This window comes from Engystomops pustulosus, chromosome 9, assembly GCF_040894005.1.
Source record: "Engystomops pustulosus chromosome 9, aEngPut4.maternal, whole genome shotgun sequence".
NCBI lineage: Eukaryota > Metazoa > Chordata > Amphibia > Anura > Leptodactylidae > Engystomops > Engystomops pustulosus.
In genome coordinates this window covers 9,312,943-9,453,777 of record NC_092419.1, presented here as the reverse complement: position 1 = coordinate 9,453,777, position 140,835 = coordinate 9,312,943, and the positions used below count along the sequence as shown (strand labels likewise).

Below are 140,835 nucleotides of genomic sequence, written 5' to 3'. Positions count from 1 at the left end.
TTTCCTATGTCAACAAAAGGTTGAGGGTATATTTAGTCGATAACACAGCATGGTGGCGACATAGTGACCAAGTTCCATAATGTATCTGGTGAAACACCCGAAAAATGAGCCTGACACAGCTCTTTTGATAAGGGGACGACATGTGGAGGCAGCCATGGAGACGACTTCCATGATTAAGAGTGACTACTGGGGCATCCATATTGCTTCTATGATTGAAACTTCAGATCTCCAGCATGGCGGCGACAGATGGGCCGAGTTCCATTATGTATCTGGTGAAACACCTGAAAATTCTGCCTGACACAGCTCGTTTGATAAGGGGATGATGTGCTGTATATCCTCTCGTGCTCCAGCATCTGGGGTATAGAGAGTTGAAAGTTGCGCATGGAGACATTGGTGGCTCCTCCCCACCCAAAATGGGCCTGGGGACCAGAAGCGTTTACTTTGAAAAAATTATAATTTTCAAAGCAGGCGGGGTCTTTTGAATATTTCACCTAGGAATAATGGAATACCATAGCGGTTCTATTTTTAATTGTTCTTTCGGAAATGGTTCCATGATTAAGGGCGACAGTATGGGGCATCCATATTGCGCTGCTATGATTGCAACTTCAGGCCTCCAGCATGGCGGCGACAGATGGGCCGAGTTCCATTATGTATCTAGTGAAACACCTGAAAATTCTGCCTGACACAGCTCGTTTGATAAGGAAACGATGTATGGAGGCAATGAACTAGTAGTAAATTAAAGTTGCTGCAGTTAAAACTATGTTAGTTGGATCTTGGGATGGAGCTGGCGGTCCACTGCCAGGCGAGCTTTCGCCTCTCCAAGCCCCTGTCTCTCGGCTACTCCCCAAACAGCACTTCTAAGAACCTTTTGTATAAGATCAAGTGTAGTAGTGTTCTTATAAGTTTGGGTTATGGCAGGTGCGGGGAATGTAAACAGATGCGCAAGAAGCACTGAAATAATATCGGTGAATGATAAAAGTTTGCCAGTATATTTTGTGGATAACACAGCAGGGTGGCGACAAAGTTAACAAGTTTGATGTGGAAGCCATGAAAACAACCAAAAATTCTGCCTGACACAGCTCGTTTGATAAAGGGGACGATGTATGGAGACAGCTATATGGACGACTTTTGGAGGCAGCTATGGAGATGACTTGTGGAGGTAGCAATGGAGACAACGTGTGGAGGCAGCTAAAAAGACGACGTGTGGAGGCTGCTATGGAGACAATTTAATTTGGATAGTGCCTGTATGTGGCAGTCCAAAAAAGTTTTCAAACCAGAGGAGCAGGTAGGTGGTCCTCCAGAAAAATTAGATAGATTGAGTGCCTAAATGTGGCAGTCCAAAAAAGTTTTCAAACCAGAGGAGCAGGTAGGTGGCCCTCCAGAAAAATTAAATAGATTGAGTGCCTGTATGTGGCACTCCCAAAAATTGTTTAAAACAGAGGACCGGGTAGGTGGCCCTCCAGAAAAATTAAATACATAGAGTACTATAGCTAGAGCCAGTAGGCCTTGGCAAAAAATAGCTTCCTCTGCTTTAGTGTACAAAGAGGAGGAGAAGGAGGAAAATGAGGAGGAGGAGTGCATACATTATTCAGATTGAGCTTCCTTCACCTGGTGGAGAATGGAAATCCTGAGAAATCCAGGCTTTATTCATCTTGATAAGCGTCAGCCTGTCAGCGCTGTCAGCGCTGTCAGTCGACAGGCGTGTACGCTTATCGGTGATGATGCCACCAGCTGCACTGAAAACCCGCTCGGACAACACGCTAGCGGCAGGGCAGGCAAGAACTTACAAGGTGTACAGTGCCAGTTCGTGCCACATGTCCAGCTTTGAAATCCAGTAGTTGTAGGGAGCTTTGTGATCTTTTAGGACGATGGAATGGTCAGCTACGTACTCCCTCACCATCTTTCTGTAAAGATCAGCCCTCCTCTGCCGAAACTGGGGACAGGTGACAGTGTCTTGCTGGGGTGACATAAAACTGGCAAATGCCTTGTAAAGCGTACCCCTGCCAGTGCTGGACAAGCTGCCTGCTCGCCTACTCTCCCTCGCTACTTGTCCCGCAGAAGTATGCCCTCTGCCGCTAGCGCTGTCAGAAGGGAAATACTGTTTCAGCTTGTGCACCAGGGCCTGCTGGTATTCATGCATTCTCACACTCCTTTCCTCTCCAGGGATGAAAGTGGAAAGATTTTGCTTGTACCTTGGGTCCAGGAGAGTGATTACCTAGTAATCGATGCTGGAATAAATTCTTTGAACGCGAAGGTGGCGGCTGGGGACCGAATACCGAGGGGCGGCGGCCGCCATGAGGTTGCGAAAGGCCTTGGTCTCTACCAGCCTATAGGGCAGCATCTCCAGGCTAAGTAATCTGGAGATGTGGACGTTGAGGGCTTGGGCGTGTGGGTGGGTTGCACTATACTTCCTCTTGCGCTCCAGCGCCTGGGGTATTGAGAGCTGAACGCTGCGCATGGAGACATTGGTGGATGCTGTGGAGGATCGTGGAGGCAAAGATGTGGGTTTTGCACGGGAGGTGTTTGGGCAGGGGTCCTGGGCAGGGGGCTGACTAGCAGAGGCAGCAGATGACAAGAGGTGAACGGGCTTGGTGCCATTGAATGGGGTGTTTAGCATTCATATGCCTGCGAATACTGGTGGTAGTTAAGCTAGTAGTGGTGGAACCCCTGATGATCTTGGTGTGGCACAGGTTGCACCCCGCAGTCCGTCAGTCATCCAGTGTTTCTTGAAAGAACCTCCAGACTTCCGAAAATCTAGCCCTCGACATGGGAGCTTGACTACGTGAAACATTTGGCGCTGATGCACCAGCTCTGGCCCTGCCTCTCCGTCTGGCCCCACCACTGCCTCTTCCAATCGTTCTCGTCGAGAACTCGGCTCCGTCTCAGAAGCACTGTGTTCACCCGGCCTATCAACCCAGCTTGGGTCCGTCACCTCATCATCCTCCGATCCCTCAGTCTGCTCCCCCCTCGGACTTCCTGCCCTGACAACAACTTCACCACTGTCTGACAACCGTGTCTCCTCATCGTCCGACACCTCTTTACACACTTCTTCTACTACGTTAACAATGTCATCATCACCCACAGACTGCGACCGGTGGAAAACCTGGGTATCGGAAAAGAGCTCAGGAGCAACCGGACAAGTGGTTTGTGACTCTGGGAAGGGTCCAGAAAACAGTTCCTCAGAGTATGCCGGTTCAAATGCCAAATTTTCCTGGGAGGGGGCAGACTGGGGGGAAGGAGGCTGAGGTGGAGGAGCTGGAGGAGTGCTGATTTCGGTGACATGGGTGGACTGCGTGGAAGACTGACTGGTTGACAAATGGCTAGAAGCATTGTCCGCAATGCACGACATCACCTGTTCGCACTGTTCTGGCCTCAACAGTACCACGAGTCCCAGTAACTTGAGACATGAACCTAGGGAGTGTAGCTCTGTGGCGTTCCCCTGCTCCCTCATCAGCAGGTGGTGTCTCACCCTGCCCAGGACCACAGCCTCTGACCCCTGCAGTAGTTGGACGCCCACTCCAACGCCCTCGTCCTCTACCCATAGCCCTCGGGTTCAACATTTTCAAAATTTAGGTGTAAATTGTAAATTTTTTTTTTATTTCTTTGTTTTTTTTTTTGCTTTATTTGTGTTTTTTTGTGTTTTTTTTTTTTACAAAATGATGCTATCCTATTGCTATGGCTAGTTTCTAACCTACACTGACAGCACACAACTGGATTTTGTGCTATGCCTGATAACTTTGAGTTATAAAAAAAAATAAAAGTAAAAAAATAAAAATCAGCAGACTGTGCCTAATTCAATCAAACCCCTAATAAATTGTCCAACTTCGGTGTTTGAGGTGGATATGTGTGTCACTAAGAGCTAAATATAACGTTCCCAAGTCTCTCTGCAAATTCCTCACAATATGGTACTAGCTGCACTGCTAGTGCCAGCAAGCCCAGCCACAAGCAAACAAAAAAAAAAAAATATAACGCTATTGTAGCCCTAACAAGGGCTTTTGGGTTCTTGTAGAATCACTCCTGCCTAACAATAAGCTAATATAACACCCTAACGCTATCCCTGACCAGCAGCAGCTCTCTCCCTAGCTGCATCCAGACAGAGAATGATCCGAGCAGCGCGGGCAGGGGCTAGTCTATTCCAGGGTCACCTGATCAGGCCAGCCAACCACTGCTATCGACGTGTAAGGGTACCACGTCATGCTGGGTGGAGTGCAGAGTCTCCTGGCTTGTGATTGGCTCTGTTTCTGGCCGCCAAAAATCAAAACGGCGGGAGATGCCATTTTCTCGAGCGGGCGAAGTATTCGTCCGAGCAACGAGCAGTTACGAGTACGCTAATGCTCGAACGGGCATCAAGCTCGAACGAGTGTGTTCGCTCATCTCTAGTAATGGAGAATTTAGAAGAAGTTAAAGGAAACCTACCACCACGGGTCTACCTAGTAAGGTAGATCCAGTGGTAGGTTCTTCTAATCTATAGCATTTTAATCTAATCTATAGTATAATACTGGTAGGTGATTAGATTGTGAGCCCCATTGGGGACAGGACTGATTTGGCAATCTCTGTGTAGGGCTGTGTCAATAAAGGAATAATTATTATTATAGTAGGATAAGCCCTTTTTAGTGCTAACCCTTTAGTCCACCCCTGAGAGAGATTACTGTTTTATTTTGCAACAGACAACAGGTAACACAGCTGAACGAGGTTTAGGTTGCTGGATGGATAGTTCGGCAAAGAAGGTTGACAGCCTGGGATAGGTAGCTTCAGGCTGGAGGCAATGGAAAATTTTTGAGCCCCAAGGGTTTTAGAAACTCCCCTTGTGAGTTGGAAAGCTCTGCATCCAACCAACAGCCTCGTCACAGAGGTATAATAACAATGCATCTTATTGGACACATCACTCCTATTGTTCCATATTACTGTTTGTACTCTGTAATGTAATATTATATTTGCAGACACCTATGGTTTGTAAAGCCCTGAGGAGTTTGATGGCGCTATATACATATAGATTATTATTATTAATACATAAACATTTTCCTTCCCAGGCAGATACATTGGCAGTAGATGACAACATTGCTAAGGGATAAACATGTCATATTAAGGCAAAGGTCTTCTTCTTAACGTTAGCTTTAGATAAGGGCAATTCGGTTCTAACTAATCGGAAATTCATTTAGAATTTCAGGGAAAACTTCGGTTCTGCACGAATTTGAACTTTACATTGATTCGTGGGAAAAAATGTTTTTTTCACCTTTATTAGCAAAATGGCCGCAAGCACAACGTGTTACATGGGGCAGAGAACTCTGGGAAGAAGAAAGGAACACCCTCGATCACATATGCAGACCTGTAAGCCAATCAGCAACCGGCAGGCTTATGTGATGTCACAGCTCTTTAAAAACAGATGGCCATTTGCAATCCTGTCACACTGCATTTCACTCTGTAATTGTGTCACTCTGTAGTTTACCATGTTTCTGCCACCTCCAGAATTTATCATTGTGCCACTCTGTGGCCTGCCATGTTCTTGCCACCTGCCCACTCTGTTATTGTGCCACTCTGTGGCCTAGCATGTTGCTGCCACCTCACACTCTGTCATTTTGCCACTCTGTGGCCTACCATGTTGCTGCCACCTCTACACTCTTATCATTGTGCCACTTTGTGGCCTACCATGTTTCCGCACCCCCATCCATTTTTTGTCATTGTCATTGTGCCACTCTGCAGCCTACTCATGCTGCTGCCATCTGACCGCTGTCTCCCTGGAACAGCCTATGATTTCCATAATGCTGTTTTCACCCTCCATCACTCTATGACGTTGCCACTATGTTTGGTTTTCCCCTTAATTTCATCTGTCAGAAGGAATGAAAAGCCTCAGGATTGGTAGCCAAAAGCAGGAGTGGATACAGAACACAGAGGACATGCAAGTATCCCATTTACTGGTCATCTCTGTTTTCGATCAACTCCTGTTTGTTTTTGGCATTAGCAATACTGATGGATTCTTGACTGTTTGAAAGCGGGTAAAGACGGATGAAAAGAAGGGCAAAATGATCAGTGACGTCAATGCAAAATTACTGCCCATACCCTCTCCACTCTTTTGGGGGGTTTCTACATGTATCCGCATTTAACACAACAGGTTCTGTCGTAATCTATGGAATCATCTGATGTCAGTGTAAGAAGAGTGCACTCTGTGATGTTATAGTGGGATCTTGGCCCTCAGCTCAGTCCTTTCGAGCTGGCACAGACATTACCTTGTCAGGCTGCATTCCTGCTTCGCTTATTTGGGGAAGTTGACCTATGTAAGTGCACATGGAAGTGATGAGTGAAGCGCTTCTAAGAGCGGCGGCTGTCATGTGTGTGTCATACTAAAACACAGCATTGTTTGAAGACCAAACCACGCTCCCTATGCATATTTAAGCATGACACAACATTCTACAACGCCCTACAGGCTCTCTGCAGCCAGGAAATACCCTTTTTTTAAGGTTATTTGACATGATTCGATTCAGGTGGAATCAAATTTTTTACAAAAATTCAGCGAACCTGTTCGAATCGAATTTTGACAAATTTGCACATCTCTACTGAAAAGCTTATATTTTTATAAGTGGATTGTACCTCCACGTACATGAAAGTGTTAACCTTAATAAGCCTCTGCTTGTAGCCTTAGAGAATCTACGTTTCAGAAGGGAATTATCTTACCAGTTTCTTATAGCATATTTAGTGGTTGCATGTTCTGTGTGAATTACCAGCGTGAGTTGAATGTGTGGGTGGGTTGCCTACTCCTTCTTAATTTGTTTAATCTATGGGTGGTGGCAGTGAGTTTGGGTCAGTCTGGGTGCTGGGACCACTTTGGAGTAGATTTAGCTTAAAGACGGCATCCGGCATGTGGGTGGGGCTTTATGGTGTATATTTCAGGACTCTCTAGTGTAACGTTGCCCTTGATTGAACTCATCACAACCCCCTCCAAAACCCCTCTACCAAAAATACTATCTTTCACTCTTAATTTACTTGAGTCTGGAGACTGTGAAGGGAAAAATCCCAAGGTTATGCTTAGTAGGTTACTTGTGTGCACAAAATACATTTATTAATCTTTCATCATGTAAAATCACTACTGTAAAATTACTCTGCTCAGGTGGGGTCTGAGATTGTACCCAAAGATGGCATCTGAACACTATCACGGGTGCTCCTGCGACCCAGGTCTCGGGTTGCGGGCTCACCCATGCCTCTCTCCATTCTCCAGTGCTCCCACAGCTTCACTTACCTGTCTCTGTTCCCGCTCCGGCGGTTGTGCGAGCACCTCACCATCTCCTAGGGCACGCACGCATCTGCTCCCAATGATTTAAAGGGCTAGCACACCATTGATTGGTGCTGGACATTCCCAGAAAACTTTATATCCCGGCCTCTCCCTGCACACCCTGCCGGATGTTATAGCCATTGAGAAAGCTTGTTCCTGATGCCCTGTGTTTTCCCGTTGTAACCCAGTTCTGCTATTGACTCCGATCCTGTGCTGCCTGTCCTGACCTACCGCTACATTCCTGACTCTGATCCTGTGCTGCCTGTCTTGACCTCCTGCCTGTCTCCGACCACCGTTTTGCCTTACGGCTCCGTACGTTGTCAAAGTCATGCCTGTGGAGTGACCTGGTGAAAATCAGGTTCTACTAAGACTCTGCTCTCAGGTGTCGGCTTATGTCATCGTCCGAAGTGGTTCAGTGGGTCCACTATCACTGGTGCCTGACAAAGACTACTGCCAAAGATTGAGTCTGTGTCTGAAGACTACTCCCAAAGATGGCGTCTATGTCTGAGACTTCTCCCAAAGATGGTGTCTATGTCTGAAACTTCTCCCAAAGATGGTGTCTATGTCGGAGGCTACTTCCAAAGATGGCGTCTGTGTTTGAGACTGCATCCAAAGATGATGTTGGCATCTGAGATAAGACTGGGATATGACCACCCTGAAACCTTGGTCATTTCGGATCTTCCTATGAAGGAGCGACACAGAACAAAGCTGACGACACCTACTCTTGTTTCCATATAAGTTTGTGTACTTCTTTGTATGAAGCTGAATTGCCTTTGCCACTGACCAAGAGGGAATTATACCGGAATACTTTTTTCTGTCTGGTGTAATCCTTATTCATGTACTTGGTATATTCTCACAAAAGCTTTCCCCCAAATACAGAAATTTAATCATTTGTATACGAGGTACATTCACTTCTTGGAATCTTCTTCTCAGTGATCCTGGAGGGTCTCAATGCACAAACAATTCCTGTTTACACACATCGCTGCCAAACAGTTGATGTGTGTGATCCCTTGCCTGTGGGGCAGCCACCTCATCAAACAGCTGATGACTGAAGAAGTTATCTATCACTCCAGGCTTATACATTTGTACCAATACTTACCTAAAGCTTATAGTAGCTCCTATAGGTGACCTACCAAATCGAATCTATAATTTATAGCATAACATGCTGTCATTCAGGATGACCCTGTATCCTCTTGTATATTCATATATGTCTTACTGAAACATAATGGGGCAGATTTACTTACCCGGTCCATTCGCGATCCAGTGGCGCATTCTCTGCGGTGGATTCGGGTCTTCCGGCAATTCACTAAGGCAGTTCCTCCGACATCCACAAGGTGTCGCTGCTGCGCTGAATGCACTGGAGTTCACCAAGCCGGGGAGAGTGAAGGTAAGCGCGTGTCAAGCGACACTTTTTTTTTTAATGCAGTGTTTTTTCCGAATCTGTCGGGTTTTCGTTCGGCCACGCCCCCGATTTCCGTCGCGTGCATGCTGCCGCCGATGCACCACAATCCGATCGCGTGCGCCAAAATCCCAGGGCAATTCAGGAAAAATCGGCGCAAATCGGAAAAATATTGGGGTAACACTTCGGGAAAACGCAAATCGGGCCCTTAGTAAATGACCCCCATTCTCTCCCATGACTCATGTATGGACTTGCTGCGGCGTGGTACCACCAGGTCATTCCACAGGTATTACTTTGTCCGCGGTGGTGGCCAAGGCGAAGTGCAGAATCGTGAGGCAGAGATGGAGTCGTGGACAGGCAGGAGGTCAGGACAGGCAGCGCGGGATCAAAGTCAGGGACGTAGCAGAGGGTCAGAACAGGCCGCAAATTTAACTGGGAAGGTGGTCGGGCAACATCAATCATTGGTGCGCTGGCTCTTTAAATCTTAGGTGGCCGGTGCGTATGTGCTCTAGGAGGCGTGGACGAGGAGATCGTCGCTGGAGCAAGGTAAGTGAAGCTGGCTCGTTCGCAATTGACACATTACTAATGTGTACCAAGACTGTGAATACAAATGTCTCCTGCACAAAATAGTGAGGTACAATATCTCCCCTGTTCCCTATAAGTCCCTCCTTCCTAGTCTGTGTTTCTACAGAACTTTCTCTGCCTCTCTCTACACCTCATGCTACTCCCCTCCCCCACCTTGTCATTGACAGTTCATTGCATATATGCTATTTACCCTTAGTGCTCACACAGTACAGTTATATACTTCATGTTACTGGTTTACTTATGATTTGTTCCACTTAGTGCATGTTCCCTGCTCCTCCATGTGATGGAAGCTGCCAGGCTGTCACCATATACATCCTGTATGTGCTCTGTACATGTCCCCTGCTCCTCCATGTGATGGAAGCTGCCAGGCTGTCACCATATACATCTTGTATATGCACTGTGCAGTGTTCAGTGGATTTATTTGTGGGAAACGAAATGGATTTAATGCTAAATTACTTTGCGAGAGAACACAAGGCATCATGGGATCTGTGAACAAGCTAACTTGCCTCAGCTTGAGGGCATAAACTGACAGACATTAGTCTCCGCCCATTTCACCTCTAGGGAGAAAGATTTGTGTCAAACACTTTCAGAACAGAAAATGCCATAACTTTGGAAAGTAAAGGACGAGCAGCACAGAGTAGACATCGTTCTGTTTGTTTTTAAAGGGGGAATCACATATGATAATTTGTCAAAATTATTATGAATTTACAGTTACGCTTTAAGAGATCAGGTCACATGTTACCTGCAGCATTTTACTGCTCTGGGTATGTGATGCTGTCTTTTTTACAGTCACAACATAAAGGCATCAAGAGGTAAGAAATCAATGAACTTCATGGGTGACACCTTTAGCATAGGATATCTTGTCTTCCATTCAAGGCTTTAATGTTTGGCCAATCACATCTCCACTTAGACCTTGTCTGAGGACAAATGAAAGGGTATTGCTACAGTGATCTGGTTCCATCAGTGAGTGAGAACAATATACAGGCAGTCCTAGGGTTACGTACAAGATAGGGTCCGGAGGTTTGTTCTTAAGTTGAATTTGTATGTAAGTCGAAACTGTATATTTCATAATTGTAGATCCAGACAAAAAAAAAATTTGGGCCCCAGTGACAATTGGAGTTTAAACATTTTTTGCTATAATGGGACCAATGATTATCCATAAAGCTGCATTACAGACACCTTACAGCTGATTATTGCAATCTGAGACTATAGTAAAGCATTCAGAAAGCTTCACCAGGGGTCAGTGGGATCTGTCTGTAACTATGGGTTGTCTGTAAGTCGGACCGCCTTTATATTGTGTAGGAGTTGCCCACAGCTGTCAGGTTTTTTTGTACTAGAGACTGATCTCAGGAGTAGGGTTATTGGCCTGAAATGGGTTTATATTATACAGGTGTATATTTTGGGTTTATCCTCTATTATCAGACCCAACCTCCCGCACTGAAAGCTTTTCATTTTCTTTCAGGATGAGCATACATAGCTTAGATGACTTTACGCAGCGTCTTTCTGATCTATTGCAGAGGCAGAACAGGAGATACTGGAGATGGATTAGAGAAGTTGTTGAAGGCCTGGATGAAAGAATTCATGAACCAGTTTAAAATGGAGCCCGGCCCCTCCTGATAACAGAAACGAACACAGCTGAGACCTAAAAACAACAGAAGATAATGCAGTAACGCCAATAACAAAAAGACAATTATAAAATAATCAAGCCACATAGGACAGTGGTAGAGAAGCGACCAGAAAGGCCAAAAGATGCTGGTTCAAATCCTGACTGATAAGCACTTCTATTATCTACTTAGTATTGCTCTCTTATCACTATGTTCAGCTTTCATTGGTGTGCACTATTCACTATGATGAGCACTTCTATGATCCACATATTAATGCATGCTAATCACTATGATGAGCACGTCTATGATCCACATATTAATGGCAGGGGGAGAAAAAGAACCAGTATTGACATGATGGGCTACTCAGTTCTCAAATGTTTTTATTGTTGGAAAAGGACAGTATGTTTCGGGGGCAAACAGCTCCCTTCTTCAAATTTCCAAAATTCAAACAGTACACAGGCTCCTGTCGGCTGTAGAGATCAAAGATGTATGTTGCTGTCGATATTTATAGTGCTATCTCAGGACTGTCCTGCCCCAGATGGTGCTTTTATCTCAGCGATCCTGCCACACTCTGAAACATCTGATTATTTACAGCAACTGTGCTGACTGGACCAGTACCTGCCATAGAAGATAACAGCATCATCTGGAACAGGGTAGTCCTGAGACATAATGGGGCAGATTTACTTACCCGATCCCGCGCGATCCCCACTGTGCGCTGTCTAACGAGAATGAACTTTGCCGCGATTCACAAAGATTGTGCGCCCGATATTCTGCATATGTCGCTTCCCTGCTCAGGTCCGCAGGAGTTCACCATCTTCTTCCCGATGTATCGGTGCATTGGTTGCGACTAGAGATGAGCGAACATGCTCGTCCGAGCTTGATGCTCGGTCGAGCATTAGGGTACTCGAAACTGCTCGTTGCTCGGACGAATACTTCGCCCGCTCGAGAAAATGGCAGCTCCCGCCGTTTTGCTTTTTGGCGGCCAGAAACAGAGCCAATCACAAGCCAGGAGACTCTGCACTCCACCCAGCATGACGTGGTACCCTTACACGTCGATAGCAGTGGTTGGCTGGCCAGATCAGGTGACCCTGGGATAGACTAGCCGCTGCCCGCACTGCTCGGATGATTCTGTGTCTGGATGCCGCTAGGGAGAGAGCTGCTGCTGGTCAGGGAAAGCGTTAGGGTGTTCTATTAGCTTACTGTTAGGCAGGAGTGATTCTCAAAGAACCCAACAGCCCTTCTTAGGGCTACAATAACGTTCTACTTTTTTTATTTTAATTTGCATCTAGTACCATTTTGTGAGGAATTAGCAGGGGGACTTGCTACCGTTGTGTTTAGCTCTTAGTGGCACACATATCCATAGCAAAGACCGAAGTGGGAAAATTTAGTAGGGGTTGGATTTCAATTAGGCACTAACTCAGTGTCATCTCATCTGGCATAGTAGTGTGCTTTGATACTTGGCTAGAAAATAGCCATAGGAGAATACAAAGAGCTTACTTACGCATACAGTAGCGTTCTATATATTTGATTTCTGGTTGATCTGCTGGTGGCTGTACTTTCTGCAGTGCATGTACTAGCCAATTCTGAGCAATTTGTAGTGAGACTTGCGACCGCTGTGTTCTGCGCTTAGTGACGCACATATCCATAGCAAAGACCGAAGTGGGAAAATTTAGTAGGGGTTGGATTTCAATTAGGCACTAACTCAGTGTCATCTCATCTGGCATAGTAGTGTGCTTTGATACTTGGCTAGAAAATAGCCATAGGAGAATACAAAGAGCTTACTTACGCCTACAGTAGCGTTCTATATATTTGATTTCTGGTTGATCTGCTGGTGGCTGTACTTTCTGCAGTGCATGTACTAGCCAATTCTGAGCAATTTGTAGTGAGACTTGCGACCGCTGTGTTCTGCGCTTAGTGACGCACATATCCATAGCAAAGACCGAAGTGGGAAAATTTAGTAGGGGTTGGATTTCAATTAGGCACTAACTCAGTGTCATCTCATCTGGCATAGTAGTGTGCTTTGATACTTGGCTAGAAAATAGCCATAGCAATAGGATAGCATTGTTTGGTTTTAAAAACTCAAAAAAAAACAAAAAACACAAAAAAAAACAAAAAAAAGTTAAAAAAAAAATAAAGTTATAACTCTCATTTTAAAAATGTTTAACCCGAGGGCTAGGGGTAGAGGACGAGGGCGGGGACGTGGGCGTCCAACTACTGCAGGGGTCAGAGGCCGTGGTCCTGGGCGGGGTGAGACACCACCTGCTGATGAGGGAGCAGGGGAACGCCGCAGAGCTACACTCCCTAGGTTCATGTCTGAAGTTACTGGGACTCGTGGTAGAGCACTGTTGAGGCCAGAACAGTGCGAACAGGTGATGTCGTGGATTGCTGACAATGCTTCGAGCAATTTGTCCACCACCAGTCAGTCTTCCACGCAGTCCACCCATGTCACCGAAATCGCCACTCCTCCAGCTCCTGCACCTCAGCCTCCTCCCCCCCAGTCTGCCCCCTCCCAGGAAAATTTGGCATTTGAACCGGCATACTCTGAGGAACTGTTTTCTGGACCCTTCCCACAGTCACAAACCACTTGTCCGGTTGCTGCTGAGCAATTTTCCGATGCCCAGGTTTTCCACCAGTCACAGTCTGTGGGTGATGATGACCTTCTTGACGTAGTGGAAGTGTGTAAAGAGGTGTCCGACGATGAGGAGACACGGTTGTCAGACAGTGGGGAAGTTGTTGTCAGGGCAGGAAGTCCGAGGGGGGAGCAGACTGAGGGATCGGAGGATGATGAGGTGACAGACCCAAGCTGGGTTGAGAAGCCGGGTGAACACAGTGCTTCTGAGACGGAGGAGAGTCCTCGACCAGAACAGGTTGGAAGAGGCAGTGGTGGGGCCAGACGGAGAGGCAGGGCCAGAGCTGGTGCATCAGCGCCAAATGTGTCAACTAGTGAAGCTCCCGTGGCGAGGGCTCTTGCGGCGAGGGCTAGATCTTCAGAAGTCTGGAGGTTCTTTAAGGAAACACCGGATGACCGACGGACTGTGGTGTGCAACATTTGCCAAACCAGGCTCAGCAGGGGTTCCACCACTACTAGCTTAACTACCACCAGTATGCGCAGGCATATGAATGCTAAACACCCCACTCAGTGGCAACAAGCCCGTTCACCTCCGGCCGTGCACACCACTGCTCCTTCCCCTGTGTCAGCTGCTAGTCAGCCCCCTGCCCAGGACCCTGCCACAAAAACCCCATCGTCGCCTCCACGATCCTCCACAGCATCCACCAGCGTTCAGCTCTCCATACCCCAGACGCTGGAGCGGAAACGCAAATATAGTGCAACCCACCCGCACGCCCAAGCCCTTAATGTGCACATCTCCAGATTGCTTAGCCTGGAGATGCTGCCCTATAGGCTAGTAGAGACCGAGGCCTTTCGCAACCTCATGGCGGCGGCCGCCCCTCGGTATTCGGTCCCCAGCCGCCACTACTTTTCCCGATGTGCCGTCCCAGCCCTGCACCAGCACGTGTCAGACAACATCATCCGTGCCCTGACCAACGCCGTTTCTGACAAGGTCCACCTGACCACGGACACGTGGACGAGTGCTGCCGGGCAGGGCCACTATATATCGCTGACGGCACATTGGGTTAACTTGGTGGAGGCTGGGACCGAATCTGACCCTGGGGCTGCTCATATACTGCCGACGCCGAGGATTGCGGGGCCTACCTCGGTCCAGGTGTTTCAGGCCTACTATGCCTCCTCCTCCTCCCACCCCTCCTCCACCTCCTCCTCCGAACTACCATCCGTGGGCACGGCGCCATCAGTCGGTAGCTCTAGGCACAGCAGCAGTGCCGTTGCTAAGCGACAGCAGGCGGTGCTCAAACTGCTGAGCCTAGGCGATAAAAGGCACACCGCCCAAGAGCTATTACAGGGCATCACGGCGCAGACTGATCTGTGGCTGGCACCGCTGAACCTGAAGCCAGGCATGGTTGTGTGTGACAACGGCCGTAACCTGGTGGCGGCTCTGCAACTCGGCAGACTGACACATGTGCCATGCCTGGCCCATGTGTTAAATCTGATAGTTCAGCGTTTCCTCAAGACATACCCCAATCTGTCAGATTTGCTCACGAAGGTGCGCCGCATCTGTGCGCATTTCAGGAAGTCCAGCACAGATGCTGCCACTCTCAGGGCAGCGCAGCCCCGCCTCCAACTGCCCGCTCACCGACTGTTGTGCGACGTGCCCACGAGGTGGAATTCAACACTGACCATGTTATCCAGAGTTTACCAGCAGCGCCGAGCCATTGTAGACTGCCAGATGTCAACTTCCACCAGAACTGGTAGTCAGGTCAGTCAGCATCCTCAAGTCTACAATGAGGAGTGGACGTGGATGTCTGATATCTGTCAGGTGCTGAGTAACTTTGAGGAGTCAACACAGATGGTCAGTGGCGATGCCGCCATCATCAGCCTCACCATCCCGCTGCTTGGCCTGTTGAAAAACTCTCTGATCAGCATGAAGTCGGAAGCTTTGCGCTCGTCACAAGAGACGGGGGAAGAAGATTCCCTTGTTGATAGCCAAAGCACCCTTAGGTCTGTTTCTCAGCGCATATCGGAGGAGGTGGAGGTGGAGGAGGATGAGGAGGAAGAGGAGGAGAATGTTGGCGAGACACAAGAGGGGACCATTGTTGAGTCCTTTACTGTTCAGCGTGTATGGGCAGAAGAAGAGGAGTTGGAGGAGTTGGAGGAGGAGGAAATGGACAGTCAGGCCAGTGAGGGGAGTGAATTCTTACGCGTTGGTACTCTGGCGCATATGGCAGATTTCATGCTAGGCTGCCTATCCCGTGACCCTCGCGTTCAAAGAATTTATTCCAGCACCGATTACTGGGTGTTCACTCTCCTGGACCCACGGTACAAGCAAAATCTTTCCACTCTCATCCCTGCAGAGGAAAGGAGTGTGAGAATGCATGAATACCAGCAGGCCCTGGTGCACAAGCTGAAACAGTATTTCCCTTCTGACAGCGCTAGCGGCAGAGTGCGTAGTTCTGCGGGACAAGTAGCGAGGGAGAGTAGGCGAGCAGGCAGCTTGTCCAGCACTGGCAAGGGTACGCTTTACAAGGCTTTTGCCAGCTTTATGTCACCCCAGCAAGACACTGTCACCTGTCCCCAGTCTCGGCAGAGTAGGGCTGATCTTTACAGAAAGATGGTGAGGGAGTACGTAGCTGACCATACCATCGTCCTAAATGATCACACAGCTCCCTACAACTACTGGGTTTCAAAGCTGGACATGTGGCACGAACTGGCGCTGTACGCCTTGGAGGTTCTTGCCTGCCCTGCCGCTAGCGTCTTGTCCGAGCGGGTTTTCAGTGCAGCTGGTGGCATCATCACCGATAAGCGTACACGCCTGTCGACTGACAGCGCTGACAGGCTGGCGCTTATTAAGATGAATAAAGCCTGGATTTCTCATAATTTCCAATCTCCACCAGGTGAAGGAAGCTCAACCTGAATAATTGATCCACTCCTCCTTCTCCTCATTTTCCTCCTTCTCCTCCTCTTTGTACAGTAAAGCAGAGGAAACTGGCTATTTTTTGACAGGGCCCACTGGCTCTTGCTATAGTACTTTATGCATTATTTTTTCTGGAGGGCCACCGACTTGGTTCTCTGTTTTAAACAATTTTTGGGAGTGCCACATACAGGCACTCAATCTATTCAATTTTTCTGGAGGGCCACCGACCCGTTCCTCTGTTTTAAACAATTTTTGGGAGTGCCACATACAGGCACTCAATCTATTCTATTTTTCTGGAGGGCCACCTACCTGCTCCTCTGGTTTGAAAACTTTTTGGGACTGCCACATACAGGCACTCAATCGATTCCATTTTTCTGGAGGGCCACCTACCTGCTCCTCTGGTTTGAAAACTTTTTGGGACTGCCACATACAGGCACTTAATCTATTCTATTTTTCTTGAGGGCCACCTACCTGCTCCTCTGGTTTGAAAACTTTTTGGGACTGCCACATACAGGCACTCAATCTATTCAATTTTTCTGGAGGGCCACCTACCTGCTCCTCTGGTTTGAAAACTTTTTGGGACTGCCACATACAGGCACTCAATCTATTCAATTTTTCTGGAGGGCCACCTACCTGCTCCTCTGGTTTGAAAACTTTTTGGGACTGCCACATACAGGCATTCAATCTATTCAATTTTTCTGGAGGGCCACCTACCTGCTCCTCTGGTTTGAAAACTTTTTGGGACTGCCACATACAGGCACTCAATCTATTCTATTTTTCTGGAGGGCCACCTACCTGCTCCTCTTGTTTGAAAAATTTTTGGGACTGCCACATACAGGCACTATCCAAATTAAATTGTCTCCATAGCAGCCTCCACACGTTGTCTCCATTTCTACCTCCAAAAGTCGTCCATATAGCTGCCTCCATACATCGTCCCTTTATCAAACGAGCTGTGTCAGGCAGAAATTTGGGTTGTTTTCATGGATTCCACATCAAAGTTGTTAACTTTGTCGCCACCCAGCTGTGTTATCCACAAAATATACTAATAAACTTTTATCATTTACCAATATTATTTCAGCGCTTCTTGCGCATCTGTTTACATTCCCCTCACCCGCCATATCCTAAACTTATAAGAACGCTACTACACTTGATCTTATACAAAAGGTTCTTAGAAGTGCTGTTTGGGGAGTAGCCTAGAGACAGGGGCTTGGATTGGCGAAAGCTCGCCTGGCAGCGGAGCGCCAGCTCCATGCCAAGATCCAACTAACATAGTTTTAACTGCAGAACCTTTAATCTACTACTAGTTCACTGCCTCCATACATGGTCCCCTTATCAAACGAGCTGTGTCAGGCAGAATTTTGGGTTGTTTTCATGGCTTCCATGTTAACTTTGTCGCCACCCTGCTGTGTAATCCACAAAATATACTGGCAAACTTTTATCATGTACCGATATTATTTGAGCGCTTCTTGCTCACCTCCTTTGGTTCCTCTCTGCCACCCATTGGTTTGAAGCCTGAGTCCATTTAGGGTATGTCGCCATGCCACTCTCTAGCCTGCTGCCGCTGCCTCTGCATGCCGTCCCCTATAGTGTCAGGGTCAATTATTGCATGTTTTAGATGCTATCTAGCTTCATTCTGTCACTCTGTCATGGCCATGCTGTTGCCCATAATTTTGGCATAATGGTACGATTAAGCAGCCTCAGAGGCATCCATGCATGCTGCCCCTGCTGTTTCCTGTCCATTTCCGTGGTGTTTCCATCCTTTTCTGAGGTTCCCAGGTGTTTGGCCAAGCTTCCCTGTGCAGAGCCTTGGTCCCCTTGAAAAATGCTCGAGTCTCCCATTGACTTCAATGGGGCTCGTTATTCGAGACGAGCACTCGAGCATCGGGAAAAGTTCGTCTCGAATAACGAGTACCCGAGCATTTTAGTGCTCGCTCATCTCTAATAACAATGCATCTTATTGGACACCTCACTTGTTATATATGTTATATTTGCATACGCCTATAATTTGTAAAGTGCTGAGGAGTTTGATGGCGCTATATACATATAGATTATTATTATTAATACATAAACATTTTCCTTCCCAGGCAGATACATTGGCAGTAGATGACAACATTGCTAAGGGATAAACGTGTCATATTAAGTCAAAGGTCTTCTTCTTAAAGTTTGCTTCCTATTGCACCTTATCAAGTATAGGATTAGTTGGCCAGACATCTCCTACATCTCCAGGACAATGGAAGCGGTAAGATTTCATAACAAAATCTAACGCTAAATGGACACTTTTGAGACCCAGTACGTTTTTCATTCACTACGCCAATGCGTTACAACGTTACATTGACCATATTCATTATTTTGCATATTTGGGGGCTTATTGGTTACCCTACTTCAATTCTACAGCATTAACATTTCCATTCCATATTTTCAGAGTTGCAATTTACATTACAGTACAGTGTAGACCACATTCTATTTTTGGACATAGGAGGCGTAACAAAATACATTTCCCAGAAGGACACCACCTTAAGTCATAGCCAGCCATAAACTGACCCTTTTGTACTGTAAATATTAATATCCCCTTAGGGCAAAGACAGGATCTGACAGAAAGTACTGCTTTGCTTGGTATCTGACAACCTGATTATTAAAGGTTGTGGGGAAATCTGTTCGGGAGAGTGAGTATTGACACCTCTTCCAGGCACACCTGATCAAGGGGACCTAAAGAAAAAAAATCTTTTGTGCTTGCATTGTCTTTGCTTTGATCCTGTGCTGCCTTTCTCGACCTCCTGCATGTCCCTGACCACAATCTTGCCTTATGACTCTGTACTACACCTTGGCCAACACCACGGACAAAGTCGTGCCTGTGGAGTGACCTGGTGGTACAATGCCGCAGCAAGTTATGTAGCACACTATTACAGATGCAAAAATATGCAATATATATATATATATATATATATATATATGTATATTTTTGCAACTGTAATAGTGTGCTCCATAACTGGTGCTTGGGATACTTGATTGCTTTTTGTCCTTTATGTTGTCGATACCCCAGCTGCCCATGAGCACATTTTTTGGATCCCCACGGGTGGGTGGTGTATCCATTGAGTAGCCCCATTCTCCTTATTGTGTCTGAGACTACTCCCAAGATGGCCTCTATGTTGGAGGCTACCTCCAAAGATGGCGTCTGTGTCTGAGACGGCACTCAAGGATGGCATTGGCCCTGAGATAAGACTGGAATATGCCCACCCAGAAACCTTGGTCATATCGGATCTTCCTATCAAGAAGTGACACAGAAAAAAGCTGACGACACCTACTCTTGTTCCTATATGAGTTTGTGTATTTCCCTGTATAAAGCAGAATTGCCTTTGCCGCTGACCAAGAGGGAATTATACCGGAATACTTTTCTGTCTGGTGTAATCCTTATGCATTTGCACTTAAAATATAAATCAATCTGGACAGAAGGAACAACTTATATAAAAGGGGGTCTCCTCAGGAGAAGATCATCCACCTTAACATAAGAATAATACAAACATGTAGAATCCAAGAATTGGGGGGCAGATTCTGTTTATGAGGGTAGCACGAGGGGGTCATGCAGAAGAATTTAGGTAAAATAATCAGCCACAATATATAAACCAGATGCCAAGTGTCTATACACTCCACCCAACAGCCAACAAGGTCCTGAACATACTAAGAGGTCAATGGTGAATTCTCACGAAAGCTTTCCCCCAAATACAGAAATTCAATCAATTGTATAGCAGATACATTCATTGCTTACAGTCTTCTCAGTGATCCTGGAGGGTCTCAAAGCACAGACACAAACAATTCCTGTTTACACACATCGCAGCCAAACATTTGATGTGTGTGATCCCTTGCCTGTGGGGAAGCCTCCTCATCATACAGCTGATGAACGCGCTCAGCCATGTGACATAAGAAGTTATCTATCACTCCAGGCTTATACATTTTTAACAATACTTACCTAAGGCTCATAGTAGCTCCTATAGGTGACCTACCTAATCTAATCTATAATTTATAGCATAACATGCTGTCAGTCAGGATGACCGTGTATCCTCTTGTATATCCATATATATCTTACTGAAACATAATCTCTCCCATGACACATGTATATCACTAAGCGGGTTGGACTTGCTGCGGCATGGTACCACCAGAGTCACTCCACAGGCACGGCTTTGTCCGGGGTGGTGGCCAAGGTGAAGTGCAGAATGGTGAGGCAGAGTCAGAGTCGTGGACAGGAAGGAGGTCAGGACAGGGAGCACGGGATCAGAGTCGGGGACGTAGCAGAAGGTCAGGACAAACAGCACGGGAGCAAAGTCAGGAACAGACTCAAGGTCACAACAGGAATTCACCAAATAATCACAGGGAACATGGAACAAGCGTTTCACCAAGGCACAAGACACAAAGATCCGGCAGGGGACACAGAAAGGGACCGGGAATTTAAATTTAAATCTTATACGGACTGCAAGCATGTGCTCTTGGAGGTGGTGATGAGGAGACCGTCTCTGGAGGGTGCCGTGGTAAGTGAAGCTGCCGAGCTTCGGGGGCACAGGGAGGCACATGGGAGCACCTGGGAACCGGAACATAGGTTGCAGGGGCATCAATGACAATATTCTCTGGTATTTAAAAAAAAAAGGATTTTAAAATTATGCCAAGGAGTCTTAGGGGCTCAAGGTTCCATAGGTTATAATAGAGCCTAGATTCTCTTAGGCTCATTTTATTCTTAAAGGGGTTGTCCGAGATTTCCGAAAAAAAACTATAGGTGGCCGGGAGCGGGCTGCTTAAAACAATAAAGATGTATTTACCTTCCGGCGCCCTCTGGTATCCAGCGCTGCTGTCGCTCCGGGCGCCATGTAAACAAACATAGCCGCCGGAGCAGGGCTGAATTCAGCTTCCGGCAGGCCGTGGCCGGGTACGCCTATCCGTCCCTATTCACAGCATTGTGAATGCGGGCCGGAAGGTTGTCGGGTCCGGCCGGAAGCTGAATTCAGCTTCAGTTTGGATACCGGAGGGCACCGGAAGGTAAGTACATCTTTATTGTTTTAAGCAGCCCGCTCCCGGCCACCTATAGTTTTTTTTCAAAACTCGGACAACCCCTTTAAACCATGGGCATAAGAAGCTAAAAGAAAAGTGGATCCTGTGAGAGGGGGCACATACCTGCATGTCAGTGTGCTTGGTTTACAATACATGATCCTGGTGGTAGATGTCCTTTAAGGGCTCGGACCATTTAACTTTATTTTCCTTCCTCATCCAGCCTAATTTTGAAATAAATAACAACTAATGATGAGCGGACCTGACATTAAATTTCGGCTTTGGCCGCCTGACCTGGACATATTTTCGGATTGGCAGCCAGTAACAGCTATTGATGATGTCCCATTGTTTCTACCATTTAAACCCATCAGGATTTTTGTTATCAAACACGGTGACTGGTCAGATATCTACAAAAACCAGCTTAGGTTAGATTTAGGGGAAAATAAGCATTGACATTGAGGGCAAGTTAGAGGCTGTAAAATAACTTTGCTATTATCTTTGTTACCTAAATTCAGTGTCACAATGGCTGTCTCCTGCCCCTGTGCTGACAAGCCCTGGAGTCAGTAGTATAAACTAATCTACTAATTCTATGGTCTCCTGGGAGGGGACGAGCTACTGCTCCCTGCTCACAGGGGAGGAGGTCAGGTGACAAAGCTCTCTCTCTGTATGCAGCAGAGCTAGATGAGTTCTAGTGATGGCAATTACCTCTCTTCTTAGTGAGCTGGCTCATTAGGCTCCGCTCACTAAGAAGAGACAGCTTTTCTGAACGGCTCCTTATTACATATATAATAGAGAGCCGCAGGCCAGTCAATCACCCTACGCCACTCCATTTTTAACCCAATTAAAAAATGAGCCATTAGGGGCAGTGAAATATCTTAGATTTAGAAGAAATGTAGAAAATTCTTATCTTAAAAATATGTAAATTACTGGTAGGGGCTACTAGTGGCTTGGAGTAGCCGCATGGTGGAGCTAAAGACGAATGACTTGGCTAAAATATCCAACCAAATATACAAAATATCCAACCAAACATCACTAAATATATAAAGCAGAACAATTTCCCAGTGACACAGACCTGAATCTCCATGTAATAACCAACCACAAGATCAGATGATATGCACAGGTATAGTGTATACATTGACACTAATAGAACAACTCGTAAGGAGACAACGTAATATATATCACATTACAGGTGGAACAAATAACACATTGGGGCACATTTACTAAGGTCCTTGAGCCAGTTTTCTTTTGGACTCTGCACATTCTTTTTAGTGCAAGATGTTTGCACAGGTATTTAAGGGGTGACTGCGCCACATTTGTGTAGAGGCTGCACTAATCTTCATGCGAAATGTGCCGCACACTCCACTTTATATGTGCACCAAATAAAAGTGATGCACTCTGGCGGGGCAGTGCAGGGGGCGCCATATTCATGAAAGACGTGTGCCAGAAATCTTGAATCAGGCGCCCCCTGCACTATACACAGCCAAACTACAACTAGGCTTAAAGGGGTATTCTCATCTGGGCATTTACATTTAATTTAATTAATTTGCCATATGTAAACATTTCTTCAATTGGATGTTAATAAAAAAAATGTTCCTGTGTGAAGATAATTTCTTATAAATGTAGTCATGTTGTCCCTTAGAAACGAGATAGCTTCCTCGGATACGACCACGTCACACTCTGGCATCAGTGGCCAGACATGCGATATAGAGTCCTGCCGGACCACCAGGATTCAGCGATCATTACCACAGGACGGCTGTTCGACATGTAGTAACTCCAGGACATTTCATATACAAAAACTTTTTGTTTCTTTGTGCAATCCCTCCAGCAGAGGTGGTCGTATCCGAGGAAGCTATCTCGTTTCTAAGGGACAACATGACTACATTTATGAGAAATTATCTTCACACAGGAACATTTTTTTTAATAACATCCAATTGAAGGAATGTTTATATATGGCAGATTAATGAAACTGAATGTGAGTGCCGGGACGAGAATACCCCTTTAAGTAATAACCTTAATTTTACCTCCTTCATTCAACGCTTTAATTGAAAATTGATTTAAAAATGACAAATGTTTACAACAACAAAAAAATATTTTATTTTAACGATAACAGAAGTTTTGGAAAATATCTATTTGCACTTAATAAATAAAATGGTTTTTCATTTCTGGATGATAACTAAAAATACATAAAATTCTATTAACACATTTTACACTTTTTTCATTAACAAAAACCAAAAAAATAAAATGTAATAATAATTTAAAATGCTATAATAGTATAACATGCTAAGCAATATAATATGGTACAAATGTATAAAATAGGAAATTTGGGCAACTGGAGGAATAGCAGTATTTCCTTTGTCTTGGCTATAAGACAATAAATTCTAAATATATTATAGACATTTTAAATTTTATGAAATATATTAATATTACTAAAACTCAAAATTCAATATCTCAATGTTAATGACTGTAAACCTTGGGCTTCTCTTTTATGTCTATCTTTAATGGTGGAAAAAATATTCCTACTGGGCATGGAAAACATAAACCTACTATAATATGTATATTCTTACAATAAATATAATATTATACAAGTTGTTATCCTATGGAAAGTGGTGGTTGCAGTGCGGACATTTCTCGGTGGGTCATCACAAAAAAACAAATGTTAGAAACGGGGAACTGCAGACATCTTGTAATAACGGGGCAGGTGGCCGGCGCTGCTAAACTCAGGGCGAAGGTCTAACTCTGCTGGAGACACCTCTGTGGTCAGGGTAAACTTCTGGAGGAGAGTGGTCAGGAATAGGAAAAGTTCCATACGAGCTAAACCTTCTCCTGGACACATCCGTCTTCCTGGGAAAGAAAAGAGTATTTTTGAGCTTTTATTTAAAAATTAAGATTAAATCTCAATTCTAAATTAATCTTAATAGTAGAAATATACTTGAAAAGGGAAGTCCATTTACACCCCAAAATAATTTTGCTAAAGAATTTGACCTTCCAAGTAAATGTGAAGTTCACCACAACACATGACAGATGACAAGTTACCTGCGGAGAATGGCATAAAGGCTGGATGTTTCTTTAGTGCCCCCTTATCATCCAGGAACCGATCCGGGGAGAAGACCTCTGGCCTTGGGAACTGCTCAGGATCCTTCAGTACGGTGGTCAATAATGGGAACACATCTGTGCCCTAAAGGGGGGAGATTAGATTAATTTTGAATGGTTTAAACCAATTCTAATTAGTTGGAACAATTAGTGTTGATGCTACAAATTACAATTGGCTAAACCCAGATTGTTTACCTTGGGGATGGTATAACCCCGAATCGAGACATCCTCTGTTGTAGAGTGAGGAACCCCAGTGGGAACAATATCACTGAACCTCTGGATCTCATAGATAACAGCTTCAGTGTAAGGCATCTTGGATCGATCCTCTACTGATGGGGGACGGTCCCCTATCACACAATCAATTTCATCCTGGATTTTCGCTAAACAGGAAATAAGATTTTGAGTTTATTGGTCTGGATAATCACAAGAGAAAATTATTGGTCAACGGGATACAAGTATGTAACAGAAGACTGTTCAACCATGAGGACATTATGGGTAATAATTTATACTTTATTATCATTATAAATAAATTACCTTGAATTTCTGGATATTTTAGGAGAATCAGGAAGCCATATCGTAGGGTGGTGCTGGTGGTCTCAGTTCCCGCAAAGAACAAGTTTGTGGAAGATGCTACCAGATTCTCATGATGAAATTCTGTATCCGGATTTTGATGCTCCTGCGCAATGACAAATAAGACATTTGTATAACATTTAGAGATGGAGATCATCTTTTGTAAAGATCAAGACTACTAAGCGAAGTAAGTGCCAGGTTTGTATATGTTGAACATTGGTGGCATCCACGAGGTCACCAGTTAAGAGTATTGATCACACGCAGTCTTGTACATAGTATATATCACTAAAAGCATTGATACTTTTCATCAACTATTGATAAAAGATCTTGAAATAAAATTCATAAAAAGTTTGAGGTTATCATCTCTTACCTGTTGCATCTTAACCAGGAAACAATCTATAAAGTGTCTCGTAGAGTCCGGGTCAAATGTTCTCATACTTTCATCCACCTTCTCTTGAACAAATGCTTTGAGGTTGGTTAGATGCTGAAGACCTTTCTGGTGGGGACCAGGAATACGGGCCATGATCCCTTGGAGGTAATAGAAAGCCTACAATATACAAATAGGTAAAATATGCAAATGAGCTTTAGTAAAGGGTATTAAGTTGGCAAAAAGTTATGTTGAAAGGAAGGTTACAGAATTAGAATAAAGTATATGTTACTACTTACCAACCCCCATCCAGAACTCATAAATTGAAGAGCTCCACTGATATTTTTTAGAAGTTTCAGAAAATGTTCATTTTTGTAATCAAACCTCTTCCCAAATACAATAGAGCAGATGATGTTGGATACGGCACAACCGAGGAGAAACGTGGGGTCAAACAATTTCCCTATAGAGTGAGAAATAAAATATCTACATTAATACCTATAAAGAAGGATATTTCACTAGTTAGGCTACACACTTACATTAAACAACTATTCATACTCATGTGTGACCCATTTATAGTATTATGAAGTATGAAATATAGTATAGCATTTGTATAAGGTAACTGGAAGTCCAGTTGTATGTGACGGACATATTAAAGAGGTTTACCCAGACTTTTTGACATATTCATGTAATAGTTTGGAGAATGTCGGAATATTTAACAATTTTGAGTTATTGGAACGTGAAACCAAAGCTTATATAAGTAATGGAGTATGTAAAGGGGATAATACATATAAATAAACAATAAAACCACTTAAATCTGACGATATTATGATTCTGCAGACTTTTTTACCAACAGAAAACATTGGGGGAAGGAAGCATCGGCCTATCCCTTTCATCTCCCGTTAAGTTCTCACATAAGTCGTCAACATAGTGTTATGGTGCTATGTGCAGCCATTTTGGTTATGATGCTTCCAATGACATCATACATGTTATCTCCAGCACGCCAGCATTGCATAGATAGCTTTACCGGCATGGAGTATAGCCAATCCTATAGCAATCCTATAGAACGGCTTTCAGTAAACCATGAAAGCAGTGAGACCAGGAAGCGTATCAGTGTATATTGAGGCTAATTTTGCTTATTGATGTCTTAGGTGGTTATACTGAAGCCATTTGCTAGGAGAAAGATAAAAATCTGAATTTGAAGGTATCAATTGTGCTACCAACAATGTCTAACTGCGCGAATACAAGAGATAAGTAAAGCTCATAATGGGTTTTCATTACCTTCAGTTTTGCCAAATTCCTCAACAAGAAATTGCGCCTCCTCCTGGATTCTCTCTTCTATACTCCTCTTACCCATCCCAAAGTTCCTTAGGGTGGTAAGTGCAAAGCGTCTCATCTGTCTCCAGCGCTCGCCATTGCTGACTATGATTCCTGGAAGAGAAGATACTTATTGGCTTCTGAAATATGATACGTGTTCACAAGAAAATTCTAAATTCTGATACGACATCTTACCATATCCCTTCAGAATATATTCATGTACCGGCATCCTCCCTCTTCCACTGAAGGCATCCTTGTTGTCTACCAAGGCTTCCTTTACAGCATCGTATCCACATAGCAAGACCGTTGGCTTAGATCCAAAGTATACGGTGAATATTGGGCCATACTTATCCTGGAACTGTAGAAGTAACCAATAGTGAGGTCAAATTTCACAAATTTGTGATGTACCTAGGACAATAAGTGTTTCATTATCTTCTGAAGATAAAACACGACATTGTCATAGATGTTTAGGTTCTATGTTCAGCCGAATATTGGGTCATTGAAAGCTAGAGAGTTATTTTCTGGGTATCTCATTCATACAAATACTACTTGGCAGATAATAGCCATAAGGAGACACCCCTCGAATAACTTTAGAAGTGGAGGAGCTTCATACCTCCTGGTCAAGACTTGAGGCCATCAATGACCACTGTGAAGATTGCAATGATGTGTCCTGCAAACTTAACTCAAAAGAGCTTACATGTTTTGCATGTCACATCGAGTGAATGATTGACATGAGTCAATAACGCACCATTTTGGCAATGCTCCCAGCATCGGCCTGAACCTGATTAATCATTCCAGAGGAAAACTTAACCCATTATGGACATGGACTGGAATAAGGTTTAAAGGGAACGTGTCAAGTTTTCTAGGAATGCCGAAAGCCCACCATAATGATGACCACAGCATTAGGAAGGACCTTAATGACCCCCATTGTTAAGCCTAACAGTTGCCATGGAAACCCTTTAAAAGGCCGAAATAAGCAAAAATATTCTATCTTTTTGTCTTTTATCGAAGTTCTGGTATTCATCTGGTATTGAAGTTCATTTCTGTCCCTTTGAGTGGCGCTGAAATGCAATAATAGGAATAGTCCATGCAGCTTTTAGAAGAAGCTGTTTACATATCCTTGCATTTCAGGAAGTAACAACTTTTTAAAAATGTATAACGTTTTTGGATAAAACTAGATTACTTTTGTTACCCCCCATTATTTACCTTCTTGAAAGAGAGAAGCAGCTCTCGAGGATTTACTTGGAGAATGTTACCGATCCCTGGTAGTGGTGGAGGACCTGGGGGAAGATGTGGTTGTCCCTTAGGTTTCCCTTTCCACCATATTGTCCAGACCAGACATAGTACGACAAGAAGGAGAAGAGCTGTAGCTAGAAGCATGTTCTCTTGTGGTCTCTCTTGGAGAGTTGTAATGCTGCTCATCTCAGGACCTCTCTTTTATACAACCTCCTAGTTAGAGGCTTGGGTGATCCCGACTCTTGTCCTTCTGGTCATGTAAACAAGATCAATTTCCACTTAGGAATTTCGGTAATATATTACATAATGAGGAAATGGACTGATCATGGGCTTCCTGTGTTACCTCATTTCTGTAGTGTGGACATTCATAAGAGCTTAAAATACTTTGACCTGTATCCGGTCACCCAGCAGGGTCACAGCTATAGAGTCATATGGACAAATGATACAATACAATGTGCTGTAGGAATGTGCATGGTTATTTCTATATCATTTTACTGAAACATACAGCTCCAATAAAAAATTATGTGAAATTATATGGTTTTCCTTGTTTTTTTGGCATAAAAACATAGTTATCTAAGTCACAATTATAGTCTATGTCAATCTAAGTAACATGTGCAATATAAACATTATGTACAATATACAAAAACACATGTATAATATAAACAAAATGTAACAATATAATCTTTTTTGCTCCCATTTTTCCTGAATGGAACTCAAAGATTCAAGACTTTTTATGTCCCAAAGAGGTCATTTACTCTCAAATATTGTTCATTAATGTGCCTAGGGCAACCTGTATACAGAAGTGCGCTATTCTCGTGCTGCAAACATCTGTGGTCTGTGTATCGTCAATGTGCATCAAATTTTCCAAATCCTATGTGTACATAAATGGTCCATGTGTTACCCCTAAGTCATCTGTTTTTTCTGCTCCACAAATATGCAGAGGCCTGAGAAATGATGTCAGTAGCTGGTAGGGTTTTTTTTTTTTGCTGGTCTCCACCTGCTTCACAGACTACACCTATCAATAGAACCTATATCTACATTTTTATATGGGACTCTTTCAGACAGATATTTTAAACCTGAATTGATAATATCAATTGACTACGAGGAGTGAATTTTGATTGTGGGGGCATGGATACTATATGAGCCGCTGGAGCCAGAAGGCGTTTCGGCCACCGCATTTATGGCTCATTTACACATTTTTAGAAAGTTAATTTCTCTGCAACGCGAAGATTCATAATGAAAAGAGGTGCCAAGACACCCCTAAGGTAATGAGCATGTCACTTAGGAGAGTCTACCATCCATATATCTCATGGTAGATGTCCTTTAAAATACTATTATGTGGCCAGACCTCGATATATGAGCAACCCTACTATCGACAATGGGTGGAGATTGTCAACCGACCCTGATTGAGTAGCTATTGTGGCTGTTGATTATTTTCTGGAATCCTATTTTCTCCAAGGATGCGGATCACGGAAGGCAATTAAAGTCTGTGGGTCCACAAAACTTCACTGATGAGACTAAAAAATAGGTGTGATGTTTTCACAGCAACAATAAGCCTTCAGTTTTTTTTACAAACACAGAGACATAACTAATGCATCACAGAGAAAAATTTGGAGAAAAATAGAGACACAGCCGAGACAAAACTCAACGGATGCACAACTGGAGCTAAGCACATCCCTGATTCATTTTGCATCCAATTACGTCATTTTGTCTGTGTTGAGTCTTTACAATTGGCTCCTGTTTTTGTTATGTTTTTTCACCATTATGCATTCCATTGTTATAGAAGCTGATAAAAGAGAGTTGAAAACAAATCTGATTCGCTAAATATTCAGCAAGTTTTTCATAGGATTCGATTCAGGTCCAATTCAGGATTCAATGTTGCTTCAGTTGTTTGGGAATTTAGCATATCAAGAGCTTTAGTCATCGTGAACACTTTTTAATAAAAACATATTTTGTACATTTTCAGCTAATTTTTTTACAAGGGTTAAGGTCACAATTAGGGTTAGAGTTAACAACAATAATACTAACCCTAACACTAACATCATTTGGAGAGAGAAAGATCTGGGCCGCACATCCACACGTTATACATTGATCTATTGCCTTGAAGTCACTAACCACTTCACGGTGACCTTGTGCTATTGGGTGCGGCATCATTTGGTGTTCACCGTTGCCGCCACATTACCAGCACGGATCTAAACCGACACAAAATGCTAACCTTAATGATAGAGGTCCTTTTTATTTTTTGAAAAAAAAATTTCGAGGATGAGAGGTAATTATAAACCAATTTCTAGGACCATTGGAGTAACCTGAGTTTGTCCAAACCAAATTGTAAAATAAATTTTGAAACCAAATCTATAAATAAAAATTGAAGATTTGTAAAGATTCACTTATCTCTTTTTTAAGTGCTAAAGATGTGATCAAAGAAAATATGAGAAGAACAAAATATTTAAATATTGGAAGCACTTGGGGAATAAAGTAACCCATTTTGTTATTCATACTGGTGCTGACATTTTTTTCGCATTTGTAAATTGAGGATTCAACCAAGTCAATAGGGTGTGGGCCCAACTCTCTCTGGCGCAGCTGAATAGTTCTTGATATATACATAGTATATTCAGATGTATAAAATATAAGTCATTGTCTCCCATCACAGATATTCATAAAATCCACAGATCTGAACATTTTTAAAAAGTGTATAAAAGTTATGCAACCCTTAATTACAAAATATCTTTTGAACACCCTTGAACAACCATGACAATGGCAAATCAATCTTCAAGGAACAAGGAGTCCAAAGTTAAAATAGTCAAACAGAGGTCTTATTATGTAGGCTGTGTGTGTAGGCCACAGGCCTGCTGTTCTGCGTATGTGCAGACGGCAGGTCTCTTGGACAAGTGCGCACAGCTACAAGGAGCTGCACGTATAAGATTTCTGGCAGGAGGGTCAAAGAGGCTACTGGGACGTGGAGTAGACGCACCATGTAGCCTCAGCTCCGGCTACTCCCCGCCCCAGTAGCCTCTTTACAAAATTTACATATTAGGGAATTAAAAGTTAGTAAAATATCACAGGGGTGTGAGGATTGGCCCTTAAAAGGTCTATCCTCACGTCCTATAGATGCACCTACCAACCGATCTACCTTTATATGTAGATCCGTTGTGGTAGGTTCCCTTTAAAGCTGAGATCTGATTGGTTTCCATGGGCAACTAGAACAGTTTTACCTCAGACACTTCTGATAAATCTCCCCCAATAAGTCATATAGAGAACCACCTTCATGCAACTTTGCATTAAATGCTAAAGGTTAAAGTTTGGGTAAAATTTCATATACATTCGGTATACAGCACATTTCTATGCATGAGGGTGCATGTTTCTTCTGATATACTCCACCAGCTGCACGTGAGTCCACCAGTCGTAGCAGTGATTTCAGGTAACACTAAGGATTGGAGGGCTATTGTTCTGCCATACATCCCCGAGCAGGTCACTATTTTCTTCATCAAAAACTTTCTCCTGGTTTTTTATTCCATGTTTATAATTTTAATTAAAGAAAACTTTGGAACTACATAGATGTCACAATTCCTTCCTGTGACCTGCGGACAGGACATAACCCAAACCTCAGGAATGCTAATTTGGGCAATCTGCTGACTTTATGTGTCCATGAGTTGACCTGTGCTCTGACCACTAGTGAGTATTCCTGTCTGGATGGTCAGGTATGTCTGTCATTGTGTGTCTTCACATAGTGTAGAGCAGGTAGGTTTGAGGTTATTGACTTCTCACCCACCTACAGTACACAGTCATGTACTGTAGAGGGAGCTTGACGTATGGGACAATGTAGTAACACTCTGACCACTCTAACTAACACAGGAGTCACAGGACAGATGACGAGAGAGTTGATATCAGATCAGAGTTTCTAGGAACTAATTTCACGGAAACCAACAAAATGGAATAATGATACAGAAGATATTTAAAGGTCTCGTGAAGACAACTCCTGCTCAGATGACCTTTAAAGATATGTAGGCATCATCTAAGAGGAAGCTGTATATGTATTGGGGTATAAAAAAACTAACAAATCCTAAATGTCCTTCCCCATCCAAAAACCATCCCGTTGTCTACTTAGCCACCTACTGGTAGCGGCCAGGTCTGTTATTCCCAGACTTTGGAAGAGCACCAGAAAGCCTTCTGTCTCCGACTGGTTTGAAGAAGTTGCCCATATTCAGCGGATGGAGGAGTTAACTGCCGACATCCATAATACAGTATCCCAATATTACGACTGCCGATCCCGGTGGTTGGACTTCCGTGCGTCTCCTAACTACAACTCCTTCCACTAAAACATAGCTGGACTCCGAAATCTCCCCTCCCTCATGACTCCCGTCTGACTCTTTCTGCATCTTTTCCCTGTACTCTTCTTCTCTCCATCTTCATCTCTCTTTTTTCTTTCTACCTCCTTTGAGGTGTAAGTCTCTCATCGAGAGGTGATCTTATGGGCGTTTCCCTCCTTTCATTAGAACTTTACAGACCGAATGCTTTAATTAATATCTAGTTGATAATTCATGTACTGTAGAGGGAGCTTGACGTATGGGACAATGTAGTAACACTCTGACCCCTCTAACTAACACAGGAGTCACAGGACAGATGACGAGAGAGTTGATATCAGATCACAGTTTCCAGGAACTAATTTCACGGAAACCAACAAAATGGAATAATGATACAGAAGATATTTAAAGGTCTCGTGAAGACAACTCCTGCTCAGATGACCTTTAAAGATATGTAGGCATCATCTAAGAGGAAGCTGTATATGTATTGGGGTATAAAAAAACTAACAAATCCTAAATGTCCTTCCCCATCCAAAAACCATCCTGTTGTCTACTTAGCCACCTACTGGTAGCGGCCAGGTCTGTTATTCCCAGACTTTGGAAGAGCACCAGAAAGCCTTCTGTCTCCGACTGGTTTGAAGAAGTTGCCCATATTCAGCGGATGGAGGAGTTAACTGCCGACATCCATAATACATTATCCCAATATTACGACTGCCGGTCCCGGTGGTTGGACTTCCGTGCGTCTCCTAACTACAACTCCTTCCACTAAAACATAGCTGGACTCCGAAATCTCCCCTCCCTCATGACTCCCGTCTGACTCTTTCTGCATCTTTTCCCTGTACTCTTCTTCTCTCCATCTTCATCTCTCTTTTTTCTTTCTACCTCCTTTGAGGTGTAAGTCTCTCATCGAGAGGTGATCTTATGGGCGTTTCCCTCCTTTCATTAGAACTTTACAGACCGAATGCTTTAATTAATATCTAGTTGATAATTCATGTACTGTAGAGGGAGCTTGACGTATGGGACAATGTAGTAACACTCTGACCCCTCTAACTAACACAGGAGTCACAGGACAGATGACGAGAGAGTTGATATCAGATCACAGTTTCTAGGAACTAATTTCACGGAAACCAACAAAATGGAATAATGATACAGAAGATATTTAAAGGTCTTGTGAAGACAACTCCTGGTCAGATGACCTTTAAAGATATGTAGGCATCATCTAAGAGGAAGCTGTATATGTATTGGGGTATAAAAAAACTAACAAATCCTAAATGTCCTTCCCCATCCAAAAACCATCCCGTTGTCTACTTAGCCACCTACTGGTAGCGGCCAGGTCTGTTATTCCCAGACTTTGGAAGAGCACCAGAAAGCCTTCTGTCTCCGACTGGTTTGAAGAAGTTGCCCATATTCAGCGGATGGAGGAGTTAACTGCCGACATCCATAATACAGTATCCCAATATTACGACTGCCGGTCCCGGTGGTTGGACTTCCGTGCGTCTCCTAACTACAACTCCTTCCACTTAAACATAGCTGGACTCCGAAATCTCCCCTCCCTCATGACTCCCGTCTGACTCTTTCTGCATCTTTTCCCTGTACTCTTCTTCTCTCCATCTTCATTTCTCTTTTTTCTTTCTACCTCCTTTGAGGTGTAAGTCTCTCATCGAGAGGTGATCTTATGGGCGTTTCCCTCCTTTCATTAGAACTTTACAGACCAAATGCTTTAATTAATATCTAGTTGATAATTCATTGCATTTCTTGGAAGCGGATACTCAGTAATATTCAAGTGAGCAGTGTGAGCTACTGTCACATGTCTTTTCCGAAATGTCCATTGATGTATATATACAGTTATATACTTGATCAGTATTATTGCCTTGTATGACATGTATCCCACTTCTGCTACAATAAAAGTTCTTGGGTGTTAAAAATAATAATGAAGTCCAGTTCCTTACAAAGAACCAGCATCGACCATGATAGCTCAGAAATCTCAAATTAGTAGCTTACTATAGATTTAGGGGAAAATAAGCAGTGTAATAGAGGACAAGTGTAACCTCCGTGCCAGTATCTTCCTCTGACTACAGTCTGCGGCTTTATTTCTCTCTGTGCTTTTGCTTTACTTTTCATAGTGTGAACTGTGGCTTATGTTGCTGCATTGAGAATAATTGCACCGCACCCAGTTCCTTTCTCTAGCTGTGCTCTGGTCCAGCAATAGTCAACCTGCTGTGACGTCAGGGGGGCTGTGTGTGTGTGTGTGGGGTGGGGGGGGGGGCGCTGTAGGGCATTTCATTAGGGGTTTGCAGGGCATTTCATTATTTGGGAGACTGCAGAGCATCTCGTTAATTGGAAGGCTAGAAGGTTTGCAGGGCATTTCATTATTTTGGGGGTCTGCAGGGAATTTCATTATTTTTGGGGCTGCAGGGCATTTCATTAAAAGAGAGGGCTGCAGGGCACTTCTTCTTTGGATGGCTGCAGTGCTTTTCATTATTTTGGGGCTGAAGTGCATATCATTATTGGGGCTGCAGGGCATTTCATTATTTTAGGGAGTGCAAGATATTTCATTATTTGGGCGGTTGCAGCAGGTATTTCATTTCCGGGTGGCTGCTGCATGGTATTTCATTATTAGGGGGGCTGCTATAGGGCATTTAATTACTGTGGGAGGCTCCTGTGCATTGCTGAGGAGGCTGCTGGGCATTAAATTACTGAGTGAGGCTGTATGGGGCATGAAATTACTGGGGGAGGCCTGCTGGGCATTACATAACTGAGAAGGCTGCATGGGGCATGACATAACTGGGGAAGGTTGCTGGGCACTTAATCACTGAGGAGGCTGCACGGGGCATGACATTACTGGGAGAGGCTGCTGAGCATTATATTACTGGGGAGGCTGCTGAGCATTATATTACTGGGGGAGGCTGCTGGGCATTTCATTACTGAGGAGGCTGCATGGGAGATTGAAATCAGGCAGATTCCATTGGTCTATTTGGCTACAGGGCAGATGCAGGAGAATCCTCTAGTGAGCTTACACTTTCACACATAAATGGCTGTGGTAGATAACATGCGAGCATTTACATGCTGAGTAGATCCACTTTGGGGTTGTTCACGATCTTTTGCTGTTTGGCTGAGAATGCGTTTAACTCCTTAGTGCTTTTCAGTCTACAGTCTAAAATGTGCTCTACTGCTGGACAGCTGAAAAGCTGCAACCTTGCCACTGCAATTAGCCCCACAGCTACTGGAACTACAGCTCATACCGGAATGTCAAGCTAAATTTCTGTCGGACTCTGCATAATAAATGTGGCGCACTGTCTGACCGAGCACCGGAACTCCCCTTTTAGTGCAGAAATTTGGGCACGGACACTTAAATAAATGTTCAAGCAGTTTGTACATAAAAGAATTTGCAAAGTCCGACAGAAAACTGGCGCAGGGGCTTTAGCAAATGTGACCCAGTGCTTGTTCCCGGGACATGAGGTCTACTTGGGACAAGCAGTCGCTCTACTGAGTTGTCGCTGGATCACCTGTGTTTACTGAGTTTACAAATTTTGTTTGTCTTTTGTCTCATGTCTGCGGATAGAGCAGACATAACATAGTCACATGATTATGTGAAAAGCTTCTCTGTGATGAAAAGTAATTACTCGTATAAATGTGCAATAAAATACAGAATATATAAAGCAACAACCGTAACCAAACCGCGGACAGTTTCTTGGTAATGCATGAGCTCCGTACAACAGGCCAGAACTACATTGTATCCATGAGACATACAGGTTACATGTGCAAAAATTGTGCATAGAATTAAGAATAGATTATCCAATCACAAAGTAACACAACGCACCATTAACCCCTTAACGACCTGGCCCTTTTTTTTGCTTTTTCATTTCCATTTTTCACTCCCCGCCTTCAAAAATCTATAACTTTTTTGATTTTTACACATAAAGAGCTGAGTGGCGGCTCGTTTTCTGCATAACAAATTGTACTTCATAACGAGGGTGTTTAATATCCCATGCCGCGTACGGGGAAGCGGGAAAAAACAATTCCAAAAGCAGTGAAATTGATGAAAAAAACGCATTTGCGCCGTTTTCTTGTGAGCTTTGATTTTACGGATTTCACTATGTGCCCTAAATGACATGTTTTCTTTATTCTTTGGGTCGGTACGATTAGAGGGATAACAAATTTGTAAAGGTTTTAGAATGTTTTCATGCATTTACAAAAATGAATACAAAATTTATTTTTTTATTTCGCCATCTTCTGGCGCAAATAACTTCTTCATACTTCGGTATACGGAGCAGCGGGTGGTGTCATTTTTTACGAATTTCGATGACATTTTCAATGCTACCATTTTTAGGGCTGTATGATCTTTTTTGATCACTTTTTATTAATTTTTAAATATTTTTTTGTAAAATGGCAAAAAAGGGCTATTTTGGATTGGGCACCATTTTCCATTACGGGATTAAACGCGGTTACGGGGATAACAGTGAAAAGCTGTTATTATATTTTGATAGATCCGGCATTTTCAGACTCGTCGATACCTAATGGGGCAGATTTACTTACCCGGTCCATTCGCGATCCAGCGGCGCGTTCTCTGCGGTGGATTCGGGTCCGGCCGAGATTCACTAAGGTAGTTCCTCCGAAGTCCACCAGGTGGTGCTGCTGCGCTGAAGTCCGCTGAAATGCACTCAAGTACACCGGCCTATTCCTGATGAAGGTAAGTGCAAGCTCCGCGACACTTTTATTGTTTTAAATGCAGCGGTTTTTCCGAATCCGTCGAGTTTTCATTCGGCCACGCCCCCGATTTCCGTCGCGTGCATGCCAGCGCCGATGCGCCACAATCCAATCCCATGCGCCAAAATCCCGGGCAATACGGGGAAAATCGTCGCAAATCGGAAATATTCGGGTAACACGTCGGGAAAACGTGAATCGGGCCCTTAGTAAATGACCCCCAATGTGTTTATGATTTTTACTGTTAATTTATATTTATATGACTTCTAAAGAAAGGGGGTGATTTGAATTTTTATTTTTTTTTATTATACCTTTGGAAGACCCAAGGCTGTCATGGCGAATGATCCCCGCTCCCCTATGATGTCACGGGGAGCGACGATCTTCACCAAGATGGCCACGCCCATGCTTTGCCGGCTAGCACCGATCGCGGGTGTTACCGGTAAGTCTTTGCTGCACAATGCAGGAAAGACTTACGGGCTATGGAGAGGGCTCAGTCCGTGAGCCCTCTCCATGCACCCGACCCCGAACGTGCGCCATACTATTATGGCGCGCATCAGTAAGGGGCTAAAGCATAAGTGTCCAATCATGATTGTGGGGGTGGATTAGGGACAAGGGTGAAAGTGAAGTACGTAACTAACAACCTTAGCAGATGTGTAGGTGCCAGGAAGTCCTGCCAATTTGTATGAAAATTCAACAGAAACTGGGTATTTTCGGGACATGGTCAGTTACTTTGACCCTAATAGCAGGAGTAAATAATGAGTAGAGCTATGCAAACATAGATATGGTAATCTTATTTTTAACAAATTCAGCAAAACTAAAAGTTATGAGAAATAAGATGCTTCCTGGGACCTCACACTGGTAGGAAGCAAAAATACTTACAAGTTTTTTAAGCAATTATAACAAGATTATGCTAATTAAATACATAGAATTATTCCATAACAGGAAGGATTTTGGCAATGGTATAACTTGTTAGGACGGCACGGTGGCTCAGTGGTTAGCACTACAGCCTTGCAGTGCTGGGGTCCTGGGTTCAAGTCCCACCAGGTCAACATTTGCTAAGTGTTTGTATGTTATCTTTGTGTTTGGGTGGGTTTCCTCCCACACTTCAAAACATACTGGTAGGTGGATTAGATTGTGAGCCCCATGGAGACAGGGACCAATTTAGCAAAGCACTGTGTCTCTGCAGCATCTGTAGGCGGTATATAAATTAAGAATTATTATTAGGAAACGTAGAGCATGAAGATCCAGGGGTTCCATGGTTGCTATGAGCATCAATTTATTGGAATGGCACAAAACAGCCAATATGTATGAGTCGCACTACTGAACCCAAATGGAAATGATGGGTCAACTCAACTCTAGTCTCCATTCCTCAAATGCCAATTTGATGGCAGAAACTTCTTTGTTGCTCAAATTACAGTCATGGCCATAAGTTTTGAGAATGACACAAATCTTCTATTGTCACATGATGTGTTGCCCTCTGGTTTGTCAGATGTTTATCACATACAGAAATACAAGTGCAATCATATTATGGGGAACAGAAGCTTTTATTGTCAGTGAGAAGGAGTTACTGCAGCGAGTCAGTATCTGCAGTGTTCCCCTTCTTCTTCTTCAGGACCTCTGCAATTCTCCATGGCAGCTCTCAATCACCTCCTGCACCAAATCCTGACTGATCGCCGTCCATTCCTGCACAATCACTGCTGCATTGTGTCACAATTTGTTGGTTTTGTTTGTCCCCCCTGTCTCTTGATGATTGACCACAAGTTCTCAATGGGATAAGATTAGAGATGAGCGAGCACTAAAATGCTCGGGTGCTCGTTATTCGAGACGAACTTTTCCCGTTGCTCGAGTGCTCGTCTTGAATAACGAGCCCCATTGAAGTCAATGGGAGACTCGAGCATTTTTCAAGGGGACCAAGGCTCTGCACAGGGAAGCTTGGCAAAACACCTGGGAACCTCAAAAGAGGATGGAAACACCACGGAAATGGACAGGAAACAGCAGGGGCAGCATGCATGGATGCCTCTGAGGCTGCTTAATCGTACCATTATGCCAAAATTATGGGCAACAGCATGGCCATGACAGAGCGACCGAATGAGGCTAGATAGCATCTAAAACATGCAATAATTGACCCTGACACTATAGGGGACGGCATGCAGAGGCAGCAGCGGCAAGCTAGAGAGTGTCATGGCGACATACCCTAAATGGACTCAGGCTTCAAACCAATGGGCGGCAGAGAGGAACCAAAGGAGGTGAGCAAGAAGCGCTGAAAAGATTTCCTCTGTGAACAAAAGGTTGACGGTATATTTAGTCGATAACACAGCATGGTGGCGACATAGTGACCAAGTTCCATAACGTATCTGGTGAAACACCCGAAAAATGCACCTGACACAGCTCTTTTGATAAGGGGACGACATGTGGAGGCAGCCATGGAGACGACTTCCATGATTAAGAGTGACTACTGGGGCATCCATATTGCTTCTATGATTGAAACTTCAGATCTCCAGCATGGTGACAGATGGGCCGAGGCAGTTGAAAGTTGCGCATGGAGACATTGGTGGACGCTGTGGAGGATCGTGGAGGCAAAATGGACAGGAAACAGCAGGGGCAGCATGCATGGATGCCTCTGAGGCTGCCTAATCTTGGGATGGAGCTGGCGGTCCGCTGCAAGGCGAGCTTTCGCCTGTCCAAGCCCCTGTCTCTCGGCTCCTCCCCACCCAAAATGGGCCTGGGGGCCAGAAGCGTTTACTTTGAAAAAATTATAATTTTCAAAGCAGGCCGGGTCATTCGAATATTTCACCTAGGAATAATGGAATAGCATAGTGGTTCTAATTTTAATTGTTTTTTTCGGAAATGGTTCCATGATTAAGAGCGACAGTATAGGGTATCCATATTGCGCTGCTATGATTGCAACTTCAGTTCACCAGCATGGCGGCGACAGATGGGCCGAGTTCCACTATGTATCTGGTGAAACACCTGAAAATTCTGCCTGACACAGCTCGTTTGATAAGGGGACCATGTATGGAGGCAGTGAACTAGTAGTAGATTAAAGGTGCTGCAGTTAAAACTATGTTAGTTGGATCTTGGAATGGAGCTGGCGCTCCGCTGCCAGGCGAGCTTTCGCCAATCCAAGCCCCTGTCTCTAGGCTACTACCCAAACAGCACTTCTAAGAACCTTTTGTATAAGATCAAGTGTAGTAGCGTTCTTATAAGTTTGGGTTATGGCGGGTGAGGGGAATGTAAACAGATGCGCAAGAAGCGCTGAAATAATATCGGTAAATGATAAAAGTTTGCCAGTATATTTTGTGGATTACATAGCAGGGTGGCGACAAAGTTAACGAGTTTGATGTGGAAGCCATGAAAACAACCCAAAATTCTGCCTGACACAGCTCGTTTGATAAGGGGACCATGTATGGAGGCAGTGAACTAGTAGTAGATTAAAGGTGCTGCAGTTAAAAGTATGTTAGTTGGATCTTGGGATGGAGCTGGCGCTCCGCTGCCACGCGAGCTTTCGCCAATCCAAGCCCCTGTCTCTAGGCTACTCCCCAAACAGCATTTCTAAGAACCTTTTGTATAAGATCAAGTGTAGTAGTATTCTTATAAGTTTGGGTTATGGCGGGTTAGGGGTATGTAAACAGATGCGCAAGAAGCGCTGAAATAATATCGGTAAATGATAAAAGTTTGCCAGTATATTTTGTGGATTACACAGCAGGGTGCGACAAAGTTAACAAGTTTGATGTGGAAGCCATGAAAACAACCCAAAATTCCTCCTGACACAGCTCGTTTGATAAGGGGACCATGTATGGAGGCAGCTATATGGGCGACTTTTGGAGGCAGCTATGGCGATGACGTGTTGAGGCAGCTAAAAAGACGACGTGTGGAGGCTGCTATGGAGACAATTTAATTTGGATAGTGCCTGTATGTGGCAGTCCAAAAAAGTTTTCAAACCAGAGGAGCAGGTAGGTGGTCCTCCAGAAAAATTAAATAGATTGAGTGCCTGTATGTGGCAGTCCAAAAAAGTTTTCAAACAAGAGGAGCAGGTAGGTGGTCCTCCAGAAAAATTACATAGATTGAGTGCCTGTATGTGGCACTCCCAAAAATTGTTTAAAACAGAGGACCGGGTAGGTGGCCCTCCAGAAAAATGAAATACATAGAGTACTATAGCTAGAGCGAGTTGGCCCTGGAAAAAAATAGCCAGTTTCCTCTGCTTTAGTGTACAAAGAGGAGGAGAAGGAGGACAATGTGGAGGAAGAGTGCATACATTATTCAGGTTGAGCTTCTTTCACCTGGTGGAGAATGGAAATCCGGAGAAATCCAGGCTTTATTCATCTTGATAAGCGTCAGCCTGTCAGCGCTGTCAGTCGACAGGCGTGTACGCTTATCGGTGATGATGCCACCAGCTGCACTGAAAACCCGCTCGGACAACACGCTAGCGGCAGGGCAGGCAAGAACCTCCAAGGCGTACAGCGCCAGTTCGTGCCACATGTCCAGCTTTGAAACCCAGTAGTTGTAGGGAGCTGTGTGATCATTTAGGACGATGGTAGGGTCAGCTACGTACTCCCTCACCATCTTTCTGTAAAGATCAGCCCTACTCTGCCGAGACTGGGAACAGGTGACAGTGTCTTGCTGGGGTGACATAAAACTGGCAAAGGCCTTGTAAAGCATACCCCTGCCAGTGCTGGACAAGCTGCCTGCTCGTCTACTCTCCCTCGCTACTTGTCCCGCAGAAGTACGCCCTCTGCCGTTAGCGCTGTCAGAAGGGAAATAGTGTTTCAGCTTGTGCACCAGGGCCTGCTGGTATTCATGCATTCTCACACTCCTTTCCTCTCCAGGGATGAGAGTGGAAAGATTTTGCTTGTACCGTGGGTCCAGGAGAGTGAATACCCAGTAATCGGTGCTGGAATAAATTCTTTAAACGTGAGGGTCACGGGATAGGCAGCCTAGCATGAAATCTGCCATATGCGCCAGAGTACCAACGCGCAAGAATTCACTCCCCTCACTGGCCTGACTGTCCATTTCCTCCTCCTCCAACTCCTCCAACTCCTCTTCTTCTGCCCATAGACGCTGAACAGTGAAGGACAGAAAATGGTCCCCTCTTCTGTCTCGCCAACATTCTCCTCCTCTTCCTCCTCATCCTCCTCCACCTCATGCGATATGCGCTGAGAAACAGACCTGAGGGTGCTTTGGCTATCAACAAGGGAATCTTCTTCCCCCGTCTCTTGTGACGAGCACAAAGCTTCCGACTTCATGCTGACCAGAGAGTTTTTCAACAGACCAAGCAGCGGGATGGTGAGGCTGATGATGGCGGCATTGCCACTGACCATCTGTGTTGACTCCTCAAAGTTACTCAGCACCTGACAGATATTAGACATCCACGTCCACTCCTCATTGTAGACTTGAGGAAGCTGACTGACCTGACAACCAGTTCTGGTGGAAGTTGACATCTGGCAGTCTACAATCGCTCGGCGCTGCTGGTAAACTCTGGATAACATGGTTAATGTTGAATTCCACCTCGTCAGTGAGCGGGCAGTTGGAGGCGGTGCTGCGCTGCCCTGAGAGTGGCAGCATCTGTGCTGGACTTCCTGAAATGCGCAAAGATGCGGCGCACCTTCGTGAGCAAATCAGACAGATTAGGGTATGTCTTGAGGAAACGTTGAACTATGAAATTTAACACATGGGCCATGCATGGCACATGTGTCAGTCTGCCAAGTTGCAGAGCCGCCACCAGTGGCCCTGCCCGGCAGCACTCGTCCACGTGTCCGTGGTCAGGTGGACCTTGTCAGAAACGGCGTTGGTCAGGGCACGGATGATGTTGTCTGACACGTGCTTGTGCAGGGCTGGGACGGCACATCGGGAAAAGTAGTGGCGGCTGGAGACCGAATACCGAGGGGCGGCCGCCGCCATGAGGTTTCGAAAGGCCTCGGTCTCTACCAGCCTATAGTGCAGCATCTCCAGGCTAAGCAGTTTGGAGATGTGGACGTTGAGGGCTTGGGCATGTGGGTGGGTTGCACTATACTTCCTTTTGCGCTCCAGCGTCTGGGGTATGGAGAGCTGAACGCTGGTGGATGCTGTGGAGGATCGTGGAGGCGAAGATGGGGTTTTCGAACGGGAGGTGTTTGGGCTGGGGTCCTGGGCAGGGGCCTGACTAGCAGATGACACAGGGGAAGGAGCAGTGGTGTGCCCGGCCGGAGGTGAACGGACTTGGTGCCATTGAGTGGGGTGTTTAACATTCATATGCCTGCGCATACTGCGCACCACTGCCTCTTCCAACCTGTTCTGCTATAGGACTCGCCTCCGTCTCAGAAGCACTGTGCTCACCCCAGCTTGGGTCTGTCACCTCATCATCCTCCGATCCCTCAGTCTGCTCCCCCCTCGGACTTCCTGCCCTGACAACAACTTCACCACTGTCTGACAACCGTGTCTCCTCATCGTCCGACACCTCTTTACACACTTCTTCCACTACGTCAATAATGTCATCATCACCCACAGACTGCGACCAGTGGAAAACCTGGACATCGGAAAATAGCTCAGCAGCAACCGGACAAGTGGTTTGTGACTGTGGGAAGGGTCCAGAAAACAGTTCCTCAGAGTATGCCGGTTCAAATGCCAAATTTTGCTGGGAGGGGGCAGACTGGGGGTAAGGAGGCTGAGGTGTAGGAGCTGGAGGAGTGCTGATTTCGGTGACATGGGTGGACTGCGTGGAAGACTGACTGGTGGACAAATGGCTAGAATTATTGTCCGCAATCCACGACATCACCTCTTCACACTGTTCTGGCCTCAACAGTGCTCTACCACGAGTCCCAGTAACTTGAGACATGATGAACCTAGGAAGTGTAGCTCTGCGGCGTTCCCCTGCTCCCTCATCAGCAGGTGGTGTCTCACCCCGCCCAGGACCACGGCCTCTGACCCCTGCAGTAGTTGGACGCCCACGTCCACGCCCTCATCCTCTACCCCTAGCCCTCGGGTTAAACATTTTCAAAATTAAAGTGTAAACTATGGCTAGTTTCTAACCTACACTGACAGCACACAACTGGATTTTGTGCTGTGCCTGATGACTTTGAGTTATAAAAAGAAATAAACGTAAAAAAAAATAAATCAGCAGACTCTGCCTAATTCAAATCAAACCCCTAATAAATTGTCCCACTTCGGTGTTTGAGGTGGATATGTGTTTCACTAAGAGCTAAACACAACGGTCGCAAGTCTCCCAGCAAATTCCTCACAATATGGTACTAGCTGCACTACTAGTGGCAGCAAGCCCAGCCACAGGCAAACCAAAAAAAAGTAAAATATATAACGCTATTGTAGGCCTAAGAAGGGCTGTTGGGTTCTTGTAGAATCACTCCTGCCTAACACTATTCTAATAGAACAGCCTAACGCTTTCCCTGACCAGCAGCAGCTCTCTCCCTAGCGGCATCCAGACAGTGAATGATCCGAGCAGCGCGGGCAGGAGCTAGTCTATTCCAGGGTCACCTGATCTGGCCAGCCAACCACTGCTATCGACGTGTAAGGGTACCACGTCATGCTGGGTGGAGTGCAGAGTCTCCTGGCTTGTGATTGGCTCTGTTTCTGGCCACCAAAAATCACAACGGCGGGAGATGCCATTTTCTCGAGCTGGCGAAATACACGTCCGAGCAACGAGCAGTTTCGAGTACGCTAATGCTCGAACGAGCATCAATCTCGGACGAGTATGTTCGCTCATCTCTAATATGCATATATAGATACAGTACACATTCTCATTATGATATAGAAGCCCATAATATGACATATTTTACAGTGTGGACACAATTAAAATGTGCATGAATGTAAACCATTTTTTCGATATAAATATAAAAAATACATGTGATATGAGCGATGTCACCGCACACATAATTTTCTTATCATATGATGGATCTCATTCAATGTCGTAATAAAACATAATGGGGCAGATTTACTTACCCGGTCCATTCGCGATCCGGCGGCGCGTTTCTTTGCGGTGGATTCGGGTCTTCCGGCGATTCACTAAGGCAGTTCCTCCAACGTCCACCAGGTGTCGCTGCTGCACTGAAGTCCGCCGAGGTCCGCCGGAGTCCATGATCCATTGCTGGGTGAAGGTAAGCGCGTGTCCAGCGACACTTTTTTTAAAAAAATGAGGTGGTTTTTCCAAATCCGTCGCGTTTTCGTTCGGCCATGCCCCCCGATTTCCATTGTGTGCATGCCGGTGCCGATGCGCCACAATCCGATCGCGTGCGCCAAAATCCCGGGGCAATTCAGGAAAAATCGGAAATATTCGGGTAACACATCGGGAAAACGCGAATCGGCCCCTTAGTAAATGATCCCCAATATGCTTGATTGTGAGGAAGTGAGCAGGTAGTGAGGTTAGGGGGGAACAGGGGGAGGGGAAGAGGTTAGGAGTGAAAAGTGACGTGAGGTAAGGTGAAGGAAAGGCGTGATGGTGAAAATGCATAACGTTAATGTTGTAAATCAAGCAATGACCCTATACTAAAATCTTTGTAAAAATGCAGTTTCTAATTACATATCTAAAGCATATATTACATAATATCAAATTCTTCATATAATAGGGATTCTTTTGAACGCAAGATTTAAATTGAGCTGTGCGTTGGAGGACCTTATTGACCCAAATGTCGGCAATGTGGTACCTCCAGTTGTTTATTGCAATTGTGTCTATAAGGACATACGTTATGAAGGATGTCCAGTACTGGTTCATCAATCAATAGCCATTGTCGTTATGGGTTCCACTACGTGGGGGAATGTGTCGCTTTGAGGTCAACCTCGCTGGTCCGGTCACGGTCCAATGTATGTGTTTCTAAAATGAGAGCTTATTGGAAAAAGTATACAATTAGACAAAACAGAAGATCAGTTAAAACATAATAAAAATGTTATGTAAACAATGGCAGACGCCAGTCGCGATATGTGAGTGAGTCAGAGAATGGGTTAATGGATGGGGTACGTATGGTGAATCTGGGCCACGCCCAGAAGGTCTGCATGCCATACAGAGGTTCCTGGGTTTTGCAGCAGTTTATTCCGCATTTTTCCCCTCTGATGTCTCCCATCATGGCGCTCACCAAGTAGGGTGCTAATCCTGTCTCTGGCCTGAAGGCCTCACTCTAACCTGCAGTTTTTTCTCTAAGACTTTTTCCCCTGCAGAGAGGAATTATTCTATTGGAGATAGAGAACTGCTGGACATCAAACTTGCTCTGGAAGGCTGGCGATATCTATGGAAGGAGCTCACCATATGGTTTGTGTATATACAAACTATAAGAACCTCCTGTATCTCCAGACAGCCGATCGCGCTATAATCCCAGCCAAGCTCGTTGGTCACTTTTCTTTTGACTTGGCAACGAAGAGTTAAACTAAGCTCTAGTGGACTTATGACCCAGTTGCCTCCTCCCAGTTATGCAATATATATATAGTGATTTTATTTTTCATTTGGAGAAGAGCCATTCTGTGCTGGGAGCAGACATGGATATTACTTGGATGGGGATCCTGATCCTCTTATTCCTCTTCATCTACTCAACTTGGGACAACTTTTACAGAAAGCGTAACCTTCCCCCTGGTCCTACTCCACTGCCTCTCATAGGATCAATCCTACATATAAAAAAAGGAAGGCTTGTGGAGTCTTTCATAAAGGTCAGTCTCCTCAATTTCGTGTTCAATTAGAAGATAAAATGTGAATGTGGGTTTTTTGAGGAATCAAGTGGATCACCTGTTTTTTTTAGCTTTGGGATCAGTAGCGATACATAACCAGATTCTGTACCGCTAAAACTATAAAACATAGGAGAAATGGACACAGGGGGAAGGAGATTAGCATACAGGTAACAAGATCACAAGAACTGTATAGTGTAGAATATGGATAGACCAAGACCATGTGTGGAGAAGTGTGGGACCCTTGTGAAGTCATCCACAGGATCCCTTCAAACTATGGGAAGGTGTCTGTCCTAGTCACGTCAATTCTCTTTGCCTAACAGATAGTGGATAAGGGGTTTCACGCGGTTCCAAAGGGAGTCAACTATGGAGCAGTGCCACCATATATGGGCCATATTGCCCAGGGCATTGCAGCCTTGGAAGCAACTCTTGGGCAGGTGGGGGTACAAGACGTGCGGGAACAAAGTACATTCTATGGAGTATCCACAGAGAGGTCTCTGTTAGCGAAACTAACTGGATGCCTTTCACTAGAGTGGTACAGCAGTGTCTCCACCATGGCAGGGAGAACTGGAAACCCAAGTCAGACTCCTACTGTTCCATAAAGTGTGACTTGATATCCGGTGGGGGCGCATTGAAAATAGAGTATAGCAGAGAGACCCGAATGAGTCATTTATACAGATATTCTCAAATGCTGTGCAGGAGTTTGAGGACTTTGTGACCTTTAAGTCTCCTTGAGTGTAACTTTTTTCCTAAAAAATAAAACTAGGCCTTAAGTCATAATACACTCATCAGAACTACCATGTCTATTACTCAAAATGTATAACAACATGCATAGGGTTTTTATCCGTTCTAAAGTCTGTCCTGTGGTCTTCCTCCATTTATAAAAATTAGAGCTACAACCAAGAAGGAAACTTACAGTGTGTACCGGTACAAAACTGGTGTCTTTGTTTTTGGAGCTACTGAAGGACTACAGTAGATTATTCATAAGCGATCTGGCAGGTTGGTCTGACCCAATAGAGTACAAAAGAATTCTCTGATGGATACAGGTTCCGAGGCAGGGATGAGCTCGATGGAAAGATTACCCAATTTGAAGCTACTATGGGTCTATTTTCAGTTGTTTTCATCTTGTAGACCCAAAGAACCTCAGTCTGAAACTTCAGATCTGGATGTTATGTATTTTATAGCCGTAAATAAAACACTGTAAACTGACTTTGAACATAACTTTAGCGCCTTTGCTGGCAGCATTTGAAGGCTGACTCTTGTAATTGGTGCCAGCACAATTGCCGGTGTTACTGGTGGGGCTGAACATTCAGGTCCAGTTACTTACTTGAACAGAAATTGAACGAGTCCACTCATCCCTACTTGTACCCTGTGTTTCAGCTTTGGGATCAGTATGGGTCAGTCTATACCTTATACTTTGGCTCACGACCAGTGGTCGTTCTCTGTGGATATGAGACTGTAAAGGAAGCTCTTGTTGATCGTGGGGAAGAATTTGGTGGCAGAGGCCCGCTACCTGTGATGGATAAATTTGCGCAAGGCTATGGTAAGGGAATGACTTATTTATTGTACATTGTATGGTATGTTAAGGTAAGCTACCGTATATACCAGCCCCTGTAAAACTATTATATGCCCCCAACCCCCACTGCTATAATTTTACTACGCTTTAAAAAGTGGAATGAAGTGGCAAGTCAATGCTAACATGATTCCTACCTCATTCATTTATATGTGAGAGCCTAGGCCCGCTAGAGGATGCTCCTGCATCTATCCTCTAATCAAATAGTTTTACCATAGACCATGGGAATCTCCCTGGGGAGGGTAACTTTCACCTTTATCATTAATTCAGCCATTGTCAATAGATACTTTAATAAATTCTTGGAATATTCCATTAGCAAGTTTTTTTTATAACTGTGAGCTTGCCATTAAACCATCCTGAACCATTAAAGTTTGACTTAAATTTTGAAGCTACTTTTTGTTGGTATTTTTCTCTAGAAAGTAAACTTCCATTTGCCAATAGTAAACTTTGCAATATACTTTATTAAGGAAAAAGCTTCTCTATGCCAATTTTTCATTTACTTTACTTTTGCTGACTGAAAAGGAGAGGAGGCTAAAAATTAACTCCTTACATACCCATAGTATATCTTGCTTGATAACGCTGCTCTGTCAGTTGATGCTTTTGATATCTGTCCTATGTGTTTAGCCAGCTGATATAATGTTTAGGTTTCCCATCATCCTCAGCTGTATGTGAATGTAAATTCATCTTGTAGGAATTGGTCACGCTAATGGTGAAAGATGGAAAATCATGCGAAGCTTTACAATGAAGACACTAAAGAGTTTTGGATTGGCAAAGAAAAGCAATGAGTGGAAGATACAAAAGGAAGCTCAGTATATTGTGGATGAATTTAGAAAGTTTGATGGTAAGGCAACAAAAAGACTACGAAAAATAACAAAAAATACACTGCATTGTTAGTAGTACTAAGACAGATTGTGTGTCACAGTCTCAGGGGAATGAGTCAGTGGTCTCCCTGGACCACTGCTGGGGATAACAACCTTAGCCGCAACCCGGTAGCGGAGTCTTAGTGAACTCCTGGTCTTTGCCAGAGCCCGCCCCAAAGCGCGATGGTCTTGCTGCGGCGGGGAGTCACCAGGTCGCTCTACGGGTGCGACCAGGCCCGCGGTGGCAGCCAAGGTAGGGACACGGGGACCACAGGAAGGCAGGACCACGGATGGCTGGCAGGACCACAGATGGCTGGCAGGACCACGGATGGTTGGCAGGACTGCCACAGGACACCAGGACTGCCACAGGACACCAGGACTGCCACAGGACACCAGGACTGCCACAGGACACCAGGACTGCCACAGGACACCAGGACCGCCACAGGACACCACGGAACAAGGGAACACCACGAAACACCACGAAACACAGGAACATGGGAACACCACGAAACACCACGAAACACAGGAACATGGGAACACCACGGAACACCACGAAACACAGGAACATGGGAACACCACGGAACACAGGAACACCACGGAACACGGGAACTCAGAGATGTCTGGAAACGCTCAGTAAGGCTTTCTCCTCAGAAGAATAAGCTGAAGATCCAGCAGGGGATGCTGGGAGTCACCAGGCTATGTAGCAGAGCCAGGATACCAATGCCAATAAGGAGGACGCTGGCCCTTTAAATTCCTGGAGAGTCTCGCGTGAGCACCCTAGCAGCGGGGAAGCGCGCAAGCTCGTCAGACAGCAGGGCACGCCGGACGGGCCGGAGAAAGGAGCCGGGACGTGTAAGTATCGAGCTGGAGGAGCGGGGCAGAGGCAGGTACAAAGTGGAGCACGGGTGCACCTGCGATCCGCAGCATGGATCGCGGGGACACCCGTGCCGAGACAGCAGACCGGGGCCGGGCTGCGCACGGTTGCACATATAATCTATCACAATGTCATGGGTGCCCCCGCGATCCGAAACATGGATCGCGGGGACACCCATGACATTGTGATAGATTATATGTGTAACACATGGGCTATGAGAGACCAGAACAGGACCACAAAAAGATATTGCAATGTGCTGGAGTCCAAGCCTTGATCATTATCCTATATAAAAAACCCTAACCCCATATTACTACAGAGATACAGAGATGATAAAACATGGCAGACGTTAGTCACTAAGAACCAGTTGCACATATTTTCCCTAATGAAATAATGTGAATTGAGTCAATATCCAATTCTGACCCAGGTCACCCCTTCGATCCATCCATGAAGCTCTTGGAAGCCGTTTCTAATGTTCTTTGTGCCGTGATATTTGGAAATCGATTTGATTACACGGATGGGCGGTTTAGCAAGCTGCTTGACATTGTGGATGAAACTTTCCAACTTGCAAGTTCTTCCTGGGGAAAGGTAACTAACTTTAGCATTGTTATTTGCAGATGAAATCCAGTTGAGCCTCCACACCCAGTGGGATTCGGTTCTGCCGCGATTCACTAAGATCGTGTGTCCAATTTCCTGCATCCGTCGCTTCCCTGCTGAGGTCCGCCGGAGTTCACCTTTTTCTTCCCGGTGTATGTGAGTGCTGATCTTGCGACACAATTTGGTTTTTAAATTCCACTGTATGACCAAATCAGTCGGGTTGTCCGACGTCCACGCCTCCGATTCGTGTTGCATGCAAGCCGGCACCGATGCACCACAATCCGATCGCGTGTGCCAGAAACCCGGGGCAATTGAGGGCAAATCGGAAAAACCCGTGAAAGGCAACGGAAATGCATCCAACGGACCCTCAGTAAATGTGCCCCAGTGTCATTTCAGGATTTAGACCTGACCTTTAGACCTATAGCACAATGAATGATGAAAGATACAAGATCAGAATAAGAGAAATTGTAAGAGTCACGCTACTTGTGTTGGATTACGATGGACATCTAAGTAAATATACAGTCAAGAAGATTATTTTTTTTGGGGACAAGTGAACCCCTTTATTTAGGTAAATTGTTCCTTATTTGCTACATACCAAATGTTCTTACTGTACGTATCCGCTTTTGTCTTTTTCACATCTCTACAGCTGCACATCATTCTTCCTTCATTAATTGACTACATTCCTGGACCTCATCATAGGATTATCCAACTTTCTGAGGAATTGGCAGAATTTGTACACGAGAGGGTGAAGGCCAGCCAGAAGTCCCTGGATCTCAGCTCACCCCGACATTTCATTGACAGCTTCCTCATCAAAATGGAAGAGGTATTTATCCAAATTACCAAAAGTACCACCATAGAAAGAAATGCTCTGGCCATAGTGTCCTGGAAATTCCCCCCAAAATCCCATTTTATTCACATTGGTTGTCACTTGACTGCTATATGATGCACCTGTATACACTCACCGGCCACTTTATTAGGTACAACCGTCCAACTGCTCGTTAACACTTAATTTCTAATCAGCCAATCACATGGCGGCAACTCAGTGCATTTAGGCATGTAGACATGGTCAAGATAATCTCCTGCAGTTCAAACCAAGCACCAGTATGGGGAAGAAAGGTGATTGGAGTGCCTTTGAACGTGGCATGGTTATTGGTGCCAGAAGAGCTAGTCTGAGTATTTTAGAAACTGCTGATCTACTGGGATTTTCACGCACAACCATCCCTAGGGTTTACAGAGAATGGTCCGAAAAAGAAAAAAACATCCAGTGAGCGGCAGTTCTGTGGGCGGAAATGCCTTGTTGATGCCAGAGGTCAGAGGAGAATGGGCAGACTGGTTCGAGCTGATAGAAAGGCAACAGTGACTCAAATCGCCACCCGTTACAACCAAGATAGGCAGAACAGCATCTCTGAACGCACAGTACGTCCAACTTTGAGGAAGAGCAGCAGAAGACCACATCGGGTGCCACTCCTTTCAGCTAAGAACAGGAAACTGAGGCTACAATTTGCACAAGCTCATCAAAATTGGAAAGTAGAAGATTGGAAAAACATTGCCTGGTCTGATTCCTGCTGCGACATTCGGATGGTAGGGTCAGAATTTGGCGCCAACAACATGAAAGCACGGATCCATCCTGCCTTGTATCAGCGGTTCAGGCTGGTGGTGGTGGTGTCATGGTGTGGGGAATATTTTCTTGGCACTCTTTGGACCCCTTGGTACAACGCCACAGCCTACCTGAGTATTGTTGCTGACCATGTCCATCCCTTTATGAGCACAATGTACCCTGTAACATCTGATGGCTACTTTCAGCAGGATAATGCGCCATGTCATAAAGCTGGAATCATCTCAGACTGGTTTCTTGAACATGACAATGAGGTCACTGGACACAAATGGCCTCCACAGTCACCAGATCTCCATCCAATAGAGCATCTTTGGGATGTGGTGGAACGGGAGATTCGCATCATGGATGTGCAGCCGACAAATCTGCGGCAACTGTGTGATGCCATCATGTCAATATGGACCTAAATCTCTGAGGAGCTTCCAGCACCTTGTTGTATCTATGCCACGAAGAATTGAGGCAGTTCTTAAGGCAAAAGGGGGTCCAACCCGTTACTAGCATGGTGTACCTAATAAAGTGGCCGGTGAGTGTATATGTATAATTTTGGAGATCAACCATATACAGGCAGTCCCTGGGTTACATACAAGATAGGTTCCATAGGTTTGTTCTTAAGTTGAATTTGTATGTAAGTGGAAACTGTATTTTATAATTGTAGATCCAGACAAAAAAAAAATGTTTGTCCCTGTGACAACTGGAGTTTCAAAATTTTTGCTGTAATTTGACCAAGGATTATGAATAAAGCTTCATTAGACACCTTACAGCTGATCAGTGCAGTCTGGGACTATAGTAACATCCAGAGAGGTCACCAGAGGTCACAGGGGGCAGAGGGGTCCTTCTGTGACTAGGGGTTGTCTTCAAGTCGGGTGTCCTTAATTAGGTGATATTATATATGATATATATATTAGTTTTCATCATCCAACAGTTTTCACATTCCACATTAATTCCTCACAGGAGAAAAAGGATCCCAATACTGAATTTAATTTACGAAATCTCCTGGTAATAGCCCACAACCTGTTTCTGGCAGGTACAGGGACAACGAGCACCACACTGAGATATGGACTGCTTGTCTTACTGAAGTATCATGAAGTACAAGGTTAGTGATCAGCGGAGAAGAAACACCCAGCCGACCCCTCTATGATATGCTGGTAGGCCTCCACAATATGATGGGAACTGGGAGAACACAGTAGTATTTTGGCTACCTGGATGCATAGCAGGGGCAGCTCTTGTAGACGTGAGTGAGAGTTCTACCATCCATTTCCCCATAAATGCATAATCCCACACAACTACCTGGGGCCTGGAGTTCATGTGGACCCAAACAGTTCACCATACCAAGTTTTCATCGCAACCAGCTGTTTCAGTGGAATGATAGATGATACTACATGATTTGACCAGAAAATGATAAACATGCATTTGCATAATGTAATCTAGAGAAGTTACTGCCTCCTTCCAAAGAGTCATGTCACACTGGCCCAACAGAGCACAAGGCTCTGTTGGGCTAAGGCTCTAATCCTAATATATTACCCCTGAAATACAGCAGAAGACAACTTTATCTGGAGGATAGTACAGTATCTTTCTTGGGAATCATTAAAGTTGGGCATTCAGGATGATTTTCTATGGTGGTCTCAAAGAACCCCCTGTCCTACACAATCTATAAGCTTCCTGTTATGTTCTTTCAACAATAAGTTAATAAGCCAATGAGCCAATTGATCTAAAAGCCACCGCCCTAGTTCATTTTGATCAATTATGCAGGGTCACACCATCCATGTGAACAATGCACCTCCGGTGGCACTCCTCAGGCAGTGCATTGCATTGCATGGAGTGATGTTGGCAGAGCCGGTTCAGAGGTCTACCTAACAGTAAGGGAGCTTCCAGAGACAGAGAAAGGGGAGGATCTGCTGTTGTTTCTATGCATCTTACATCATGTTTGGGGCCTTCTGGGCTTAAAGAAAATTTGCCATTTGATTTCATGCATTATGAACCAAAAATACCTTGAGAATTCTGTAGCAACAATGATGCAGAATCATAATGGGGCAGATTTATCAAGTGTCTGGAAGTCAGAATATTTCCAGTGGCCCATGGAAACCAATCACAGCTCAGCTTTCATTTTACCAGTGGTCATGAATATTTTAAAGGGGAGCTGTGATTGGTTGCCATGGGCAACTCAAAATATTCTGACTTTCAGACACTTGATAAATCTGCCCCATTGTGTTTAATCCCTGTGTTGAGTGATTTTGCTAAAACACAATTATAAAATTCAGGACATTGGAAAAGCTGGATCCACATTACTCACATTACACACAAGCTTACACACAAGCCAAGACCGGACTAATCAACCTGAGCTGGATCACTCATACGCTGTAACTGGGGGAGGGTGCAGCGATTGATTACTTCTGCCAGGCAGGGAGAACAGTGATTACATCATTCTCTGGCGTAGTGCATAACTAATGTGAAAGGTATTTTTGCACCCGTTGCAGGTAAAAAATATACCTCCAATCCACTAAGCTTGGAAACTGTTTTTTAAGTCATTTTGCTTGGTATCAAAATGATTTCTTAGGCCTAACAATAAAACCTTGGTGTTGGGCCAGGTTTAAAGTTTAAAAAATGAAAAGGAAACCACCCGAGCTCCGTTTCCCGTTTTTCCTGTATAAGTCACTATTTGGTGACATCTTCCCTCTAGGCCATGATGACGTTACTTATAAACTGTGGATTGTATGGATTATAATGATGTATCTGATCTTCATTTACAGCTAAAATCCATGAGGAGATTGATCAAGTGATTGGACGCGATCGGGTCCCTTGTTTTGATGACCGGGAACAAATGCCTTACACACAGGCAGTAATCCATGAAATCCAGAGATTTTGTGATGTTTCACCTATGAATGCTTCACATATGGTAACAAAAGACGTCATTTTTAGGGGATTTCACATCCCAAAGGTAGGTAGAGAATGGGGGGTCTCGGTTACAAAGAGGCAACAATAAGGCACATTGACTAGACTTGGGTACAACGAAATAGTAAAAACGTTTCAAATATAATTTTTAAAACTCTAATGGTTTATATATTGTATATTACTCTAAGAGGAGGCCATATAAAGTTTCATAGAATTTGTTACACTTTGGGTTATATTCTCAGGGAACAGAAATTTTCCCATTACTCTGCACCGTTCATCGAGACCCCAAACAATTTGCTTCTCCGTGGAAGTTTAATCCGAACCATTTCTTGGATGAGAATGGGAAGTTTCAGAGGAATGATGCGATGATGGCGTTCTCAGCAGGTAGGTACTTCCAGGAGCAGAGATATATGTCTAGAGTGAAAGAGGGTAGAAGTAGAAAGAATCTAGAAAGTGTTAAAGAAGTATTCGAGACACCGATTAAAAAATATCAAAGAAAAGAACATAAAAAAGGACAACAAAGGGCAGTGGTCGGGCAACACCATTTGGTGGGGCAACAAAATTTCAAACCTCTCATTGAAAAGTCCCTCGGGAATGTGGGTAACTGGAAGCCACACGACTCTTGTGTATAGACCATCACAGGTCGGGCTGGAACAAGGCCAAATCCACACAGCAAAGATGCTGAACCCGACTCTCCTAATCAACCGACACTCCAGGAAGGGGGTCGACTGCTACATAGTAATACACTGCAGCATCTGCACACAGCACTCAAAGATAACACAGAGGGGCTCATTTACTTAGCCGGTCCAGTCACGATCCTGCGGCGCGTTGTCCGACATGGATTCGGGTTCTGCCAGGATTCACTAAGATCCTGCACCCGATATCCAATAGGTGTCGCTGCTGCGCTGAGGTCCGCCGGAGTTCACCTGCTTCTTCCTGGTTCCTGTAAGTGCTTGATCTTGCGACACATTTCGTTTTTAAATTCCACTGTTTTTCCGAATCCGTCGGGTTGTCCAACGGCTGTGCCCCCCGTTTTCTTTCGTGTGAAAGACGGCAAAATCCGATCGCGTGCACCAAAATCCCGGCGGAATTCGGGAAAACCGAAAAATTCGGGAAATCCAACGGAGCCCTTAGTAAATGAGCCCCAGAGAGATTTTCCACATAGATAATTTATTCAGTTTTTTTAAAATTACTTCTGAGATCTTAATATTTTTTTCCAGGTAAAAGGATCTGTGTTGGAGAGAATTTGGCCCGAATGGAACTTTTTATCTTTCTTACCACCATCCTGCAAAGCTTCTCTCTGGTTTCCCAGGTTGAACTCACGGAGGATGATATTGCTCCAAAAATGTCCGGGTTCCTGAATGGCCCAATTGACTTTGAGCTTTCATTTCTACCTAGATCCAATGGATAGAATAAGGCAATATCTCCAGCAGGAGACAATATAAGATCCTCTAAATTCAAGTATCTAAAGGCTTTAGTGAGTTTTCTTTTGCGCTGCGTCTACGATGGTCTAACAATCCTCCCTATAATTCACTTTTATTACAATGGTTCTCCTTGTATAGAGAGAAGCAGCTTGACAGGTCAGTGTAAATTCAAACAATTTTTTTTATGAAATCTTGTGATGGAAATTCCTTTTTGCTTAATAGAACGTATCTGGATTCCAGGTCCAATTTAGATTTTTTTTACATCAAATTCTATTAAAGTTATGTATATACAGTATACAGGCAGTCCCCGGGTTAGGTACAAGATCGGTTCAATGCTGCACATTGTACGGTATAATATCTATACAACGTATATGTGATGTATGTGTATGTATCTGTGTGCTGCGTATTTGTGTAAGACAGACAGGGGGCATCCTCTACACCTAGAGGAAAGACAGTTCTACCACCACCATAGACAGGGGGAATCCTCTACACCTAGAGGAGAGGTGATTCTACCATTGGCATAGACACAGAGCATCCTCTACACATACAGGAGAGGTGGTTCTACCATCACCATTGACAGGGGCATCCTCTACGCCTAGAGGAGAGACGGTTCTACCACCACCATAGACAGGGGATATCCTCTACACCTAGAAGAGAGGAGGTTCTACCATCACCATAGACGGGGGGCATCTTCTACACCTAGAGGAGAGAATGTTCTACCACCACCATAGACAGGGGGCTTCCTCTACATCTAGAGGAGAAGAGGTTCTACCATCACCATAGAAAGGGGGCATCCTCTACACCTAGAGGAGAAGAGGTTCTACCATCGGCATAGACAGAGGGCATCCTGTACACCTAGAGGAGAGGAGGTTCTACCATCACCATAGACAGGGGGCACCCTCTACACCTAGAGGAGAGATGGTTCTACCACCACCATAGACAGGGGACATCCTCTACACCTAGAGGAGAGAAGGTTTGACCACCACCATAGACAGGGGGCCTCCTCTGCACCTAGAGGAGAGGAGGTTCTACCATCACCATAGACAGGGGGCATCCTCTACACCTAGAGGAGAGACGGTTCTACCACCACCATACACAGGGGACATCCTCTACACCTAGAGGAGAGAAGGTTCGACCACCACCATAGACAGGGGGCATCCTCTACGCCTAGAGGAGAGGTGATTCTACCATCAGCATAGACAGAGGGCATCCTGTACAACTAGAGGAGAGGAGGTTCTACCATCACCATAGACAGGGGCATCCTCTACTCCTAAAAGAGAGAAAGCTCTACCATAACCATAGACAGTGGGCATCCTCTACACCAAGAGAAGAGGCGGCTCTACCATAACCATAGACAGTGAGCATCCTATACACGTAGAGGAGAGGCGGCTCTTCCATCACCATAGACAGGGGGCATCCTCTACACCTAGAGGATAGGAGGTTCTACCATCACCATAGACAGGGGGCATCCTCTAAACCTAGAGGAGAGGAGGGTTCACCATCGCCATAGACAGCAATTTTTTGGTAAGACTATGGAACTCTCTACCATAAGATGTTGTAATGGCTGAGAATTAGAACATGTTCAAGAGAGACCTTGATGGCTCTCTGGAGAGGGATAAAATCACTTCTCGTGGGAATAAAACATTTTGTTAGTAGTTTCTTTTGATCCAGGAAGTTATTCTGACCTCTATATTAGGGATCGGAAAGGAATTTTTCCCTGCTTTGGGCCACATGGAATCAGCCTTACAGGGTTTTTGCCTTCTTCTTGATCAACATGGTATAATTAATAAGTTGGTCTGGATGAATGGATGTCTTTATCTAACCTTTTTTACTATGATACTATGACACAGTAGTTTAGGCGCTTCAGACTCTGACTGAATCTCTAATCATAACAAAGTAGTAAACATTTTTCAAAATCACACAAAGCCAATCACAAAGCAGATGTGTGTCTCATGGGTACCAGCTACTCTTTTTTGGTTCCTCCACCTCATCTCTGGGTCCCTGTGCGATGCCGGCGGAGCTCAAACAATGACATCGGCAAGCGGCTGATGTCATTGTGTGTGCAGGCCATGCACGGAGATCCAAAGAGGAGCTGAAGCACCCATAGTAAGAGAGACCTGTGGGGGGCATTGGAAAGGTGAATACAGTGTTATTTTTTTTATAGGCTTGGTCTGCTCGGAGCAGGGGCTGGCTGGTTATATACTGGGTGGATGGGCTGGCTATTTATTGGGGGGGCAGGGGCTGGCAGGTTATATACTGGGGGGTAGAGGTTGCTGGCTATATACGGGAGGCAGGGGCTGCTGGCTATATACTGAGGAAAGGGGCAGCTGGCTATATACTAAGGGCAGGGCCTGGCTGTATACTGGTGGAAAGGGGCTGACCAGATATATACTGGGGGGCAGGGGCTGGTAGGTTATATAATGGGTGGAAGGGGCTGCTTTCTATATACTGGGGGGCTGGGGCTGGTAGGCTATATACTGGGGGACAGATGCTGGCAGGCTATATCTATATACTGTGGGGCAGGGGCTGGCTGCATATTGGGGGACAATGGCTGGCAGGCTATATACTTTGGAATAAGAGCTGGCAAGGCTGTATACTGAAGGGCAGGGGGCTGGCTATCTATGGGAGGCAGGGGCTTGCCAGCTATATAATGGGTGACAAGTGCTGCTGTCTATATACAGGGGGGCAGGGGCTGGCAGGCTATATACTGGGGTGTCAGGTGCTGGCAGGCTTTATACTGGGGGACAGGGGCTGGTAAGCTATAAACTGGGGGCAGATGCTGGCAGGCTATATACTGGGGGCAGGGGCTGGCAGGCTATATCTATATACTGTGGGGCAGGTGCTGGCTGTACACTGGGAGGCAGGGCTGGCTGTATACTGGGGGCAGGGGCTGACAGCCTATATATAGGGGAATGTGGGCTGGCAGGCTATTTATTTGGGGGCAGAGACTGGCTATATACTAGGGGAGCAGGAGCTGGCTGCATACTGGGGGCAGGGGCTGGCAGGCTATATACTGGGGGATATGAGCTGGCAAGGCTGTATACTGAAGGGCATGGGCCTGGCTATATACGGGGGACAGGGGCTGGCTGGCTATATAATAGGTTGCAAGGCTGCTGTCTATATACTGGGGGGCAGGGGCTGGCAGGCTATATGTAGGGGAATATGGGCTGGTAGGCAATTTACTAGGGGGCAGGGACTGGCTATATACTGGCGGGCATGGGCTGGCTGGCTATATACTGGAGGCAGGGGGCAGGCCAGCTGTATACAGGGGGGGCAGGGGCTGGCTAGCTACTTACTGGGGGTCTGCTTGGCTTTACAACCAAAACTAGAAACACCCCTATTGTCCACAAGCGATACTATGCAGCCCTTAAACAATCCAACAACCAAAAAGAAGAAAGGAAGCTGCAACAAGCTATAAAAAATATAATATATCCTTTATTATGGTGTCAATACACAAATATATACATAATTTATGCAATATTATATACAAGGGGACACAAGTGGCCCAGATGGAATGAGGGGCAACCACAGAGTACAAAAGCCACCCTCCTCAGAAAGCCCCGTGATCAATAAATATCTGGAGTCATCTTACTGGCATGTGCATAGGCTGACACTGCTAATACCCTGCAATACATGAGTATTGCAGAGTATTATCATGAACAAGCAATCAAATGATTGCTTGTTCATGTCTCATGGTGTAAACTGTAAAAAAGTGAAAAAAAATGTTAAAATGTTAATAATAAAGTTAGAAATCAATAAAAATGCCCATAAGCCACAAAACATGTAAAGAGATATAACGCAAAAAAAAGTCTAAATAATAACACAAACCCCACACACATAATATCATTGCGTCCGTAACAACCCATTGAATCAAAGTAAATCATTATTAAACCCGCACGATAAACACCGTAAAGACGCCTATTCAATCCAACAAAAATTGCAATAAAAAGTGATCAAAAAAACAAATGTACTCCAGAATGATACTTCACCCCCAGACGAAGGCTGAATAAGCCAAAACGCTCGTCGGGGCAGGAGCTATCCGGGTCACCCTGACTGAGATTATCCACTTGGGTAAGAACACAACCATATATATACTTTAATAAGATATTTCTCAGACTACAGGCATTCCCTTGTTATCTATATACATGTGCAATATCAGGTCGTGACTGTACGGACAGAGCTCTTTTCTGTGTATCCCATCCACCGCTGTAATCAATTTTAGAAATTTTTGTCAATGCTTTTAACCAAGATTAATAAAGATTATTGTTTTTTCAATCAATTTAGTCGTGCATTATTTGGCTTGATCTCCCTTTGGAGACACAATAGGTCATATCTATTAGTATCTTGAGCCGAATTTTGGTGTACATATATCCTAGGGGTATTTACAATTCATTTGTGCTTTACATGCCACTTGGCAACTAAGATTTAAAGGGATGGTCCCTCACCCCGGACAATAGGCTCCATTGTATGTTTATATCTAGAATGATACTAGTGCAAAGTACAACATCTCCTGCAAAAAACGAGCTATTAACCAGCTCCGTAGCCAAAAAAGTAACAATGTTATGCCACTTGGAAGACGGCAATGCAAAAATGATAGATTTTTCCCCACATTAGGGTTTTATTTGACAAATTTTGTAAAACGTAAGAAAAAATATTCATGTCTCGTATCCCGGTAATCGTATCGACCCATAAAATAAAGATAACATTGTTATTAGGCTATACGGTGAACACGGGGGGAAAAAAGTAGAATATCCAGTACAGAATTGATGCTTTTCTACTCCTGCCTCAAAAAAAAGTTCCTAAATTTTCAACAATAGGTGATACCAACCCCAAAATGGTAACACTGGAAAAAGCATCTTATCCCGCAAAAAAAATGCCGTCACATGGCCCCAATAACAAAAAAGCGAAAATGTTATAGCCTACAAAAGGGGCCAATGAGGAAACTAAAATCCTGGCAGCTGCAGGGCTCTCCTTCCCTTCTGCGCCCCGCCGTGCCCCCATAAAACAAGTAACGGTCACAGGTGGGGGGTCGCTGCACTCAGGAGAAATTGTAGAACAAATTGTTTGGTGGGATTTCTCTTTTTATCTTTTGGAAATGTGTAAATTTTAGGGCTAAATGAACATATAACCGGCACAATTTGACCATTCTAAATTTCACCTCCATTTTGATTCCATTACTATGAAGATCTCAAGGGGTTAACAATCTTCCTAAAAGCTGTGTCTGATAGCTTGAGGGGTGCACATTTGAAAATGGGTTTATTTACATAGGGGGGTTTTGATGCTAAATATGTAAAATTCCATTCAAAACTGTATTTATCCCCAAAATAGTAAATTCTGAAAATCCGAAAAATTGCTATTCGATTTGTAAGCCGCGTGACGTCAAAATAAATTATTCAAACATTTCAAAAATTATGAAAATGTAAAGTAGACGTATGGGAAATGTTAATCAGCAACTTATTTAGGTGGTAAATCTATCTGCCTGAAAACACAATGGGGCAGATTTACTTACCCGGCCCATTCGCGACCAAGCGGCGCGTTCTCTGCACAGGATTCGGGTCCGGGCGGAATTTATGAAGGTAGTTCCTCCGCCGTCCACCAGGTGGCGCTGCTGCGCTGAAAATCATCTCAACGCGCCGGAATGCACCACCTCGGACCAGGTGAAGGTAAGCGCTTCCCAAGCGACACTTTTTCGTTTTTTAAATGCGGCGGTTTTTCCGAATACGTCGGGTTTTCGTTCGGCCACGCCCACCGATTTTCGTCGCGCCCATGCCGGCGCTGATGCGCCACAATCCGATTGCGTGCGCCAAAATCCCAGGGCAATTCAGGTACAATCGGCACAAATCGGAAATATTCGGGTAACACGTCGGGAAAACGCGAATCGGGCCCTTAGTAAATGACCCCCAATGACTTCGAATTTCGAAAATGGCAAATTTAAAAAAAAAAATTCTTCATTTTTGTTTGGTTGGCTTCATACTGGCTGGAGGTCAATGCATTTCCCAGCCTCGGCTTATACTCGAGTCAATAGGTTTTCACAGTTTTTTGTGTTATAATAAGGTTCCTTATACTAGGGTCGACTTATACTCAAGTATATACAGTAGGTTGATAGTAGTCAATGGGGCTCTTTTACCAGGGGTCCGCGGAGCGCATTTTCGTTGGGTTTCCCCAACGAAAAAATTGTTACTGCCTGTGAAAGAATATTTAAAATGTAACCTTTACTGATACTATTCACAACATGAGTATATCCACCCGAGAATCACCATAAAACAGGTTTTTCCACCAGGGGGCACTCTGCTATTGCGATCAAGTATTAATGGGCACAGACTTAGATTACAGTAGTCCAATTTTGAGCGGAAAAGCATTTACTGTATAACATATATGTGTTTTACCCAGTGGGGTAAACTCTTTGTCGCTCGGTAGGACTTCTGAGTACTTCTGGCTCATAGGGTAGAGGATGCCCCGTGTCTATGGTGAAGGCAGAACCACCTCTCCTCTAGGTGTAGAGGATGCCCCCTGTCTATGGTGATGGTAGAACCTCCTCTCTTCTAGGTGTAGAGGATGCCCCCTGTCTATGGTGATGGTAGAACCTCCTCTTCTCTAGGTTTAGAGGATGCCCGTGTCTATGGTGATGGTAGAACGTCCTCTCCTCTAGGTGTAGAGGATGCCCCTGTCTATGGTGATGGTAGAACGTCCTCTCCTCTAGGTGTAGAGGATGCCTACTGTCTATAGTGATGGTAGAACCTCCTCTCCTCTAGGTGTAGAGGATGTCCCCTGTCTATGGTGATGGTAGAACCTCTTCTTCTCTAGGCGTAGAGGATGCCCCTTGTCTATGATGATGGTAGAACCTCCTCTCCTCTAGGTGTAGAGGATGCCCCCTGTCTATGGTGATGGTAGAACCTCCTCTCCTCTAGGCTTAGAGGATGCCCCCTGTCTATGATGATGGTAGAACCTCCTCTCCTCTAGGCATAGAGGATGCCCCCTGCCTATGATGATGGTAGAACCTCCTCTTGACGTTTGACAGAATCCTCTTGACGTTGCCCTGGCATGGCAATTCTGGGGGAGGCCGCTGTGCATTTCATTACTAATGAGGCTGATGAGCATTACATTACTGGGGGAGGCTGCTGGGCATTACATTACTGAGGAAGGCTGCTGGGAATTACGTTACTGGGGGAGGCTACTGGGCATTTCATTACTAGGGAGGCTGCTGGGCATAACATTACTGAGTAGGCTGCTGGGCATGACATTACCGGGGGATGCTGCTAGGCATGACATTACCGGGGGAGGCTGCTGGGCATTATAATACTGGGGGAGGCTGTGATTAATGCATTTCCCACCCACGGCTTATACTCGAGTCAATCAGTTTTCCCAGTTATTTGTTGTAAAATGAGGGGCCTCAGCGTTGATAAAAAGGGCCTAGAAAAAAGCCTAGAACGAGACCTAAAACTTTTCATGAGCTTCATTTAAACCTTAGGGTAAAAGACAAATCATTCTAAATATCGGAAGCATTTCTCTCCTCCTAAAAGTATTGAAACAATCTAGAGTATCCTTCAGGACTTGTTCTTTTGGGTTAACGGAAAACGTATGTTGTGGAATTACGTGGTCATTTCTGAGATTAAATAAACTATGATACTGAAGATGGAAGGGGGGGGGGGATACGACTGTCAACTTATCTATCATATCCATGTTGGTTGGCACACAAGCCCTGCTTACCGGGTACACGGGTCAGTTACGATTTGAACAAAAAGTTTCTCCCATGTTTCATTTCAGGTTTGAATTTTTTAATTTATAAATGAAAATTTTTAAAGAAAACTTTGTAACTACGTAGAAGAGAATCCCTTCCTGTGACCTGCAGATAGACGTTACATGAACTTCAGGAATGTGAGGTTTGGAGATTTGCTGACGTTGTTTGTCCGTGTGTTTACATTACGCTTTGACCACAGGTGAGTATCGCTGTCCGGATTGTCAGGTATGTCTGTAATCTTGTGTCTTTATATAATGGAGAGCCGGAAGCAATAGAGGTTATCGACATGTCCCATATCTTCAGGTTACTCACAATGATAGTACTTGACATGATGGACAATGCTGTTACACATTGACCAGGGCACGAGTTATTGGGCACATGACGTGAGGGCACAAAACATAAAATTACAATTTTTGTGCTGAAAAGGCCCCAGCTCGACTTATACTCAAGTATTTAACCTTCCTCTAGTGTTAGGGTCGTGACCGACCCGTTTTAGGTTTTAAATGCATACAAATTCTACGTACATTTGTTTATTGCATCAAGACTTTTTGACTTTGTCAGGAACTTATTTATAAACAAAATACAATAAAATAAAACTATTTTACTAAATTGTAAAATGCTCTTATTAAAATTATAACATTTGTGTTGTTGGGGGTCAATTTCGACCCAGGTCTAATATAATAGTAAAAAACAATAATAAGTCCCAAAACTGAACTCATAACCACAATATAAACCAACAGCCCACAGCCAGCTCTACCTCCAACAACTTGAGTTAGGGACATGTCCAGGCATGTATGGCCAAATCAGCTTACAGTGGGTACATCTTCAGTTTACACCATGCAACAATGAGGAAAAGATTAGATGCAAGCCAAATTCTGGATTATATATTGGATGATATTGAATCGGAGGACACACAGCAGCAAACTGACACAGATGAACAGGTTTCTGAGGAGGAAGATGATGTGGAGTATCAACCGGAAGACACAGACAGTTGTGATCAGTCTGATGAGGAGGTCACCGTGCTGAAGCTGCTCCCGCTGAAAGATTCAAATCCAAAAGTGGCAAGATCATTTGGAGCTCAGTACCTCCAGATGTACATGGCAGGGCAGATGCTTCATGATGATGACCTGGATGCCTACATTGGTGTTCTTCTCCTTGCTGGAGTGTACAAACAGGGGCGCAGCTGCCATGAGGCGAGTTGAGAATCTCGCCTCAGGCAGCGCGCCACCTGCTGGACGAGGGGCGGCATTGTGCGCCCGGCCGTCCATGTTACCACCCGCCAGTCTGCCTATGCTGCCGCTGGAACCCCCACCCGTGCTGCCGCCAACCGGACCTTGCTGCCGCCCGCCGGCCTGTCCTGCCGTCCACCTGACCACCATCCCAGGCTGACACCCCCTCTGCTCTGTTCCGCTCCGCTCCCCCCCTCTCCTCCACTCTGCTCCGTTCCGCTCCCTCTGTCCCGTTCATATCCGCTCTCCCCCTCCTCTGCTCCGCCCCCCCTCTCCTCCACTCTGCTCCGCTCCTTCTGTCCCTTTCATCTCCGCTTCCTCCACTCTGCTCCGTTCCGCTCCCTCTGTCCCGTTCATATCCGCGCTCCCCCTTCTCCTCCACTCTGCTCCGCTCCTTCTGTCCCTTTCATCTCCGCTTCCTCCGCTATGCTCCGCTCCGTCCTCCCCCCCTCCTCCGCTCAGTCCTCCCCCTCTCCTCCACTCTGCTCCGCTCCCGGCCTCCTCTGCTCCGCTACGCTCCCCCCCTCCTCCGCTTGGATCCCCCCCCCCCCTTGTACGCCCAAGCCCCCCCCTCCCCCGCTCCTGGAGAACCTTCCTGGAAAATAAAAGAAAATAAAGTAAGTTTATCTGTTTATATGTATGTGATGTGTGTATGTAATGTATATATATATATATATATATATATATATATATATGTGTATATGTATGTGATGTGTCTATGTATGTGTGTATATGTATGTGTATATGTATGTGATGTGTGTATGTAATGTATATATATATATATATATATATGTATATGTATGTGATGTGTCTATGTATGTGTGTATATATGTATATGTATGTGTATATGTATGTCATGTGTGTATGTAATGTATATATGTATGTGTATATGTATGTGTATATGTATGTGATTTGTGTATGTAATGTGTATATGTATGTGATTTGTGTATGTAATGTGTATATGTATGTGATTTGTATGTGTATATGTATGTGATGTGTATGTGTATATGTACGTGTTTATATGTGTATATATGTATTCCGTATGCATTTTATACTACATGGCACGTTGTATGCGGTTTATTCTACATGGCGATACGCTACATGCATTTTATACTATGTGGCGATATGCTGTATGTATTTTATACTACATGGCGATATGCTACATGCATTATATAGTACATGGCGATATTCTGTATGCATGTTATACTACATGGCGATATGCTGTATGCATTATATAGTACATGGCGATATTCTGTATGCATGTTATACTACATGGCGATATGCTGTATGCATTTTATACCACATGGCGATATTCTGTATTCATTTTATACTACATGGCGATATGCTGTATGCATTATATAGTACATGGCGATATTCTGTATGCATGTTATACTACATGGCGATATGCTGTATACATTTTATACTACATGGTGGTACGCTGTATGTATTTTACACTACATGGCAATATTCTGTATGTATTTTTTACTACATGCCGTATACGCTGTATGCATTTTACACTACATAGCAATATGATGTATGTATTTTATACTACATGGGGGGGGGTGCTGTATGCATTTTATACTACATGGGGGGACGCTGTATGTATTTTATACCACATGGCAATATTCTGTATGCATTTTATACTACATGGTGGTACGCTCTATGCATTTAATACTACATGGCGGTATGCTGTATGCATTTTATACTACATGGTGGTATGCTGTATGCATTTTATACTACATGGCGGCATGCTGTATGCATTAAATACTACAGGGCGGTACTCTGTATGCATTTTATACTACATGGCGGCATGCTGTATGCATTAAATACTACAGGGCGGTACTCTGTATGCATTTTATACTACATGGCGGCATGCTGTATGCATTAAATACTACAGGGCGGTACTCTGTATGCATTTTATACTACATGGCGGCATGCTGTATGCATTAAATACTACAGGGCGGTACTCTGTATGCATTTTTGCATTGCTTTATTTTCACACCAAACCAATATGATGGATCTGGTCCTGACACTCCCTGAAATATTACATATATGGGCGGGGGGGGGGGGCGTCTCTCTATGGCTCGCCTCAGGCAGCAGACAGGCTTGGTACACCCCTGTGTACAAATCCTTCAATGAGGCCACTGATAATCTCTGGGGCGCATCGACAGGCAGGATTATTTTCCGGGCAACAATGTCACTTCAAAAGTTTCAAATGATATCAAGAGTCTTCAGATTTGACAACAGAGACACCAGAACAACATCTGACAAACTTGCTCCCATCAGGGATGTTTGGGGAGAAATGGGTGCAGCTCCTTCCACTGATGTTCAACCCAGGGCCAGAGGTGACAATAGACGAACGTTTTCTCCCTTTCCGCGGAAAATGCCCCTTCCGGCAATACATGCCAAGTAAGCCAAGCAAATACGGCATAAAAATCTGAGCAGCCTGTGATGCAAAAACTAGCTATGCCTGGAATCTACAGATTTTAAAAAAACAAGGAAAACATGTAGTCCTCCATATGACTACTGGACTGCAGGGTCACAACATTACTTGTGACAATTTTTTTACCTTGGAAAATCCCCATGGTGGGCACAGTGAAAAAAAACAAACCTGAGCTGTCCGCTGAATTGTTACAGATGAAGGACAGGGCTCCACTTACCTCAAAGTTTGTATTTACAGACACCACCAGTAGAAAAGCTACTTTTTATTATTATTGCTATTAATGTTAATATAACTTTCATCTTTTATTTGTATCAAAGTTCTATAATAAAAAAAAATCTGTATTTTGCCTTTTTCATAAAGTAGTTAGATATGGGTCAAAATTGACCCGTAACACCATAGATGTTAGTAGAGTTAATAATGTAAAAAATATATATGTTCATTTTTTTTACATTTAAGAAATGTGTTCTAAAACCCTTCAGTAATAGTCAGGTAACATAACAAACTTTTTAAAGTTTATATTATTCTCTTGAGATTCATTTGACAATATTTTTATATTGGAAATGAAGGGTACGCTCTCAAATGAAAGGCCCAGGGGGCCACAACAAAAATATTAAAATCAATCCTTCCATGAATGAGAAACCCTAACAAGATAACTAAGAGGTAAGAAACAAATTGGATCATAAATAACTGTTTTTAGGGTATCCTAGGGGTGATTTAAGACACGGGTCAAAACCGACCCATTAAGATAAGTAAGAGTAACAGAAAGCTAGCACTAGAGGAAAGTTAGTAGTCACCTCCGGTGCTCACCCCCAACATCCACTTCTCCCCGCAGCTCGTCTTCTCCCCACATCTTCCGGCATCCCGGCCGCGCACCAGAGGCACGTCTGCTCTCAGCCTGCATGCGCACACTATGGCGCGGCATATCTCCACCTTGTGCCATCACGCCATGTCACAGTATCTGTGTGTGGGCAGGGAGCATAGACGTGACCCTGCCCGCATTGTCTGGACGCCTGAAGATGCGGAGACCAGAGGATGCCAGAGTAAGTGCTGGAGGTAAGTACTAAGTTTATTATTTTATCATGAAGTGGACTCTGCTAGACATTATACTTCAAAGGGGGGCTCTGCTGGGCATTTTATTTTACATGGGGGCTCTGCTGGACATTATATTTTAAAGGGGACTCTGCTGGACATTATACTTTAAAGGGGGGCTCTGCTGGACATTTAAACATAAAGTGGGGCTCTGCTGAACATTTTATTGATGAGGTGGTGCTCCTGCTGGACATTTTATTAAAGAGTAGTTGCAACACTTCCTACCCGAGGCTTATACGTAAGGCAAAATTCGGTGCCTTGACTTATACTGTAAGTATCATAATGTTTTTTTTTTTTTTTAAAGGACTCACAAATATTTACTTACCTTGTGTGCGCTCAGTATACTTCATAATTTTACCTATCCGCAGGCTGTCCAGTTTAATAACCAAATTCACAAAAACAATTCCGTCAGCACAACACAAAAGCTTACAAACTTAACAAACTAATTCTATCCCCCCCCCCCACACTGTGCAATAATAAATCAGATTCTCTTTAGAGTCTCTATAGGATCCTCTGGGTGCTAGTCTGTAGATCAAGTAAGTAAATGCTTTGGCAGTGATGGGACCTGTGACTTACAATGCATCTATCTATTCTAGCCTCAGGCCCTAACTCAGTCACTAACAACTTGGCACCAAAATGTAATGCGGTGCATGCACGGTTACCCACGGTGTATGTACAGTAGGCCTCAGTTCTCTTACTGTCCCGGGTCTGTTGGATACCTCAGCCTTCTAAAATAGATGGAAGAGGGGCCCATCCAGCAAACATGCAGCCTCACTGATTCTGTCCTCTCAGCAGGGTCCCTATGGCTTCTCCTCCAGGTCAGTAACACTGCCACTCACTGGGGGATATTTATCATACGTATGATAGCCCCGCCGCTGCAAATTCGCAGCCCGATTCATGATGAGGCTTCTGCCTCTTCATGTATCGGGCTGCCAGCAGCGCAGCGGGGCCTGGCGTAGAAAAAAACGCGGCCGGCAACTTTTCACGTATGAAAGGTTGCCGGCAGCAGCGAGTGCGCAGGCGCGGGGACAGTAACGCCCCGCGCCGGCCCACTCCAGTCCGGCCGCGTCCCCCCTTCACACCCCTTCACGCCCCACTGGCGTGAAGGTGGCGGATAGTGAAAAATAATCGCAATAAGCTAGCATTTGCGATTATTTCAGGGCCTCTGCGCCACTGGCGGTGCGCAGAGGTCCTGATAAATATGCCCCACTGTCTCTGACCCAGCTCCACTAGCAGCAGCCTTGGTCCTTTAGGGAATCGTCACACTGATGGATGGAGCTAGATCTCTCTGTCTGCAGTCCTTTTCCATCTCAGATCTGTGCATCACACTCACAAGATGGCTGCCACCCACTCCGCTTGCCCAATACTCCACCTCTGCAGAACGGGGTCTCCACGTCATTGTTCCAGGGACAGATCAGATGTCACTCGTATGGTTTTAATGCCATGTGAAGATGGTTGTTCCTGAAACTATTGTCCACTGTCACAGCATGAGATAAGATATCAATGATTTCATGTAAAACAACTTCAGTTTTGGGCATCTTGGCTCAGTCTTCCATGCAAAAAATTCACGTTTGACCAATCACGTTCTTTATCTGCACTTTGACCTTTTCTGAGGATGAAGGGAAGGGTAATGATGCAATCTATCAGGACAGTGAGGACAATATACATGGTGGAGGTGGTTTGTACTAGAGTCTGACCCCAGGAGGAAGGTTATTGGCCCAAAATGAATGGATGTTTTTGTTAACTATTTGAGCTCCTCTGTCAGACTTTTTAAAAATGCCTTTAAAAATAAAGGAGGTAGCGTGTAGCCGCCTACTCTCAGTATCAGATTATCCTTCTAATCTTATTTTATTATGACCAAGGACCAACACTTGCCTGGATGAGTTTTCTTAGATGATCCAATAAAGGATAAAGATCGATAAAGTCTGAAATATTGAAAGATATTTTGAAAAATTAATAAAACTCAATTTTCCAAAGATGAAAAAGTATTAATCATGTAAAAAAAATATTAAAAAAACATATTTGTTTGATGTAATCACACTGTCTCTTTAATATTTAAATATTTAACATTTCCGATTTTTTTAGCCAATTATTCCAATTTTTATTAGGTTAGACTCACATCTGTCTTTTTATTTCCATTATTTTATATTCTGTTAAAAAAAAACCCCAACAAAACAAAAAGGGGACCACGAATGATCACTTAAGACTTACCGTTTCTGATGATTTTTGATATTGTGTGTGGGGGACTGTTGTGAACATTTGTCTAATATACTTCATTAACAAATTCTGCTGCAATGTGCTACTTAGTTACAATGTTACTTCTATGTTGCTATGGCAAATCTGTCTCCTGTCTTGTTTGTTACACAGCTCTGAGTGGTAACCCCTCCTGCTCTCTCACTGGCTGTAGTATGCTATGAACAGTATTTTCAAAAATAAAGCTAAAAGTGAAGGGGTTAATCCCCCCATCTCAGAGAGGTTTTTATCCAAACACAAGGAGATAAGAGCTCATGCAGCCTCCATAGACACACACTGTACAGGCTGGAATACACATCTCTATGGGAGGGAATGGGCTGAATTTCTTTATAAACTAAGCAGAATTTGTTAGTAAAGTATATTAGAAAAATGTTTAGCACACCCCCTGCACACAATATAAAAAATTATCAGTAGCTCCGTATTCGGAGTGAAAGTGCACAGAACGCTGGCTTAGCGTACGAGGTTGCGCAGCTCCTCATAGCTGCGTGCCAAAGATATCTGGTAGGAGGATCAAAGAAGCTACTGGGGCGTGAAGTAGCCTCACCGTGTAGCCTGAGCTCTGGCTACTCCATGCCCCAGTAGCCCCTTTAGAAAATTAGCATATTAGGGAAATAAAGATTGCATAGAAATGTGTTCTAAAACCCTTCAGTAATAGTCAGGTAATATAACAAACTTTTTAAAGTTTATATTATTATCTTGAGATTCATTTGACAATATTTTTATATTGAAAATGAAGGGTACGCTCTCAAATGAAAGGCCCAGGGGCCACAACAAAAATATTAAAATCAATCCTTCCATGAATGAGAAACCCTAACAAGATAACTAAGAGGTAAGAAACAAATTGGATCATAAATAACTGTTTTTAGGGTATCCTAGGGGTGATTTAAGACACGGGTCAAAACCGACCCATTAAGATAAGTAAGAGTAACAGAAAGCTAGCACTAGAGGAAAGTTAGTAGTCACCTCCGGTGCTCACCCCCAACATCCACTTCTCCCCGCAGCTCGTCTTCTCCCCACATCTTCCGGCATCCCAGCCGCGCACCAGAGGCACGTCTGCTCTCAGCCTGCATGTGCACACTATGGCGCGGCATATCTCCATCTTGTGACATCACGCCATGTCACAGTATCTGTGTGTGGGCAGGGAGCATAGACGTGACCCTGCCCGCATTGTCTGGACGCCTGAAGATGCGGGGACCAGAGGATGCCAGAGTAAGCGCTGGAGGTAAGTACTAAATTTATTATTTTATCATGAAGTGGACTCTGCTAGACATTATACTTCAAAGGGGGCTCTGCTGGGCATTGCATTTTACATGGGGGCTCTGCTGGACATTATATTTTAAAGGGGACTCCGCTGGACATTATACTTTAAAGGAAGGCTCTGCTGGAGATTTTATTTTAAAGGGGGGCTCTGCTGGACATTTAAACATAAAGTGGGGCTCTGCTGAACATTTTATTGATGAGGTGGTGCTCCTGCTGGACATTTTATTAAAGAGTAGTTGCAGCATTTCCTACCCGAGGCTTATACGTGAGGCAAAATTCGGTGCCTTGACTTATACTGTAAGTATCATAATGTTTTTTTTTTTAAAGGACTCACAAATATTTACTTACCTTGTGTGCGCTCAGTATACTTCATAATTTTACCTATCCGCAGGCTGTCCAGTTTAATACCCAAATTCACAAAAACAATTCCGTCAGCACAACACAAAAGCTTACAAACTTAACAAACTAATTCTATTCCCCCCCCCCACACACACTGTGCAATAATAAATCAGATTCTCTTTAGAGTCTCTATAGGATCCTCTGGGTACTAGTCTGTATATCGAGTAAGTAAATGCTTTGGCAGTGATGGGACCTGTGACTTACAATGCATCTATCTATTCTAACCTCAGGCCCTTACTCAGTCACTAACAACTTGGCACCAAAATGTAAATGCGGTGCATGCACGGTTATCCACAGTGTCTGTACAGTAGGCCTCAGTTCTCTTACTGTCCCAGGTCTGTTGGATACCTTAGCCTTCTAAAATAGCTGGAAGAGGGGCCCATCCGGCAAACATGCAGCCTCACTGATTCTGTCCTCTCAGCAGGGTCCCTATGGCTTCTCCTCCAGGTCAGTAACACTGCCACTCACTGTCTCTGATCCAGCTCCACTAGCAGCAGCCTTGGCCCTTTAGGGAATGGTCACACTCATGGCTGGAGCTAGATCTCTCTGTCTGCAGTCCTTTTCCATCTCAGATCTGTGCATCACACTCACAAGATGGCTGCCAGCCACTCCTCTTGCCCAAGACTCCACCTCTGCAGAACGGGGTCTCCACGTCATTGTTCCAGGGACAGATCAGATGTCACTGCTATGGTTTTAATGCCATGTGAAGATGGTTGTTCCTGAAACTATTGTCCACTGTCACAGCATGAGATAAGATATCAATGAACTTCATGTAAAACAACTTCAGTGTTGGGCATCTTGGCTCAGGCTTCCATGGATAAAATTCACGTTTGACCAATCACGTTCTTTATCTGCACTTTGACCTTTTCTAAAGATGAAAGAAGGGTAATGATGAAATCTATCAGGAAAGTGAGGACAATATACATGGTGGAGGTGGTTTGTACTAGAGTCTGACCCCAGGAGGAAGGTTATTGGCCCAAAATGAATGGATGTTTTTGTTAACTAATTTAATTTGAACTCCACTGTCAGACTTTTTAAAAATGCCTTTAAAAATAAAGGAGGTAGCGTGTAGCCGCCTACTCTCAGTATCAGATTATCCTTCTAATCTTATTTTATTATGACCAAGGACCAAAACTTGCCTGGATGAGTTTTCTTAGATGATCCAATAAAGGATAAAGATCGATAAAGTCTGAAATATTGAAAGATATTTTGAAAAATTAATAAAACTCAATTTTTCAAAGATGAAAAAATATTTATTATGTAAAAAAATATTTAAAAAATCTTATTTTTTTGATGTATTCATACTGTCTCTTTAATATTTAAATATTTAACATTTCCGATTTTTTTAGCCAATTATTCCAATTTTTATTAGGTTAGACTCACATCTGTCTTTTTATTTCCATTATTTTATATTCTGTTAAAAAAAACCCAACAAAACAAAAAGGGGACCACGAATGATCACTTAAGACTTACCGTTTCAAATGATTTTTGATATTGTGTGTGGGGGACTGTTGTGAACAATTGTCTAATATACTGCCTTAACAAATTCTGCTGCAATTTGCTACTTAGTTACAATGTTACTTCTATGTTGCTATGGCAAATCTGTCTCCTCTCTTGTTTGTTACACAGCTCTGAGTGGTAACCCCTCCTGCTCTCTCACTGGCTGTAGTATGCTATGAACAGTATTTTCAAACATAAAGCTAAAAGTGAAGGGGTTAATCCCCCCATCTCAGAGATGTTATATCCAAACACATGGAGCTCATGCAGCCTCTATAGACACACACAGTACAGGCTGGAATACACATCTCTATAGGGTGGAATGGATTGAATTTCTTTATAAACTAAGAAGAATGTGTTAGTGAAGTATATTAGAAAAATGTTTAGCATAAAAGTGGATTAATGTTTATTTAAATATGTCCATTAAACTAAAAAGCTTAATGGAACAGATGAAATCACTGGGGCAGATTTACTTACCCCAGTGGTGCCGATGCGCCACAATCCGATCGCGTGCGCCAAAAACCCCAGGGCAATTCAGGGAAAACGGTAATATTCGGGAAACACGTCGGAAAAATGGGATTCGGGCCGTTAGTAAATGACCCCCACTGTGTTATGTGTAAATTGGCCCTAGTGGAAGTAAACTGTAACCATTGTGTCCTAAAAATAGCCTATTCCTACCGATCTTTGCCGCCTGCGCAGTCACTTCCTATGGACATCAATGGGGGGGAGCAGCATTTTTGTGTGCATGAAGCCTGATTCAAAAGTTAACGTACAATGCAGTCCAGTTATCAAATCTAATGAGCCGTGCATCAGAGGAACCATCACATGACAAGGCCATTTCTAACCATAGTAATATCAATAGAATATGGAGAGAAAGATAAAAATGCTTCCAACTCCAAGAAATACTACTGCCTCTAGCTACCCATGTGATACTGTGCTGACGCATCATGGTAATGGTAGCTGCAAGTACAAAGTAAAAGAAAATGTAACCTTAAGAAGGTGTCGGATCAGAGGAGATTGAAGGATCCACGGAAGGGACATGAACGTGCCCTTGTTTATGTATGTAAGTCATTCTTCAACATACTGTATATTAAATCTACTGCAGTCGGTGATTAGTTGCAGCAGCAGTGATCATCCTCTGTATTTTGATGTCACTGCTGAAGAAGAAAGTATAGAGCAGTAGGAACTAGAGAGAATCTGAAATGTGGGAGCCAGGGGTGCAATTGGGGTGGAGCTTCAAAGGTCCGACTATTTCTAACGAAAATCTTAAAGGAAATTCACCATCAAAGCCGGCATGACTCACTTACTCATAGATCACTTACTCATAGATCCGGGCACTGTGACTGTGGTAATCTGCTTATATCCGTTATCCATGGCCTCCTTCCTTCTAAAAATCAACTTTTAAAACTATGTAAAGGAATCAAAAGGACTCTGGTAACGCCCCCAAGAGCCTTTCAGGTTATTAGCATCATATTATAACTTGATTTTAGAAGGAAGGAGGCCATGGATAACAAATATAAGAAGATACCACAGTCACGGTGCCTGGATCTATGAGTAACTGTCTCTGGTTTATCATGATGGATTTTGATGGTGAATTTCCTTTAAACAAAGGTAAGTAAAATTATAGAATCTAAATTTACACTACTAATTCCTACTAATCAATACTTGGAAGTACTTTGGCAATTTAATCAATAAATAATTAAATAATGACAAAACTTCAATGCAGAAAACACTTTATTTAAAAAAACAAACATTTTTTAAACATTTCAATTGGAATAATATATATACACTCGGGGCATGCACTGTCTTCTTGTCTGTCTTAGGTGAATACGTCTTCCAGGATGAGATAAGGAAGGTCTTAATTGGCAAAGTCTCTTTAAGAAATAGCTAAAAATAGTACAAAACATTGGGGTTCAGCCATGGGACACCCGTCTGTCTGATGGTGTGAAAAGTTACAAAATTAACTCATTGATGGACAAAGGTTTATAACAACATATTACAAAATTCTCTTACAATAAATAATTACAGTCAGAATAGTCATGAAATTGAGTTAAAAATTTAGTCCCGAGGAACTAAAGACATTTTGTAACTACGAGGAAGGTTCCCAGTGCTACTAAACTCAGGGCTTAGATCTAATTTCTCTCTCGGCACCTCTGGGGTCAGGGTAAACTTCTGGAGGAGAGTCGTCAGGAATAGGAAGAGTTCCATCTGAGCTAAGCCTTCTCCAGGACACATCCTTCTTCCTATGGAGACACATGAGGAAGAGTTTTTAGTCAACGATTTCTCTTGTCAACTTTCATGCAAAAAAAATTGGCAAGGAACTTGATCTTCCAATTAATTAAATTCTTCCTTGAGATTTTGACTCTTGTCTTGACCAAGCACAGAAGACATTTTACCTGCAGAGAACGGCATTAAAGCTGCATGTTTCTTTACTGCCCCATCATCATCCAGAAACCGATCCGGGGAGAAGACCTCCGGCTCATGAAACTGTTCAGGATCTTTCAATACAGTGGTTAATAATGGGAACACATCTGTGCCCTAAAAGTTTAAGAATTAAGATTATTTATGTTGCAATCTATCATATTTATGCTTATACTTATATAGCCAAAAAAATCTGGTATCTTGGATCTCATTTGTTCTCATGAGAGATGAAACACCGCCGTTGGGGTGTGGCAGCAAATCATTCTTGCCCCATTAAGAAGACATTTGCTTGCCCGTGCTGAAATATTCCAGTGTATGTGTATAATTGTCAAAAAATATAGTCATTGGCCAAATTAGTTTAAAGTTTAAAGTACATCTACCACCAGATTACAGATGGTAGACCGTGCTTACAAGCCTGCTCGTTACCTCTAGGGTATGATGGCACTGGTTTTGGCTAGTTCCATGGCATAAGTACTCTGGAGAAAAGAACTTTATAAAACTACTTAAATGACTAGTAAACTGCAGGCTGTGCAATAAGCATGGCAAAATTTGTAGACAGTCGGCTGATGTCACCGGCTGTCTGCAGGCTGTGGGCAGGACAGAGGGGTGAATATTGAGGGGGGTGACGGTGTTCATGGTTAGTGAACGGCGGAGCCATGAGGCGCTCAAGTGACATGTCATAAGAAGGCCAAGTATAAGAAGATTTTCAGACACTTATTAGGCTTTTATATCCTTCTACAAGTTTTACCTTGGGGATGGTATAACCTCGAAATGACACATCCTCTGTTGTAGAGTGAGGAACCCCAGTAGGAATAATGTCACTGAATCTCTGGATCTCACAGATTACGGCTTCAGTGTAAGGCATCCTGGATCGATCCTCTACAGATGGGCAACGATCACCTATAACCCGGTCAATTTCTTCCTGGACTTTTGCTAAACAGGATATAAGCTTTTATTCACCGTGATGATTCATTAAAAAAATTACCTTATAAAAAAGTTCAAGCAGTGACCAGTTTAAGCACAGTTTTGGCTGATACAGAAAAGCTAAATGTACCTTGAATTTCGGGATATTTTAGTAGAAGCAGTAAACCAAATCGAAGGGTGGTGCTGGTGGTCTCAGTCCCGGCAAAGAACAAATTAATTACGGATACAACTAGATTCTCATTATGGAATTCGGAGGCCGGATTTTGTTGATCCTGTATAAAGGCAAATACAGTATAAATGTTTTTCTAATAGTTACAGAGATTCCTAGGCTGAAAAAGAAAGGTCATATGCAGAGATGAGCGAGTATACTCGTCCGAGCTTGAGGCTCATTCGAGTATTAGCATACTCGAAACGGCTCGTTGCTTGGACGAGTATTTCGCCTGCTTGGGATCGAGCATTTTCTTAAGTGAAGAACACATTGGAAGAACACAGTGAAGAACACATTGCAGATGTTCGCGTACATCTGCTAACTTATCCGAAGACACGCCTGCCGAACCGTGTTCTTCAAAATAGTATGTGAAGAACAATATGTGTGAAGAACACATTGCAGATGTATGGAAACATCTGCAATGTGTTCTTCACCCATATTGTTCTTCACATACTATTGTGAAGAACACCTTTCTGCACGCGTGTCTTCGGATAAGTTAGCAGATGTACGAGAACATCTTCAATGTGTTCTTTCAATGTGTTCTTTCAGTAAAAAATGCTAAAGTCTCCCATTGACTTCAATGGGGTTCGTTACTCGATACGAGCACTTGAGCATCGGGAAAAGTTCGACTCGAGTAACGAGCACTTGAGCATTTTAGTGCTCGCTCATCTCTAGTCATACGTCATCCATTTTAAACATTAGACAAGTGACCCCAAATATCTAATGGATAGGAGATATAAGGTAGTGCTGTTAGATGGCTTGGGCACATGTCCTCGTACCCCAGGGTAGATGATTACAAGATGTCCTCTTTAATGAGAACTTTTGTAGTATACCCTATGGAGGAAGTCCTGCAGTTGGATTTACGTGCATGGAGGAAGACAAATGTTGACCAGAGGAAATTGTGAATGGATCAGCTCCAATGAGATTATTTTTGTACAGAAGATTAATTAAGTCTACATTGGGATTGTTAAGATAATTATTCATTTTTATTAAAGGGATCTCTCTTCATCAGGTCTCATGAGCTGGAGACTCTTAGTATTAGTGAAGACAAATGGGAGTCTGGACCATCAGCCACCAAGGAAGATATTTGATTATGGAAGAATATTGCATGTTATCTTCTTTAAGTTCTTCATACTCCAAAGAAGAAGATTTGTCACCTGTTATCTCTTACCTGTTGCATCTTAACCAGGAAGCAATCAATAAAGTGTCTTGTAGAGTCTGGGTTAAGTGTTCTCATACTCTCATCCACCCGCTCTTGAACAAATGCTCGGAAATCAGTGAAATGCTGAAAACCCGTCTGGTGAGGACCAGGCATATGGTGCATAAATCGATGGAAGAAGTAGAAAATCTATGGCAATACAATAGGTCATGCCGGTGAGACCACGTGAACATCTCCAACAGTGATTAACATCCTACAAAATGCAGAATTTAATCTATATGGTACAAATGAGTAAAAAACTGGTGATGACACCCACCAAACCCATTCCAGAATTCATAAATCGATGAATGCCAGTGATATTTTTGAGAAAAGTCAGAAAATGTTCATCTTTGTAGTCAAACCTTTTCCCAAATACAACAGAGCAGATGATGTTGGATACGGCACAACTGAGGAGGAAGGTGGGGTCAAACGTTTGTCCTATTGAGATTGAAAAAAATATATATGTAGATTAATACACTATCCTCAGAGCAATAGTTCACCAGTAGGATCGCCCTCACAACTTTTGGATTACTATAGTGCTGCCATTTTTTTATATGTGTTCCCATATTTCACATTATTTTGTAAAATAAGTTGAAAGAAGTGAATAAGAAGATACTTTAGAGGCTGCGGGACCATTCAAACAATTTGGAGGATTGAATACTCCAACCACGCTGGTACAACAAACTTCTCTGGTAGGCAATCCCAGACCGGACCTGACAGCTAAAAATACCATTGGAAAGAGTGGTTGACGTTGCTTTTGGGCCAATGTATAGAACCTTTAGGCTATATTTTAGGTTGTCCTATTAACTTCTACCAATTTTTTTCTGTTCACCCAAAGTTTTACTGAAGCCATTTTTAATGCCTACCCATATCCATGGAAAGTAGGACTAACTGCTTCTTATAGGAGATGATGAAGGTTCATGAGATGTTTCCATACCTTCAGTTTTGCTAAATTCTTTCACAAGAAACGTGACCTCCTCCTGGATTCTCTCTTCTATACTCCTCTTACCCATCCCGAAGTTCCTAAGGGTCATAAGTGCAAAGCGTCTCATCTGTTTCCAGCGCTCGCCATTGCTGACTATGACTCCTAGAAGAGAAGATACTCATTGAGCTTCTGGAGTGTGGCAACAAGTTCACAAGGAAATTAACTAATGATATGACATCTTACCATATCCCTTCAGCATATAGTCATACAACGGCATTCTTCCTCTTCCACCGAAGGCTTCTTTGTTGTCTATCAAGGCCTCTTTCACCGTATCATATCCACAAAGCATCACCGTTGGTCGAGATCCAAAATGTACTGTGAATACTGGGCCATACTTCTTCTGCAACTGTGAAAACAACATTGAGGTCAAAATCCACATGAAATGTAGGGAGAAAACCACCATGGATGGCAACTCAGGGGAGTTTAACTTTGTAACTTCTTTATTCCTGTGAGTGATGAAAGTTTTAGTGCTCAGACCATCCATGATGCAATCCATAGCCCACAATGTACGACTATGATACTGATACAAATGACAGTATTGGATTATTTACACTGTCACTCACAGGGAGGGGGGGGCAGGTTATTGTGTTCTCCTCTCAATACAATCTAATCGGTGGGGGTTGGACCACTGGGACATTTACTAATCAGGAGAATGAGGGTCCCTTTGCCCATATATAATGGAGGACCAGGTTGAGCACGGGTCCTGCAACTCTATTCGTTCTATATGTGGTGGATATAGCTGAACAAAGTGCTAGGGAGGTCGACTGAAACTCACCAAGGTGTCAGATTACAAAGCTATTCTATGGAGATGGGAGGGGGGAGCAGTGAGTCACAGCAGTTGGGTCTCCACTTAGGATCTTAACGATAAATAAATATTACATACAGAGCCTTCTGAGCCTGGGACAACTGCTTAAATATGCTGAATAAAGTCATAATTGCCAGAAACAGTGTTACATACACTTTCAATAAAGAAATTCCTTGCTATTTTTACAATGTTTACATTGGAACAGTAGATATTAACCGGTTCGCGACCGCCCGCCGTGTATTCACGGCGGCGGTCATGTTCCGATGCATGGAGAGGGCTCGCGGGCCGAGCCCTCTCCATAGCCGGTAAGTCTCTGCTGCATATTGCAGCAAAGGCTTACCGGTAACACCCGCGATCGGTGCCGGAACCGATCGCGGGTGTTTTCTTGCTGATCGGCGGCTTCAAATAGACGGCGGCGCATGGGCGCCGCCATCTTTCCGAGGATCGCCGCTCCCCGTGACATCATCGGGGAGCGGCGATCCATCGCCATGGTAGCTTCGGGTCTCACGAGGACCCGAAGCTACTTCGGGTTAACCCATTCATTACAATGTGCTATCAGCACATTGTAATGTATGAGGAGTAAAATCCCCATATACTGCCATACTGTAGTATGGCAGTATATGGTAGGATCGATCAGACAACCTAGGGTTAAAGTACCCTAGGGAGTTTGAAAAATGGTAAAAATAAAAAGTAAAAAATAGTAAAAAAAAAATATATATATAATAAAAAATCTAAAAATTCAAATCACCCCCCTTTTCCTAGAACTGATATAAATATAAATAAACAGTAAAAATCATAAACACATTAGGTATCGCCGCATTTTCGCCTGATCTATTAAAATATGATAACGGTTTTTCACTGTGTTTAACCCCGTAACGGAAAATCGCGTCCAAAATCAAAACTGGCACTTTTTTGCCATTTAAAAAAAAATTAAAAATTCTATAAAAAGTGATCAAGAGGTCGTATAGTCCTAAAAATAATATCATTGAAAACATCATCAAAAGTCGCAAAAGATGACACCACCCTCAACTGCATACAACGAAGTATGGAAAAGTTATTAGCACAAGAAGACGGCAAAATAAAAAAAAATTTTGTTCATGAGGTTTTAATTTTTGTAAATGTATGAAAACATTATAAAACCTATACAAATTTGGTATCCCTGTGATCGTACCGACCCAAAGAATAAATTAGATGCGTCATTTGTGGTGAATATGACACAAATGCGTTTTTTCACCATTTTCACTGCATTTGGAATTTTTTTCCCGCTTCTCAGTACATGGCAGGGAATATTCAATGCAATCACTATGAAGTGCAATTTGTTACGCAAAAAAAGAGCCATCACACAGCTTTTTACATGTAAAAATAAAAAAGTTATAGATTTTTGAAGGTGGGGAGTGAAAAATGGAAATGAAAAAAAAGGGAAATGGCCCGGTCCTTAACCGGTTAAATTTCTAAACCTGGAACATCGCTCTACGATTTTCCTTCAGGTCAATGTCGTTCAGTGTTCACCTCTTCTGCTCCCATGATATCTTTGCTCCGTTATATAGTTAGTTTGTTTGCTTTCTTCTGAATTTTAGACCTTTTTTAATCTTTAGGACTTGAAAACCTAAAGATAAATCTTTAGACCACTTAAAGAGAATATGATATTTAAATGAACCCACCCAAAATAAATACTTTATTAAAAACTATGATTAGATTAGTTTAGATAAGATACTGTGTCCTGCATATACATTTTACTTGCACTGCCCAGCCTCCTTGTTCCTGATTGACAGGTCTCACTGCTAGGACATGCTGCTGACTGGAACATTGAGAGAGAGCTTTGTGACATCATTGGGCACTTTATGTCATGTGACCAGGGTGATGTCATCTAAGGTCCTTTACACAGTAAGAATGTCTACTCCATGTTTGTATGTGATCTCATGAAATTACAGCAGTAGTGATGGGAACTATGGCTCTTCTTAGTGAGCTGGCTTATTAAGCTCCGCTCACTAAGAAGAGCTGGCTCTTCTGGCTCTTGAATGGCTCCCTTTTTAAATATATGATAGGGAGCCACAGGCCATTCAGTCACCCCACTTCACACCACTATTAACCTGATTGTATCATGTTAAAATGGGCGTAATGAGCCAGTTATCGGCTGGGTTAAGTGAGCCATTGGGTTACTGAGAGGAGCCTACTCCCGCCATTCACATAAAAGAGCCGGCTCATTCGCAAACAACACATCACTGGAGAATGGAGAATGTGCACTATTATACAATTTACATATAACATATGTGTGACGTGTATATGCTCTTTATGTGTGATTATATATGTGATGTGTATATACGTCCAGTGGTGAGGAGCAAAAGGCAGCACAATAAGACTGAGAAAAACAGCAGCCACTAGTGGTCAATAATAAAAGTACACCAGGATTCTGATACTGTACGTGTATATGGTGTGTATATTCTGTACAGTATATATATGCTGTACATCTGTATATGGCACTGCATGTGTATATGTCATATGAATATCCTATATATATGTGCGCATGAGTGTATAAATGTGTGTATTAGTGAAGAACTGTAAAATATGTATATTTTTTAAGGTGGAATGGGGGCCCATTCAGAAGCTGCTATGGGACCCTGTCTCTCCAAGTTATGCCCCTGCCTCAGGATTAAGTGATTTAAGATTGAGGGATTGAGGTAACTGCTGTTTTTTCATGGTACATTTTTTCTGTGAATTCTTTTTTTCCTTCCTTATTTTCTCCATTAATACATTATAAGTGCCAATGCTTCACAGCGTACATCCTGTGCCATGCATGCTTTTCTTGAGCAACTGTTCAAGGGAGCATAGTGCAATTTTCTCAAAAACAAAAGCACCCAAAAAAATGTGACATATTCACACATATTATAAAAGTCCTACGAAAAAGACATTCCGTATCGGAAGAAGGATAAGAGAAACAAGAAAAAGCCAATGTGGTTAACTTGTACTGTAAGGCGAGCAATAAACCAGAATGATAAGGCGTTTAAGGTAGGGATGAGGCGTTACAGGATTATAGAGAGAAAAATAAATTCTGTAAAAAACAGATAAAAGCAGCAAAAATAGAGACTGAAAGAAATGTTACATAGTAAAAGTAATACTAAATTACTGTTAAAGGAAACTGGAGAGTGTGGGCTCTCTGAGGATTAACCTGGGGGTCATGGTAAAGGGACATGAGGAAAGGGCCAATCTATTGAATGTTGCCTTCTCAACTGTCTTTAGTAGAGATGAGCGAGCACTAAAATGCTCAAGTGCTCGTTATTCGAGACAGACTTTTCCCAATTTTCGAGTGCTCGTCTCGAATAACGAACCCAATTGAAGTCAATGGGAAACTCGAGCATTTTTCATTGAAAGAACACTGAAGAACACATTGCAGATGTTTCCGTACAACTGCTAACTTATCTGAAGGCACGCGTGCAGAATGGTGTTCTTCACAATAGTATATAGTAAAAAGCTGAGGGGAGACCTCATTACAATGTACAAATATTTGATTGGGCAGTACAAAAGAACTTTGTACGTATGCCTGTGACCAGGACAAAAGGGCATCTGCTTTGTCTAGAGGAGAGGCGATTCTATCATCACCATAGACAGGGGACATCCTCTACACCTAGAGGAGAGGAGGTTCTACCATCAGCATAGACAGGGAGCATCCTCTACACCTAGAGGAGAGGTGGTTCTACCATCACCATAGACAGGGGTCACTCTCTACACCTAGAGGAGAGGCGGTTCTACCATCACCATAGACAGGGGGCATCACCTACACCTAGAGGAGAGGCAGTTCTACCATCACCATAGACAGGGGACATCTTCTACACCTAGAGGACAGGAGGTTCTGCGATCACCATAGACAGAGGGCATCCTCTACACCTAGAGGAGAGGAGGTTCTACCATCACCATAGACAGGGGGCATCCTCTACACCTAGAGGAGAGGAGGTTCTACCATCACCATAGACAGGGGGCATCCTCTACACCTAGAGGAGAGGAGGTTCTACCATCACCATAGACAGGGGCATCCTCTACACCTAGAGGAGAGGAGGTTCTACCATCACCATAGACAGGGGGCATCCTCTACACCTAGAGGAGAGGAGGTTCTACCATCACCATAGACAGGGGCATCCTCTACACCTAGAGGAGAGGAGGTTCTACCATAGACAGGGAACATCCTCTGCACCTAGAGGAGAGGAGGTTCTACCATCACCATAGACAGGGGGCATCCTCAACACCTAGAGCAGAGGAGGTTTTACCATCACCATAGACCGTAGGCATCCTCTACACCTAGAGGAGAGGCAGTTCTACCATCACCATAGACAGGGGACATCCTCTACACCTAGAGGAGAGGTGGTTTACTATCACCATAGGCAGGGGGCATCCTCTACACCTAGAGGAGAGGCGGTTCTACCATCACCATAGACAGAGGACATCCTCTACACCTAGAGGAGAGGAGGTTCTACCATCACCATTGACAGTAGGCATCCTCTACACCTAGAGGAGAGGCAGTTCTACCATAGACAGGGGACATCCTCTGCACCTAGTGGAGAGGCGGTTATACCATCAACATAGACAGGGGGCATCCTCTACACCTAGAGGAGAGGAGGTTCTACCATCACCATAGACAGTAGGCATCCTCTACACCTAGAGGAGAGGCAGTTCTACCATCACCATAGACAGGGGACATCCTCTACACCTAGAGGAGAGGTGGTTTACTATCACCATAGGCAGGGGGCATCCTCTGCACCTAGAGGAGAGGAGGTTCTACCATCACCATAGACAGGAGGGATCCTCTACACCTAGAGGAGAGGAGGTTCTACCATAGACAGGGGGCATCCTCTACACCTAGAGGAGAGGCGGTTCTACCGTCACCATAGACAGGGGGCATCCTCTACACCTAGAGGAGAGGAGGTTCTACCATCACCATAGGCAGGGGAATCCTTTACACCTAAAGGAAAGGAGATTCTACCATCACCATAGACAGGGGTTCTTTACTGTAAGAGCAGTGACACTATGGAACTCTCTTCCACAGGAGGTTGTTATAGCAGACTCTATGTACATGTTCAAGAGAGGCCTGGACGCCTTTCTGGAGAGCAAAAATATCACGGGTTATGGGGATAAAACATTAATTCTTAATTCAGTTTAATTCTTAAAGGTTGGACTTGTGTCTTTTTCCAACCTTATATACTGTGATATGTCCTTATCAATAAACTTATCCACTCCCAATAAATCCTATTGGCTCTATAGAGATTAACTAAACCAACTTTTTTCTTCGCCAAACAGTGCCCCTCTTATCTATTGGTTATTCAAGGCATCGTATGGACAAGAGGTGCATTTTATCTGGGAAAAAAATCTTCCTACCAAGGGCTTGTGGGGCTTGACGTAAACCTAGTCATATAGCTGGGCTCATATATGACAACTCGGATGAATTGGAACAAATCTGTTCAATAGAATTATATCAATGTCTGGTAGTACAGCAAGTAGCCATTACTCTTCACCTATTGTTCCACAAAGCAGTGACTATGGTTATTTCATCTCTATGCTGACATATCATTTACTGGGGTGACAGACGCTAGCCATCCCTGAGATAGTGGTGCAGGTCCCCCAAGATTGAGCCCCTTGGTTATGAATTAGAGACCCTTCACCAAAGTGCCTTGTTTCTGGTAGAATGTAGGTTTACCAAATGGAAGCAGTAACCGCACCAGTGCAGAATCTCCAGTTGACTATGTGTTGCTTGTTGTGGGCACCATGATTATGAGCGCATTTCATATTAAGATTCAACAAGTTCACTTATCTATGATATATCACTGGAATATGTACTACGTTGTCTACTCTACAATACTATTATTACCCCTCCCTAACTCTGTCGCAGGAAGTTGTTATGGCTGATACTTTGCACATGTTCAAGAGAGGCCTGGAAACCTTTCTTGAGAACAAAAATATCACATGTTATAGAGAAATAGAGACATTTATAGAGACATTTGTTAAATCTATGAGGATGAGCCAGTGTCTTTTTGCAATGTTATCTACCATGATATTATGACACCAAATGATTTACCTGCTTGAGTGAAAGGAGAAGCTCGCGATGATTTACTTGGAGAATGTTACCGATCACTGGTAGTGGTGGAGGACCTGGGGGAAGATGTGGTCCATCCTTAGATTTTCCTTTATTCCATTTTGTCCAGACCAGACATAGTATGACGAGGAGGAGAAGAGCTGTAGCTGGAAGCATGTTCTCTCGTGGTCTCTCCTGGATAAGTGAGGCGCTGCTTATCTCAGGACCTCTCTTTTATACAACCTCCTAGCGAGAGGATAAGGTGATCCCGGCTCCTGTCCCTCTGGTCATGTAAATAGGAATCAGGAACAAGAGTCATTTTGGCAATATATTGAATTATTTTGAAATGGATGGGTCATAGTCTAACAATGTTAGCTAATTTGTGTAGTGTGGACATTGCTGTGTTTGGTGACCCAGGAATGAGTTACAAGTTGACCCAGGTAGCATCAACTGGACAATTCATTTAATGAAACATGTAGGGATCTATATGGCTTATTTCCTTTTCAGAACTGTACCTATGGTGCAGCATATACACAAATCCTGTTTGTGTTATAAGGACACCATGATTGTAGGCTCACCCTAGGGATCACACATAATGATCAGCTAAACAATCCATTTCTCTGTTAAAATTTAAAGCAATAATAACTTATGCATAAAAGTTTTTATATACGATTGTAAGCCCTTACCCTTTGAAGGCACCAAAAATCCCTCTGATGAAAACGATGAAGGTCAGAAATGCGTCAGGGATGTGTACCGGGGCTACTCCACACCTCCAGTGGCCACTATTGACCCACCTTGGCCCATCTCCGGCATCAATTTAACTCTGCGCAAGCGCATTAGCCTGCTGCCTGCATTGCGTCTGCTGAGGAGCTCTGCGCATGTGCTACTGCACTTGCCTGAGTTAAAATTATGCCGGAGATGGGGCAGAGCAGGTAGAGGCAGGTCAGTAGTGGCAACTGGGGGAATGGAGTAACCTTCACCGCCGGACCTTTTTCAGATTACTCCACACTCCCAATAGCCTTAGAAATTAATTTGCATATTGAGGCATTAAACTTTATTTCTGCAGCAGTTACATCCCTGAATTAGTGAAAAACGGGATGTAGTTGCTGCCCGGATGGGGAATCTACCATGGGGATTCACTCAGAAAGTAGAAACCCCGCGTTAGATTTCCTTAAATGCTTTGTGTTTCTGTCATGATAAGAATGAAGTAAAGCATGTTTCACTATGATTTTGTGGCCTATCCGGCCTTCACCGAATAATGCAAGGTTAAAAAACAAACAAACAAAAGCAAAATCATAGTAAAGATACAATACATATGCACAGAAGGGAATAAGAGGAATTCAATGTGAAAATCCCATTTGCGTAACTTATGGGCTTTTTTACTATGAAAACCGTACATCTGTGGAATAGCCTGCCTCAGGCGCAGGTCACAGCAGGAACAGCAGAGAGCTTCAAGAAAGGTCTAGATGCCTTTTTATTCCTAATTAACATTGATGGTTATGTTATATAGAATTGTTTCCCTAAATCCCTTCCTCATCCAATCCCTTCCCTTCCTTGGTTGAACTTGATTGACATGTGTCTTTTTTCAACGGTAAAAGCAATGTAAACTATGTAACTATGTAGTGAATGTTCTGTGCAATTTGAAAGTTGTGTGTAAACAGGAGTAGTGTTGCGCTTTTAGACATCCATGGTTCCCATATCTTGTATACAAATTACATGTAAATATATGTGAGCAGAGAGTAACTAATAAGATGCAAGTAACAGATTGGGATTCTTCTAAAACTTCTTATTCCAGGGTCAATTTTTTTCTCCATTAACAGGGTACAGCTATGGGGTCTAATGTAGCCCCCCCCCCCCCATCCTCCATGTGCAAATTGATGTTTGGACATATTTGAGAGCCAGTACATATACACTAATGTGATTGTTGTGCACTACGCCATTGTTAGCATACACCATTGTACATTCACAACATAATTTTTCATATGTGGAGGCCAATTGGACAACTTACTTCAATTCCATCAACAGATCCATTCTATCTTTCCACAGTTGCAATTTATAGTACAGTACGGTATAGACAACATTAGGTGAGACCACTCGGAACATCAAAGATCATAAAAATCAACAAAAAATCCACAATAGATACAAAAAACTTACTTTTACTGCTCCCAACACTTCCACGCTATGCACCATAATTTGGCAAAACAAAAATTTGACAAAACGTGATAGAGCACATTCTCATCCTGGAGGGTCTCAATGCGCAGTCACAGACAACTTCTGTTTACAGGCGTCACTGGCAAACAGCTCATGCACGTGATCCCTCACTCGTGGGGGAAGCCACGTCATCATACAGCTGAAGCAGGCGCTCGGGCACTTAGTATAGAACGCATCATCGCATAGGTCCTCCCGGTGGGCATGGCCGTCACTACATAAGTTTCGGCTGTTGGCACACACACAAGCACATCCCTGATGTGAAGCCGCTCAATTCCCGGTGCTAACACACACATTCCCTTCTCCAGACATGTATCTGGTTAGTAGAGATAAATGGACCAAATGTTACCATTCGGGTTTGGCCTCGTAACCCAAGCATATTGCTGGATTGTCGGGTCAACAGCCAATCAGTCAAAATGATGACGCTAGCTACTACCAACATTGATTGGCCATGGGTGTCCCCATTGGAACCCCCAATCTCTACTGGTAAGCAGTAGTGCATCATAATAAAGGCGGTTTGGGTGGTAGCCCGGGGCCCACCATTCTAGGGGGCCCATGGCCCCGCAAAGCACCCACCAAATTTTATACACAGAAGGACCTTCACCCATGAAATCCTCATACATCTTTTCCTGCTCTCAATATGCAGGTCCTCCAATGGTCCTGAAACCACCATTTGAAAGCAGATGGGAGGCATCCTCGAGTCCCCGGGAAACTGGATTTTAGTACAATATGTATGGCACTATTAATTCGCCCCTGCTGGTAAGTCTTGTTGTACTAGTCCATGTATCTGTTTTCTTGCAGCCGTGTGACCCAATGTTCCTTATTATTTGAAACCCTTAAAATGTTAAGCTGTGACAATCTACTATTGAGCAGACAAAAAGTTTTATTTTATGAATAGCAGATGCTCTTTGCACCTTGTAAAGATGACGCATTGGGATACTTATATTTCAGGTGAAGACCCTCCTGTTCCAGGAGGTGTTTGCCTATAGCAGTACACAGCGTCTATCTGTTTACTGTACGGCCAAAGGTCATATCTAAATTTAAAAGTTAGACCTGTATGACTGTATACTATTACACAACAGGGGCTAGAATATTCCTGATTTATTAACCCTTAACCAAAATGCAGAAGAACAGATGTGCCACATGAGTGGAACATCAGTGGAAACCAACAGAGCCCTTTGACCTATAATATTCATTTCTGTGGATACAGCAATTTCTCTTATGTATTATAGTAAGATTTTTTTAGACCTGCATTTATGAAGAGTTTTAGACAGTTTTAAAAGAAAGGGGTGTCGCCTTGTGTCTAAAGGTACATAGTACCAGGGTGTGTCTGATTTATGCCAAAACAATGGGGCAGATTTACTTACCCGGCCCATTCGCGATCCAGCGGCGCGTTCTCTGAGGTGGATTCGGGTCCGGCCTGGATTTATTAAGGTAGTTCCTCCGCCGTCCACCAGGTGGCAGCATCAGAACCCACTGGAACACACCGAGCCGGGCTGAGTGAAGGTAAGTGCAATTTTTGCGACACATTTTTTTTTAAATGCGGCGGTTTTTCCAAATCCGTCGGGTTTTCGTTCGGCCACGCCCCCCCCCGATTTCCTCCGCGTGCATGCCGGCGCCGATGCGCCACAATCCGATCGCGTGCGCCAAAATCCCGGGGCAATTCAGGAGAAATCGGCGCAAATCGGAAATATTCGGGTAACACGTCGGGAAAACGCGAATCGGGCCCTTAGTAAATGACCCCCAATATGTGAATTTTGGGTGCATTTTTCTAGCATAAACAAAGTCTCATTTTTCCATTATGCTTGGCACCCATGGCTGGCCAGAACACGAGTGGGGTAGGGGTTGGATGGTTGTTAAAAAAAGAAATTTAGCAGTTAGTTGGCCCCCTTTCCTTTGGTTGGCTCTCCATTTGTCTGGTCCCTGTTTGGCATCTCTGGCCACCAGTTCTACTTTGTATGACCACTTGGGCCACCAGTTTTGAGCACAGTCGGAGGTCTCAAAATGGACCACAAGACCCCAAAAAACTCAATACAGGTCAATACAATTGAATGTCCAGTAAGAGTAGCCAATGTGAACTACAGTGGAGCCGATGTATGCCTTGGCGCACCCATCACATGAATGTAGGAACTCCTGAGAAGTTCCAACTAATTAGTATTTCTGATTCAGCACTTGTATGCTGGAACTGAGAGCTTTGCGAGGTCAGCTATAAACTGGTGCAGTTTTTGCCCCCACATTGGATGGCCTTGTTCCATATCTCGCCTAGTTTAAAAAAAAAAGTTGCCAGGAATTTCAACTTTTCATGCCTTGCAAACCAATTAATTGGCACACAGGGCATGCTACATCAGGCACAATGGCTCAGATTTATCAAAAGTAGGACAAATTGCATTATGTGCAGTTTTCCTCTCTAATGTACATGGTGTGACAGATTATTGAATACTGGCGCAGGGTCTTGAATTATCTGACGCCCCCTGCGCTGCTTGGGAAATGTGGACCACTTTTTATTTGGTGCACCTCTAACATAGAGCGTAAAAACATTCAGCGCCTATTTAACCATTAATAGGTAACTTTTATTTGTGTTGTTTTTTTTGCGTCCAGTTTATTAGACATTAGACCAAAACAGTGAGAAAATAATGTAGGATAATACATACAAAAATATGATAAAATAAAACCTAAATTTCAAGAACTGCATTTACTTTCTAATATTGGGGAGAATCTCATTTGGAAGGTTGGAGTCATTTTTCCAAAGCCGCTGTATTCGGGGGAGAGGTCAATGTCTTCTGGAGGTACATCACAGCGTATGTCAAACTTCTGTAGGATGGATGTCAGATACAGGAATAACTCCATGCGTGCCAAACCTTCTCCGGGACAGATCCTCTTCCCTGGTGGAAAAGAAAGGAACAATGTAAGGATTAATGGTGTGCAAATAGTAGCAACCTGGAACTAGGGGAATGGATTTAGAAAGTGAACGCCCAACCCACTGAGACGAGGAAATCTATAGCAAGGATTAAAATACCAAATAAAATGATCCACCCAAGACAGCAGGACTAGTCTCCATCTACTGTCCAACACACTGTTAACACCTCTTTTGGAGCATTGTCCTTCAAAGAAACCTTATATAATGGCCCGAACCTCTCAATTTTGAGTCTATTTGACTCCCCCAACATCAGACGTTAGGTTGAAGGAGGATCCAACATGGCCAGATGGATGATGTTACCCTATGAAATGAATGACAGTGCTTGTTAGGGCACTCAAAAACATGTTCAAAGATCCCTTTGTGGTTCTTCACTGCATCCTAAGTGTTAAAAAAAATATTTATTCAAATAAGGTGTTTCAGGGTTTTGTCTGATAACCCTGCCCAACGCCTTGTACTGTGCCTTAGTTGAGAGCTGTAGCCTCTTTTATGACCCAGTGATCCTCAATGGAAATCTATGACATTTGGTGTTTGGTTTTGGCCTGGTTGATACATACATTACCTTGCCTGGGCCACAAACAGCAGACCTGTGGTTCTTTCCTACATAGTTAATTTCCTACAAAATTTGAATTCCACTTTTAGTTTAAAATTAATGAAGACAGAATAAATGACACAACCCTCTCCTGTGACCTGTGGACAGACATGACCTGAATTTCTGGAATTCAGGTTCGGGCAAATCACTGACGTTGTGTGTCCATGTGTTTACCTTACGCTCTGACCACAGGTGAGTATCGCTGTCCAGATCGTCAGGAATCCCGGTATTATTGTGTTGTCATACGTAAGAGATCAGGAAGTAGTTGAGGTTATTGACCTGTCACATGGTCCTAACCCTAACCTACACAATCCACTCATATAGATGGCATTTGACATGTGGGACACGGGGTTAACACACTGACACCTTTAACCAATACAGGAATAACTGGACAGATGATGTCAGGGGAGAAAAACTACATCAATGTATAGGGGCTCATACCGAGAACTTGAGTAGAGTTCCTTATGATGGACACCCGTCTTATTCACCCCAGAGAGGATCTTCTCTTGTTCCTACTTTACATAGTTGGCATTTATGTGGAATACTTAAAAGTTGAGATCATTGGTTGCCTCCTCCTTTATTATCAACATTTAGAGAGCTATCATAAAGAAAGGTCCGTCCAATCTGGACAAATCCAGTTTGCCAATTCCAAGCTCCGAGGTTCAGAAGAAGAATCTCGACAAGGTATACCATAGTCTACCAAATCAATTACAGAGCTTTTAGACAAGAGAACCAAGAAATTGTAAAAGTTGGAAATTTGTTGCATGTAATTGGATTACATAATGATCACTTACCTGCTGAGAAGGCCATGAAGCCTTCACATTTCTTAAACGAGCCATTTTGGTCTAGAAAATGTTCAGGGTCAAACTCATGAGGTCTTCTGAACATGGTTGGGTCGTACAGTACAGAATGTAAAACAGGAAGGATGACTGTACCCTGGAGAGTGAGGATTTGGTTAAATGTCACCCACATATAAACTCAATGCATTATAATATTACAAGTCTTCTACTACCTTGGGTAGGTGATATCCCCTGAAAATAGTATCAACTGTCACAGCATGGGGGGCACCAAGAGGTAAGAAGTCCATGAATCTCATAACTTCATGGATGACAGCTTCCGTGTAGGGCATCTTGGCACGGTCTTCCATGCAAGGCCTTCGTGTCCGGCCAATCACATCCTCTATCTCCGCTTGAACCTTTTCTGAGGACAAGGGAAAGGGGAATGATGCAATCTGCTTCTATACATGAGTGAGGACAATATGCAGTACATGGTGTAGCTTCTGTCTGCAGCTGCCACGTTTACTGTTATTTGCACTAGAGACTGACTCCCGGAGTAAGGTTATTGGCCTGAAATGTGGGGATGTTTTTTCTTTTTATGCACGTAGAGCCATTACAAGGTAGAGCAGAGTTGGATTTCATGCAGTTCATTTGGAGTCTGGTCTGCAATACCTCAAGGTGGTCACTATATGAACTTTCGACTTCATCAAATTCTATTGTGGGTGGCCGGTAGCATGTACCATAATATAGGTGGTCATCATGTTCAGGACCCTTGAATATTAGCAGGTACGAAGAAAAACAATGCACTACATACTTCAGGCTCACTATGAGCTCTGTGTAGTGCTCAACTTCTCCTGTGGGGGCACCATAAGTAAACTGAATGCAGATTAAAGACATTGGGGGTCATTTACTAAGGGCCCGATTCGCGTTTTCCCGACGTGTTACCCGAATATTTCCGATTTGCGCCGATTTCCCCGGGATTTTGGCGCACGCGATCGGATTGTGGCGCATCGGCGCCGGCATGCACGCGACAGAAATGGGGGGGCGTGGCCGAGCGAAAACCCGACGGATTCGGAAAAAACGCCGCATTTAAAAAAAGAAATGTGACGCTTGGGACGCGCTTACCTTCACTTGGTCCGGGTCGGTGAACTCCAGCGTGTTCAGATGCTTTTCAGCGCAGCAGCGCCACCTGGTGGACGGCGGAGGAACTACCTTGATGAATCCCGGCCGGACCCGAATCCAGGGCAGAGAACGCGCCGCTGGATCGCGAACGGACCGGGTAAGTAAATCTGCCCCAATGGGGCACATTTACTTACCCGGTCCAGTCGCGATCCAGCGGCGGGTTCTCCGACGCTGATTCGGGTTCTGCCGGGATTCACTAAGGTCCGTGCGCCGATATTCACCAGGTGTCGCTGCTGCGCCGAGGTCTGCCGGAGTTCACCTGCTTTTTTCTGGCGTATGTGAGTGCTTGATCTTGCGACACAAATGGCTTTTTAAATTTTGCGGTTTTTCTGAATCCTTCGGGTTGTCCGGTGGCCACGCCCCCCGATTTCTGTCGCGCGAAAGTCGGCGTGATTGCGCCAAAAATCGATCGCGTGCGCCACAATCCCGTGAAATAAAGCGCAAAGGTCCGCGGACTGCATTTTCCCCGGGTTTCTCGACTTTTTCTGTTTTGCACCGCATTTATCTGGGGTTTTTGGTGTACGCAATTGGATTTCGGCGCCAACTTTCATGCAACACAAATTGGGGGCGTGGCCGTCGGACAACCCGACTGTTAGGATTCGGATAAGCTGCGGGATTTAACATTCAAGTCATGCACTTACATGAGCCGGGAAGAAGAAGGTGTACTCCGGTGGACCTGAGCTGGGAGTGACACATGCAGGATCTCGGGTGCACAATCTTAGTGAATCGCGCCGGACTTCATCCTCGTCGGACAACGCACCTCGCGGAACGCGCAGGGAGCGGGTAAGTAAATCTTCCCCAATTGCTGGGATCTTAATTACAGCAATGTGAACAGAGTCTGACAGAAATACTTCCATAATAATTCAGTATTTAACATTTATACTCCCAAATCTTTACTTTTAATATTTGGATACTTCATCAGGATTAGAAGCCCATATCCCAGAGTGCTGCTGGTGGATTCCTGGCCTGCAAAAAATATATCCAGTGCCGAAGACAGTAAATTGGGTAAGTTGAATTCTGAATGCGGGTTCTCGCCTTCCTGGATAAAAAAGCAAAAAACATAAGTGAGTGTCAATAGACTTAAAGGTTTTCTGACAGGTCTGATTGCTGTAATGATCTTAACGATGGAGGCTTTCTATGCACAATGCAGAATGGCTTGGAGAGTTACTGAAAATTCTGCAAGCAACAGAAACCGGCGTAAATCAGCTGCTTGCTGTACATTCGTTATTAGAAAGAGGATTTCTAAGCCTGAAAGCCTCAATAGCAATCTTCTTCATCATAGGCACAAAGGGGGAAGTTTATCCGGACTTGTTTTTTTGGCAAAAAAGTCGTGAAAAATCACAATTACTTGAGAAACTCCAGTAATTGTGATTATTTGTGTGTAGGTGGGCCAGCTAGCAGTGGGGTGGGCCGGCGTACGGATAAAGCCTGTCTGGACCACTGGATGTTACAGGATTTTACGCAATGCTACAATGGCATCAGGAGGTCTCAGCCTACTGTATTTGGCATGGCAGGGGACGTGACTTTCATAATATGATATGATAATCTTACTGTGCACCAGAATCTATGTCATCCTTTCTGTAGCCCCCAACTTGTTTTCTCCTTTCTGTAGCCTCCAAATTATGTTTCCCTCTCTGTAGCCCCTCCAATTTATGTTTTCCTTTCTATACCTCTTTCACCTTCTATCTCTCTTTCTCTTCAAGCTCGTAGCCACAGTAACTGTTCAATGGTGACTCCAGGAACTGACAGCATCACCATCCGCCCGACAAAGAGAAGCCTGACCAACCCCCGGTGTTGCTGCCTTTACTACCAGGGGGCCTGAGATCAAATACCATAACATATCTTAAAACACAGGCGTCTGTAGAGAAATGTGAGACCAAATGTCTTGGTTTCTTAAGCTTGACTTAAGCTATTTAGTCACATGTCTGACAACAAGGTCAACATGTACTGTAGTCTGGTTCCAAGGCAACCAATAGAATTTTGAATGAAAACACAGGCTAGAAGTTAGGTTTGTCTAAAAGCTGTAAATGTCGCCGTGGTGATTATCGTGTGTTAGTAGTATGATGACTGCCACTACATGTTTACCTGTTGCATCTTTATGAGGAAAGTATCAACATAGTCTCGGGGTGAGGACGGGTCCAGGGTAGCCTCGTGTTCCCGCACTATGGCCTCTGCATAGTCCAGCTGTGCTTGGTAATTCTCCGTCAGCTTGTGGTGAGGCCCTGGTATATAGTTTAGAATTGATGGTATGAAGTTGTACAGCTGTGGAGAAACACATATAATATAGAGACAGCTTATAATGTGTAAAGGGTTGTCCTACAGCTTTGCTTTAGTTTCTGAGGGTGAGTCCTGCCGACCCAACAGACCTCCAATCTAAAGGCCTCTGACTGACCATTTATAAAGAGGCGACTGCTGAGGCCAGTGATTAGATCAGTAATGACCTGCCGTCAGGTGCCACCCAGAGTGGTAACAGAACCACCTAGTGCAATTTCTGGAGACCCATGGAGGAACGGAAGGGCAAGTTAAATGGGTTCTATCGGGTTTTACATTTACTTACTTACAAGATAGGGGATAATTTTATGACTATAGGGGGGTCTGATCTTCAAAAGCCCCCCTGCCCTGCTAAAATGTGGCAAAGCCTGTAATGGAGGGTAAAGGCCTGTAGTCTGTAGCCTGTAGTGAAGAGTGATGGCCTGTAGTCTGTAGCCTGTAGTGGAGGGTGAAGGCCTGTATTCTGTAGCCTGTAGTGAAAGGTGAAGGCCTGTCTTGTGAAGCCTGAAGTGAAGGGTGAAAGCCTGTAGCCTGTACTGAAAGATGAAGGCCTGTAGTCTGTAGCCTGTAGTGAAGGGTGAAGGCCTGTAGTCTGTAGCCTGTAGTGAAGGGTGAAGGCCTGGAGTCTGTAGCCTGTAGTGAAGGGTGAAGGCCTGGAGTCTGTAGCCTGTAGTGAAGGGTGAAGGCCTGGAGTCTGTAGCCTGTAGTAAAGGGTGAAGACCTGGAGTCTGTAGCCTGTAGTAAAGGGTGAAGGCCTGTAGTCTGTAGCCTGTAGTGAAGGGTGAATGTCTGTAGTCTGTAGCCTGTAGTGAAGGGTGAATGCCTGTAGTCTGTAGCCTGTAGTGAAAGGTGAAGGCCTGTCTTGTGAAGCCTGAAGTGAAGGGTGAAAGCCTGTAGCCTGTACTGAAAGGTGAAGGCCTGTAGTCTGTAGCCTGTAGTAAAGGGTGAATGTCTGTAGTCTGTAGCCTGTAGTGAAGGGTGAATGCCTGTAGTCTGTAGCCTGTAGTAAAGGGTGAAGGCCTTTAGTCTGTAGCCTGTAGTGAAGGGTGAAGGCCTGTAGTCTGTAGCCTGTAGTGAAGAGTGATGGCCTGTAGTCTGTAGCCTGAAGTGAAGGGTGAAAGCCTGTAGCATGTACTGAAAGGTGAAGATCTGTAATCTGTAGCCTGTAGTGAAGGGTGAAGGCCTGTAGTCTGTAGCCTGTAGTAAAGGGTGAAGGCCTGTAGTCTGTAGCTTGTAGTGAAGGGTGAAGGCCTGTAGTCTGTAGCCAGTAGTGAAGGGTGAAGGCCTGTAGTCTGTAGCCTGTAGTGAAGGGTGAAGGCCTGTAGTCTGTAGCCTGTAGTGAAGGGTTAAGGCCTGTAGTCTGTAGCCTGTAGTGAAGGGTTAAGGCCTGTTGTCTGTAGCCTGTAGTGAAGGGTGAAGGCCTGGAGTCGGTAGCCTGTAGTGAAGGGTGAAGGCCTGTAGTCTGTAGCCTGTAGTGACGGGTGAAGGCCTGTCTTGTGTAGCATGTAGTGAAGGGTGAAGGACTGTAGTCTGTAGCCTGTAGTGAAGGGTGAAGGCCTGTAGTTGGTAGCCTGTAGTGAAGGGTGAAGGCCTGGAGTCTGTAGCCGGTAGTGAAGGGTGCAGGCCTGTAGTCGGTAGCCTGTAGTGAATGCTTAAGGCCTGTAGTCTGTAGCCTGTAGTGAATGCTTAAGGCCTGTAGTCTGTAGCCTGTAGTGAATGCTTAAGGCCTGTAGTATGTAGCCTGTAGTGAATGGTGAAGGCCTGTAGTCAGTAGCCTGTAGTGAAGAGTGATGGCCTGTAGTCTGTAGCCTGTAGTGAAGGGTGAAGGCCTGTAGTCTGTAGCCTGTAGTGAAGGGTGAAGGCCTGTAGTCTGTAGCCTGTAATGAAGGGCGAAGGCCTGTAGTCTGTAGCCTGTAGTGAAGGGTGAAGGCCTCGAGTCTGTAGCCTGTAGTGAAGGGTGAAGGCCTCGAGTCTGTAGTGAAGGGTGGAGGCCTGTATTCTGTAGCCTGTAGTGGAGGGTGAAGGACTGTAGTATGTAGATTGTAGTGAAGGGTGAAGGCCTGTAGTCTGTAGCTTGATGTGAAGGGTGAAGGCCTGTAGTCTGTAGCATGTAGTGAAGGGTGAAGGACTGTAGTCTGTAGCCTGTAGCTAAGGATGAAGGCCTGTAGTCTGTAGCCTGTAGCTAAGGATGAAGGCCTGTAGTCTGTAGCCTGTAGTGAAGGGTGAAGGCCTGTAGTCTGTAGCCTGTAGTGAAGGGTGAAGGCCTGTAGTCTGTAGCCTGTAGTGAAGGGTGAAGGCCTGTAGTCTGTAGCCTGTAGCTAAGGATGAAGGCCTGTAGTCTGTAGCCTGTAGCTAAGGATGAAGGCCTATAATCTGTAGCCTGTAGTGAAGGGTGAAGGCCTGTAGTCTGTAGCCTGTAGTGAAGGGTGAAGGCCTGTAGTCTGTAGCCTGTAGTGAAGGGTTAAGGCCTGTAGTCTGTAGTCTGTAGTGAAGGGTGAAGGCCTGTAGTCTGTAGCCTGTAGTGAAGGGTGAAGGCCTGGAGTCTGTAGCCTGTAGTGAAGGGTGAAGGCCTGTATTCTGTAGCCTGCAGTGAAGGGTGGAGGCCTTTATTCTGTAGCCTGTAGAGAAGGGTGAAGGACTGTCGTATGTAGCCTGTAGTGAAGGGTGAAGGCCTGTAGTCTGTAGCTTGAAGTGAAGGGTGAAGGCCTGTAGCCTGTAGTGAAGGGGAAAGGCCTGTTGTCTGTAGTGAAGGGTGAAGGCCTGTAGTGTGTAGCCTGTAGTAAAGGGTGAAGGCCTGTAGTCTGTAGCCTGTAGTGAAAAGTGATGGCCTGTAGTCTGTAGCCTGTAGTGAAGGGTGAAGGCCTGTAGTCTGTAGCCTGTAGTGAAGGGTGAAGGCCTGTGGTCTGTACCGTGTAGTGAAAAGTGATGGCCTGTAGTCTGTAGCCTGTAGTGAAGGGTGAAGACCTGTAGTCTGTAGCCTGTAGTGATGGGTGAACGCCTGTAGTCTGTAGCCTATAGTGAAGGGTGAATGTCTGTAGTCTGTAGTGAAGGGTGAAGGCCTGTAGTCTGTAGCCTGTAGTGAAGAGTGAAGGCCTGTAGTCTGTAGCTTGTAGTGAAGGGTGAAGGCCTGTAGTCTGTAGCCTGTGGTGAAGGGTGAAGGCCTGTAGTCTGTAGCCTGTAGTCAATGCTTAAGGCCTGTAGTCTGTAGCCTGTAGTGAAGGGTGAAGGCCTGTAGTCTGTAGCCTGTTGTGAAGGGTGAAGGCCTGTAGTCTGTAGCCTGTAGTGAAGGATTAAGGCCTGTAGTCTGTAGCCTATAGTGAAGGGTGAAGGCCTGTAGTCTGTAGCCTGTAGTGAAGGCTGAAGGCCTGTAGTCCATAGACTGTAGTGAAAGCTTAAGGCCTGTAGTCTGTAGCCTATAGTGAAGGGTGAAGGCCTGTAGTCTGTAGTGAAGGGTGAAGGCCTGTAGTCTGTAGCCTGTAGTGAAGGCTGAAGGCCTGTAGTCCATAGTCTGTAGTGAAAGCTTAAGGCCTGTAGTCTGTAGCCTATAGTGAAGGGTGAAGGCCTGTAGTCTGTAGTGAAGGGTGAAGGCCTGTATTCTGTAGCCTGTAGTCAAGGGTGAAGACCTGTAGTCTGTAGTCTGTAGTGAAGGGTGAAGGCCTGTAGTCTGCAGCCTGTAGTGAAGGGTGAAGGCCTGTAGTCTGTAGTGAAGTGTGAAGGCCTGTATTCTGTAGCCTGTAGTGAAGGGTGAAGGCCTATAGTCTGTAGCCTGTAGTGAAGGGTGAAGGCCTGTAGTCTGTAGCCTGTAGTGAAGGGTGAAGGCCTATAGTCTGTAGCATGTAGTGAAGGGTGAAGGCCTGTAGTCTGTAGCCTGTAGTGAAGGGTGAAGGCCTATAGTCTGTAGCCTGTAGTGAAGGGTGAAGGCCTGTAGTCTGTAGCCTGTAGTGAAGGGTGAAGGCCTATAGTCTGTAGCATGAAGTGAAGGGTGAAGGGTGAAGGCCTGTAGTCTGTAGTGAAGGGTGAAGGGTGAAGGCCTGTAGTCTGTAGCTTGTAGTCTGTAGTGAAGGGTGAAGGGTGAAGGCCTGTAGTCTGTAGTGAAGGGTGAAGGCCTGTAGTCTGTGGTGAAGGGTGAAGGGTGAAGGCCTGTAGTCTGTAGCTTGTAGTCTGTAGTGAAGGGTGAAGGGTGAAGGCCTGTAGTCTGTAGTGAAGGGTGAAGGCCTGTAGTCTGTGGTGAAGGCCTGTAGTCTGTAGTGAATGCCCGTAGTCTGTAGTGAAGGGGGAAGGGTGAAGGCCTGTAGTCTGTAGTGAAGGGTGAAGGGTGAAGGCCTGTAGTCTGTAGTGAAGGCCTGTAGTCTGTAGTGAAGGGTGAAGGGTGAAGGCCTGTATTCTGTAGTGAAGGGTGAAGGGTGAAGCAGGAGGGGGCAGACACATTCCTGCACTTTACAGACACAATCATTCAGTAAAGATCCAGATGAGCTGGAGAACATAGCGGTCTCTAGCAGGCTTATAGTGCACAGAGTAGCAGGACACATTTTAATGTTCCATTAAGATGGGGAAACGTAACCTTGGGGTCCCCAGATATATGACCCCCCACCTGTCACCATTACATTTTATGCAACATCACAACCTGTCACTGCTTTCCCCTCTCAAATTCCGTCTCTTTCCATACAAAATAATTGATAGTTTTTTAAAGAAGTGTCAATAATTTATTGCAAGAATGGAAGGAAGATCCATATGCTTTCTGTATGAGTAGGTGGGATAAGAAGGACTCACCGGCTTTCTCTATGAGCGAGGGGGAAGCAGGACTCACAGGCTTTCTCTATGTGCAGGTGGGGGAAGCAGGACTCACAGGCTTTCTCTATGAGTGTGTGGGGGAAGCAGGACTCACCAGCTTTCTCTATGAGCGAGGGGGAAGCAGGACTCACAGGCTTTCTCTTTGAGCGAGGGGGAAGCAGGATTCACAGGCTTTCTCTATGGGCAGGTGGGGGAAGCAGGACTCACAGGCTTTCTCTATGAGTGTGTGGGGGAAACAGGACTCACAGGCTTTCTCTATGAGAGGAGAGAGAAGCAGGACTCACAGGCTTTCTCTATGAGAGGAGAGAGAAGCAGGACTCACAGGCTTTCTCTAAGAGAGGGAGGAGAAGCAGGACTCACAGGCTTTCTCTATGAGTGGGTGGGAGAAGCAGAACTCACAGGCTTTCTCTATGAGTGGGAGGGGGAAGCAGGACTCACAGGCTTCCCCTATCAGTGTGTGGGGGAAGTAGGGCTCACAGGCTTTCTCTATGAGTGTGTGGGATAAGCAGGACTCACAGATTTTCTCTATGAGTCTGTGGGATAAGCAGGACTCACAGGCTTTCTCTATGAGTGTGTGGGGGAAGTAGGACTCACAGGCTTTCTCTATGAGTGGGTAGAGGAAGCAGGACTCACAGGCTTTCTCTATGAGTGTGTGGGATAAGCAAGACTCACAGGCTTTCTCTATGAGTGTGTGGGAGAAGCAGGACTCACAGGCTTGCTCTATGAATGGGAGGAAGAAGCAGGACTCACAGGCTTTCTCTATGAGTGGGAGGGGGAAGCAGGACTCACAGGCTTGCTCTATGAGTCTGTGGGATAAGCAGGACTCACAGGCTTTCTATATGAGTGTGTGCGGGAAGTAGGACTCACAGGCTTTCACTATGAGTGGGTGGGAGAAGCAGGACTCACAGGCTTTCTCTATGAGTGGGTGGGGGAAGCAGGACTCACAGGCTTGCTCTATGAATGGGAGGAAGAAGCAGGACTCACAGGCTTTCTCTATGAGTGGGAGGGGGAAGCAGGACTCACAGGCTTTCTATATGAGTGTGTGCGGGAAGTAGGACTCACAGGCTTTCACTATGAGTGGGTGGGAGAAGCAGGACTCGCAGGCTTTCTCTATGAGTGGGTAGAAGAAGCAGGACTCACAAGCTTTCTCTATGAGGGTGAGGGATAAGCAGGACTCACAGGCTTTCTATATGACTGGGCTGGGAAACAGGACTCACAGGCTTTCTCTATGAGTTAGTGGGGAAACAGAACTCGTAGGCTTTCTGTATGAGATGGTGGAGATGAGGGACTCACAGGCTTTCTCTTTGAGTAAGAGACTGAAGCAGGACTCACAGGCTTTCTCTATGAGCAAATGAAGAAGCAGACATAACTAATTTTTTTTTTTTTAAATCAAATTAGAACCTTATAAAATCGTGTAAATGAGCTGGAAAAAAACAGATTTGTTACCTGAACCCAAATGTTGTCCACCCTTCTGAGATTCTCAGCTACAAGGTCCAGCAGTGTCTGCAACTTCGGATCTGTGTATTCATATCTCCTCCCAAAGAGGACAGAACAGATGACATTTGAGATGGAACGACGGATGAAGAAAGCTGGGCGGAAGAGGGAACCTAAAGAGATGGAGAGACAGGGAAGGATGGGAAGATGTCAGGACCTAGACGGGGTCCATTGGAACGCTGCTACTTTTATTCTTTTTAGATAGATAGATAGGAGATAGATAGATAGATATTAGATAGATAGATATGAGATAGATAGATAGATAGATACATAGATAGATACATAGATGATAGATAGAGATGAGCGAACATACTCGTACTCGAAACTGCTCGTTGCTCGGACGAATACTTCGCCCGCTCGAGAAAATGGCATCTCCCGCTGTTTTGATTTTTGGCGGCCAGAAACAGAGCCAATCACAAGCCAGGAGACTCTGCACTCCACCCAGCATGACGTTGTACCCTTACACGTCGATAGCAGTGGTTGGCTGGCCAGATCAGGTGACCCTGGAATAGACTAGCCCCTGCCCGCGCTGCTCGGATCATTCTGTGTCTGGATGCCGCTAGGGAGAGAGCTGCTGCTGGTCAGGGAAAGCGTTAGGGTGTTCTATTAGAATAGTGCTAGGCAGGAGTGAGTCTACAAGAACCCAACAGCCCTTCTTAGGGCTACAATAACGTTATAATTTTTTTTTTTATCTTGCTTGTGGCTGGGCTTGCTGGCACTAGTAGTGCAGCTAGTATCATATTGTGAGGAATTTGCAGGGGGACTTGCTACCGTTGTGTTTAGCTCTTATTGACTCGCATATCCACCTCAAACACCGAAGTGGGACAATTTATTAGGGGTTTGATTAGAATTAGGCAGAGTCTGCTGATTTATTTTTTTTTTACCTTTATTTCATTTTATAGCTCAAAGTCATCAGGCACAGCACAAAATCCAGTTGTGTGCTGTCAGTGTAGGTTAGAAACTAGCCATAGCAATAGGAAAGCATCGTTTTTTTTTTTTTTTTTTTTAATTGTTATTATATCCCCCCCCCCCCCACTTCTTATTATTTATACAACCATCATAATACTTTTTAATAATCAATTAATCGATTAGGATCGGGCAGATATACAGACCAGCCAATTTATAAACTCACTTATTCATTAATCCATTATCAGATCATATCATAACCTATAACCATAATTAATACATATATAATACCACCCTTTCCCCCTCACGCAACCCATGCTGGAGATAGCGGGAAAAAGAAAAGAAAAAAAAAAAAAAAAATTGAAGTTCAATTTCCTCTATATCATTATCCTATATTCCTCTTCCTCCTCATACATTCCAGTGATCCCATAGATCACCTAGACCTCTTCCCCTTCTATAATGCTTTTCATATGCGCATTCATATGTCTTTATACGTTCAACTAGATGATACCATTCCTTCACTGCTGGAGCCTTATCGTCCTTCCAATGTTTAATCAGAACCAGTCTTGCCAAAAATAGAACCTTTAAAACCAGGTCTCTTTTACTTCCGGGGCCTATATTAATTGGAGTTAATCCCAAGATACCAATGGTTGCTATACGTGGTAAAGAACAACCTGTCTGCACCTCAACACACTCAAAGATTTCATTCCAGTAATTCCCGATCCTCGGGCAATCCCATAAAACGTGTAGAACATCCGCATTGTTTATCTTACATCTCATACAATTTGAATTATCCTTTAATCCCGCCTTAAACATAATTTGTGGAGAAAAAAGTGTCCTATATAATATATTTAATTGTGTGCATCTATGATTTAAGTTAATAGTGCTCTTAATTACATTCTTGTAAATCTCCCCCCATTGTGTTTCAGTAATCACTCCAATCTGATTGGACCACTTAGCTTGACTAATATGACCCATTACCTTATCAATATTATTCCGAAGAAACCGATATAACCTAGCTAAATTTTTTGGAATAACTCCTAACTCTATCAGTGACGTGAAATTACTACTCCCCTCTACTTTAAATATGTCTTGATTTTTTTCACTTCTATATGCGTGAGCAAACTGCCAATATCTAAATAAATCCCCTTCTTTAAGGATACCCTTATCAACCCAATATCGAAACAAAGGTAGTTCCCCATTCCTCCCCAAGTGCTCCAGAGAGGTAATATTCCTCTTTTCCCAGAATGCCACTTCCTCCATTTTATACAACTCCGGCATATTAAGATTTCCCCATAATGGTGTAAAACTAAAACCCCCGTGAATCCCTAAACTCCCCTTCACCGCTTTCCATGCATTTATCATTAGTGCTATAATTGGAAGTTCCTTCCTGTTGAGCAACTTCAATTGACCTGACTCCAGCAATACAAAAATAGATTTAAATCTTCTCCCCACCATACTAGAAAGTAATCCGAGCAAAATGCTATTATAATTATTTTCAATTAAAAACTGAATCTGAGCAGCTAAAAAATAGTGATAAAAAGACGGAAGAGAGAGACCTCCTTTACGCTTATCCCTCATCAAATTTTCTTGTTTAATACGTACTTTTTTCCTCCCCCATAATAATTTATTAATAATGGCCCGAATAAAGGCAAACCATTTCTTATCAATCCAGCATGGGCAATTACACAACACATATAATAATTGTGGTAACAGTATGCTTTTTGTTAGAATAACCCTCTCTGCTCTATTCAGAGGCAGGGAGCTCCATGTATTTACCTTACACTTCAACTTGGTTAGTAGAGGAACCAAGTTCAATGCTATGTAATCACCCACCGTGGTACCGATCTTTAAACCTAAGTACTCCATAACTGGCGAAACTTTCAAGTCTACTTGTTATAAGTTAATTAGTGAATCCTCATCGAGGGGCATCAATATAGATTTTTGAACATTGATCTCAAAGCCGGAATACCTACCGAACTCATTGATCAATCTCAAAACAGACGGAACTGATTCCATCGAATCTTTAAGGCAAAGAAGAATATCGTCGGCATAAAGCATTATCTTATCTTCTGGGCCTCCAACCCCTGCCCCTCTAATCTCTCTACTAGCCCTGATCTTAATTGCCAGAGGTTCAATGAACATGGCGAATAAAAGAGGGGACAGGGGGCACCCCTGTCTAGTGCCCCTTGTTAAAGAAAAGAAGGAGGAAAAATCTCTATTTATCTTAATACAGGCTCTAGGATCAACATAAAACAGTTTAACCCATTCCACGATTCCATCTCCCAATCCAAACCTATCCAATACTTCCCAGAGGAAGTCCCACTCCACCCTGTCGAAGGCCTTCGAAGCATCCAACGACAGGACGGAGCGGGACCCCCCTTTACCCATCTGCAGGCTCAGAAAGAGCCGCCTAATATTAGTCCCAATGTGGCGTCCTCCCACGAAGCCACACTGATCTTGATGTACTAAGAATGGGACCACCATTTTCAATCTATTGGACAGTAGTTTGGCCATCAATTTTGCATCAGCATTCAAAAGCGAGATAGGGCGGTAGGATTCTCTTTCTAGTGGATCTTTATTCTTTTTCCCGATCAGGGCAATACCTGCCTCATACCAGGACTCAGGGAGTCGTCCCACAACCTGTGCATTCTCCCATACCTCTACCATGAGAGGAAGGAGTATAGCACCAAATCTTTCATATATCTCTAATGGTAGTCCATCTAGGCCCGGTGAGGCACTACGTCTTGTAGAGGATATTGTCTGTTCTAACTCTTCAATTGTAATTGGGGAAGAGAGTTGTTCTTTCTTATCCGCTTGCAATTTAGGTATACCGATACTATCTAAGTATGTCTTTATGTTGACCCTAGAAACCTCCAAATCAGAGGTGTATACACCTTGAAAAAACTGCAAAAATGCCTCTTTAATCTCACTCTGACTGTGTACTATTTCCCCAAAATTATTCTTAATTGCCTGTATTCTATTTACCTCCTGTTGTTTTTTTACTTTCTGTAGAAGCCTTTTAGATGATAACCCGCTCTCGCAGTGTGCTGTCTGATCCAAAAAAAGAAGTTTTTGCATTGCTTTATTAGAGATACATTTATTATACCGCTCTTGTGCCTGCTTATAATGGAAAGAAGCATCGTTTTGTTAAAAAAAAAAATAAAAAAAAATAATAATAAACACAAAAAAAAAAAAAATTAAAAGTTTACACTTTAATTTGGAAAATGTTTAACCTGAGGGCTAGGGGTAGAGGACGAGGGCGTGGACGTGGGCGTCCAACTACTGCAGGGGTCAGAGGCCGTGGTCCTGGGCGGGGTGAGACACCACCTGCTGATGAGGGAGCAGGGGAACGCCGCAGAGCTACACTCCCTAGGTTCATCATGTCTCAAGTTACTGGGACTCGTGGTAGAGCACTGTTGAGGCCAGAACAGTGCGAAGAGGTGATGTCATGGATTGCGGACAATGCTTCTAGCCATTTGTCCACCAGTCAGTCTTCCACGCAGTCCACCCATGTCACCGAAATCAGCACTCCTCCAGCTCCTCCACCTCAGCCTCCTTCCCCCCAGTCTGCCCCCTCCCAGCAAAATTTGGCATTTGAACCGGCATACTCTGAGGAACTGTTTTCTGGACCCTTCCCACAGTCACAAACCACTTGTCCGGTTGCTGCTGAGCAATTTTCCGATGCCCAGATTTTCCACCAGTCGCAGTCTGTGGGTGATGATGACATTATTGACGTAGTGGAAGAAGTGTGTACAGAGGTGTCGGACGATGAGGAGACACGGTTGTCAGACAGTGGTGAAGTTGTTGTCAGGGCAGGAAGTCCGAGGGGGAGCAGACTGAGGGATCGGAGGATGATGAGGTGACAGACCCAAGCTGGGTTGATAGGCCGGGTGAACACAGTGCTTCTGAGACGGAGGCGAGTCCTATAGCAGAACAGGTTGGAAGAGGCAGTGGTGGGGCCAGACGGAGAGGCAGGGCCAGAGCTGGTGCATCAGCGCCAAATGTTGCCCATAGTCAAGCTCCCGTGGCGAGGGCTAGATTTTCAGAAGTCTGGAGGTTCTTTAAAGAAACACCGGATGACCGACGGACTGTGGTGTGCAACCTTTGCCAAACCAGGATCAGCAGGGGTTCCACCACTACTAGCTTAACTACCACCAGTATGCGCAGGCATATGAATGTTAAACACCCCACTCAATGGCACCAAGCCCGTTCACCTCCGGCTGGGCACACCACTGCTCCTTCCCCTGTGTCATCTGCTAGTCAGCCCCCTGCCCAGGACCACGGCCCAAACACCTCCCGTGCGAAAACCCCATCTTCGCCTCCATGATCCTCCACAGCATCCACCAGCGTTCAGCTCTCCATACCCCAGACGCTGGAGCGCAAAAGGAAGTATAGCGCAACCCACCCACACGCCCAAGCCCTCAACGTCCACATCTCCAAGTTGCTTAGCCTGGAGATGCTGCCCTATAGGCTGGTAGAGACCGAGGCCTTTCGAAACCTCATGGCGGCGGCCGCCCCTCGGTATTCGGTCCCCAGCCGCCAATACTTTTCCCGATGTGCCGTCCCTGCCCTGCACAAGCACGTGTCAGAGAACATCATCCGTGCCCTGACCAACGCCGTTTCTGACAAGGTCCACCTGACCACGGACACGTGGACAAGTGCTGCCGGGCAGGGCCACTATATATCGCTGACGGCACATTGGGTTAACTTGGTGGAGGCTGGGACCGAGTCTGACCCTGGGGCTGCTCATATACTGCCGACGCCGAGGATTGCGGGGCCTACCTCGGTCCAGGTCTCAAAGGCCTACTATGCCTCCTCCTCCTCCCACCCCTCCTCCACCTCCTCCTCCTCCGAATTACCATCCATGGGCATGGCGCCATCAGTCGGTAGCTCTAGGCACAGCAGCAGTGCCATCGCTAAGCGACAGCAGGCGGTGCTCAAACTGCTGAGCCTAGACGATAAAAGGCACACCGCCCAAGAGCTATTACAGGGCATCACGGCGCAGACTGATCCGTGGCTGGCACCGCTGAACCTGAAGCCAGGCATGGTTGTGTGTGACAACGGCCGTAACCTGGTGGCGGCTCTGCAACTCGGCAGACTGACACATGTGCCATGCCTGGCCCATGTGTTAAATCTCATGGTTCAGCGTTTCCTCAAGACATACCCCAATCTGTCTGATTTGCTCACGAAGGTGCGCCGCATCTGTGCGCATTTCAGGAAGTCCAGCACAGATGCTGCCACTCTCAGGGCAGCGCCGCCTCCAACTGCCCGCTCACCGACTGTTGTGCGACGTGCCCACGAGGTGGAATTCAACACTGACCATGTTATCCAGAGTTTACCAGCAGCGCCGAGCGATTGTAGACTGCCAGAAGTCAACTTCCACCAGAACTGGTAGTCAGGTCAGTCAGCTTCCTCAAGTCTACAATGAGGAGTGGATGTCTGATATCTGTCAGGTGCTGAGTAACTTTGAGGAGTCAACACAGATGGTCAGTGGCGATGCCGCCATCATCAGCCTCACCATCCCGCTGCTTGGCCTGTTGAAAAACTCTCTGGTCAGCATGAAGTCGGAAGCTTTGCGCTCGTCACAAGAGCCGTGGAAGAAGATTCCCTTGTTGATAGCCAAAGCACCCTCAGGTCTGTTTCTCAGCGCATATCGGAGGAGGTGGAGAAGAATGAGGAGGAAGAGGAGGAGAATGTTGGCGAGACAGAAGAGGGGACCATTGTTCAGTCCTTCACTGTTCAGCGTGTATGGGCAGAGGAAGAGGAGTTGGAGGAGTTGGAGGAGGAGGAAATGGGCAGTCAGGCCAGTGAGGGGAGTGAATTCTTGCGCGTTGGGACTCTGGCACATATGGCAGATTTCATGCTAGGCTGCCTATCCCGTGACCCTCGCGTTCAAAGAATTTATTCCAGCACCGATTACTGGGTATTCACTCATCTGGACCCACGGTACAAGCAAAATCTTTACACTCTCATCCCTGGAGAGGAAAGGAGTGTGAGAATGCATGAATACCAGCAGGCCCTGGTGCACAAGCTGAAACAGTATTTCCCTTCTGACAGCGCTAGCGGCAGAGAGCGTACTTCTGCGGGACAAGTAGCGAGGGAGAGTAGGCGAGCAGGCAGCTTTTCCAGCACTGGCAGGGGTACGCTTTACAAGGCCTTTGCCAGTTTTATGTCACCCCAGCAAGACACTGTCACCTGTCCCCAGTCTCGGCAGAGTAGGGCTGATCTTTACAGAAAGATGGTGAGGGAGTACATAGCTGACCATACCATCGTCCTAAATGATCACACAGCTCCCTACAACTACTGGGTTTCAAAGCTGGACATGTGGCACGAACTGGCGCTGTACGCCTTGGAGGTTCTTGCCTGCCCTGCTGCTAGCGTGTTGTCCGAGCGGGTTTTCAGTGCAGCTGGTGGCATCATCACCGATAAGCGTACACGCCTGTCGACTGACAGCGCTGACAGGCTGACGCTTATCAAGATGAATAAAGCCTGGATTTCTCCGCATTTTCATTCTCCACCAGGTGAAAGAAGCTCAACCTGAATAATGTATGCACTCCTCCTCCTCATTGTCCTCCTTCTCCTCCTCTTTGTACACTAAAGCATAGGAAACTGGCTATTTTTTGCCAGGGCCAACTGGCTCTAGCTATAGTACTCTATGTATTTAATTTTTCTGGAGGGCCACCTACCCGGTCCTCTGTTTTAAGCAATTTTTGGGAGTGCCACATACAGGCACTCAATCTATTTAATTTTTCTGGAGGACCACCTACCTGCTCCTCTGGTTTGAAAACTTTTTTGGACTGCCACATACCGGCACTCAATTTATTTAATTTTTCTGGAGGACCACCTACCTGCTCCTCTGGTTTGAAAACTTTTTTGGACTGCCACATACATGCACTATCCAAATTAAATTGTCTCCATAGCAGCCTCCACATGTCGTCTTTTTAGCTGGCTCCACGCGTTGTCTCCATTGCTACCTCCACACGCCATAGCTGCCTCCAAAAGTCGTCCATATAGCTGCCTCCATACATTGTCTCCTTATCAAACGAACTGTGTCAGGCAGAATTTTGGGTTGTTTTCATGGATTCCACATCAAACTTGTTAACTTTGTCGCCACCCTGCTGTGTAATCCACAAAATATACTGGCAAACTTTTATCATTTACCAATATTATTTCAGCGCTTCTTGCGCATCTGTTTACATTCCCCTCACCCGCCATATCCCAAACTTGTAAGAACGCTACTACACTTGATCTTATACAAAAGGTTCTTAGAAGTGCTGTTTGGGGAGTAGCCTAGAGACAGGGGCTTGGATTGGCGAAAGCTCGCCTGGCACCGGAGCGCCAGCTCCATCTCAAGATCCAACTAACATAGTTTTAACTGCAGCACCTTTAATCTACTACTAGTTCACTGCCTCCATACATCATCCCCTTATCAAACGAGCTGTGTCAGGCAGAATTTTGGGTTGTTTTCATGGCTTCCACATCAAACTTTTTAACTTTGTCGCCACATTGCTGTGTAATCCACAAAATATACTGGCAAACTGTTATCATTTACCAATATTATTTCAGCGCTTCTTGCGCATCTGTTTACATTCCCCTCACCCGCCATATCCTAAACTTATAAGAACGCTACTACACTTGATCTTATACAAAAGGTTCTTAGAAGTGCTGTTTGGGGAGTAGCCTAGAGACAGGGGCTTGGATTGGCGAAAGCTCGCCTGGCAGCGGAGCGCCAGCTCCATCTCAAGATCCAACTAACATAGTTTTAACTGCAGCACCATTAATCTACTACTAGTTCACTGCCTCCATACATCGTCCCCTTATCAAACGAGCTGTGTCAGGCAGAATTTTGGGTTGTTTTCATGGATTCCACATCAAACTTGTTAACTTTGTCGCCACCCTGCTGTGTAATCCACAAAATATACTGGCAAACTTTTATCATGTACCAATATTATTTCAGCGCTTCTTGCGCATCTGTTTACATTCCCCTCACCCGCCATATCCCAAACTTGTAAGAACGCTACTACACTTGATCTTATACAAAAGGTTCTTAGAAGTGCTGTTTGAGGAGTAGCCTAGAGACAGGGGCTTGGATTGGCGAAAGCTCGCCTGGCACCGGAGCGCCAGCTCCATCTCAAGATCCAACTAACATAGTTTTAACTGCAGCACCTTTAATCTACTACTAGTTCACTGCCTCCATACATCATCCCCTTATCAAACGAGCTGTGTCAGGCAGAATTTTGGGTTGTTTTCATGGCTTCCACATCAAACTTTTTAACTTTGTCGCCACATTGCTGTGTAATCCACAAAATATACTGGCAAACTGTTATCATTTACCAATATTATTTCAGCGCTTCTTGCGCATCTGTTTACATTCCCCTCACCCGCCATATCCTAAACTTATAAGAACGCTACTACACTTGATCTTATACAAAAGGTTCTTAGAAGTGCTGTTTGGGGAGTAGCCTAGAGACAGGGGCTTGGATTGGCGAAAGCTCGCCTGGCAGCGGAGCGCCAGCTCCATCTCAAGATCCAACTAACATAGTTTTAACTGCAGCACCTTTAATCTACTACTAGTTCACTGCCTCCATACATCGTCCCCTTATCAAACGAGCTGTGTCGGGCAGAATTTTGGGTTGTTTTCATGGCTTCCACATCAAACTTGTTAACTTTGTCGCCACCCTGCTGTGTAATCCACAAAATATACTGGCAAACTTTTATCATTTACCAATATTATTTCAGCGCTTCTTGCGCATCTGTTTACATTCCCCTCACCCGCCATATCCTAAACTTATAAGAACGCTACTACACTTGATCTTATACAAAAGGTTCTTAGAAGTGCTGTTTGGGGAGTAGCCTAGAGACAGGGGCTTGGATTGGCGAAAGCTCGCCTGGCAGCGGAGCACCAGCTCCATCTCAAGATCCAACTAACATAGTTTTAACTGCAGCACCTTTAATCTACTACTAGTTCACTGCCTCCATACATCGTCCCCTTATCAAACGAGCTGTGTCAGGCAGAATTTTCAGGTGTTTCACCAGATACATAGTGGAACTCGGCCCATCTGTCGCCGCCATGTTGGGGACCTGAAGTTGCAATCATAGCAGCACAATATGGATGCCCCATACCGTCGCTCTTAATCATGGAACCATTTCCGTAAAAACAATTAAATATAGAACCACTATGCTATTCCATTATTCCTAGGTGAAATATTCAAACGACCCGGCCTGATTTGAAAATTATAATTTTTTAAAAGTAAACGCTTCTGGCCCCCAGGCCCATTTTGGGTGGGGAGGAGCCGAGAGACAGGGGCTTGGACAGGCGAAAGCTCGCCTGGCAGTGGACCGCCAGCTCCATCCCAAGATTAGGCAGCCTCAGAGGCATCCATGCATGCTGCCCCTGCTGTTTCCTGTCCATTTTGCCTCCACGATCCTCCACAGCGTCCACCAATGTTTCAACTCTCTATACCCCAGACGCTGGAGCACGAGAGGATATGCAGCACATCATCCCCTTATCAAACGAGCTGTGTCAGGCAGAATTTTCAGGTGTTTCACCAGACACATAGTGGAACTTGGTCACTATGTCGCCACCATGCTGTGTTATCGACTAAATATACCGTCAACCTTTTGTTCACATAGGAAATCATTTCACCTCCTTTGGTGAAACCTGAGTCCATTTAGGGTATGTCGCCATGAGACTCTCTAGCCTGCCACTGCTGCCGCTGCCTCTGCATGCCTTCCCCTATAGTGTCAGGGTCAATTATTGGATGTTTTAGATGCTATCTAGCCTCATTCGGTCACTCTGTCATGGCCATGCTGTTGCCCATAATTTTGGCATAATGGTGCGATTAAGCAGCCTCAGAGGCATCCATGCATGCTGCCCCTGCTGTTTCCTGTCCATTTCCGTGGTGTTTCCATCCTTTTCTGAGGTTCCCAGGTGTTTGGCCAAGCTTCCCTGTGCAGAGCCTTGGTCCCCTTGAAAAATGCTCAAGTCTCCCATTGACTTCAATGGGGTTCGTTATTCGAGACGAGCACTCGAGCATCGGAAAAAGTTCGTCTCGAATAACGAGTACCCGAGCATTTTAGTGCTCACTCATCTCTAATGATAGATACATAGATGATAGATAGATAGATAGATAGATAGATAGATAGATAGATAGATAGGATGATGAGACTGATATTTGCTACCAACCATTTGTTTCTTGAAACACATCGAGCAGATACTGAATCTCTTCTTGAATCCGCTCCTCAATACTTCTTTTTCCCATTCCAAAGTTTCGTAGAGTGCTCAGCGAGAACCTCCTCAGCTCTTTCCAGCGCTCCCCATTACTGAATGCAATACCTGATAAATACATATAAAAAGGAGACCATAGTTACCTGAATCCCCAGGTATTTTAGGCTTTATTGTGTTAATAGAAAAACATATACTTGTATGTCCCGTCTAATATGTCCAGCACTGGTGGTCGCACATGCTCAGTAGCTCAGCTCCACAGCGCTGTATACAATGCATCAAATATATCCATATAACATCCCCATTCATAATTCATTGTCATGGAAGGTGACTCACCGTATCCCTTGCTGGTTAAATCTATTATTGGGAACTCTGCTCGACCACTGAACTTGTCCCCATTGTCCACTAGGGCTTCCTTCACAGCCTGGAACCCGCACAGCACCACAGCCGGCTTGGGGCCCATGTACAGGGTGTAGACCGGTCCATACTTCTTACTAAGCTGGGAGAGGACAGACAGGTCTGATTATATAATACAAGTCAAAATATGGGTGAAATAATCCCCCATAATCCAGTTTATTCTTTAATCTATCAACTTTGTCCACATTTTGGACCCCAGTAACTTCAATATAGAGGATATCACTGTAACAACCTCTGGCAATCACCTGTGGAATCAGCAGCCACTGTTTTCTGTCCCTGCAGTGCCCCCGCTGGGGATATGAAGAATTTCATGGTGTTTTTTGTCTGTAAAGTATGACAAGTTGGGTCCTCCAGAATGAGAATTTCTCTATGTATTATTTCGGGTGGGTTCAGGACCCGACTCTTTGCATTTTGAACTCTCTAACAGGATATACAGAAATAGTTTTTTCTGAATGGAACAATTAGTTGGATTGTTATCAGTGATTTTGTATTGAGTCGTATGACTGAGATGTAATTGTACCCACAGATAGATACGACTGATCCCCTTTATGTCCTGTGGTATGTGAACTCTATTTTTACACTTTTATTTCACAACTTTCTGTACCAAGTTTTTTCCTGAGACCAAGTTTTGTATATTGATGGCTTGAAGTGTGAAGAATTTAATAGGTCCCTGTTATTTCATGGGACATCCGTCCTAAACCACGCAAATTGTTTAGTACTTTTTACGGGTTTTATAAATAAGAGGTCCCAAGAGTCGTTGGTTGGATATGAAACCCCGGACTACTGTATAGTAAGGCTATGAGACATCTCTACCATTGTACATAGATAGGGGCAAAGTATTTCAAGAATGAAAGAGGGTGGTCTCTACTTTAAGATTCTGGCATAAAGAAATCATAAAATAGGTATCAAGCTGGAGATCCTGGTCCCGGAGCAGCAGTCATGTGTTACTATAGCGTATTCAACACTATGAGACACATTTACTTACCCGGTCCTGTCGCGATCCCCGGTGTGCGTTGTCCGACGATCATGGACTCTTCTCAAAGATCCTGTGCCCGATATCCCGCGTGTGTCGCTTCCCCGTTCAGGTCCCCGGAGTTCACCTTCTTCTTCCTGGTGCATGTAAGTGCATTGTCCGTGTATAATGCGCTGTGCGGGGAGTCACTAAGATCGTGCGCCCGATATCCTGCATGTGTCGCTTCCCCGCTCAGGTCCCCGGAGTTTACCTTCTTCCTGGTGCATGTAAGTGCATTGTCCGTGTATAATGCGCTGTGCGGGGAGTCACTAAGATCCTGCGTCCAATATCCTGCATGTGTCGCTTCCCCGCCCAGGTCCCTCTTATTCCTGGTGCGGACGCCCCTCCCCCTAATTTCTGTTGCATAATAGCAGATGCCAATGCACCAAAATCCAATTTCGTGCAACACAATCCCATTCAAAAATCCAACTCCCGGCGGTGCCATCCCCGAAAAGTTGTAAAACCTGACAAAAAACCTGCAGCGGGACCCTTAGTAAATATGCCCCCATGTGTTCAACACTGATTGTAGCTAAGTTCTGAATTGTAATATTCATAATTTGATCACACATGTGAAGTTTCTCCTCCATTCATATGGATGGACTCTACTCCTGACCTTGTGATGAAGAAGCTGGAGGATGATGGGACATGTGATGGCTTGTGATCTGAGATGTTGATCTACTGAAGTATCTTAGAGTGAGGAACTATGAGGGACCCCTAGCATCAAACACATCCATGTTCCCTCAAGTCCAAGTACACCAACCTCCACTCAACTGAATTTCAACATGGGGGTCATTTACTAAGGGCCCGATTCGCGTTTTCCCGACATGTTACCCGAATATTTCCGATTTGCGCCGATTTCCCCTGTTTTGCCCCGGGATTTTGGCACCCGCGATCGGATTGTGGCGCATCGGCGGCGGCGTGCACGCGACGGAAATCGGGGGGCATGGCCAAACGAAAACCCAACGTATTCGGAAAAATGTAAAAACGGAAAATGTGTCGCGAAGTTTGCGCTTACCTTCACTCAGCCGGCCTCGGTGAATTCCAGCGCGTTCAGATGATTTTCAGCGCAGCAGTGCCACCTGGTGGACGTCGGAGGAACTACCCTAGTGAATCTCGGCCGGACCCGAATCCACCGCAGAGAACGCGCCGATGGATCGCGAATGGGCCGGGTAAGTAAATCTGCCCCGATATCTCAGAACCTTTTTCATGACAAAAGGTCATAGATGTGGATTCGCAAGCCGTGTCCTACAGACACTGGGACTTATTTACTAAGGGCTCCCGGCCACATTTCCATCTGGTTTTCCAATGTTTTTGGGGATCGCACCGGGGATTGTGTCGCACGCGATCGGATTTTGGCGCATCGGCACCAGCTTTCACGTGACACAAATCGGGGGGTGGGCCGTTGGACGATCCAATAGATTCGGACAACGCGGAGGATTTAACATGTCAAATTGTGTCGCAAGCCATGCACTCACATGCACCAGAAAGAAGAACTCCGGGGACCTGAGTGGGGAAGCCACACATGCTGGATATCGGACGCAGGATCTTAGTGAACTGCGCCGGACTTCATCTTCGTCAGACAGTCCGGATCAGGGAATGCCCCAATGTCTGGTCTCCATCTGGTCCTAGCCTAATGCACGTCCACAGATCTAACCTGACCTCACACCCTGACTCACCTCCAGAATGGGTAAGTGTATCTCCCGACTCTTCAGCTGCAGTAAGTTTCCTATGACAGGTAAAGGTCTGGGACCTGGTGGAAGGTTTCCTGTCTTGGAAAACAACTTTTTAACTATAAAAAGAAGGACTAAAGCAAGAAGAACAGCAGCGAGTCCGGGAGAGCACTCCATGCCTCTGAGCTGCGGCCAGCGGGAGGACTGTGGATGTATATACTATAGATAGGAAGCAGAACATACAAGAATCTACAGGGTTCAGAGGAGCATTTCCTACAAGTCGTCACACCCTCTGTTAACTCCTGCATGTCTGCTTCTGCAATGACGTGATCAGGATAGTCCCGCAGCTTCTCACTGTGTATGTTCCTGTGTATTACATAATCCTCGCAGACTTCTTGTACCGTATGTGTTGTGAAAAAAATAGGATGAGATCTAATCCAACTTTTACAGCTACAATGTTGATCCAGATAAAGACAAAGAAGCCTTTGCAGACAATGGGGCACATTTACTTACCCGGTCCTGTCGCGATCCCGCGGCGTGTTCTCCGACGTGGATTCGGGTCCACTAGGTGTCGATGCTGCGCCAAGGTCCACCGGAGTTCACCTTCTTCTTCTCGGTGCTCAGTGGTTAGCATAACAGCCTTGCAGAGCAAGGGATCTGGGTTCAAGTCCCAGGGTCAACATCTGCAAAGTCTGCAAGTCTGTATGTTCTCTCTGTGTTTGTGTGGGTTTCCTCTGGGGCCTTCGGTTTCCTCCAGTTTCCTCCAAAACACACTGGTAGTCTGATTAGATTGTGAGCCCCATGGAGACAGGGACTGATCTGGCAAACTCTGTGCAGCGCTGCGTCATCTGTGTGCGCTATATAACTAAAGGAATTATTGTTACTAAATCTCCATTGTTTTAAAAATGTCACTCTAAGAATTCCCTGCAAGTGTGTTTTGGTTTTGATCCGATAACCAGATCGGATACTTCCAGATCAGGGAATACAATCCTGTAGTAAAGGGTAAAACTCAATCCCCAATCATTTTTATTGAGGATTTCCACAAAGAAGGTAAGTTACATGTACCTAACAGCAGGTGGCGACAGAGTTCGGCATAGTTCTGTACCGGTCCTGTTTTACATATTTTTCACCACTAGATGGTCCGGCAATTCTCTACGAGGATTTGCTTTGTGTCTATAGGGGCAGATCGCTTGTATTCTGCCAGCTCAGCACGGCCCTTGTATAGGTTGTTATCAGGTTTGTGGTTTGTCTTTTTCTTTCACGTCTTCTAGTTTTTTCACCCAGACTAGACTTTGCTTTTGTGTTTTCTTTTTTTTTTCTTTTTTTTTTTACATCTTTCAGTAACTTCTAAGCGTAATTCTTCTCTTTAAACCTATGTTGTAGGATATCGGTTTGTTTGTCAAAGTTGGTCCAATTTTTCCGAATCCTCCGATAGCGGCTAATGTTATGGAATGTTTTCAATCCGTTTTTAGGTAATGGCTGCTGGAAAAGACGAGAGAACTGTTTGTGTCTACAGATTTGTAAAAAGTTTGCAGTGTCAATCCTGAAGGAAATATAATTAGATCAAGGAATTCGATTTCTGATGAAGTAAAGTTCAAAAATTTATCCCCCAGTCATTTTTTTTCTTAGTGTCGTAAAATCGTTTCAATGTCTGTTTATCCCCCTTTCATATGAGGAAGATGTCGGCTATAAATCTTTTCTAGAATATTGGGGCAAATTTACTTACCCGCTCCTTTCACGACGTCCGATCCGGACGGTCCGACGAAGATGAAGTCCGGCGCGTTTCACATAGCTCGTGCGCCCGATATCCTGCATGTGTCGCTTCCCCCGCTGAGGTCCGCCGGAGTTCACCTTCTTCTTCCCGGTGCTTGTAAGTGCGTATCTTGCGAAACAAATTGCTTTGTTAAACCCCGTGCATTATCCGAATCCCTTGGATCGTCCTACGGCCCGCCCCCTGATTTGTGACACGTGAAAATTGGCACCGATGCGCCAAAATCCGATCGCATGCGAAACCCTTTCTAAATGCGCGGCACAACGGATATCGTCGGGTATTCTGACGATTTTGTGGACCGTAGACCCTTAGTAAATGACCCCCATTATCTTTTCTTTGTAGGGAGAATCACTTAGAATATGTTGGCTCCCGAGAGCTCCCACAGATTTGCAAAAGATGGGGCCACCCGACCTCCCATGGCGCTACCTCTTAATTGATGGTAAATTGTAGCAGCACATGTGAAGTAGTTGTATTCTAGTATAAATTTTAGACTTCAATCCCAGAATTCCCTTTGTTGTTTCGGACTATGATAATCCTTAATTATAGTTTGATCCACGCATTTCAGACCTGGATCATGGTGTATATTCGCGTAGTCACCAATAGTTTCTGCTCGTCCCACTGTATGTGATGAGATGGGTGGAATCTCTCGGATGGCTCGGTAGGCTTCTTACATAAGGTCGCAAATGAATGAAAGTAGATCATTTGCAGAATTTATGTTTGACACAATCCGGTGTCCAGGGGAATATTTGTATATTTTTATGTATTTTAGGTAAATGATAGTAATATGGGGTTCCCGGTTGAAATAAAGTTAAAAACTTTTTTTTTTTTGTTCAAGATTCTTTCTCTGGAGGCTTCAACAATCAATTCTGTCATCATTTTTTCTATTTCATGACTGGTGGAATGATTGACTAACCCCCCTCTTAACATCTATAACTCAAACCGGCACTTTACCAACAGCATTCAATCAACCCGTATTAAACCCAAATAACATTGACATTGAGGCTCGTGTTGGGTGGTGGAAAACCGGTCACAGCATTTATTAACAATTATTCTTTAACAATTTCAAACATTATTGAAAACATTAGACACTTTTGGTGAAGGAAATCTCCATCCAATGGCTCGGTACTGCACTATGCCCATCTGGACTCCCAGATGGCAAGTCGGCCAGACGAGCAAAGTACACATCTCTGATCTCCATTTTCTGTCTGCTGTGACTTCAGAACTAAAGAAAAACACAAATATACAAAACAGTAAAACGGACAACCAATAAATTAGGGAGGGAGGGACTGCTTCCTTGAGTGCCGCAATCAAGAGAGGAAGTGGGAGGAGACTCGCTCCCCTTATATACAGGAAACAAGAGGGGAGGAGGAAAGTGCTCTGCAGCAAACCTCCTCCCCTTAAAGTGCACTTATGATTATTAACCCCTTACACCTCCACAACATCCTCCACCAGTCCAGGTGTACCCTCCGTAACCCGTTGGGCGTACACCGCATGAAGGAATTTCTTATTATTCTTTCCTAATAGGTTTTATCTGCCAGGATATTTAGAGCTTCTTTATGTTTGTCTGGATGGTCTTGGATTACGATGCCTCCCCCTTTGTCAGTAGAAATGATTACAGATCTCTAATTTTTTCAGACGTTGGATTTGCTACATTTCGTGTTTTTCTCCTTGTCTGCTCTATTCTGTAGTACACTTTCTACCATCTCATGGAATACTTTTATGTAATGTCCTTGGTTTTCAGGAGGGCAAATGTATGATGGTGTCTTTACCTCCATGGGGCTCATTTACTAAGGCTCCGAAAATTTCCGATCTGCGCCGCATTTAGCAGGGGATTTTGGTGCACGCGATCGGATTTTGGCGCATTGGTGCCGGCTTCCATGCGACAAATTGGGGGAGTGGGCCGTCAGACGATCCGACTCTTTCGGACTAAGGGGCAGATTTACTTACCCGGTCCATTCGCGATCCAGCGGCACGTTCTCTGCGGTGGATTCGGGTCCGCCCGGGATTCATTAAGGCAGTTCCTCCGACGTCCACCAGGTGGCGCTGCTGTGCTGAAGAGCATCGGAACGCACTCAAGAACACCGGCCTATTCCTAGTGAAGATAAGTGCAAGCTCCGTGACACTTTTTTTGTTTTAAATGCAGCGGTTTTTCCGAATCCGTCCGGTTTTCGTTCGGCCACGCCCCCGATTTCCTTCGCGTGCATGCCAGCGCCGATGCGCCACAATTCGATCGCGTGTGCCAAAAACCCGGGGCAATTCAGGGGAAATCAGCGCAAATCGGAAATATTCGGGTAACACATCGGGAAAACGTGAATCGGGCCATTGGTAAATGACCCCCTAAGTGCGTGATTTAACTTTGAAATTGTGTCGCAAGCCAAGCACATGCACCCCGGAAGGCGGTGAACTCCGGCGGTGCGACACATGCAGGATATCGGGCGCACAATCTTTGTGAATCGGGGAAGAGTTCATCCTCCGTCCTTTTTGACCATCAAAGTTCTTTTTAATAAGCAGTAAAGTTGAAACTATTATAAATATGTACAACTTTTATCTATCACTCTTCCCTGTGTTCAGCTACAGAGGCAGAGGGTGCAGGTACTTCTGCAAACTGTCAACACTGTCTCCCTGTACCTCCCTTTTTTTACTACTCTATGCTGCCTTCAGTGGAAAGAATGGAGGGGAACACATTTCAAGCAGCTATAACTTCTAAAAACACAGTTCTTATATCATTTTAAAGGACATGTACCACCAGGATGAAGGATTGTAAACCAAGCACACTGACATACTGGTGTGTCCCCTCGGGCAGGATCCACTCCTTAAGCTTCTTATGTCCTTCTTTTTAATAAAAAAGTTTAAAAAATTATGCAAATGAGTATGAGGGGATACAGGCTCCACTAACACCTATGAAGTCTTGAGTCCCCCAGGCTCATTTGCATAGTTTAAAGGAATGTAAAAAAACATGGCATAAGAAGCTAAAAGAAGAGCAGATCCTGCCAGAGAGGACACACACCAGTATGTCAGTGTGCTTGGTTTACAATCCTTCATCCTGGTGGTGGATGTCTTTTAAAGAAGGGAATCCCCTCTTTAATATCATATAAGGATAGTGTTTTGTGGTGCCACAGAACCAGAGATATTCACTGTAACATTTGGGAGGGGGAGCTGAAAATACAAATTTGTAATTGTTACTTTAACTGTGGATATTTCCAGTTTTGTGGCACCTGGAAACAAAATCCTATACATTAAAGAGAAGATCATTGGGATACCGGAGTGGCTGTCGGTGGCGGACTAGGGCACGCTGATGTCACGTTGCTTGGTATGAGGACCAGAGGGCTGTCCCACAGCCTGGCAGCTCTCTAGGAGGTGGTGTGTGCAAGAAATATGGAGGGAGAGGCTGTGGTACTAGTTCTCCCTGGGGCAACCCCTGAGTGTCTGTAAGATAAGTCCCTGGGTAATGGATGGGGAAGCCCGTGGTGGTAACAGCCGTATCCAGGGATCAGATGGAGACAACGTTGTGCAAATCAACTCACGGTTCTTTATTGAACAACAGGTCGCAGGCAACAGGCCTAAACCGTCAACAGCAGATTCAGATTCTGGTACTGGAGTGGTCGTGGAGAGTGGTTCTCAGGAATAAGGCACCAGCCTGATTAGATGCAGGCTGGGATAATGGACATGGAGCTGTGTGTGGAAGCTTCAGCTCTGAATTAGAGTCTCCTGACTCCTGGGATTCGGTTCTGTAAAAGCACTGAAGGTGTACTGAACACTGACTGTCTCTTCCCTCAGACCATATGGACTAGACGGCTGACAGGCAAGGAAGACTGCAGACTGAGACGCTGCAGACTGGAATGGACCATATGCTTCTCCTGCACAGGGGTTTTATACTCCCCCTTGGTCAGGCGGTAGAACCTCTCCAATCACACTCCAGTTTACAATACAGCCACATAATTGGATAACATCTTACACCCACTTAACTATTGCCTTTCCAGGCAGAGGTTACAGCAACAGATTACCTGAGATCTCCCTGCATTATCCCTTGGGTGAGTTTCGCAGGCTCATCAGATGGATTCTGACAGGTAGATGGCCCTATTCGCAACTACCCCCTTGCCAATACGTTGGCAGGGGTGTTGCACAACGATAAATCTCCTCCAATGTCAGTGATGTCAGTGATTACAGTAAAAAAAAAATAAAGCGCAAAATTAGGCACAACACAAGGAAACTCGGTTACAGTGAACTTTGCTGTCACAAAAATCAACCAATGTGCAAAAAAAATATAAAAAGAAGTGCAAAAAAGAGTAAAGACTGTGATAAACTCCACCAGTGACTCACTGTAATTCAGCTGCTATCCTCCTCCAACCTTAGATGTTGCAACAAAGAGAGAACATACTTCAGCTTCATCGCCAAGGCCAATTAACGTCACCTTGTAGATCCCCTGAAGGTAAGGACTCCACAGCTGCTGGTTTCTACTGTCTCGTGTATAGTTTCGTTTTGCAGACAACAAGCCATAAACATAACATTATTGAACTTGGACAAAAAACAGCAGCAGTAGACGCGCTTGTACATGGCCACCAGGAATACTAGAGCTTGACCAGGAAAAAGTGTTCTGAACCCTTGGGAATGCTAACCATAAAACGAGGCAAATGAGGCAACACTCACCCGCCCAGAGCCCTAGTCCTGCCTCTACCTGAAGAAAACAAAAGTTTCTCTGAGCAGAGAGATCATCGGAACTCCAGGATGTACGTCTCAGACGATGTTACTCTCCTACTCACAGCTGCGTTATCTTGTCTCTTCATCTTTATTAGTTTTAAACATTTCTGGAGAGAAAGAACGTTACCACCTGGACCGACACCTCTGCCAATACTCGGGAACGTCCTACAGTTAAGCCAAGGAGACATAGTGAAGACTCTGCTGAAGGTAGGTCCCCTTCATATGTTTCAAAGACTGTTTAGCTGGAGTCTGAATGATAGTTTCTTGCTAGTGTTGGATTGGGGTTCCTTTGACCCACCACATTCCAGCCTTCATCATCCCCAGGAAATAGACCCTACTGGCTTCTAGATGAGGTTACCTTCTTCTAGGACCAGGACAAGGAATTCATGGTAAACTGATGAAGATTCTATCCCTATGAAGGTGCAAAATTGAAAAGCACATCCCCCATTAACAATTATAAGAAATTATCTAAGCAGTCAACCACTGTGGTTGACACACATAAGTTACTATATCCCATACATAAATATATCCCAGAAGTAACTATATTCCACCCATAAATATATCCCAAAAGTTACTACATCCCACACATAAATATATCCCGCTGTTACTATATTCTACACATAAATATATCCCTGCAGTCACTATACAGCACACATAAATATATCCCTGCAAACAATATACAGCATGCATAACTATATGACAGAAGGTACTAGATCCCTCATATAAATATATCCCAGCAGTTACAATATCTCACACTTAAATATATCCCTGCTGTTAATATACCACACACATAAATATATCCCTGCAGTCACTATACAGCATGCATAACTATATCCAAGAAGGTACTATATCCCACACATAGATATATCCCAGCAGTTACTTTATCACACACATAAATATAACCCAGTAGTCACCATTCCGCACACACAATATGTCCCTCTAGTCACTATATTACAAACATAAAGATGTATCCACAGTTACTATTCTGCACACATAAATATCCTAGCAGTCATTATATCATACATATTAATACATGCTACCCTTTTAATCAACAGTATCGGTGCCTTAAAAGACTCACATACAGTTAATTTCTATGTCGATGGTGGCGGCCCTAGACTGAAATGCGCCCCCTAATTCGAGTGGCAGACTGATGCTATTGTCTATCAGTCATCCCATCCCTGTTGTATCTCTGGGTCCGGTATTACGGTATGTTAGAGCCTTGTCCCCTGGTGGATGGCCTAATGTGACCCTGTATCTTACTAAAATATATCAGATGTTCCATTGTGTTTTGGTGCAGCTTTTAGTCCTAAACTGTCCTGAAATGTTACTCCATTGTGTACCCCACTGTTCTACTGAAAAGAAGATTGCAATCATTTTTGTGAAAAAGCTGGTCATTCCGGCTCAACAGGTTGACAAGCAGCGTAAAAAAAGGTCTGAAAAGTCATAAAATTGTTCATCAAATATTTACAACAACCCTAAATTTTGTGTGTATGGGATTTTCATCAATGCTACTGTATTAGGACTTTCTTGTGACTGTTATTTTGGGATTATCTGCTCTTGTCTGGCTCGGAACTAAATTGTTTACTTTGTATAACTGGTAGAGTCTCTTCTCTCACTAGTCCGGTGTTTAGTGTTCTGATATTTGCCTCCAGGTGCACTTAAAGGGGTGGTACCAAGTTGTACTATTCCCTATCAACAGGACAGGATATAAGGGTTTCTGACTCCTGGGGCCCCTACAATTCATGAAAACGGCAGTCCCATTGTCAGTTATTGAATGAAGTAGCATTGGATTGGAGAATTAGTGATTGTCATTCACTGTTTATGAGAGTGTCGGAGCACATGCTCAACCTGCTGCCACTTTCAACTCTTAAGAATGGGAACCCATTTCTTTATAACCCTTATACTTACATTATCACACATCGCAGTTACAGCAGTTTTTTTGTCTTATTTCACAGTTGCCACATCTGCCGATTTGCCACCTTTTTGTGCAGTTTTTCTTTACGTGCCACTCATCCCGCACTTTTTGCTTCAGCCAACTTCCTCTGTTTTTATCTAGTTAATCCAGCTGTGGTAGACAGATTTGTAAACTGTTGCAACAAATTTGTACTTTTCAACTAGAAAAGTTGCAAGCCCAAGCTGTCTAAGAAGTCCAAAAGACATCATAAGGGTTCTAAAGACACTCTTAAAAGCAAGAATAAGAGCCTGCTTAAAGAGGACCTGTCAGGGCAATTTTGGTCACTAAACCACCTTATGGACTGGTGGATTAGTGTCGCAAAGTCCCTCCGTGGCCGCGATTAAAAAAAATAAGTCCAATAAGGCACCTCAGACCATCTCTTGCACTCTCCGAGCCTGCGTAGTTCTTCAATAAAGTCGGAGTGCTACAACCCTTTCATTGCGCATGCGCCATTACTACAATGCATGTGTAGCACGGCTTTACTGCGCAGGCACATGGAGCTCCAGACCAAGGTAGGTATAAACATTTTTATTTTATTTTCATTGAAGGACTTATACCATAGGGACAGGTGTCCGGTTTAGTGTCCCAAGTCAACCCTTTAATGATAAATCTGCCCCACTGGATAATATCCCTGGTGGAAACCTCAGATTTTTGTCTTGTTTTGAGGAACCATTGGCCTTCGTTTGATGGAACCTTATATTTCTTTGTCTTTATCCAGCTTAGTGAGAAATATGGAGATGTGTTCACCATATATCTGGGCTCTCGACCTGTCGTAGTGGTCACAGGCTACAAAGCCATGAAAGAAATTTATGTAGACAGAGGAGATGATTTCTTAGCTCGAGGTGATATTGCTTCCTTCGATTTCTACTACAAAAACTATGGTGAGTAATTTTGCTCAATTAAAATATGCAAATTTTACAACTTAGCAGTGGCCGGTGTAGAGCACATAGAAACTATGTGGAAAACTCTGGTCTTTAAGAGCCAATGGGTAGGGAAGTGCGTGATGTTGATGGACAATTCTCATTCTCTATCAAACCCTACACATTTTTGCTGGACTGCAAACCATGGGTCAGATTTATCTTTAGTCTTGCATGTTGGTCTTTTTCCCCTTTTTGCTCTTTTACTTATCTTTGGGCTGATTTCCTTAAGATAAATCATGTTCCTATTTTGCACAATTGTTGTCATTGGTGCAAATCGGCAAGTGGGGTCACATTTAACATTTCCCACAAGTATAGGAACATTCCAAAACAGTCCTACAACAAGATGGCAGACATCAACAAATTAGCATAGCACATTTAAAGGGGTTGACTACTAATCCCTATCCGAATAGGTCACCCATATAGTACTTACCCTGTTAAAATTCTGGGTTCGCCACTGGGAGCCATTGGTCATTTGATTCCTGGGCAGCAGGACCAAGACTACCTGTATTATCCTGTGTCCTTATGGCCTTTGGTGGATGGTGGGGGGCCATGCAAACATTACTTTCCGCACGCCCCTCATGTCCACACTCCTGTGGACATCCACACACCGCTTCAAGCACTGCAGGGTAGTGATTATGCTGAAAATGGCATGCATTGTAGTCTGTAGGGCCCCCTCCATTACCAAAAGCCGCCAGGACACAGGTCTAAGAGTTGTGTGACCTGCAAACGCCGCAGGGTAAGTACTATATGTGTGTGACCCTATAAGAGTCTTACACTTACCCTATTATAATTTAGGATTAGTGACAAAACCCTTTTAAGTTCAAAGGGGGCTGGTGTAGGTTTCCAGATGTTGGTGTCCCTCCTGTTACAGCAGGGTGCTATCCATGGCTCTCCTCTCTTGCTACTGTTGGACTTCATTACAGATGGGGCGTCCATTGACTTTTAACAACACCTTATTCGGTTCAGAATTTTCTTAATTTAATATCTGACATGGACATCTGTGCCGATCACATTCTAAAACAGGGGCGCATATCATCTGAACGGGGTGTGTCAAATCCATCAAAAATTGGCAAGAATGCTATAAAGCACAGAGAACGGCGCACTATTATGGGGGGAGCTCACGGCTCGTTGTTCTATAATCAGCTTTTTACAAGCAATTTGTTTATTGGCCGCTCAGTTGTGTATAATTCATCAACCAGTAAATATATTTGTTATACGATTTGCTCATGTGAATATAAATCGTTCATAACCCTACATCATTATGAAGTGCTTTCCCCTTCAGGAATTGCTTTCACAAGTAACATGGACAGATGGAGGGAACTTCGAAGATTTTCTCTCACCGCCTTGCGGGATTTTGGCATGGGAAAGCGGAATACGGAAGATCGGATTCAAGAGGAGGCTCTGTGTCTAGTGACCGAATTTCGGAAACTAAAAGGTTATTCTTGTCATTTATCAGATGTCTTAGATTAGATGATTTCTTAAAGCTAAGCATTATATAAAAAAGTTATGCAAAAATATCTAGAGAGAGTATAATGGCTGCTGCTTGCTCGGGATTGGACACCAAAATGAAGACTAGGGGTAAGGATCAGGAGAGATTCATCAGATCTCACGACAGTTTTCTGGTATGGAAATCCTGAAATACTAATATGTTCCCCCTTACTCCACCTCTACGCCAAGAACACCAAGCCTGGCCGGAAACACTTTGTTCCTGGTGGCCTATTGAGTTTTGCTGTGTTGCTGCCTTTCATCAGCCGGTTCGCTCACTCATTTGCTCGGAGCTCATACTTTTATATACTTTTATGCTTCTTTTTTAACCCTATATTTGTTAGATTTTTTTTAATGGGTTTTGAATTTTGCACCCAAATGTCTTAAAAGTTACAAAGTTAATTAATTTAAAAAATCAGATTTAAAAAATTGCTACTATTTTGATGGCACATTTCCAACAATGGAAACCCAGAACACTATTAAGCACATTTTTGGTCTGTGGGCCATTTTGTTACACTCATGAGATATACAACACATGGACCATGTACTAACCAGATGCTGAAGGCAACCTATCTGTGTAAGAAACAACACACAACTAATGTATCACACAGCCTGTGTGTCCAATGTACATAGTGGGCGATAACAATACTCAGATGGATCGTTTGATACACGTGAAGGTCATATGCATGTAAGATGACAGTACAGGCGGTCCCCTACTTAAGGACACCCGACTTACAGATGACCCCTAGTTAACCTCTGGTGACCTCTCTGGATGTTACTATAGTCCCAGACTGCAATGATCAGTGGAAGGTGTCTGTAATGAAGATTTATTGATAATCCTTGGTCCCATTACAGCAGAAATTTTGAAAATCTAATTGTCACTGGATCTACAATGATAAAGTATACAGTTTGGACTTACATACAAACTCAACTTAAGAACACCAGACATAAAATAGTAATAATATAATGTTATTAGACATGGAACCTATTCAGAATCAAAACAACAAATCTTTTCTTTGTGCTCTAGAATCTTGGGTGGACCCTCGACTCTACATAAGTAAAGCCACCTGTAACGTGATCTTCACCCTGATGTTTGGACATCGTCATGACTATGAGGATGCGGAGCTCCTGGATGTCATTTCCCTGATGCATGCAACATTCTCCATTGCCAGCTCAACATGGGGCCAGGTAGGACCTCAAGAAGGTTTGATTCCTTCTAGAGATGAACAAAATTTTGACTTTGGAAATGTTGGCATTTTGAAATTTTGATAATTTTAAAGAAACTATGGAAAACTTGATGTGTATTTCTGATGTATTGATGTGTTATTGGGAGATGGGATGGAAGGATGAGGTGGTTGGGTGCTGCATAATTAAACAATTGGATGAGACATTTTGGAATTTCTTGGATGTTTTATTACAAATCATACTAGACTTTACTCATACCTGCTTATGTTGTGTATTTTTTTTTAGTTGTTTGAGATGTTCCCCCGGGTGATGTGGTATATGCCTGGGAAACACCAGCAGATCTTCACCTATTTTAAAAAACTAATCAAGTTTGTGGAAAAAAGAGTTGAAATGAACAAAATAACTTTGGACGAGAATAACCCCCGAAACTATGTTGATGCTTTTCTGATAAAGATGGAGAAGGTAAAAAAACCAGGCCCCTTGGTAAGAGGTCTGGTAGTAACCAGCCCACAGGAAGAATTGTCTGTGACCATTTGACTGCTCATGTCTAAAGGTGAAGGGGTTATGGCAGAGACCATTAAATAGGACGTGTCACCCAAAATTTCGGCACTAGGAGATGTTACTAAATTAAGCAGCTCCTAGTGCTTGAACAAACGCCACAGTGTTAGAGTGATAGCGTTACCAGAAACCTCCGGTAACGCTATCCAACACTGCGTCGGGGTACCGTATAATCGTCGGACTGCTCACAAAGCTGTCCGACGTATTCAATATTCATAAGGGGGTAAGGTTGGGGCGTGGTTAGAAGGGTGACTGCTGCATGATGCGTGGCAGTCACCACCACCCTATGGAGCAAGCAGGGTGGTCCGGGGAAGAAGCAGCGCCTCGGACCGCCCCCTCATGATTACATTGGACCGCTTTGCGAGTGGTCCGAGGATTACATTGTACCCCGCCGCAGGTTTCTGGTAACGCGGAAACACTCTAACACTGCGGCGTTTGTTCAAGCACTAGGAGCTTCTTACATTAGTAAATTGTGCCAAAATTTTGGGTGACAGGTCCTCTTTAAGTAACATGGCCACTGCATAAGGAGGCTACATGTATTTTGACTTTTTGATAGACACTGGAAGGACAACCAAAGATAAAACTTTGGGCACAGTGGACCATCCCTAAGCTTAGGTAAGGTAAAGGTTTTTAGAGGATACATATCATATATGAGCAGTGTCGGACTGGCCCACCAGAGTACCAGATGATCCTCCGGTGGGCCCTGGCTCAACCCAATACTGAACCCCAGAGGTCCATCAGGAAACACCACAATTTTGAGGCTGCTAGAGTGTATTTTTGAGGGGGAGGAGGGGTAATGAAGAGTGGGCCCCCAAATTGATTTTCTCTGGTGGGCCTCTGTAAGGAGACCCAGTCCGACACTGTATATGAGAGGAGGTGTGATAGACTGTATATTTCTAACATCAGGTCTCAGAAGACCTCATTTTATTCTTTCCATGCTCCTGTTGCTTTTCCTTAGTATTTGTCAATGTCCTTTGTTATTCTCATTGTGTAGTGTATAATAAAACTGTTTTTTACAGGAAAAAAATAACCCCAAGAGTGAATTCCACAAGACCAATCTATTGAACAGCACATTACAAATTTTCTTTGCTGGAGTAGAAACCATCAGCACAACCCTGACCTATTCACTACTTCTTCTAATGAAATATCCTGATGTCCTTGGTAGGTAAAGAAATTTGAACACCTTGCAATGCCGACCATAGCAGTCGGTAAAAAACTGATTCTAAGGTTAGAACAAATTGGGATGGATGAATATGAACACCTACAGCCTATGAGCTTTGCATATAGTATGAAATGTAGTCCTCACTTATGGACCATATTGGTTATTGATTGTATCCAAAATGGCTCAACGTGGCGCAGTCTTTCCCAAGACCTTTGGCATCCATCATAGAGTCTAGGGCTAGTAACCGGGTTTATTTGGTTCCTAATGTACAGTATCTGGGCCATACTTTGAACACATTTAGAACTTGATATATTTAATATTTACTTATAGCCAAGGTCCACCAGGAAATTGACATGGTCATTGGACGAGACCGATGGCCACAGAATCAAGACCGGAATCAGATGCCATTCACCGACGCTGTTATTCATGAAATACAACGTTTCATAGATTTGCTTCCAATGGGACTGCCGAGGAAAACCACAAAAGACATTACTTTCAGAGGATACTCTATACCTAAGGTAGTTTTCTTTAAATATTGAAACAATTTTTGGGAAGAAGGGAGTAGGATGTCTCACTTAAGTCATTACTGGTTGAGGGACAGGGAAGAGGGATTGTACAATACCTACTACAGATATTTTCGGATACCTTTTCATATTCCAGGACACCAATGTGTTTCCAATGTTGTCCTCGGTGCTGAAAGACCCTACCTGCTTCCCACACCCAAATGAGTTCAACCCTAGGAATTTCCTTGATGAAAACGGTGAATTCAAAAAGAATGACGCCTTCATGCCTCTGGCTGCAGGTATTGTACATTATAAATGCTAGAAAAAAAATATCTTTAAAGGTAACGTTGATTTTAGAGTCAATAAACATTTACTGAAAATACAAAGTACATCATTGAAATGTTTAGGATAAAAACATGGTATTGAGACCAAATGGTATAATATCCAGCAAGAAAAGGCTATATCTAGATAAGGAGCCACAAGGGCTAAGAAGGACATTACGTAAAACAAGTATATAGAAAGTCAACATTTCTATAGCTGATATAGCAATTATATCGAAACAGAAGCAGACACAGACATTAGGTACACGACTACACAGGCGACTGTGGGGTAGGAGGGGAATAAACATCATGGGTAGTACATGGAGGGGGGAGTTAGTAAGGGGGAACAGAAAGGAGAGAGAAAGATGGAAGAGGGGTTGGAAATTTCTTCAAGAAAGGGATCCATGAGAGATTCATGTATTGAAAGAATTTCAACTCCTAAAATTCAACCAGGGTATCCATGTGGTATAGAATATTGTGATCCTGCCATCATCTATAGCTTTCAACTCTTCTGTTCTCATAATATGATCAAGGGCGGAGACCCAATCAGCTCTGGAGGCAAGTTTCGCCAACACCAAGGTATGGCCTGGCGGCAGCAACTAGTTAGTGTCTCAGTAAGCCCGTTTTGATTTTTGATATGAGCCCTGGAAGAGCAGAAAGCAGGACCTGTTCTAGTGTAAAAGCTATGTTGGAGGACAACTCCACCAAATATGCAACATCGTACCTGTTTCGTTCTCACAACAACAGCAATGGTCTGAGATCTGGTAGTCTATGTGTCCCAGTTTGACTGGAATGCATCAATGGGAGAGAATTTTAAAGTTAAGTTCTTGTAAGCAACAGGACAAGGATAAAACATGAGTTAGGGTATACACCGTGGACCATTGATCCGGCAAGAGTGCTTTACCTAAAGCTGTCTCCCATACCCTAGCATGGTATGGTTTTGAGTCCCCCATCTCCCTTGCCAACAGCATACCATATAGTAATGAGATTGTGTGAGAGGGTGGGTCCTTAGTAAGACAGAGCTCTTCAAATGTAGTGAGAGTAGATGTGAGTGTTAAGATGGGAGCTAGAGATGTAATAAAGTGTCTCAGCAGAAAATATTTGAGGCAGGGGCCCGAGGAGCCTCCAGTTCCTATGTCTACCAAAAGGCGAATCCCATCTTTATTTACCACATCTCTAACCCTGGGAGTGTCAGCAGTTCACCCAAGAGAGATTGAATATGCATCCCCGGTGGGAAATGTAGGTTTCCCAGGAAGGGAGTCAGGGGGCCGGGAGTGGAGACTATTCGTTTGAATGCAAACTTCTGCCACGCTTGTAGGATCTCCTTCGGCATGGGAGATATCAGGAGAGACTGGAGTGGAATGGATAGGGGCAACCAGAAGAAGTCCTGGAGATGTCGAGAGATGAGCGTGAATTATGAGGCGACCCATAGTTTGTCCATCCTGTGGTAAAACAAGTCCAGTACACAAGAACCTATGGCTGCTCTGCAATAGGAGGCAAAGTCCAGCAACCCCACTCCACCCGCACCTTTCAGCCTCATGAGGGGACTCCTCCGACAGAAAGAACGTGCGCGGGATGTCCATGGGTAATGTTTGAAAGTAGTACAGTAAGCGTGGCAAGATGTACATATTTAGGACGTTGATTCTCCCAAACCACGAGAGATCTAATGGTTGCCATTTAATTAGATCAGTTGCCATGGACTTCATTAAGGGTTCATAGTTCAGGGAGTATATATGAGAGGGATCCGAGGAGATGTGAATGCCTAGATATTTAAGGGATGCATCGGCCCAACGGAAAGGAAAAACTGAGGACAAATGGGATTTTTCTATAGGTTAACTTTAAAATTTCTAAGTTAATAATCACTTTTTAAAGACATTTGATTGTAATGATGTATCCAGGACTGTTCAGTGACCCTACATCTCTTTATGTATCTCTAGGTAAGAGGATTTGCTTGGGAGAAGCTCTGGCTCGATTGGAAGTTTTTATTTTATTAATAACTTTATTGCAAAATTTTACCTTGAAATCCCCTGTTGCCCCGGATGACTTGGATATCACACCAGATATATCTGGTTTAGGAAATTTTCCAAAACTGTACAAAATGGCGTTCATCCCTCGTTAATGCAACATCTTCGTCTGCGCCATCCTCTGTTCGTGGTATGCTGCTGTGGGGGCTCTTAATCTTTGTACCTTTTGAACAACTGGTCTTTGAATTGATAAGTACCACACCTTTCCTGCGGCATTAGCTTTGGTTCACCGCAAGTTAATCCATTGTGATTAACAGTTTCTTACACTAATCACTTGCTCCATTATCCATTATTATGAGTCCTGGCTCTATCACTATTGACACTGGGGCTCTGAGACCACCTAAGAGTACTGCCCACCCTTCCTAAGATGTTGTAGTTACTATAGTGGTTTTCTTAGCTAGCTCTATACTTTGCTTGTGACTCTGATCATTGTTTACCTGGTATCCTGACTTTTGGCTTCTGTTCACACTACCTTGTTGTGATCTGGCCCTGGTGACTATCCCTAACTGTTTGTACTGTTGTATCTGCATATATGATACTTATCTGGAGATCTCTGATCATCTGGAGTCTTTGGCATGGAAGATACACAAAAGATCAATAAGAAATATTTATTAAACTTATCTGTCAATAATATATAAAATACTGCAAATTACACAGTATTTTTGATCATTGTTTACCTGGTATCCTGACTTTTGGCTTCCGTTCATACTACTATGTTGTGATCTGGCCCTGGTGACTATCCCTAACTGTTTGTACTGTTGTATCTGCATATGTGATACTTATCTGGAGATCTCTGATGATCTGGAGTCTTTGGCATGGAAGATACACAAAAGATCAATAAGAAATATTTATTAAACTTATCTGTCAATAAGCTAAAAAATACTGCAAATTTTATTTGTAGAGCAAAGAGCTTGTCCACAATGATAGCCTATGCTATCCTCAAATGCAGCTGCTTTTATTGTAGTAATGGCAGTTGATTTTTCCATTGTGCCACATGGAGCTGTCCGTTCCTTCCGATCCAGGTATTGATGACCTGTCCTGAAAATAGTCTATTATTAAAAAATCCTCCAGCCTTAGTTTTTTTCATTTATTTATTTTTCGTGCAATTCTTGAATTTTCCACCATGAGGCACTGCTCGTATATTGTTTCGGAAAAGTGCCACGGAAACGTTAAGTCTGTAACTGTATCATTGTACTACTTGGAATGTAGGTGATTACTGCCTTGTATTGTATTATACTGTATCATATGTTTGTGACTCTATGAATGATTCAATCCATTAAAATTAAAATTGAACATCTCAGTCTGGTGATCAGTTTTTGGTTTACCATCTAACGTAGCACCTAGGGCTGTATACAGGATCAGACATTACAGCGAGGGATCTTTCTACAGCTAAGCCAAAGAGACCTAGTGAAAGCTTTGCTGAAGATCAGCTCCATATCAGCTCCATAGAGATCAATGGAGCAGAACGGTCACGCGCGGCCATCTACTCCATTAGTCTAAGGAGTGGCAAGAGGACGGTCGGACCCCTCGTTCTTGACCCCCACTGATCAGCAACTTAGGCACTGTCCCATGGATAGGGGCTAACTTGCCTTTGTGGGAAAACCCTCTAATGTCGTCCATCATCACCATCATTTCCTTAGAATGGGGCCACGTAAGATGGTGGATGGAATTGCTAGTCCCATGACCAGGGGATCTTCTATGGATTTGATTTTAGTAGAAGGGAAGGTCATTTGGGTTGGATGGGTGGAGCATGACGCTGATCACTACTAATATTTTTTCTTAAATCTCCACTTTGGTTTAGATTTATGAGATGTTCTCTCGAGTAATGCGGCTTTACCCAGAAGATCTTCATCTATATGAACAAAACTTCTTCAGCTTGTGGGAAAAAATAGTAGAAATAAACAGGAAAATCTTTGTTTATGAATAACATCCAAAACTATGTTGATGCTTTTCTTATTAAAATGGAAAAAAAGGATAGAAAAGAACCTCAAGGGACCCAAATAATAATAACCGAATCAGGACAAAAATGTAAACTTATCTCTATAAATAACACCATAAATCATCTTCAATGACACCATCCGGCAGGTGAATTGGATGGACATTAGAGAGTTAGCTGGGAGATCACAGAGTAAAGTTGTAAGGAACCTGTCCAGCAACAGCACAAACACAACCAGGCTTGGTGCTAGCTGTAAGACTAGGTAAGTGGTTGCGAACTCACCCTGCAACGTCCCTGCGGGCTATGGCCCAACCGTGAGGGACCCTACAAAGTTACAGGGAAGACTTTATTCGTCTGGCAGCTGCTGGATGGTGGAGCGAACAGGTAACAGGAATTCAGATATATAAACCAGGGTTCACACTGGTGCACAGAAAACCAACAAAAGACTGAGACAGGGAAAGCGGAGTCACACTAAGGGAGAAACAACAGATACAGAGAGGCAAGCGGAGTTGGACAAAACCGTGTCAAAACCAAAATGGCAAAGGTCAAATAACACAGAGTAGCAAAACAAATCAATAGCACGAGGGAACAGAGAAGACTGAATAACCAGCAAGGTCTGATGGGAGTCGGCAGCTATAAAAGGCAGATCCCAAGACACGGCTCCAGCAGCAGCTGTCCATCAGACTAATAACCCTTGCAGGGCAGGGCTGCAATACAGAGAGCAGGGTGTGGCTCAATGAGGCACATTTTATAAGGGTCCGAATGGCGCATTTTAGTCGGGTTTCCAGAATTTTTCCGATTTGCGCCAAATTGCCCCGGGATTTTAAGCACGTGATCGTATTGTGGCGCATCGGCACCGGCTTTCAAGCAACAGAAAAGGGGGGTTTTACCGTCGGAAAACCCAACGGATTCGGAAAAACCTCGGAATTTTAAAAATTATTTGTGTCGCAAGAATAGCACGCACATACACCGAGACGGAGGAAGTGAACTCCGACGGACTTCGGGCGCACAACCTTCATGAATCCCGGCAGAACCCGAATCAGCGTCGGAGAACACGGCACTGGATCGCGACTGGACCGGTTAAGTAAATCTGCCCCAATATGTCCGAACACAGAAGAAACCTAAGAAAACAAGAAACAAGAAACGCATAGTGGAACGTTTTGGCACTGACGTTACAACAGCATTGCCTTATTCTAAGCGGAAAATGATGAGGGCATGGATTAGCAATTTTGTTGCCTCTAGGAGGATGTAAGAGATGTCCTTGAGGCGGAAGCAGCAGGTTGAAGCAAGTGCCAGAATGTGAGCCTTAAAGAGGACCTGTCACCCATAAAAAGGCACTAGGAGCTGATTACTAAAGTAAGGAGCTCCTAGTGCTACAACAGATGCAGCAGTGTTACAGTGATAGCATCCGAAACCTCCAACAACACTAGCAGACGGTGCCGCGCTGCACAATAAAAACGTCAGACCTTGCTACAAGCCGTCGGGGGCCTATTTATGAGGAGGTGGGATTAGAGGCGGTGACTACCGTATGAAGCTCGTCAGTCACCGCCAGCCTTTGGAGTGGGAGGGGCAGTTAAGGGGGGAAGCAGCGCATCAGACCGCCCCACATGAATATGTTTACACCTCATCTGGCCCCCAGTGGGTTTTTCTCTTGATTGGGAATCCCATTGAGGTTTCGGTTATAACTAGAGATGAGCGAGCACTAAAATGCTCGGGTACTCGTTATTCGAGACGAACTTTTCCCAATGCTCGAGTGCTCATCTTGAATAACGAACCCCATTGAAGTCAATGGGAGACTCGAGCATTTTTCAAGGGGACCAAGGATCTGCACAGGGAAGCTTGGCCAAGCACCTGGGAACCTCAGAAAAGGATGGAAACACCATGGAAATGGACAGGAAACAGCAGGGGCAGCATGCACGGATGCCTGTGAGGCTGCTTAATCGCACCATTATGCCAAAATTAGGGGCAACAGCATGGCAATGACAGATTGACCGAATGAGGCTAGATAGCATCTAAAACATGCAATAATTGACCCTGACACTATAGGGGACGGCATGCAGAGGCAGCGGCAGCAGTGGCAGGCTAGAGAGTGTCATGGCGACATACCCTAAATGGACTCAGGCTTCAAACCAATGGGTGACAGAGATAAACCAAAGGAGGTGAGCAAGAAGCGCTGAAATGATTTCCTATGTGAACAAAAGGTTGACGGTATATTTAGTCGATAACACAGCATGGTGGCGACATAGTGACCAAGTTCCATAACGTATCTGGTGAAACATCTGAAAAATGAGCCTGACACAGCTCTTTTGATAAGGGGACGACATGTGGATGTAGCCATGGAGACGACTTCCATGATTAAGAGCGACAGTATGGGGCATTCATATTGCGCTGCTATGACTGCAACTCCAGCATGGCAGCGACAGAAGAGCCGAGTTCCACTATGTATCTGGTGAAACACCTGAAAATTCTGCCTGACACAGCTCGTTTGATAAGGGGAGCATGTATGGAGGCAGTGAACTAGTAGTAGATTAAAGGTACTGCAGTTAAAACTATGTTAGTTGGATCTTGAGATGGAGCTGGCGCTCTGCTGCCAGGCGAGCTTTCGCCAATCCAAGCCCCTGTCTCTAGGCTACTCCCCAAACAGCACTTCTAAGAACCTTTTGTATAAGATCAAGTGTAGTAGCGTTCTTATAAGTTTAGGATATGGCAGGTGAGGGGAATGTAAACAGATGCGCAAGAAGCGCTGAAATAATATCGGTAAATGATAAAAGTTTGCCAGTATATTTTGTGGATTACACAGCAGGGTGGCAACAAAGTAAACAAGTTTGATGTGGAAGCCATGAAAACAACCCAAAATTCTGCCTGACACAGCTCGTTTGATAAGGGGAGCATGTATGGAGGCAGTGAACTAGTAGTAGAATAAAGGTGCTGCAGTTAAAACTATGTTAGTTGGATCTTGAGATGGAGCTGGTGCTCCGCTGCCAGGCAAGCTTTCGCCAATCCAAGCCCCTGTCTCTAGGCTACTCCCCAAACAGCACTTCTAAGAACCTTTTGTATAAGATCAAGTGTAGTAGCGTTCTTATAAGTTTAGGATATGGCAGGTGAGGGGAATGTAAACAGATGCGCAAGAAGCGCTGAAATAATATCGGTAAATGATAAAAGTTTGCCAGTATATTTTGTGGATTACACAGCAGGGTGGCGACAAAGTTAACAAGTTTGATGTGGAAGCCATGAAAACAACCCAAAATTCTGCCTGACATAGTTCGTTTGATAAGGAGACCATGTTTGGAGGCAGCTATATGGACGACTTTTGGAGGCAGCTATGGCGATGACGTGTGGAGGTAGCAATGGAGACAACGTGTGGAGCCAGCTAAAAAGACGACATGTGGAGGCTGCTATGGAGACAATTTAATTTGGATAGTGCCTGTATGTGGCAGTCCAAAAAAGTTTTCAAACCAGAGGAGCAGGTAGGTGGTCCTCCAGAAAAATTAAATAGATTGAGTGCCTGTATGTGGCAGTCCAAAAAAGTTTTCAAACAAGAGGAGCAGGTAGGTGGTCCTCCAAAAAAATTACATAGATTGAGTGCCTGTATGTGGCACTCCCAAAAATTGTTTAAAACAGAGGACCGGGTAGGTGGCTCTCCAGAAAAATTAAATACATAGAGTACTATAGCCAAAGGCAGTTGGCCCTGGCAAAAAATAGCCAGTTTCCTCTGCTTTAGTGTACAAAGAGGAGGAGAAGGAGGACAATGAGGAGGAGGAGTGCATACATTATTCAGGTTGAGCTTCTTTCACCTGGTGGAGAATGAAAATCCGGAGAAATCCAGGCTTTATTCATCTTGATAAGCGTCAGCCTGTCAGCGCTGTCAGTCGACAGGCGTATACGCTTATCGGTGATGATGCCACCAGCTGGACTGAAAACCCGCTCGGACAACACGCTAACGGCAGGGCAGGCAAGAACCTCCAAGGCGTACAGCGCCAGTTCGTGCCACATGTCAAGCTTTGAAACCCAGTAGTTGTAGGGAGCTGCGTGATCATTTAGGACGATGGTATGGTCAGCTACGTACTCCCTCACCATCTTTCTGTAAAGATCAGCCCTACTCTGCCGAGACTGGGGACAGGTGACAGTGTCTTGCTGGGGTGACATTAAACTGGCAAAGGCCTTGTAAAGCGTACCCCTGCCTGTGCTGGACAAGCTGCCTGCTCGCCTACTCTCCCTCGCTACTTGTCCCGCAGAAGTACGCCCTCTGCCGCTAGCACTGTCAGAAGGGAAATACTGTTTCAGCTTGTGCACCAGGGCCTGCTGGTATTCATGCATTCTCACACTCCTTTCCTCTCCAGGGATGAGAGTGGAAAGATTTTGCTTGTACCGTGGGTCCAGGAGAGTGAATACCCAGTAATCGGTGCCAGAGTCCCAACGCGCAAGAATTCAATCCCCTCACTGGCCTGACTGTCCATTTCCTCCTCCTCCAACTCCTCCAACTCCTCTTCTTCTGCCCATACACGCTGAACAGTGAAGGACTGAACAATGGTCCCCTCTTCTGTCTCGCCAACATTCTCCTCCTCTTCCTCCTCCGATATGCGCTGAGAAACAGACCTAAGGGTGCTTTGGCTATCAACAAGGGAATCTTCTTCTCCCGTCTCTTGTGACGAGCGCAAATCTTCCGACTTCATGCTGACCAGAGAGTTTTTCAACAAGCCAAGCAGCGGGATGGTGAGGCTGATGATGGCGGCATCACCACTGACCATCTGTGTTGACTCCTCAAAGTTACTCAGCACCTGACAGATATCAGACATCCACGTCCACTCCTCATTGTAGACTTGAGGAAGCTGACTGACCTGACTACCAGTTCTGGTGGAAGTTGACATCTGGCAGTCTACAATCGCTCTACGCTGCTGGTAAACTCTGGATAACATGGTTAATGTTGAATTCCACCTC

At 44.4% G+C, this 140,835-nt stretch overlaps 5 protein-coding genes across 5 annotated transcripts; 2 read left to right on the top strand and 3 right to left on the bottom strand.

Moving 5' to 3' along the window:
* Nucleotides 1-24,025: 24,025 nt before the first annotated feature.
* LOC140077508 (cytochrome P450 2B11-like) lies at nucleotides 24,026-28,130 on the bottom strand. Its single transcript, XM_072124754.1, has 9 exons — nucleotides 27,917-28,130; nucleotides 26,906-27,068; nucleotides 26,675-26,824; nucleotides 25,696-25,856; nucleotides 25,400-25,576; nucleotides 24,994-25,135; nucleotides 24,655-24,839; nucleotides 24,403-24,544; nucleotides 24,026-24,210 (listed from the first exon to the last, which is right to left on the bottom strand). Exons 1-9 carry the CDS (start codon nucleotides 28,088-28,090, stop codon nucleotides 24,026-24,028), a joined length of 1,479 nt encoding a protein of 492 aa, XP_071980855.1. The 5' UTR covers nucleotides 28,091-28,130.
* Nucleotides 28,131-46,392: 18,262 nt separating this feature from the next.
* Nucleotides 46,393-56,794, top strand: LOC140077602 (cytochrome P450 2G1-like). Its single transcript, XM_072124890.1, has 9 exons — nucleotides 46,393-46,572; nucleotides 47,968-48,130; nucleotides 48,852-49,001; nucleotides 50,319-50,479; nucleotides 51,135-51,311; nucleotides 53,052-53,193; nucleotides 54,848-55,035; nucleotides 55,232-55,373; nucleotides 56,210-56,794. The coding sequence occupies exons 1-9, from the start codon at nucleotides 46,405-46,407 to the stop codon at nucleotides 56,398-56,400; spliced, it is 1,482 nt and encodes a 493-aa protein (XP_071980991.1). The 5' UTR covers nucleotides 46,393-46,404; the 3' UTR covers nucleotides 56,401-56,794.
* Nucleotides 56,795-76,107: 19,313 nt separating this feature from the next.
* LOC140077603 (cytochrome P450 2B11-like) lies at nucleotides 76,108-87,221 on the bottom strand. The gene is made up of 9 exons (XM_072124892.1): nucleotides 86,924-87,221; nucleotides 80,241-80,403; nucleotides 80,010-80,159; nucleotides 79,350-79,510; nucleotides 79,046-79,222; nucleotides 77,797-77,938; nucleotides 77,491-77,675; nucleotides 76,718-76,859; nucleotides 76,108-76,564 (listed from the first exon to the last, which is right to left on the bottom strand). The coding sequence occupies exons 1-9, from the start codon at nucleotides 87,095-87,097 to the stop codon at nucleotides 76,380-76,382; spliced, it is 1,479 nt and encodes a 492-aa protein (XP_071980993.1). The 5' UTR covers nucleotides 87,098-87,221; the 3' UTR covers nucleotides 76,108-76,379.
* Nucleotides 87,222-91,700: 4,479 nt separating this feature from the next.
* Nucleotides 91,701-117,654, bottom strand: LOC140077601 (cytochrome P450 2G1-like). The gene is made up of 9 exons (XM_072124889.1): nucleotides 117,388-117,654; nucleotides 114,619-114,781; nucleotides 114,244-114,393; nucleotides 103,101-103,261; nucleotides 96,678-96,854; nucleotides 95,490-95,631; nucleotides 93,647-93,834; nucleotides 93,429-93,570; nucleotides 91,701-92,010 (listed from the first exon to the last, which is right to left on the bottom strand). Exons 1-9 carry the CDS (start codon nucleotides 117,556-117,558, stop codon nucleotides 91,808-91,810), a joined length of 1,497 nt encoding a protein of 498 aa, XP_071980990.1. The 5' UTR covers nucleotides 117,559-117,654; the 3' UTR covers nucleotides 91,701-91,807.
* A 6,019-nt stretch (nucleotides 117,655-123,673) lies between these two features.
* On the top strand, nucleotides 123,674-135,220 carry LOC140078095 (cytochrome P450 2A5-like). Its single transcript, XM_072125940.1, has 9 exons — nucleotides 123,674-124,057; nucleotides 126,523-126,685; nucleotides 128,007-128,159; nucleotides 129,237-129,397; nucleotides 129,680-129,856; nucleotides 130,972-131,113; nucleotides 131,445-131,632; nucleotides 131,775-131,916; nucleotides 133,875-135,220. Exons 1-9 carry the CDS (start codon nucleotides 123,878-123,880, stop codon nucleotides 134,054-134,056), a joined length of 1,488 nt encoding a protein of 495 aa, XP_071982041.1. The 5' UTR covers nucleotides 123,674-123,877; the 3' UTR covers nucleotides 134,057-135,220.
* The last annotated feature ends 5,615 nt before the right edge of the window (nucleotides 135,221-140,835 follow it).

Coding starts and splice junctions, on each gene's coding strand:
- LOC140077602 (XM_072124890.1), top strand. CDS start 46,405: ATGGATATTACTTGGATGGGGATCCTGATCCTCTTATTCCTCTTCATC. Junction 50,480..51,134: donor CAAGTTCTTCCTGGGGAAAG/GTAACTAACTTT, acceptor ACATCTCTACAG/CTGCACATCATTCTTCCTTC. Junction 55,036..55,231: donor GGGGATTTCACATCCCAAAG/GTAGGTAGAGAA, acceptor TTATATTCTCAG/GGAACAGAAATTTTCCCATT.
- LOC140077603 (XM_072124892.1), bottom strand. CDS start 87,097: ATGCTTCCAGCTACAGCTCTTCTCCTCCTCGTCATACTATGTCTGGTC. Junction 79,223..79,349: donor TGAATTCTGGAATGGGTTTG/GTGGGTGTCATC, acceptor GTATTGCCATAG/ATTTTCTACTTCTTCCATCG. Junction 77,939..79,045: donor TCCTGGTTAAGATGCAACAG/GTAAGAGATAAC, acceptor GCCTTTATACAG/GATCAACAAAATCCGGCCTC.
- LOC140077601 (XM_072124889.1), bottom strand. CDS start 117,558: ATGGAGTGCTCTCCCGGACTCGCTGCTGTTCTTCTTGCTTTAGTCCTT. Junction 114,782..117,387: donor TACACTTACCCATTCTGGAG/GTGAGTCAGGGT, acceptor GTCCTCTCCCAG/CTTAGTAAGAAGTATGGACC. Junction 95,632..96,677: donor TCCTCATAAAGATGCAACAG/GTAAACATGTAG, acceptor TTTTTTATCCAG/GAAGGCGAGAACCCGCATTC.
- LOC140078095 (XM_072125940.1), top strand. CDS start 123,878: ATGTACGTCTCAGACGATGTTACTCTCCTACTCACAGCTGCGTTATCT. Junction 128,160..129,236: donor CGAATTTCGGAAACTAAAAG/GTTATTCTTGTC, acceptor TTTGTGCTCTAG/AATCTTGGGTGGACCCTCGA. Junction 131,114..131,444: donor GAAATATCCTGATGTCCTTG/GTAGGTAAAGAA, acceptor ATTTACTTATAG/CCAAGGTCCACCAGGAAATT.
- LOC140077508 (XM_072124754.1), bottom strand. CDS start 28,090: ATGCTTCTAGCTACAGCTCTTCTCCTTCTTGTCGTACTATGTCTGGTC. Junction 24,545..24,654: donor GGGGTTATACCATCCCCAAG/GTAAACAATCTG, acceptor TCCCCCCTTTAG/GGCACAGATGTGTTCCCATT. Junction 24,211..24,402: donor CTTTATGCCATTCTCCGCAG/GTAACTTGTCAT, acceptor TTTCTTTCCCAG/GAAGACGGATGTGTCCAGGA.